A 144179-nucleotide genomic window follows, 5' to 3' on the forward strand; every position below is an offset into this window, starting at 1 on the left:
GAGGGAAGGTAGCAGTCTCAATCTCATCCAGAGTGGGATGGGGTCAGTGAGACTGCTGACCCACCCCACTCTGTGTAGAGGTGTCACTGATTGATACTCGTCCCTGGGCACTTCAGGGCTTAAAACTTAAGCGCCCAGGTCCAAGGCAATTGGTGACGCTCCACCTCATCATGAGGGGGAGGGCCTCGAGGAAGTTTTGTCAGACTGAAGAGGTCACTCCCACAGGACTGTAAAATCCTCAGACTGGCAAAGTTAGGCTGAGGCAGCTAGGACCATTAACATTTTGTGCATCTCTAGCTCCTAGCTGCCTGACTTGAACCAGAAGAGTGTCTGTCAGGCTGACATTTGTTCAGCCTAACTGCCTGTTAGGCTGAACAAATGTCAGCCTGACAGACACTCTTCTGTGACTCTTATTACGTGGAAAAAGGTGGGGGCATGGCCCCTCAGCCTGTATGGATGGGCTGCTGCTGCGTAATTTCCTATTAGGAGTGCAAAAGTAGGCACCCCCATGAAAGTGACAGAGGAGATGAAGAAGACATGAATGCAAGCTTGGAGTGGGATCACAAAACATTACTGACTGGTGCTATCATATCCTCTTGGTGGTAATTAGAGCAGTGCTTGATGCAAATACCTTTTACCACAATATTATAAAAACATATTATTGCATTGTGCCTAGCCTTGATTCCATCTCAAGCCTACTTCTTCTACTGCTCTACACTTTCTGTTTCCTTATCACAATCTTGTAGATTCTTTTTCATCCCTGCTTTCTCTCCTTGTCACTGTTTTCCTGTTCACTTTCTTCTTTCTCCTATTTTCACTGTTCTCTCTATCATGCGTCACAGTCCTGGTCGCCAAACACCGGCACAAATTAAGCACTGACACCAAGACTTTTTATGATTTCTTCCAACTTTGAACTTGTAGACTGAAGAGTGGATAGCTTAAACCACCAGTGATGCTATCACTAATAATGTTCAAGATTCCTTTATGTTTTTAATGTGGCTACCCCGAAGTTTTACATGTCCTAATAGGGAAGAAAATCTTACATTTGTTTTCCACAACTGCAAGGCCTATCTCTCCCTTACCTTATTACATCTTCTAAGTGTAACTTCCAATTGGGAGAAGCAGGGATCCCTAAGTTTGGTTTCTCCTGAATCCCAATTTAATATCCTAACTGATGGTGAAGTTAGAAATTAAATTGTAATATTGAAAATGCCACTTTTAGTAAGTAAAACACACAAATGATCTGGGTTAAATCCATTGTTCTTTTGCTCACCATGCCACCCTAGTGTAGACCCAGTCATATGCAAATCAGTCTTGACCCTGTGCCCCATGGAAACAGTCCAGCCCGTACTGCCAAGCCAGGCTCTCCCTGGACCAGAAACAAGCAACCCAGGACCGGTTTCGGGGCATCACCCCTCATAAACTAGGCTAGCTTGAATCCAGTGACACAGTGAGCCCACGACCCATGTCTGGGCATACCCTTCCCACTTAGGGTGAAAATGCGACACAAAAAGATGATAGACAAAATGTTCCTGACGCATCCCCAACTTTGCCTGGCTCTGCGTCAATGCATTGCTTAGTGATGTCTACATGGCCTACAGCCCAGAAGTTTGACGATGACTCATTGCTTTGGTCCTCGTTACATGTTGACCCTCAATGCACCTTTGACGTTGCGAAGCTTGGAACCGATGCATCGCCTTCATCAAAGGATCAACAATGACACATCACCTCCCATTCTCCTTGCGTCGTCTTTGATGTTGACGCATCCAAGGTACTGTTTCAGCAGGCCAAAGCAGGTCCCTGTATCTGACCAGCGCTCCATCACCGTCTGGCTGAACTTTTGGATTTGACCCGGTCAAGCGTAACCCGATAGCCCCAGTTGTCATGTCATGCTTTTAGGCACTACATTTCAGTTTCTTCTTTAAAAATTCATACCTCCAGTTATAGTTAATGGATTTATGTCATTGTGGCCTTGTTTTGTTCAATCAATTCATCTCTGTTATTCTAACCAGGTGTGATATCTTTTTGTGTGGTGTTTTCACTGTTTTACTGAAATACTTTACACATTGACGCTTAAGTTAAACCTGACTACTCTGTGGCAAGCTATCAGAGGGTGAGCACAGGTTATTTCTGGTGTGTATCTGCCTTACCCTGACTAGGACTGTGGTTCCTGCTTTGACAGGGTATATACCTCTGTCAACCAGAAACCCAATTTCTAACAAGTATAAATTGTGTCACTTGGAGTGAGAGAGAAAATAGGAGAGAGATATAGATAGATATATAGAGAGAGACAGTGGGAAGGAGGAAGGGCAGAGAGAGTGAGAAAGATAGAAGAAGAGGGAGAGAGCAAGTGCAAATATGTCAGTAATAGGATAGACGGTGAAAACATGTAAACACAGAAAGGCTTTTAACTTGCCCTTGAGCATAGAAAAGCCATGCATTACCCTTAACTCAGGGGACAGTGCATTGCAAACCAGTACTTCCTGGCCAGTATGTAATTCGGATACAAAGCATGGCAAGTACAGACTTGGAACCTGATCTGGGGCTCGGGCTGTATTACGATGAAGGATAGTAAGAACAGCAATTGTATACATAAAAAGGCAGCTCTGAAGTTGGTAAATCTTACTTGATGTAGTTATGAAACAATATATCTGATTCAGGCCATCTATTAAGGTTGCAGAAAAACATGAGATGTACCATGGTTTGAACCGATGAGTTATCGGATGGGCAAAACTTTAATGATTCAGCAAGCACTTATCCCATTAGGACTGATAAAGTGTGATGTACAATACCCAAAATGAATCTGGAGAGTAAATTATGTTCATATGGATTGGAAACCAGAATCAGATAGGGGGTGTGTAGATAAAATATCGGAGAGAAAATATCATGTGTCAAGATAATCAAGGCCAAAAATATTTTGAGGGTAAGTTTCTACAGGTAAGCAAAGTTTTACTATGTATAACTACACATCTGTGTACCTTGACAATATCTCCAAGGTCTGTAGATTTAGAGTGAAGAATAAAACATTTATAATTACCTATTAGCACTTACCTTCTTGATATTTTGACCCTCGATATTTATGGCACAATAATCTGTCCACACAATATTTGTGCTTCTGATATTTCATCAGTGATCCACATAGGGCTCTAACTCAATGGAAGATTTGATCACAACAGAGCTTACCAATCACAGAAGCTTCTTGGTGCATAGCGTGTCTGTTGTACTCTGTGGTAGAAAGTAGACACTGGTCACCGTGTGAAGTTCTTATGTACCTTTATTCCAGTTGTACAGCAAGATGGTAGTTTGGTACATCAGACAGGTAGTCCAGGTAACAGGTGAAGGTAAAGTAGGTTAGCCCAGTAGTCAGCCCTTGGTCCTATGCCACAGCAACCCCACCAGGAGCAGCCTGCCTGCTGCTCAGCCCATCTGTTACTGTCATACCTCACTTAGTCAGACACCCAACATTACACGCATCACAGCTTTACCAACATTCTACTCCAAACACACACAGTGGCTGAGCAGCAGGTGGACTGGTAAACTGCAAGATATGAAAGTACTATGCAGGGCATAACACATCCCCCTCCTTTTAAAATGAAAAGTGAAAGTGACATTGGTACCAGGGAAAAGCAACAATGCAAAAAGAGGAAACTATACACAAGAAAAAGTACATTTGCAAGAAATGATTCAAAACTCAGGGATGCATAAAAGTGTTAAACATCACAAAAGAATCAGAAGCAATAAAAAGAAAAGAATAGATTGAGACAATAAGTAGAGTATAGCAAAGGGAAACAAACACCGCGACACTAGACCCAAACTATAAAACATTCTGTTGTATAATGCACAGATGACTAATTTTGCAAAAATAGCAAAATTACAAATGTAAGGAATGGTTCAAAACAGGGATGTGCAATTACGAGAACATCACGAGATAGCATAGATGGGACCCAACCAATGCACACCAACCCTATGTAGAAGTTATGCGCAACATAATGGGAAAAGACCCATGACCTAAAGTAATGTAAATTGGCAGAAACCCAATAAACAAACCCCGCAAATTCAATCCCTACAGCAAGGGAACAAATGACATCACATAAAGAATCTTACAAACGTTGTGAAGATGGAGCTAAAAAACAATCTTTCACCCCTCATATGAGGTACAAACACTTGGGAATTAAGACCCTAAAGTCCACCCTCATGTAAGGATCTAAGACTTTAACGATGAATATGGGACCATAAACCTAGAGAATACACCCTGTGTAGGGGAACCGTACCCATAAATCCAAACCAACCCAGAGGGAGGGTTACATGCTATGTTAAATGGAGAAAACCCCATAAACATTCCCCGTGTAAGGGTTACCAATGAAAGAACAATTAGTGGGAATCGTACTCATGAACCAAATCCAACACAGTGAAAGGGTTACATGCTATGTTAAATGGAGGAAACTCCCCAAACATACCCCGAGTAAGGGTTACCAATCAAAGCACTATTAATGGGAATCGTACCTTTGAACAAAACCAACACAGAGAAAGGATTACTATATTGAACACTGTAAGTGGGAAACACACTCACAAACCCGCCTCAATGAGGAGGCCGCGTGTAACGTTTTATGAGAACCATAACCACAAACCCACCCCTGTGTAGGGGTTGCGTTAACGCTTTATGGGAAGGAACTAGACCCAAACCCATACCCATCCCTAATATAAGGGATAATGTAGTACAGCTACTCACTATAATAAACTAGACAAAGACGTCCATAGAGAAACAAAGCCTAAACTGTGGAAGCTGGCACATATACATTTTAAGTGTAAATCCTTCAAGCATGGATAATAAACATTGCATATATAGAACTGGCAAGGCAAAGACACTACTGTAGAAATCTCTCATCCGGAACATGCTTGATGTAGGAAAGAGAACGTGGATCAAAAAAAATCATTTCAAATACATAGGCGTCATATTTCATCTTGGCAGTAGATGGCAGCACAACACTGGGCACAAAATGGAGAAAAATCCTGACGACAGCTAAGAACATTTTCATGCCAAAGAATAACAAAATTACAAGTCACAATTCGTGTTGTAAAATGACTGCTACTCCTTGAAGTCTCTTGTGCGCGTTCTGCCACTTCCGAACAAGAGTACAACATCATGTAAATCCTTCTTACTGCCCATGTGTGAGAAGGCAAGGAAACAAACTGATTCAGCCACCGGATGGTAGATAATTGCAAAACACACTCCCACTTACCGTCAGTATCCAAAACAGCATCCTCATTCCTATGTTGGATACTCATGCCGATCACCGGGATCACGTGAAAACCCCTAGGTGCACCATACAACTTTATTGAAGATGCCACGCACGTAAGGAAAAAAAAACGTGGTTGGCAAAATGAGAGGTTGGCAAGTTGAGAGGCTGATAATCATTGATTGACTATGGCGATTGCCTTCCACAAGACGGCGCCACGCTATCCCACGCTGTGCCGGGTGGCTCACGGCACGCCAGTGCCTCTAAACGTTGATGGGCAAACACGGTGATTCTTAGAACGTCACAATTGCATAAAGGCACAGCGCGAGAGACCCACACGAAGGTAAGCCTCCTCGCGCTACCGAAGACTCGTGCCTTATTTTTAAATTAAAAAATGACAGTTGAAAGTCCCCAAAGACATCAGGTCTCAGAATAGACCAACAATAAATGACAAAAATGTGTCTCACCCGACTCTGCTCCCTGTGACACTGCATCTGTGATGCGCCAAGAATGCACCACATCTTGTCACCACGCAATTAGCCACTGCCAGGGAGAAACTTGGAATAACCAAAGCTTTCCAAAGTGGCTCCATGTCACATCTTCAGCTGTCCTTCATGTGAATTCTCCACGCTGAGAATGACCACCACAGTGCACGTTTACAAATCCAAATCGATATGTGAACCCAACTGCAGAGATCTCTACACACATAGTGGATACTTGAAGCACTTAAGGTCCTTTTCCTGGCTCCTCCAAAGTAACTGTCACATCCAGTAGCAGACAGACTTTGCGCAGGACAGCTGTCCATGTGAATCTTGACGTGTGCTGCGCCCATGTGACTTGTAGTCATGTAGAAAGTCATTTCCAAGCACTAGACTTTCCTCGCAGATGCAGGACTTGTGGGTGTACGCACAACCACATGGTACAGCACTCTGTTGTTGGGGCTGTCCGATGTACAGGACACTGGTGGGGATGCGGAGAGTGCTGTGCCAATTTCTTTTGTTGCTTGTGACATCTTGTGTTGCGTTGGAACCTCTTGAGTCTCTTCATAAGTCGCCTTTAGTGTGCTTAAAGTTGCGTCATTTCTATGCTGTCTTGGCAAGTTAGACCTGGGGCTTCTTCTCATCATGTGGACTTGTGCAGATGTAATCTTGTGGTTACTAGACCAACTGTAGAGACACGTAGGCATGTAGGAACGTCTCCAACTGTCGCTCGTCTCCAAAATATGTTGTACTCTGTGGTAGAAAGTAGACACTGGTAACCATGTGAAGTTCTTATGTACCTTTATTCCAGTTGTACAGCAAGATGGTAGGTTGGTACATCAGACAGGTAGTCCAGGTAACAGGTGAAGGTAAAGTAGGTTAGCCCAGTAGTCAGCCCTTGGTCCTATGCCACAGCAAACCCACCAGGAGCAGCCTGCCTGCTGCTCAGCCCATCTGTAACTGTCATACCTCACTCAGTCAGACACCCAACATTCCACGCATCACAGCTTTACTAACGTTCTACTCCAAACACACACAGTGGCTGAGTGGCAGGTCGACTGGTAAACTGCAAGATATGAAAGTACTATGCAGGGCATAACAGTGTCTTTTCAAGAAAGCCTTTTTTGCCCAGAAGTTGTCCCGTTTGCTGATATTCCAGTGGATAACATACAGTTGCAGACAGTCTAAATCAAGACAAACATTCCTGATATAACCTAATCATTTGAACGTATCAGAGGAGTTTAAAAATAGTCAATCACAAATGATCTCCCAGTTCTGGGTCAAAGTAGATACAGAAAAGTAGAGCTGGTTCAATAATGTCTTTCAGATGCTTTAGTCCCAGTCCCTCATGGCATATGTTGTGAGCTGAAATGTCTAATAAAGGGTTTCCCCATATTGTTTTTTTGGGAGTGGGACAGGTAAATAATCTACTGATCTATACCCCATCAGTGTGTGCCCTGAAGAAGGTGGGTGGTCAGCTGATCACCAGCACTGAAACATGCATTGGCACAAGCACTAGAGTCATTGGGACACCAGAAAATGATTTATGATCTGTACACAATGTACGTTATATGTGTGTAACATAAGGAACAGACAATACATACTCTATATGTTAGGATGCTAGAATAGATGGTCTTATGAGAAATATTTTAAATTGCCTATTTTGGAAAAATAAGTCCTCCTGACTATTTGTAAACATACTGAATAAGGATGCTCCTTTCTATTGCTCTACACATTAGATTTTTTTATAATATGCACAAAAGAATCAAGGGGCATATTATCAAGACAGGCGATAAAATTATCGCCGCTTTAGCGGCAGAAAACTGCCGCTAAAACGGCGATAATGGGCTTGATAATATGCTCTATGGAATTCCAATTGAAGCCTATGTTAGATGTGAAGGACATCTAACCTGAGCTTCAATTGGATCAAGGATTTACTCCATGGCGACTACCCCGCAAGGATCTAATCTTTATAGGGGGGATGTAAAAGAAGGTAGCCGATTGCTCAAAAAAAGCTCCATGGAGGACACTACAGGTAGTCATGGAGAGTGGATCGCTACTTGCTGATTCTAATGTCACTAAATGCTCAGCTAGAACTTCATTAATCTTTTTCATTTAAGCCGATGCTTATCATTTGTGGCACTCAACACCCTCGTACATAGTGGGGCAATGAAATCCTGCCGAATACTCCCCCATAGATGACTAATGGATAGGTGTAGGGAGTTATGATCACTATCACAGGCCTGGTGTATGAACATGTCCTGAACTTGGGGCCACAAGGTCAGATCCACTAATATATAGTCAATCCGACTTGACCCATTTGTTCCTATGAAGGTAATTCCACCGCTTTTGTCGGAGTTGGTTCGACCATTAGTGGCCCTTAGCCTGCATTGTAGGGAAATTGCATTCAGTTGGCGGGCAGCGTGTGACCATTTTTTAATTGGAGGTAATTCCAACGGGGGTACCCTCCAAACTGTATCCTCTTCGGATACGTCAAAGGACTCAACCCAGTCAAGGGGTTCGAATGTAACATTAAAATCGCCACCGATTATCAGCGGATAGCTGACATTCCTGTCCCCCAATAGGTTATCCAAGGCAAGAAGGGTCGGCGAACTACCACCGCTGGTGCTCCTAGCATATACGTTATACATATCAACAGTTTGCCCATTCCCGTTTGCTAACCTAATCCCCAAAATGTCCGGATTATTAGTAACCAGCTCTTTTGTTTCACAGTTCAGTGTAAGATTTACCAGGATGAGTAGCCCACCTGACGCCCACCCCGCTTTGGTAGATGCTGCTGGTTTAAAAAGGACTTAAACCCAGGGATGTGTATAGGAATTTGGGACCAGGTTTCCTGAAATAAACATATTTCCTGGCGGGGAACCAGGTCCAACCAATAGAGGCAGTTACACTTTCGACTAATAGCTGCCAGGTTCCATGAGAGGATGTTCATAATATCCCCAATAACTAGTTCCACCCGGTCCTGGGGGGAGGGCAACACTTGCAATATGGGCCCAACTCGGCTGTCAGTCCTGCTAGCCTGAGGGCGAGTATTGGCTGCCAATGGTGAATGGGAATGGTCAGGCTCTACTGAGGAACAACTCCTCCGCTCTTGCTCAGCCGGACAACCCTCAGAGTGTAGATGGAAAGTGGCTATAGGGATCGTCTGTACCATACTAAGGCTATTCATTGCTGGACTGGGAGGTGAGGGAATGAGTAAATCAATCTGTGAGAGTGTTGAAGTCGGGGAAGCCAGGGGTGCTTTACTCGTGCTTGCTTTTGGACCGGGGGGGACAGTCAATCTCAGCCTAATTTTTGTTGATGTGTTGGAATGAGATCTTGCTTCCAAGGCAATCAGATCATGCACTAGTTGATTTGAGGGTAGTGGTAGTTCAATTGTATCCACTGGGCAATGGGCCACGATGCACCTCTTGGCAAGGATGATGTTCTCCCTTATTATGGATCTGCACCCCCGGACGTGTCTCAGCCAATGCATGGCTTTGTTTTTTAAGACGTCCCCACACTCATACCTAAGGCAGTTGGAGTTGACTTTAGGAACATTAGTCAAGAAAATTGGGATTGGAGGGGGAATAACTTGCTTGAGTTGCCTGTGATACTTCAGGGACCTTATAGTATGCAGGTGCCCTACTAGTGGCCTGGGAAGCTAGTCTTGGTGGTGTTCTAGATACTACCTTGTCCCGTGTTGCAACTACATTTCCCTTGCCTTGCACTTCAAAAGATCTGTATTGCCCAAAAGGGCACTAGTGGTTACCTTAGTAGTCTGAGAGCGGTGTAGATCTAAATCCGTAGGCATCGTCTTACGGCCATTTTGGTTCTCATATAAAACATACTGCCTCTCAACAGGACCAACCTGGGTGGAAAAAGCATTTGCTAGAACTGCTGGCATTGGATATAGTTCATTGGTGCCGTCTATTCTTTGATAAAGTTTGAGGACTAGTGAGGTTGAGGCCTCTATGCTGTTTTTTAGTGATGCTATTTCAGTCAGGAGGTCAGGAATCAAAGGTGTCCTACCACTACTATCCTCTTCTACTTCCTGCACAATATCTGAGCTTGGAGTAGTGGACGATATAGGTGCGTGAATGGAGATGGCACATTGTATATCTATGTGTGGATCCTCGGCAAGAGCAGCAAAGCTATTGTGTAGTGGGGACTCTTCCAATCCTCTATTTTCTGTTGGGCAGGGCGGACCATCCATATCCAGCGCAGTAGATGGAACTATGTTATGCTCAGCTACAACTTCAGGCAATTAACTTTTCCTAGAAGCAAGTTTGAATAGATTTGGGATGTTTCCATATACAGCAGTGGCAGGGAGGGATTTAATGAGGGGAGCTCCAGCTGGTGGGGGAATAGGGGCTGGAGCATGTGATGACAGCAATACCTCACAATCATTAACAATATTCTCTATACGTTCTAGAATTTCCTCGCCGATCCCCCCTTCACTCTCATCACCTTTTGCAGTTGCCAAAGGCCGTTTTTTTAATCGCTTTCTCCTAGCACCTCCCTGCCCAGCTTCAATCTCTTTTCGCTTCCCCATTACTGCAACTAATAATCAGCTGTATATATTACCTACAAGGCAACTAAGTCTGCAACGTAGCACAGCACTATATAGTAACACCAGAGACTATAGGCACAAGGTCCACAACAAAATGTCAATGGCAGTGTAACTATACATTGTCAAGGTTCCTCTTTTGGTTATTACCAAAAACTGTGCTGTTAGATAGTGTCAGTAATGGTGATGTAAGGAGTACCTTCTGTGGATTGCATTAGGGGAAACACTCGACAGCTCCAGAGTCACAAAATCAGGGGGGTGGCCCAGCCCAGACTCCTACGGATGATGACGGGCAAGGACGGGCCCACCCTTGGCACGCACGCATCCCGCGCCGCAGGGGGAGAGGCTGCGCTTTGTAGCACGATGGGAGCACGTCCCCCTCACCTGCGGTAGCAGAAGTGGGAGTGCTGTGGCCCTTGGTGCACCCTGGGACTCGTAGTACCACCAGGGTGGATGGCAGTCCAAAAGGTGTCTCTGTGGAGCGTTTCGGCGTTTGGCAGTGGTGATGACTCTGGGTTTAAGCTCCCGCCAGAGTTTGTAGCTAAAAACCAGAGCAAACAACCAAGATGCCCCCTACGATTGAAGCGCCACACATCAGAGGCAGCAGCGTGGAGGAGAGTGATAAGCCACTGAAAAAGGGGCAATCAGGCCAGGAAGAACACATTGAAGGTGGTGGGAGCAAAGCACCTTTAACTAAGCAGTGGGACAGAGAGGAGATGAGGTCTGCCCTCTGTCATCAATGCTGCAATGTGTAAGGCACATGCATGGCACTAACAAAGGAGACACGGAGATGTATTTAGCTGTTGTTCATTATCCAGAAACTACCTGCGGATGGATTGACAGAACCTTTTGTGAAAAAAATATGTGTAGTGGATTGCGCTGTACATAATCCAGTATCCACAGGGACGTGGACAGGGCAACACACGAGTGTCTCTACTGCCCTTTATCAGTAACTAGAAGACTTTAGCAACGATATTAGGGGCATATTATCAAGACAGGTGATAACATTATCGCCGCTTCTGTGGCAGAAAACTGCCGCTAAAACAGTGATAATGGGCTTGATAATATGCTCTATGGAATTCCAATTGAAGCCCAGGTTAGATGTCCTTCACATCTAACATGGGCTTCAATTGGAATTGGAATCTTTCTATGTGTGCTGAAGAATGCAGCACCATAGAAAGAGCACAAAACAAGGAGAAATTAATAATTTCTCTTCGTATCACTATGCTAAGACCAGGCATTCCCTGGCGTTTGTTTTTGGCGCTGCCTCAGCCTTGTAAATCTGGGGCAGCATCAAAAAGCAATGGTTGTTATGGTAGAACACCCACTGCAACACCCATCACACACCCCTTTGCAGCAGAGGACTGCAGCAGAAAGGAACATATTTACAAGGTGGCATTAAGCCATAAGTGGCTTAGTGCCACCTTGTAAATATGGAAATGGCGCTACACCTCTGGAACGACAAAAAAAGTGACGCTCCTGTGGCAAATGGGGCTTGTAATTATGCTGCAAAGACCACATAAAAGTCATTAGAAAGAAAAAACAAAAACACGAGCAATGAGAGGAACTAGTTTGGGTGCCTGTGTGCTTCTTGTTGCATAGCAAAATTCAGTCATTCAAAGTGAAGTTACCAATGGTGTAAGTACACTGACCCATTGCCCCATGTTATTTGCTGTAGCGGGCAGAATCAAAATATGAATGACACAAGAACAGGCAATTGGATGAAGTGAGGTGGCTAAAATCCCCTATATGTAAGTATATTATACATATTTCAGTAAAATCAAAACGTTTTGGCTAACACCAGACTTAAAAAGTGAAGGCAGACTTTCACTAAAACGGGCTAATCCGGTGCCCTATGCAGTATGCTGCAACTGGTCGAAATCAAAATGTAAATGGCATGGCAATAGAGCAATGAATGTAGACCACTCATCAAAATGCCCCTCTCTGTACATTATGTATGAATTCTTTATAAAAACAATTGTCTGGCAAGACAGTTAAAGCTGTCTCGAAGGCGAGACCTAAAAAGAGATGTGGATTATACTTGAGTGGTATAAAAAAAAAATGTATGTTAAAGAGGGTTCTATTAAGGAATTTATCAAGCACAAAATGTATTTGCCCATCCCCATGATTGCAAAGGTCATGCCTCTTAGGAACGATCCGTAGTTGTACCTCTTAGGTAACCTGCTTCCAACTCTTTTTGCTGAACGTAAGGCACTGAAGTTTGCCTAAATATGTTTAATAGAAATCACACCGTGTAATTTATTTCAGATAAAAATACTCTATATAAATGCAAGTAGGTAATTTATTCACGGTTACATCTATATATGTTTTCTAAAGCAAACATTAAACAACATCAAGTTCTTTCCAATTTCAGTATTTATGGCTGTATTTCAATACCTTGTTACCTGATCAACATAATATACTTTTTTCATCAGCAGAAACAGACAAAATGCAATAATATTTGTTCAACATGCACACAGCAAATTAAAGGAATAACCAGGAGTGCACATCTCTGCTGAAGTCCGATTGTAAACCTCATATTGTAAGACTTCTTCGGCTTTGTGCAGTAGTTAATCTGTATTGGCTCATGGATGCAGTCACTGTAGTCTGTGTTGCACTTGTTGCACTTGCAGGTGAGGGCCTCACGGTAGGAAAAGTATGGATTGACATGCAGAGGGCATCCAGGAATCAACACTGTCTTCTGAACGTAGGCCTTGTATGTGCACGCAGTCTGGGACAGAATACTTTTAGGGAGCCCCTCCTTAAGATTAGGATCCTCTGGAGAAAGCAGAAATGGCTCTATAAATTCTTTTAGATTTCATTGTTTTGATTTCTTAATGGTATCCTCATGAACATTCCTTTGCATCAATATACATCTTTAAAAAAAATATTTTAATAGACGCGCAAAATATTATTGCACTGTTTAGTGCAAATGTGGTTTCAAAATGAATGAAACAAATAGGGATGCAATAAATCTGAACCACCCCTACTTTATGTTAAATTTAGTTTAGATCAAACTTTTGTCCTGCTAGGTCAATAAGCCAAATTAGAGAAGAGCACGTGTTCCAATAATCCTAAACAAAAAGGACTTGAGAGGTGTATCAAACAACACATTTGGATACATTGTGATGGACTCACCCATAATAGTATGGCAACAAGGAGCAATCTTAAGGCTTTCAAAACAGCAACTACTTATTTATGGAAGACGTCTTTGGAATTTGAAAAAAAGGTATCCATTATACCGTAATATCTAAGCATAAAGTTGTATACTGGTCCATTAGAAGGCATTACGCTGTGTCTTATTTTGACTGTGCTTTCACACATGGTGCCATATCAATTTGCAGTGTGGTGGCATGACACATCTTGATTTTTTCAAAAATACATTTGAGAAATTCATTAAAATGTGATTGATTAATGGACTTTATGATAATTAGTGGAGGAAGAGGACCCGAAGAATGTGAAGGAATCACAACTATAGACACCTGCTGTCATAATCCCCATCATATCTGCAATTATTGTGCCTCATTGCGCAAATCTAAGCGGGGAAATTTATTTCTCCTTACTTTGTGGGTCAATCAGGGGATTCAACGGGGCTGCCCCTGTCGCCCATCCCCTTTGCCCTCACCATGGAGCTATTGTCAATTCTTCTCTGTGCTGGGGGAGCGTCATGGGGAATCCCACTTCCCGACGGTTTTCATGCAGTCTTCCTATATGCAGATGAGCTTTAACTGTATCTTAAAGAAATGTCAGAGCTTCACAGCTGGAATGGCACATCGTCTTAGAGACTTTTCAGCTGGCTTCAAGCTCTTTGTTAATTGGCCAAAATCTTGTGTCTTACCACTGACTCCTAATGTACCAAGGACCCGGCTACTCCTCAGAGGAGGCTCTTTGTGCTGGAAGAGCACAACATTCCACTATCTTGGCATTAGGGTCTACCATTCAGATAAAGATCTCCAAGATGCAACCTGGCTAAAGCAGTGCTGTCTCCTCTCAAACATTAATTGGAAATCCCTCCCCTAGCCCCGTTTGGGCATAAAACCCTTTAAAGATAGTGCCTTTCCCAGTCTGCTTTACTATTTTTTCAATTTGCCTATAGCTCTGCCCTCAACATCCTTTTGGGACTTAGATGCGCTATTAGGTGAATTTATCTGGCATACAGGTAGAAATAGGGGGTCCCTTGCCAAATGTCTCCTCCCTTCTGATGTGGGAGGGTTGTTGGCTCCTGTTTTTTAATTATACTATCTTGCTGCCCAAATACAGTGGTTAAGCAGATATCTTTTGGGTTTCTCCCTTGAGGAGACTGCCACACAGACACTATCTTTACGAGTGGAGGACCTGAATACACTTCTGCTCATGAACACTGCAGTATCACCATTAACCCTGGCAATTCCTCTATTGGGTCTAACAACTCCTTTTGGGGCCAATAATTGAGGTGTCTTCAACACTGTCAGGAATCAAACCTTACAACCGTGGACAATGTTTTTGAAGTAGTATGCTTGCTCTCTTTCGAGGAACTTATGGACAAGTTCAGCCTCGCAAAGGTTCTGCTACACGACACCATTCAGTATGTCCTGTGCAGGCTCTGGCCTATACTCAACCATGTAGGTACAACCGTTTATCCAAGTCTTTTATATTATGGAACTCCGGCGTAGACATATTTTATGATTTTTCAAACCCCTATTTCCCATAGCCTCCACTATGCTTCTTAGCTGAGAGACTGATGGGTGGCAGAAGCAAGCTTCTCTTACTGAATCGCTCTCACCTCAGCCACAGAGAACATTACCGGCTCTCCATGGACCCCACCCCATTTTCCCTTCCCTCCCCCTTTAGTACAACATTTAAACTGTTAACTTTCAGCACAGTATAACTATTCCCTTCCGGCTCCAGCTCCTGCAGGCCCTTGTGATGAAGCATGGAAACACTCTTTACACATTGCCAACAAAGTGGTTGCAATTTATTTGACTTTGCTAACACTCCCTAGCACGCAACTGCTCTGCATCAATAAATAATGCCCATGCCTGTAACTCTAAGCATGCTCAGAACGAATTGTAATGTTTCAAAATTATAAAATGCAAATCAATTTGTGTTTACACATTTTTTATCTACACTAATAATCAATAAGATACCCTTGTCAAATAGCTATGAATAGCTTTATAATCGCAAGCAAAATAAATGCATCCTTAAGTATGAGTTGTGGAAACGTCTAGAAATCCAGGCAGCTATAAGAGTGTTGTTTTATGGTGTCGAATTTTCATTTTCACTAGAGCTTCTTGGACATCGGTCCCTTGAGAAAGTAAGTTCATCTAGCTTGCAATGTAACTGCCTAAATGTATTAATGAGTTTACAGTCTACTTTGACTCGATTTTAAAAAAAGAGTAATGTTGGGGTTTTAGTGTTTGATTAAAGGGAGAGGCCTCTTTCATTCCTCTCTTGAGACAGGTTGTCTCGATCCACAAGTTGAGTCTTGACCCATGTTCAGCCATAACGTTCCAATAGGAACAATTTTACACTGCATTGCAGTGCTTCAACACCTAGGGGGTGATTAGTATAGTGGGCGGATCGCCACCGCCCGTATGGCGGTGGCGATTCGCCTGCCAAAAGTCACTGCCCGCATCACTTTTACCCCCGCCACATTACGATGGAGGGGGGGACCCCGGTGGACGGGAAGACCGTCCGCCGGTTTTCCGCGGGTAGGCAATCCTCCCGATTGCCTACCGGGTGAAAAAGCACAGCAATATGGTGGCAGTGCCTGGCAGGCACCACCATCCATATTACAATAATGGCGGAGATGTGCCTTTCCATGGCGGATACTCCGCCATGGAAAGGCATGCGGTTTATTCTTTGGGGGCCCACAGGGTGTTGGGTGGCGTGGGGGGTGCCTATGGTACACACCTGCATTTGCATGCACAAGGTGGCAGGCAGCGCACGATGCCTGCCACGGTGTGCATGCAAATGCGCAACATGCATATATTGCATTGTGGCGGGTGCTGCTTCCAGCACGCCCACCACAATGCAATGTATGTGGGATGCCACCGCCACCGTGGCAGTGGCATCCTAATTGAAGGTGTGGGACTGCCGCACCACTGGCGGCCAGTCCCAGCACCGCTCCGCCCACCATCCTAATCGGCCCCATAGTTTGTAGTGTGTCAATTACGATTTTATTGAATTCCTAGAGCATTCTATATGCAAATGTTTACCAAATGTTTTGACTGAATTGACAATCCCTCTTGTACACAAATCTCTCTACAGGAATTGCCTGGGAGCACTGGCATATGGTAGTATCCAGTCGGTTCGTGCATTTGCGTGTCCCCTACACCAGCAAAATGCTGGTTGTTAGGTACGGTGACTAAATAGCTTAGTTAGCAATCTGGCAGTCGTGATGAAGGCCATTGTCTCAAAGAGATTAAATAATTGGCAGAAACATGTTGATTAATTAGGAGCTGGGGGTAATTGGACCCCTTAGTCATCCATTTGTCTTTTCATCTTGTCATAAATACATTTATAATATAAATACATTGGTACTATTTTATTCTGTTTAACCTTTAGTGCCCTGCAAATAGAAGTATGTGACTGGCAAAAATGTGCTCAGCATGTTCCTTCATCATACTGGCAATGAAATGGGCTCAAGAAATACAGAGTATATAGTCAAAGGAGTCTAATATAAAAGTTGCTGCCTTGCTGTTTTGAGGAATGCTGAACCAGGAACTTATTCTTGCAAAGTAAGTTATTGTAATTCTTTGGAAAGCTTTGTTTTTATATTAAAATGGGAACTAAATGTTGCATCAGAAGAGAAGAATGGAAGCCAGGAAACTCTGAGTGTGATAATTTAAGATGGTGCTGAGTGAAAGTGCACTGAGGAGGATCTGAGAGTGTGTTGTAGTAGTAGCTGGAGAGGGGCACTGGGACCCCATAAGAGACACTGGCGAGAAGCATAACAATAGTACCTTGAGCAAAGTTTCTAAAAGGGACACAAGAGTGCAAAATTTGAGAAGCTGAGTGAACATGAGATATCAGGCTGATGGACAGTACACTATGAAGAACCAGAACCTTTTGGGCCTGGCGGCGCAGGGTACGCCTTAATCTCCGGGGTTCTCCTGCTCAGCAACACAGAGACACGGGACACTCTGTTAGGCGTTAGAAGATAGGATTTATTAGCTGCAGCTAGTACAGTTATCCCAGAAGTACACAAGGAAGGTTCTCAGGAGACTGCCACTTCACTCCGTGGCTCACAATCTTATATACCACATTTGTGAAATATACATTAACCAAATACAACCCAGAACATATAAGAAAGAGCCAATAAGAAAAGTTGGAAAACAGGACAGAACCAATAGAAAAGGTTTGAAAACAAAGTATCAGATGACTCGAAGAAACCTCTCCTCCAACTGTGTTTGTCACCCCTCCCTCGAACTAATTCATTAACAGATCCGCAACTAACTTGCAGGTGGCGAGATACGTTTGTGTGTGTTGGAGGACAGTTGTGAAACGAGAGAATGCTAGCAGAGGACATCGAAGGCCAGACGGTAAGATAAAGTCAGAAGAGAATAGTGTGAACCAACAGATAGTTGAGACGGGGATTAGAAAAACCAGACAGGGATTAGTGTACTCGGCCAATCCTAACACCAGCTTTGCAAATAGAGGCAAAAGGCTTATTTTGACACGAAGCTGCAGAAAAAGCAGAATAGACTTGGTTCGCCGTGCTGCCTGAGTGAGGGCAACACAAAATGGCGGCGGAGCACAAAATGGCGGGTCGATTTGATCACGATCGAAAATCGAATTTTCTCAGACCCTCCTTTTGCCAGAACTCAGGCAAGATGGACTCATGTTAATCTGAGTCAATGTCGATGGCCATGAGGTTATCAAGCTGTTGCTGTAACATCATTCTTATGTTCTCTGCTCTTTGTGATTTGGGTGTAGGGATGCACATAGTAGCACAAAGGTCGCAGATGGCGGGACCACAGTGCATACAAAGGCAACAAGAGAAAATAAGGGTCAAAACTATTCCAAGGAATGTCAACGCTTTCCAACCCCATTTGGACAGTAGTCCCCAAAACCACTCTGAAAATGACCAATCTCCTTCGTCCTGATGAATCGACTCAGAGATTATATGCAACTTAGAGATAGCTTGGTATACTGTTGGAGCGTCAATAGGTATGAAAATACAGCAACTTGACCCGATCAATTTGAACACTCCACCACGATCCGCAAGAACAAAATCTAAGGCAACTCGGTTTTGTAAGGTCATAAGACGATCCGCCTGTAGTTCTGCCGTGATATTACTTAAGGCTCCTACAGTGATGTCTATTGTGGTTTCTACGACACGAACCAGTTGCCTTATATTTCTGCTGTTGGCCATTGGACCCCAAAAAGGAAGAAATCCTTTGAGGAAATCTCCTCCCTCTTGTCCTGCTGTGTCTTTTGAATCAATAATCCCTCTGCCATATCTGTTTCGATGATAGTTTGCGGAAGCGGTGTATGTAGGGGGAAGAAGGAAAGCTATATAGCAGGTACCAGAAAAACTCGTTGGCAACCACGTGTAAGCCCTATTGTGGCAGATAAAATACGTGCCTTGAGATGGCACTAGAGGAGGCGAGTTCTGAGAGGAGTAGACGTATGTGTGGGAACAGTTGTTTCTTTGTATGGTGTCAGAAGACCGACCATTTATTTGTAGACAGAAATTTCCCTGATGAGGAATAGTCCAAATTGGTGGAGATTTTCTTTGTTTGACCTTATCACTAAGGCTAGTGACATAATGGGTGACGTTCCAGTTTGTATATGCTTTCCTTTCGTCAACGGAAATCTTACTATTTTCCATGATTTTAGCCATAGCTACCATTCCCTTTATCAATGAGCTATGACTAAAATCTGGACCACCAATATATGAACTAACGGATCGTTTGAATTTGCTTTGTTAGGCATTGGAGAAGATGACAAAGTAAGACCAAGCAGAACCATCATAAGAAAACGGGAGAACTAAATATGGCATTCCTTTTTCTGTGGTATGTGGCATAAGTCCACACACCCAACAGTCAGTTGTATTGACCACTAACTGGTGTTGATGTAATAACTGGACAAAGGAATTGTTATAATATTCAGTTCTTCTAATGAGTTCATGTTGAGGAAGGGTATGAAATAGATGTGGAGAGACAGTAGAAGAAGATGAAGAGGAAGAACGAGAGACAACTTTTTGCTGCAGAACATAAATAATCCAACTTATAAACGCCAAAAGGATACACAATAATATAATAATACATAAGGTTATACTAAAACGACTGTACATTAATCTACAGGATTCTTTCTTCATTTCATCCTTTCTCTCTCTTTTGCCTAGTGTAGTTTCCATCTTTCTAAATGGATGCTCACGGCAATCTCCCTTGATCACTTAATTATGATTATCTGCCGTCCTATGACACTGCAAGTCCTGCAGGCCTATTGCCACTACTCAGGTCACAATCAAGACTCCTACCGTGACCCTGCAACCAGGATAGAATACTACACAGGAGAGAGAAAAATCTTAAGTGTTCTTTGGTCTCGGTCTCAGATTATAATGTTCTTTATCAGGTACGGTTTGGTCTCGGAACAATGTTCGTGGATTTGTCGTATCCAAGCGACGATGTGGTGTTATCGCTTCCTGCAGAATGTCGTCGTCCTCTTTCTCAGACAGTGTTCCATTTAGGCGTGCATCGCTAAAAGGTACGAATCGTGGAACCTTCTCACTCTCAGAGTCACCAATGCCCCTACGCACCCATTGATCGAAGGGTAGAGGCAAAGGCACGTACTTACAATGCACGCCGTGAATCCAATTCTTCTTTCCTTCGACTGTGACTGCTGTTCTCGTTGTTAAAAGTACTAAACGAGGCTCTCTCCACCTGGGCTCCAAATTTCTCGTCCTTTGGAAATTCTTTGTACAGACCCAGTCACCTGGTCGGATGGAATCACCTGGATCTGTGGAAGCCTCCGGTAAAGCACTCTGAACCTGTTGATGGAGAACACGCAATTTAGTTGTAAGTTCATGCAAGTAGTCAATCAACATTGGATATGGCAAGTCTGAGTATTTCTTAGGGCGCGGGACTCCCCAAACATTAGCTGGGTGCCCAAAGTCCACTTCGTAAGGGCTAAGTCCCAAACGAGAGTGCACAGCAGTTCTGGTGGACAGGAGAGCCAGTGGTAAAGCATCGGGCCAATTAAGTCCTGTACTAGCTTGGACTTTTGCTAGTTTAAGCTTCAAAGTTCCGTTATAACATTCCACTAAACCTGCTGACTGTGGATGGTTTGCCGCATGGAACTTTTGCTTGATACCAAGACCCGCACAAACTTTTTGCATGACTTGGCCAACAAATTCGCTCCCATTGTCACTCCAGACAATGCGCGGCAAACCAAACCTAGGGAAAAATTCTTTCAGTAAAATTTTGGCTGTGGATAAGGCTGTATTGTCTTTTAGAGGGTATGCTTCTATCCATCTAGAGAAGGCGCATACTACCACCAGAACATATTTGAGATTGTTGCATCGTTCCATGTGTATGTAATCGATCTGCAATACCTCAAATGGATATGTCGGAGGAGCAAAGTGACCCGCTGGAGTTGGGGTTCCCTTTCCCGGATTGTACATTAAAGAAACAATACAATGTTTCACTACATTGTCTGCGCATTTTGGGATTCCTTCATTTTGCCACACTGGAGCCAGAAGCTTGCATATACCTTTCGCACTTAAGTGGGCTGGACCATGTGCCATAGTAACCACTGGGAGTACATAGGCATCTGGTAACAGCCAACGTTGGTGTTCAGATAATTCCACCCAACAACCCATCTCATCTAACATTCCCATACTTTCTTTCCACTTACTCAATTCCTTCTCTGTAGCCTCTTTCTGACTCGACTTTACACTTTCTACTGTATTCTCATACATTCCTCTTTCTCTGACCCAATTCGCAGGACCCGCCACATACATTCGACTTTTTCGCTACTTCATCTGCAAATGCATTTCCTCGGCCAACATCATCTGTAATCTTTTTGTGCGCACTACACTTCATGATTGCTATTTGGGTGGGCAAGGCAAGTGACTCAAGGAGACCAGTTACCAACTGACCATGTTGTATTTTAGTGCCATGTGAAGTAAGGAATCCCCTCTCTTTCCAAAGACGCCCAAAATTGAACGCTACACCAAAGGCGTATTGACTGTCGGTGTATACGTTCACTCTTTTCCCTTCTGACAATACACATGCTCTCGTTAATGCTATCAGTTCCGCTGCTTGAGCTGAGTTGTGTCTGATGCGGGCTGTTTCCACAACTGTATGTAAAGTAGTAACAGTATAGGCTGAAACTGTATCTCCATTAGGCATTTTAAAACAAGAACCATCTACCCATAGAGTTCCATCCGGATTCTCTAGCGGCGTATCTTTCAAGTCAATTCTTCCTTTTGTCTCTTCCTCAGTACGGAAAAAACAATCATGTTGCTCCTCAACACCTTTCTCCTCTGGAAGGGGCAACAGTGTAGCTGGATTTAGGGTATTACATCGTTTGATGTGTACGTGACTAGACAAAAGCATCAGCTCGTATCCAGTTAGACGAGCACTCGTAAGATGCTGCGTTTTCGTTCTGTTTAGTAAAGTATCCACTGCATGTGGCACCATGACAATGAGAGTATTATCTAGCACCACTCCAGCAGACTGCCGAATAGAAATTGCTGCTGCTGCTGTCGCTTTGAGACAACTAGGCAATGCTTTAGCTACGGGATCTAATGTAGCCGAAAAATAAGCGCATGGTCGCTGTTTGTCTCCAAATTGCTGTGTTAAAACTGACAACGCACAACCCTCTCTCTCATGAACATAGAGCGTACAATGCTTACTGTAATCAGGAGTACCTAGTACAGGAGCGGAACACAAAGCAGTAGTAAGTCAGTAAAACTCCTTTGGCTTTCGTCAGTCCAAGGAAGGGGCTGAGGTGTATCTTTCAAAGTGAGTGCCAACAAAGGCTTGGCCAACAGAGAGAAGTTAGGGATCCATTGACTACAGTAAGAAGTAATACCCAGAAAGGCACGTACCTCCCTTTGTGTGGAGGGCACAGGCATTTGCGTAATCGCCTGAATTCGTTCTGGTGTTACTCGTCATCCCTCCTTTGATAGGAGATGACCCAAATAGGTAACCTCTCGACGGACATATTGTAGTTTGGAAGGTGAAACCTTATGATTCAGATTAAACAAATGGCGTAACAATGCAACAGTGACATTTTTGCAAATATCTTCTGAATCAGCAGCGATTAACAAGTCATCCATGTATTGTATAAGAGCAGCACCAGACGGCAAATGAAAAGTATCAAGATGACATTTTAAAGCTTGGCTGTAAATGGAGGGACTTTCACAATAGCCCTGAGGTGCGCGCTTAAACCGGAAGCTTCGGCCTCCAAGAGAGAAGCAAAAAATGTCCCTACTCTCTTCTGCAATGGGAATACTAAAGAAGGCATTCTTGAGATCGATAACAGAAAACCAAGTCGTTTTAGAAGGTATAATTGTCAACAGAGCAGTGATATCTGGAACGACAGGAAATTGTGGTACAACAATTTTGTTTACCTCCCGAAGATCAATTACGAAATGATATACAGGTGGCTGAGAAGGATCAGTGCGTTTAAGAACAGGAAGAATAGGACTATTGCATATGTTACCTCTCGTTTCCTCAACCACACCCTTCTGAATCAAATCATGAATGATTTCCAAAAGCGCTTTTTCACCTTCAGTGGAAATTCTATACTGCGGAATACGCGGCAATTCAACATTAAGCTTGAGAGTGACAACATAAGGTGGAATTTCAAGACAGCCCACATCGTTCGGACCCAAAGCGCTGCCGGAAGAGAAAGTAATTCAAGTGGAAACTGATCTTTGGACAAATACATTGGAGAAATCAGTTTCTGTCCTAAAGTAAGATGTACACCAGAAGGAGAACAATATATCGTAGCATGCATTCTTTTCAACAAGTCCAAACCCAACAGATTCTCACCACAACCATTCGTCAAAAGAAGTGGAGCTTCCAAATCATAAGGGCCCATTGAAATAGGCAAAGGGCAAGAAACCGGATTACGAACAGGGGCGCCAGAAAATCCTACAGATACATTTGTTGAGCCAGACAAAGGTGCCCCAGGGAGTTTAGAATGAATGATAGAACTTCTCATCGCCCCAGTATCTAGAAGAAATAGCTCTAAAACACCCATTGTAGTGACATTAACATAAGGTCCATTCTGATCTACTGGAACCGACACAACTCCCTTACTTTGTCCATGGCTGTCCTAGTTAGCATGAAGACTTTCATTTCCGTTTTCAATGTAATGGTCTTCATTGTAGTACTGTGTAGACCTAACATTTTGCTGATCAAAGTAATTCATGGAATTGGGAGGAGGAAGGGCACGCTGTTCTTGATCTTGAATCAACACACCTCGACCTCGACCTCGTGGAGCAGATAGTGTTCCACTACGCTGTAATAAAAACGGACAACTATTCTTAAAATGACCTTCTTCTCTACAATAGGCACATTGATTAGGTCCTAACAAAGGTCGCGGAATGTATGGCTCAGGTTTTTGATACAACCTCTGAAACTGTGGAGGCTGTTGAAGCTGAGGCTGAGCATAGTGAGGAGGATAAGCTTGTTGCAAGAGAACCTTCATTTTTAATTCTTTCGTCTTTTCTCTTGCTTTTCTTTTTCTTCTTTATCTCTGTTTTCATAATATTGTGCAGTAGCCAATATCTGGGCAGAAGAAGAAACATCCCATGAACTTTCAGAATCTTTCAATTTGTGTGACAGCTCGGGAAGCAAATTAAATACGAATTTGTCCACAAATAATCGCTGTCCACCCTCTGTAGCCATATCTTGACCACTGTGATCAATAAATGTCTCCTCGAAACGAGTGAAGAAGTCAGAGACATCAGAGACACTTTCATCTTTCTTTTGTTTGCATGCCGCTAATTTATCCCAATTAACTCTCAATGCAGGCATCATCCTACCAGGGAGTTCTGAAATCAAAGCGTCAGGCTTTGCACCAACCACTTGGTCTCTATCTGTGGCAGTTATAACATCCCAATTAGCATCTAATTCCTGTGCGTGATTCTCCTTACGAATCCTAGCTCATATTGTCTGTGGGACTACTTTTCCCATCAACATATCGATATCAGCTAGGTTCATGATGCAAGCGTCAACTGTTTGTTGTGATCATTCTTTATAATAACCCGCAGGGTTTTTACGAGGATCTGGTAGAGTCTGTTTAAGAGCCAAAACTTCAGATCTCTTCCAGGGGACATGTACCCATATATGCTGAAAATGAGCGGGAATTGCTGGATTAGCACCTATTGCTGCAACCTCTTCCTTCCATACTGGAGGAACCTCTCTCATGGGATAATTTTTCAGTGTCAGTTTAACCGACGAATCGGAATCAAGGAAAGTCTGAGAGGATAATAAGTTTCTAAAGGAAATAAGTGTCCTTACAGCATTTTCAACTTTGGAACCCACAATAAGTCCTTTATCAAAGTCAGCCTGAACATCTAGCAGGCCCTGTGGAATCGAATTTGAATTCACATCCTCCCATTCTTTGATGAGAGTATCACATATTACATCGAAAACATATCTTTGCGTGGGTGCATTCCATTGTGAGAAGGTAGGCATAATATCGAGTACACTGTATTGGGGACCCTTTTTGATCCATTTATGTGCGAGAGAGTCCAATCTCTCTCGTTCTTCAGAATCTGGGAACTGACTACGAGATTGTCTTCGGGCAAAAGCCGGAGACACATTTAAAGCTTCAAAGAAAGGAGATAGAATTCCAGTGACAGTATCCGTGAGTCGCTTACGCATAGATGGAGAATTGGACATGAGAATAGGAGACAAAGTATTAGGCGAACTAACAGAAGGAGAACCAATAAATGCAGGAGGTGCAGAAGGCGAAGGAGATCGAAGATCAGGAGATGAGGGCAAAGACGTCGAAGTTAATGGTGAAACTGGCAGAGGCGGTAATACTGGAGGAGGCAAATGTGGAAGAGCCGGAACAGGCGGAGGTACCGCTGGCGGCTGAACAGGCTGTAACAACTGGGGTGTATTGGCACCTTGTGCATAGGGCGGAGGCAATCTCAATAAGTGAGACATTAGGGGATCTTCTTCTAAATCTCTCTTGTTTTCAGAAGGGGAAACAGGCAACACCGGATAGCATTTATCTATCGCCATACGATGCTGTCTCTCTGAGATTTCTGTCGCATTATCAATTTGATCGTCTTTAAATCGTTGGGCAGCCTGTATAATTGTCATACCCTGTGCTTTTCTATCTCGTTTTGTTTGCTTAATTTCTTTCTGTTTGGCTTCCTTACGCCAAAGGCGGAAAGAATCAAACATTGCCGGCCGGGCTTTTCTTTTGAATAAAACTGCTTCTAAATTATCTAGCACATCAGGCTCAAAGCTACCATTTTCTGGCCATTTTAGAACACCATCTTTCTTCGTGTATCGGGTCCATGCCTCGTTAAAGGCAATGGGGCCAATACCATGTTTTGAATAGAGCTCATATGTGGGAGTTCCAACCGAAGGAATCGGACAAGAGTCCTCAAGCTGGGAATCCCTAGTACAATCAAAGCAACAAAGTTTTCCAAACTTAGTCAGACCAGGCATCTCGTGATTTCACCAGACTGTTCACAAACTTCAAGGGGGTAAAACTCAGTTTACGCAGCACAAATGCACTTACCCCTCGGCTTCAGCTATTGCAATAGTCGAATCTAAGAACCAAAGGATCAAAGCAACTAAGAAACAAAATTGTGGGAGCGACCCACCAAATACTTAACTAAGGACGTCTTCTCACGCCATCAGAGGCCCGTCTATCGTCTCGCCTTACCATACATCACCAAAGGAAGGGCCAAGGCAGGGCGGCAGTCAGGGCAGCAGTCGTCAGTAGCCGTCAGGAAGGAGTAACCACGCTTCAAAAGACCTTTGGACCACTTTCGACATACAGGGGTCGCTTGACGTGGCTCGTGAATCCTCCGGAATTTTCTTGCGGGGTTTCTCGCGACCTTCAGGCAGAACCGGTACCACTGAAGCCGCCCCACGTTGGTCGCCAGTTGAAGAACCAGAACCTTTTGGGCCAGGCGGCGCAGGGTATGCCTTAATCTCCGGGGTTCTCCTGCTCAGCTACACAGAGACACGGGACACTCTGTTAGGCGTTAGAAGATTGGATTTATTAGCTGCAGCTAGTACAGTTATCCCAGAAGTACACAAGGTAGGTTCTCAGGAGACTGCCACTTCACTCCGTGGCGCACAATCTTATATACCACATATGTGAAATATACATTAACCAAATACACACCCAGAACATAGAAGAAAGAGCCAATAATAAAAGTTGGAAAACAGGACAGAACCAATAGAAAAGGTTTGAAAACAAAGTATCAGATGACTCGAAGAAACCTCTCCTCCAACTGTGTTTGTCACCCCTCCCTCGAACTAATTCATTAACAGATCCGCAACTAACTTGCAGATGGCGAGATACGTTTGTGTGTGTTGGAGGACAGTTGTGAAACGAGAGAATGCTAGCAGAGGACAGTGAAGGCCAGACGATAAGATAAAGTCAGAAGAGAATAGTGTGAACCAACAGATAGTTGAGACGGGGATTAGAAAAACCAGACAGGGATTAGTGTACTCGGCCAATCCTAACACCAGCTTTGCAAATAGAGGCAGAAGGCTTATTTTGACAAGAAGCTGCAGAAAAAGCAGAATAGACTTGGTTCGCCGTGCTGCCTGAGTGAGGGCAACACAAAATGGCGGCGGAGCACAAAATGGCGGGTCGATTCGATCACGATCGAAAATCGAATTTTCTTAACTAGACAAACTGTGCGGGGTTGTATCTGACCCAGAAGATAAGGTATTGGATTGAAAGACATAGTAGAGGAGAGGGGGCTACCTTACTGTCGTATTTAGCTTGTGCCTTCCACACACTTTGTGTGTAGGACATGTGCCCTGTACACCTCAAGCACAATAAAGGCTTTGGAATAGGGGGGGGGGATTCAGTTGAGGCAGCTGGCACTAACCGGAGTTACCTCTAGCCGGCCAAGAGAGGGGACCGCTCCTACCTGTGCCTATCAATAAATCCTCGTTTCTTCTCCAATCTACGTTGCTGGGTCTTTATTTCATAACAATTTTGGTGACTAGGATAGGATATAAACCCACACGTGCAAAGCATAGTTGAACGTTGGAGTAGATGCAGAGTAGTTTTGTACCAAATGGGAGGGGAGTGTGTTGTAGAGGAGGAGAAGAGGTGTGGTGGATACATGTTAATCGATGATGTGGAGTTTGGCTCAAGTGATCCGAGCTCCACGGCATACAAAGGTGGCCAAGTTCCTGCAGTGCCAAGGGAAATGGCCCTGCCCATGGAGAATGCAGTGAAGAGTGCCACACTCAGGGAACTCAATAGTGGTGTAACCACCAGAGATGTTAGAGTTTGCAGACCACCTGTGTATTTAAAAGACTTTGTTTCTTAAAACGATGCATCAACCTCCTGTTGGTTTGTTCATCATTATTGACCTGTTCTTTGCTTTTGTTGATCTATGAAATTCTGTTTATAGCCTTTCTTTTCAATAGTTTTTATCTGTAGTGTATATCCAGCCACATTGTTTTTCTTTCCTTCACTATTATTTTTACTGGAGCTCTATTCTTACTCCCACAGTTCTGGCATTTTTCTTTGTATAGTTTCAAATCCTGTTTTTCTGAACGAAAGGGGATGTATTATATATATATTTTTTAAACATATTTTATTGATTTTGTATGGTGCCATCTGAGCTGCAGCCCTGCATGTGCTCCAGCGCTGAATACCAAAATCCCCTTTCTACGTCACAGACCACAGATCTCTTCAACCACATTCATTCACTCATTCACTGGTGGGGCCCATAACACCAATCATTCATTCTACTTTAGATCAATGGTCCTCGAGAGAGAGGAATCCTTTCTCTATTCCATGCGCTGGAAATAGGAGGAAAATGCACAAATCCCCTGATGAGTAACAAGTTCACATATTCCTCCCTACCTCACCAGGGTCTCAATACTTTTTAACCTAGCAATTCCTCCCATGGATAGGCCATGGATCAGCTGAGTTGCTGGGAAAAGCGACACTTAATTCTTCTAAACAATATACATCAATACACTTCAAATAATAACCCGACACAGTTCTTAAATGAATTGAAATGTTTATCTAATTAAAGCAAAAGAAAATCCTAAAGCATTCAATATTTTGATTTGCATATTTACCTAATATGGCTAAATGGCGTCCTCTATGTCAAATTCAAATCTTTCGTCTTTATGCCCATAAATCGATCAATCAGTTCGTAAATTATTTGGGCATCTGATCAGTCCATCAGAGTCTCTGGCAAGCAGCTGTCCAGCAGTGTCACCATTTTCTCCGTCAGCATAACGTCAGGAAAACAAGCTAAAGCGACGATAGGATTATTGACCCTCTCTAGTCTACTTCTTTTATAGTAAAATCAACAACAAAATGTTACAATACATGTTTTAAAACAAATTTGATTGGTTGAACCAGGATCATTCTTCCTGATTCTCATGCGCTCGATGTTTCATTAGATGTAATTCTCAATTTACTAATAATTTGCAATAGTTACTAGTCCATTCAGGGCATTTTGGTTCCCATACGGGTTTGTGTCCATGGTGTCATCAATTATAACAGTTCTTAGTTCAAGGAAGTCCATTGTCTGAGGATTGGCACTCCTCTCGGTGCGACCTTCACGAGTACAGTCAGCCTGGGGTCAGGACGAGGTTATTGTTGCTCATCTTTTAGCGCAGGCGCACTTCACTCAGTGACTTCTGTATCTCGTCTGTCCATCAAAATAGGGATGGCAGCCATTTTGTGGCCACTACAGAAAGGTCAACTTAAGCAAAGAAACACAAAACGTAATTAATACATCGAAGTAACTATTAAAATGTTATTCCCTCACTAAACCCTCTATGTGTGTGTATTTATCTAGCAAAAGCAACACGCATTGCGGTTTATACTCACATTTTAAAGCACGATTCACAAATCACATCACAAAAGCAACATATAACATGCAAATTCTAAATATCTCATATTAGTATGCGTACGAAAATTAGTTTACGTATCAATCAGGCCATGCAAATGCGATTCCCACGTTTATTTTCTAATTAGTAATGTTGATTATTCAAACACAGCAAACCATTAATATTATTAATATTAATCAGTTATTTGTTTTAATTCAAAATGATAAAATGGAGGAGGTATACGAATCTTAGGGAAAACCTCACTCCAGCACATGTCCATATTGAAACAATGGGTAATTCAAGAGTACCAGATGTATACATCATTAGTAACAGTAACATGTATAACAAAGCAAACTTTGCACAGACAATCCCATTACCAGTACAATTTAGTGAGTATGTTTGAGTACTCATTGCCACCGGTGATATGGTATTGAGCTAGGCGTGTAGTGGTCTGGGATGTACGGGGAAACTCATACATCAGGGGTTTGGGAGGAAAGGGGGGAGATCTATATCCTGCTATGTTGCCCATTGGGACCATATTTTTCTGTGCTTCAGGGGACAACCTCTCGCATGGAAGACCGCAATCTCTGCTCCCATGCATCTATCTAGCTCTGTTCCCCATTTCCCTAACGTCGGGTGGGAAGTTCCCTTCCATAACTAAGCGATATCACGCTTGGCAATAGTGAGGACCAGGAATAGCAGGTGTTGTTTATACTGATTTCCCCGTATCCCATCAGTGCTGTGTAATAGTTCGGGGTTGTATGGGAGATCCCAAGATAGAACCCTACCCAGACAGGCCAAGACCTTGCGCCACAAGGGCTGCATGGCAGTACAATCCCGGACCGTGTACATACACGTTCCCTCATCCCTACCGCAGCGTTGACATTGGGGGGATTGAATAACCCCCCATCTTCCAGAGGCAGAGTCGGGTATAGTACACTCAGTGTATGTATTTAAATTGGATGAGGCGGTATCGAGAGGACACGGCAGCGCCTCGAGGACTAGCCACGGCCTCGGCCCAGTCATCATCAGTTAAGTCCGGAATATCTGCCTCTCACGCCCCTCTGGTCTTATGTAGGGTCGTTCTGACATGTGTCATCATGGTCTGGTATATCTGTCTGATTTTATGAGATTCTAGATCCCTATGAGAAGGTTGCCCTCCAGGGGGTGAAACTCTGGAAGGGTGTCCAGGGTGAGACTTTTGGGAGTGAGAGTGTGGCAAAATTGAAGATAATTATAGAATTGTGTTTTATCTAATTGGAATTCCGCCTGTAACTGCTGGAAGGACTTCAGTGTGGTGCCCTTCATTGCAGCAACAAGGGTGGAAATACCTATCAGGTTCCATTTGTGAAATCCCGTTAAAGCTGCTACCTGGTGCAGATGGGTGACGTGCCATAGGAGGGTCGCCTGAGTCAAGCGCCCTTGCCACTCCATCTGCCCAACAGTATACCTCCAGAGCCGAATCACTGTTCTACTGGCATGTACAAGGAAGTCATGATTCTGATTACTGTACAATAACTGAAGAAGGGGGACCCCCTCCATCGCGGCTCGTTCCAGAGCAAACGCCTGATTCAATGGTGTACTGTACCACCATTCGTTCATGATTATAAGGTGAGAGGCTGCGTAATAGGTGTAAACGTCCACTGCTGCAATGCTGCCACAATACGTAGATTGTGCACAAGTTTGTAGCACCACCCGAACTGCCCCTCCGTTCAATTGGAACTTATTATAGATAGCATTGATTTGCGCAAACCATGAACGCGATATATGGTATGGAACATTTTGTAACCAATATAATATTCTAGGAAGGGAGACCATCTTAAAGATCGCTGAGCGCCAATATAGCGAGAGGGGAAAGGATGGCCATATAGTTGTCTGATCACGGAGGCCAGCCAAAAGTGAGTTTATGTTATGCGTCCATGAGGTCTTTGAGCATGGAGACATGAAAATCTCCAGGTATTCAAAGCCCTCTGTCATGTGCGTCAACTGGACCACCTATGTACTTCTCCCCTGGTTACCGCAAACCGGGAACAATACGGATTTGGAGGGGTTCGTGTGGAGCCCCAAGGTTTGGCTGAATACCCAGAGGATCTGTAGGATCCGTGGCCCCGAAATGCATGGGTCCGTCATAAAGAATATGACGTCATCCGCATATAGTGCGATCTAATAAGGTTGCGACTGAGGCCACTCAAATCCCCGGAGCACAGAATCTCTATGTACCCAAACCGCCAAGGGTTCTATCTCTAGGGTGAATAAAAGAGGAGACAGAGGGCAGCCCTGTCTCATGCCATGACAGACGGGAAAGGGGGCAGAACGATGCCCTGCAATGCGCACTGAAATGACTGGTTCTGTATATAGTAAGCGGGTATATGCTAGAAAACGCAGGATGAGATTGACTGCCTCAAGAATTTGAAAAAGGTACTCTCAACTAAGGGAGTCAAATGCCTTGTCTATATCGGCAGGTAGTAAGGCTGCAGGGCGTCCCAGCTCTGGGGCAAAAGCCATAGCATTGTGGACCCGGCGAATGTTGTGGCGGGTAGCCCGGTATGGCATAAAGCCAGATTGATCTAAATGAACCAGGTCTTGTATACGATCTGCAAAATCTTGCCCAGAAGCTTGGGTTCAAAATTAATCAGAGAGATGGGGTGATATGAGGAGGGGTCGTCTGGTGGGTAGCCCAGCTTTCCGAAAAGGAAAATCTCTGCTTGCCGCTAATCCTGAAGCAGTATGTGCCCTTCCCGGGTGCATTGTTACCAGTGCTGCATTTAATTCATTCAATGTGATGGGGGCATCGAGTTGGTCTCTCATCTGATTGGTTAGTCTGGGGGGGATATCCCAAAGGAACTCTGCAATGAGAGTCTCCAAGAGCTGATCTTGATGCGCATATAAGGTGGAGAAGTAGTGCCCAAATTCTGCAGCTACAGCCCCAGGAAAGGAGTGAATAGCAGCCAGATACTGCACAGCCTGACAGAGCCTATGTAGCATTTTGCTTGATTTGTCCCCCATTGATAAATCAAGTGTTGTGACGCAAACCAGATTAATGGTCTTGTAGTGAAGGCCCATGGGATGCCACATCCAATGGAAAGAGTGCACCGCTGTGCCCGGCCAGGTTTGTACTATTCTGCCCTCAGTTCATGGATCCAGCATGGCCGTATCCCCCAGGCGAGGGGAATCCCTCATAGAGATGGAAGAGGGGGGAGGTCCTGCGGGGCCAGCGTATAGCGCCACCCGCTCTTCGGATGGCGCAGCAGGAGTCCGACACTATCCGGAACACCCATCCCCGAGCGGGGACCGCAACCAGGAACCAAGAGGCCGCCCCTGGCCGGGAGTCGACCCACACTCGCGGTCACCACCGGGCCCAGTGTCAGCCACCATGCCATGTGTTCGCAGGGGCTCGGTGGGGAAACACCTCTGGCAGTCCGTGTCCAGCAACCCTGATGCCGGATATCGCTCCTCACCTTTGGGGCCCGATCCGACCCCACGGCCCTCAGCTTTGCTCCATCCAGGGCCCGGGAGCAAGGTGGAAGCGGCAGGCTCGTCCCACCTCAGGCGTCGGGAGGCCCCGGTGCATGATGCATGGTCCGCTGTAGTCGCTCTGCTCCGTGACTCACTGGAGTTGTTGCGCTGGGTAGGATATTTAGACAGGATTAGGCAGGATTTTGAGCGCGGATGAGCAGAGCTCAGTTAATCAGCGTCTGCCATTTTGGCTGTCCAAGCCATGCCCCGGATGTGTTATATTTAGCTCATGCCTTACACACCCTTTGTGTGTAGGACACGCACCCTGTATGCCTCGAGCACAACAGAGGCTTCAGAATGCAGGGGATTCGATTGAGAGAGGAGGTTGGCACTAATTGGAGTTACCTTTAGCCGGCCAAGAGAGGGGACAGCTCTTACCTGTGTCTATCAATGAATGCTCAATTCTCCTCCAATCTACGTTGCTAGGTATTCATTTCATAACACTTAGTACTGTAAAAGGAACTTTCTAAGACCCCACTATCTTGTTTTGTTTAAAGGGGTTAATCTTTAGCTCTTTCTTCAATTCGAAGAGTGTTGGAGAATTTCTAATGATTACTGGGATGGTACTCCTGATACTAGAATTTTAGTTAAAGTAGGCCTTACGCTCTAGTCCGTTGACATCATTGTTGTTGTGTCAGATAGGCTGTACATTGTTATTTTGTAAGCCAGGTAAGGATGTATGCCATTCTTGATGTTCCTGTTGATGATGCAGCTGGTCCTGATGATTATGCCTGTGTGCAAAGCGATTCAAGGAAGATCTATCAGAATAAGGGAAAGTTGATTAATTCTTTCTGGCCTTTGCTGAGACATTATTAGACCTGGCATCCTTAGGCTGGTCTTCCCCTAGATGTTTTGTTGATTTATTGCATGATGGCATTGGTGTATGCCTGATTGGTATGTTTGTTGTTCTAGTAAGTCCCTTGTAAAATGGTATACCATACATGTATGTGAAATGCTTCTAGTGGGCTGCAACACTGATTGTGACACCTACAGAAGTCGACTTTTAAACTTGTTTCAGGCCTGCCACTGCAGTGCCTGTGTGGGCAGTTGCTGCAGTTTACTGCCACTTCGACTTGGCATCTCAAACTACTAGCCAAACCTTAAACTTCCCTTTTGTTACATATAAATTGCTCCAAGGTATGGTCTAACTAACCCTAAGGGCAAGGTGCAATGTAAGTAAAAGGTAGGAGATGCTCTTTTATCTTTTCCATGTCCCCGTAGTGACAAACAGCCTATTTCGTTTTTCACTACTGTGAGTCCTACTCCTCTCATAGACTAGCATTGAAAATTCCTTAATACCTCTTTAAGCTGTAATTCCTGATCAGAGAGGAGTAGTCTTTTCATGTTTATATGTTCGAAATGGTAATGATAAATCCTCTTTACTGGTGGAGTTGGAGTTGATATTATTGTTTTGAAATGCCACTCAGTGGACATTTTTCTGCATTTACTGCTCTGTGTGCCTCGCAGCCTGTCTTCAATACATGTCTGGGGTGGGTGAAAGCTACACTTTGTACATGCCCTCTAATCAGCCACAAAACAGGAAGAATAGGTGTGTCTATGTACCTATCTACATATATCTGCATTCTGATGTCTTTGCCTGAGCAGGATGGAAGGGAGGGGCCAACACTTCACTTGAATAGGCTGTGTCCTATCCCCACAAAAACGACTAATTACTTCACAGATAGCCTGGCAGACAGGACTGGCTTGAAGGAGATTCTTTTGCACTCCAGAGAGTTGTTTTGAAGCCTCCCCTCACCTCTATGACATGTTTGGTTATAAGAACTGGGTCTCTGACCCCCTAAATTAGAAACTACTGGACTTGTAACTGAAGCTCTGCTACAAGAACTGCTGTACTGCTTAAAGAACTCAACTGGCCTGCTGATGTGAAAGGCCTTATTTTCTGTTTCTTGCCCTGCTACCTGTTGTTCTCTGACTCTGCTGAAGGAGTGCTGGACCCTGCCTCCCCTTCAAGTGATCTCCAAGGGCTTGCTAGCTTGCCTCTTGTTTTCTGAGGCCTCAGGGACACAAAAGACTTCTTGCAGTTTCGCTGGACTTCCTTGACTGAGGTTCCCTCTCCAGTTCTGGACCTCAGAAGTGGGTTCTACAGCTGTTTTGCTACAAAATCAACACATCATCACCACTGCGCCTATCGGAACTAATGCAGTGCCCTTCGATGATGACACAGGGACGATCCGGCGACAGCCCTGCATGGCTTGACAACAACGCGGGACATAAGTATGAGGTTCGACAATGACACAGCGCCAATTGGAGGTCCTGACCATGATGCTCGACTTCGACGCATCGACCAGACTACGTCAATTGGACCAAACGCATTGCCTTCACTGTTTGGAGAAGATCAACGCATTTTGTTGTTTGCGACTAGGAATGGTATTTTGCTCACCGAGCCTGTGTGGGCCATTTAGCCAGCATGCACTCCCATAAAGTCGGACTGAACTTTGACTTTGTTTCAGTCTAGCTGGACCTAACGTAACCTTTTTAGTGCTATTTGCTTTTGAGTGCTTTACTACATGTATTCCTTTAAAATGCAATATCTCCACTTCTATACATTGGTGTTTTGTAGTTTTGGTCTTGTTGTGTTCAGAATGTAATAACCTAGCTTTCTAAACCTGTGCTGGGCCTTTTCTGTTGTATCCATTGTGTTACTGTGTGCGTGTTGCACAAATACTTTACACATTGCCTCTTTATATAAGCCTGACTGCTCTGTGCCAAGCTGCCAGAAGGTGAGCACAGGTTATCTTTTAGTTTGTATCTAGCTTACCATCAACGACAGTGGTGGGTCTTGCCTTTTCTGGGTGTATCGCTTAGACAACCAGGAATCCCAGTTCTAACAGACATGTTATGTCATGTAGGGTTAGTTTTAATGGGGCCAGTATGGTGTTAGAACGGCTGTCTGGTAAGGCATTACCTCCATCAAGATGCAAGATTACAAGGGGTTGGATACCTGTTCTGAAATGACTTAATGGGAAGAAAGGTTGACTTTTTTCAATTGGGAACCCTGGTTTCATCCTGTGTTCATCTTTTTGATGATGTGCTCCTTAAGGGAGAAGTTTGTTTCAAGGGTGAGTCCGAGCGACATGGTGTTGGTGAATGATAGAATTTGAAGGTATCCAAGTTCACACCATTGAACCTGGATTGGCCTAATTGCTGTTTGCTGATTTTGGTGGTATTGCATTTCATGGAGACTCTTGACATCAAAGTCTGAATGGAGGGAGGGAGGGAGTCATTGCTGGAATCACTGAATGTTAAGAGCATAGCAGACTTTCATGTAGAGTTGAGTGTTGCTGGCACACAGGTGAAATTTGATGTAACAGGTTAAGACCACGGTGCTCCTTAGTGTGCTCAACTTCCCTGATGGAGTGAAGGCTGATGACCCAATTACATTTTTATCACAGTGCACTTTGGAGGCACTGCTGGTTGCTGAAAAGTCTTTCAGGATCAGGGGGGATGGAGATGAGCTGACAAAGATTCACTGGATGTGATATATCTTTATTTTTAGCATGCTTGAAATAATTGGTAGGTAATTGAAATGAGAGGTTGAGAGGTGAAAAGAAGGCCAAAATAAAAAGGACACTGTTATTTTTTCTGACTTTACCTTGGACACTTTAAAGAAACATTGAGTCCAGAACACTATTAACACCATTCAAAGGTGACTCGGTCAGACATCGCTCAAACAGCAAAGATGTGATTGACCCTGGAAACAAAATATTAATTGCTCTAGGAACATGAAAAATTGGAGTCTGTTTTACAATGTTGTGTATTTCCACAAATCAGTAGGAACTGTGCGTTTGCGGATGACATAAACTTATGATAGTGCCAGACTGATTCCATGCACACCTGCAGGATGCCTTGTCCCTTGGACCAGTTAGCTCACAGTGCCACCGTTAGCCCACCTAAACTTAGACAGGGAGCAAACAGTTCAGGCAACTACTTAACATGAAAACCCCATTCCTTCAGGAAGTATGGTGACAGACCTAGAACTTTTCGCTCAGTCACTAGTGCTTTCTTTTGCTCAGAGAAATATACAAAGACTACACAAAAGGACGTTTTTCAATATTTATTGAAGTATAGTGATTCTTGTATAGAAAATATGTGCTGCAATGATTAATAGACAGAAGCAGACAAAGTTATAATGAGAGTCAAAACAGTAAATACAACTTCCACCATCTTATAGAGGCAACTTTTATATGCATAAATATACAGAATTATAAGAATTTAGCATACTCCTACGATGCAAACCCTAACCTATCTGTCTAGGGTGTGAATGTATGGCCTGCCAAGAAACCCCCTTCTGGATGATCTAACCCCTTTACCTAGTGGGTAAAAATGTCAGACCCCTTCTTGTTCATGAACTAGACACCCCTCATGGAGATGTCTGTCAGCTGCTAGGGAAAAGCTTAAGCATGCAGGGACCCCTCGAAGTCGGCATACGTGTCTGCTCTGATTGTATTTGGAAACAAAAGGATATTATATAGAAATGGGAATTCTTACCTTGGGCTGAGATTGTAATCAGGCTGCCATTGTTTATATTCCACAGATAGCTGTGTCACCATATGGACGTAACAACAAACCACATTTGTATCAAGCAAGTGAGGGCCTTGCACATAATTCCAAGTCAGTGTGATAGTGTTCTCACAAAGGTATTTGTGTCAGCAAGGTCGGTGTTTCTTAGAAACTAACCAAAGTGTCACAAATGCAAATATGTGTCAAAAGTTGATGTGACAAAGTGAAGGCAACTTTAGGAAAGATTCATGTACATGTAAATTGACACTACTTCCTACCAGGCTTAACTCTGGAACATAACAATTGGTTCAACACGAATTGGTGATTGTATAGACAAGTGAGTTTTCAAAATGGTCAAACTGGAGTCCTTTTTATTTTTTTTAAATCTGCCAGCAGCAAGGAAAGTGACACCATGCTCCAAGCAGCCATGTTTCCTAACAATGACCTTGTTTAGAGTTTGGCAGACAGCATACTCTATTACAAATGTGAAAGAGTACCCTGTCCACCTACTGATGGTCTGCCAATTTTTTCAAACATAAAGAGCAAATGATTGTGATGATGGTGAACACGCTGTAGGAGACCCTACATTGACCGCTTTATGTAGTTTGGGCCATCAGTGTATGTGCCTTAGACCATCTGCCTTATTTAGAGAATATATTCTGATGTTCTTTTTTTTCAATTCCAAACTGAAAAGATTTTTAAAAAAGTTGAAAAGTAGCAGATCAGGGTCATTAGTTTTTTTCCAATAACAAACTCCTGGGTTGGGAGTTGGTTTTTCATAAACAAATATTTGCTGAGCAGCCATACAGCAAACCTTCAGTACACTTCAAAGGAGCTCCCATAGTGGCAGCTCCTGTGAAGACACAGAGATCTCCATATTGCAGGTGGAGATCTCTACATATGGTGGCTGGAAGTCCAACTAGGATGTCAGAGTTAATTACAGGGGTGGGACGAACTCATGAAATTTCACTCTGTGGAATTCACAAGTTACCTAAAATCTCCATGAGATTCCATGGAGTTCCGTGAGTGGCAGAATTCAGTCCGTGGCGCTGCTCGTACTGATTTTTAGCGCCGTGAGCTTGTCCCACACTGTAAAAGCGGGAATGACACCATGCGGCACGCTGCTTTTTTCTGCATCTTGAGTAGATTTTCTATTCAAGCAGCAACTTTCTCAACATGACTGGTAGTGACCTGCCATGACCTGCCATGACCGTCAGAGTTCAGAAGTCTAGCACTCAATTTTCTCGCTCACAAACGTAACATTGGCGAGCCGCGCGCCCCAAAAACTCCAACACGCAGGGGTTGGCAGATTTTTACCAGAACTCTGCGCTCCAAGTGGGCAAAACTCTGCGTACTCCGTCAGAGGAGCATGTTTATTTCCCACCCCCAGTAATTACCCCTTTTACCCATAAGGACTACAAGACCACCATAGTTTAGAAATGTTCCTATGTCTTCATAGACGGGAACCCCAGGTTCCCATCTGCTACGGCAGAGATGTGAAATCAATGTATGTAATCAAGGATGTACCTGCTGGTCATTTCAAAATGATGATGGACAACTTTTAGGGCATCATTAGGATGGTAAAAAGGGACCGCCCGCCATAAGTACGGCAGTCCTGTGGGGGTGATTAGGATGCGCCCGCAACACTGGCGGGCGCATCCTGCATTTTTAACATTGCGGCGGGCGGTGCTTTCAGCATGCACAACGTGGCAGGTGCCGCACAATGCCGGTGGCGATCCGCCCGACATACTAATACCCCTAAATACTCAGAATGAAAGTTGTTAAATGCTATTTGCTCAGCGCAAGCAATATAACATTTCAAAATTGTAGAAAAATGGTTATAATATTGCATTAAGGGGCTGATTCTGATTTGCTGGACGGAACGGAGTCGGTCCAACATCGGTCAGGAACCGTAACCGACCAACCTACTGTTGTTGGTAACAAACCTGCAAGTACGATGCTCGTATACTTCACAATGGGAGCATGCATTCTGACCGGAATGCATGCTCGCATTCTGAAATGCAGAAGTGCAGTTCATCCCTGCACCCTGTGGCAGGCACCCCAAGGTGCCTACCACTGGGTGCTGGGATCAACAGGGGGGCACCATAGGTGCCCTCCGGGCCGCCATGCGGCAACCTTGCACTCATGGGGGCCCTACTGGGGGCCCCCAAAGACAGTGTCCGACTGCCTTTTCACGCCGGAAAGACCAGCACGAAAAGGCAGTGGGAAACTGCCATTGTACTCCCTCGGTCGGAAAGAGGCGGCCGGGGGAGTACTGAAGGGTTTCCGGATGGCAAATGGGCTCTCTGAGCCCGTCGTAAGCCATCCGGAAATCTGAGTCAGATTCCTTTCCGACCGAGCCCATCAGAATGGCTCGGTCGGAAAGGAATCCAAAAGGCACATTCTGATGTCGGACGGAAGGGCTCCGACCGACGGTCGGAGCCCTTCTGTCCGACATAGGAATCAGCCCCTAAGTGTTTTAATATTAATCAATATTGTCTAAGTAACACCTTTTTTTCCATAGCATTTCATACCTATCAGACAGTTAAACATCACTTAGAGAAGAAATTGCAGGAAATTACCAACATAAAATTTAGACCATTGACTTGACTAACTTTCCAAAAATATTATTTTTTGGTATACATCTGTAGACGTAAAGTTATCAGACATCGTGGCCCAGTACATCAGAAAATCCCATATTGCAAAGTTGTGTAAACAATTGAATAATATAGATTTCTGTGTTCCTATCCTCAGAGTAATGGAATTAAATTCTAAATATCCCCAAATGTGACTGGTTTTATCATATTAATTACAGATATAACAATATATTTTTTAGTTCATTTACCAACTCTACTAGCTTAAAGTAAAAAAACAGGTGGCATGATCCTGAGCACATTACTGACAGGATAAAGGGGGAAGAGAATGAAGACGTTTAATGTGCTATGCACGAACTTCCACAGGGACCGAATAATGTTATTCAGAAACAGGAGACTCAGCTAAGCCACCTTTAGATATGTCTTGCCCATCATTTTGATAGAATCACATAAAATCCTCAGAAAGCCACAAAAATCCCAATCCTTCTCTTTAAAGTGATAGTACATTTGGTTTCCCTGTTAAGTGTTTTGACACATAGGGGCCCATTAGGATGGCGGGAGGATTTCCGACCGCCCGCCACCCTAGCGGTGCTGGGACCGACCGCCAGTGGTGCGGCAGTCCCGCACCGGCGATTAGGATGCTACCGCCACTGTGGCAGTGGCATCCTCCATTCCCAGCATTGTGGAGAAGCGGTGCTCACACAATGCTGGGAATGCACTGCGTGCATTGTCATGCACAAGGTGACAGGCACCTTGAGGTGCCTGCCACCATGTCCATGACAATGCAGGGGGGTACCATAGGTACCCTCTCTGTGCACCCCTACCCCCTAACACCCTGGGGGCCAGCAACAGGCCCCCAAAGCCAAAACTGCCTCCGCCATGAAAAGGCAATTCCCCACCATCATCCAAATATGGCTGGCGGTGCCTGCAAGGCACCGCCACCATATTCCTTGGCTTTTCCGCCTGGTAGGCAATCGGGCGGATTGCCTGCCGGCACAAAACTGGTGGACGGTCTTTCCGTCCGCCGGGGTCCCCCCGCCATACTAATATGGCAGGGGGAAATGGGTGGCAGGCGGGGAAGGATGTAGGGCGGATCGCCACCACCATGCGGGCAGTGGCGATCCACCCTACATCCTAATGGACCCCATAGACTTCAACTGAATGTATAATAATCTGGCTAATTGAGGGCTTTGTGTCCAATATGTTGACACCGAGAATGACCCAATGGGGCTGATACACCAGCCAAAAGTGTTTTAGTGAGGATGCTAAAAATACTTCCCAAGATATTTATGTAGCTCTTGTTATTGTTGATAGTGATGCAAATAGAAGAATTTAATGAGCCATCTATTATTGAGAACAGAGCTGAGAGTTAGCTTGTGGTGCATCTGGATACTTGAGTTCTCCTAGGCCCCGTGAGATCTCCCAGAAGAGCCTGAGATGAATAAGGATTTGGACTAGTAAGGGCATGAAAGGTGGAGTGAGTGTTTTGGTCATGGTTTCTCTCATAGTGTTGAAGAGAGTCCACAAAGAAAAAATAGAACAGCAAGCTGAAGGTGTGCATTACATCACACTGCATGTGACTGCCCCTCAATTTACTGCAGCCTATACAGTCAAATATATATATAATATGTGTTGGAAACCCTTTGCTTGAAACTCGTTCCTCATGATACACCTGAACTATGATGGTCATAACATTGGCATTGACCATATTTTGGTTATAGAAGATTGAACTGAAACACTACAATTGTTCACTTTATTCCTAAGGAGAGGGTCAAAAACACATCAAAATAACACTTTTTTATAACAAAAAATGTCCGCCATGTATATTTAGGCTATCCATGTTCATTTCTACTGCAAAGAGATAGGCTCTAAGGGGCCGATTCCGATTTCGGTCGGAAAGGCTCCGAACGATGGTCGGAGCCCTTTTGACAGAGTCGGAACGTGTCGGCCGGATTCCTTTCCGACTGAGCCATTCCGATGGGCTTGGTCGGAAAGGAATCCGACTCGGATTTCCGGATGGCTGACGACAGGCTCGGAGAGCCCGTCCACCGTCCGGAAGTCCCTCAGTACTCCTCCAGCTGCCTCTTTACGACCGAGGGAGTACGATGGCAGTTTTTCACTGCCTTTTCGTGTCGGTCTTTCTGGCACGAAAAGGCAGTCGGAAACTGTCTTTGGGGGCCCCCAGTAGGGCCCCCATGGGTGCGAGGCTGCCAAATGGCGGCCTGGGGGCACCTATGGTGCCCCTCTGTGGATCCCTGCACCCGGTGGCAGGCACCTTGGGGTGCCGGCCACAGGGTGCAGGGATGAACTGCACCCCTGCTTTTCACAATGCAAGCATGCATTCCGCTCGGAATGCATGCTTGCATTGTGAAGTATACGAGTGCGACCGAACCCTGTTCGGTCGCATCATACTTGCAGGGCCGTAACCGATGACAGCAGGTTGGTCGGTTACGGCTCCTGACCGATGTCGGACGGACCTGAGTCCGTCCGACATCGGAATCGGCCCCTTAGAGTGCATTACAGCATGTTAACTACCACATTGACATTTAAGGCTTTTCCAATACTTACGCAGGTCTCTGTTCACAAAGGTACATTAGTTTACAATTGTAAGTTTACAATCAAATTTATCTTTGAGTTTGGAGAAATCTGCAATAACAAATCCCACTCAATTTGTGGGAGGGGAGGTTTCCAAGACATGGTTTGTCTTGGGAAGTTTTGAAACAGCCACAAATGTACATTTGGGGGAATTCACTAATTTCTCTATGACTAAAATCCTTCGGTCAAGGAAATGACTCACCCCATGTCTTTGGTGTAAGCGAAGGGCTTACTCCAAAGGAAAAAATGTTCTTCCCCTGGAGGAAAAAAAGTGCATTTGCAAAAGAGGATCCTATTTCTCCTGCACAGAGTCTAAGTAACTCAGAACAACATGCGATTTAACAGTTTCCTTCTGCAAAGTAGGACCCACTTGTGTCTACTGCTTATAAAACAAATATTATTTGTTCAAGGTGTCAGAGTATTCTGCAATTCGTCCATCAGTGATACTACAATTCCTCAAGCCTAAATTTAAGAAGGATTGTTCAAAACCTGTTGATGTAAGTAGCCACCTATAACACCTAGAAAATGTTCTTAACTAAATGGCTCTTTCATGTTTCTCGCTCAATGCCAGCTAGTTGTCCCTGGCCAGGGAAAGGGAAAGGGTGGATATTAATGTTTCATGTCTTTTTATCCAGACCAGAGTGGATATTTTCCAGTTTTATTTTTGCCTTAATCATGGGATAAAGGTATTCTTCTAAATGAATTGGGTGATCTGGCAGAACAGAATACCTGGGATCATAAACTTGTCTCTGTACTGGTGAATCATCTGCATTATATTACATGTGAAGGTAATAGGTGCTCCTGGGAATAGTTAGTTCAATGACAAGTAGCTAGTGTTCATCTCTCTCGTATATTTTTTCTTCATTTCAGAGACATCAGGGGCCCTATTACGTATAGGGCACACTTTCCTTGTGTTCACCCAGTGCACCTTCAAACAGGTACGCTGGGTGCAACCAGGGATAGTGTAGCCTATTACATAGAATGTGCTGCCCCCAGGGCAGCCATGAACTTGTGCTGTCCCAAAGGGAAGCTCATTCAGGTGAAAAACGGAGCGGCTTTGAAGCAGCCGCTCCGAGTTTTACTGAGCAGACAGCAAAGGGGATTATAGATCCCCTTGTAGGTGGATGCAGTGAGTGACTGCACCTGCCTGCAAGGAAATGTCTGGGGGTCCACAGGACCCCCTTCCTCCTTCCAGTGCTCCCCCTGACAGCTTTTTTGCATCATCGCCCGTGTCTATAATACGGCATGGGCACAGAGGTAAAGAGATTCCCTCATTTACATGGGGACAAGCACCATGCAAATGAGTGAACGCCCTCTAGAGAAAGCGAGTGCGTTGTATGTGCGCTAGCGCTTTCAGTATTACAGAAGGGGCCGCAGAAGCTTCTTAAACCCCTTTTCTACTACCAAAGTTCCCCAGGGAGCGCAAAGAGGGCCGGTTGGGCCATTGGGGCACTTTGTGTTATACGGCCCCATGTTGTTTAATACAGATCACTGACAAAATATCCAAGTTGAAAATATAGAAGTAAAAAATATCGATGTAAAAATCTAGAATGCAAAAATATCGACTCCCTATACTTAAACAGGTAAGTACAAAAATATCGCGTAAAAAAATTGATGTAAAAAATATAGTTGAACAAACTATCGAAAGTTATGTATGTATATAAAATAAAATAATAAATATGTTAAATAATAAAATGAATATAAAAAATAAAAGTAGATTTAATATACATTTAAAAAAAATATATTAAACTCCATTTAAAAAAAGTTAAACACACATACACAATAATTCATATATATTTACTTTAAAACAATTAATAAACTATTAAATTGTATTTATTTCCTAATTTTAACATTATATAAAAATATACATATATGTATATATCAATAAATCCACTGCGTCTCACTTTCCAAATATAAGGCCGAAAGAACGAACACTGGAGCCGTGGCCTCAATCCAAGAGTGTGTTTATTTAAACACTAGGACCTAGTGTTTAAATAAACACACTCTTGGATTGAGGCCATGGCTCCAGTGTTCGTTCTTTCGTCCTTATATTTGGAAAGTGAGACGCAGTGGATTTATTGGTATTATTGGGGGTGGCTACCTCTGCCCTGTGCCCGCCATATCAAGAAGCTCGGGAACAGCCAATCGATTTGTGGAATATATGTATATATGTGTGTGTGTGTGTGTGTATCAATAACATAAAATCTAATTAAAGAAGCATTCTATTATAAATTAAAACATTAAACTATTTAAAAATCTTAAAACTTAAATTTCCGACTCCGGTGAGTGCAACAGTATGGAAAGTGTTGGATAGCAGAGGGGTAAAAATTACTATTCCAACTCCAGTGAGTGCAACAGTAGGGAAAGTGTCGGATAGCGGAGGGCTAAAAATTGCTATTCCCACTCCAGTGAGCGCAATGGTAGGGAAAGTGTTGGATTTCAGATGAGTAACAATTAATATTCTCACTCCAGTCAGTTAAAAATTAAAAACAAACTAAATTTTAACATTAAAATATTTAAAACATAAAATAAATAAAAAATATATAAATATGTTACAAACTAAAATACAAAAAGCACTCTTGTTACTCTTAATACGCAATCCAAAGCTCACTCGACCAGCAATCTATACGCATGGGCGCCCCCTCACCTTAGTGAAAAACTTCTCGCAGTCGGTTTCCTGACACGCGACCCGAGACAGCCGGGAGCAGAGAGCAGAGCATGAAGCGTGAGCAGGGAAAGCTGCGGCGGAGCAGCACAAGCAGCAGCAGTCCGGCCATTTGGAGTGGCCGGCGGTGATCACAGTCAGCGGCGGTTGTGGCGGTTGTGGCGCTACGAGGCGTGTGGAGGAAAGTGAAGGAAGGGTGCAGAAGGGTGTGGAATAGAGCAGAGTAGAGGCGCGGCGGGAACGTCGCGGGAGGCGCCTGTGGTTTCTTGCGGACTCCTCCCGGAGGGGGACAGCAGTCGGTGAAGCTGAAGCCTGTTGAGGTGAGTCTTGACTCCTCGGATCCTCCAGTAACTTCCAGCAACTTCCCTTCCGCAGGCATAGTCTCGTCGTTCTCCAGTTTGTCCATGGTGTTTTCTACCCCATGTCCCTAGCACAACACCACCCACCACCTTCCTCCTCTCACCTCATCCGGTGGTGCTATAGAGATATAGCGCATGTTGTGCCTGTTGTGCTTGCTTCCTCCTGACCGTGTCGCTCACACTGAATGGTCCGAAGTTAGTCTTGGCTGCACTAGTCTACACTAACCTGTATTGAATTGCAGATTGCAGCTGCTGTGCTTGCTGGCTCCAGCTCTAGGTACCCTATTTCTGCTCTAATCTAGCTTTGACCTGCCTTGCCCTGTCTGGTCCGGTTTGGCTTCCCCCAGCGCCACCACCCCTCCGTTATCCCTGCCCCCACTTCTTCACAAATCATTCTGACCTCTTGTTGAGGCCCTTGCATATACCTCATGCAGCACACCTCACTCTGCCCCAGCTGGACTTTAGACCTGGTTGAGGTGGCAGGGTCACAAGGGTAAAGGCTGGTTGTAGTGGGCAGGGAGGGAGAGGGGAAAGAACGGGGGTGTCCAAGTCGCAGTGCCTGCAGTGCTTCTAGACACCAATGTGAACCCAGTGTGAATCCAGGACTTAGCAGATGCAGAATCAGAAGCAGTTCCTTACCAGCAGCGCAGCCTAACAAAGTAGAGTGATGAGGTCTGGGCGAACAAGGAAGCTGTTTCCTTCACCGACGCAAAAGAAACTAAAATGGCTGGCAGCAGTGGTAGAAGGAGCCTCTGCGAACATTACCAAATAACTGGTGCTTATGTCTCCGCCGTACTCACTGAGTGCTCCTCTCCATGGACCTGACCCTGACAGCAACAGGGATTGCCCTCCTTTGTCGAGCCTTAAGACTTCGCAATCCCTCTCTATCTTGGACTACTTCAAAAAAGTACCCTGAGGGGTTAAGCCTTCCCCTCTTTCTCAAGTTTTGGAGGTGCCCAAGGCCCGCAATTTCCAACAAATAACAGAGACAACTGTCCAAATGTCGCCAACTAATCAAACTATATCACCGCTGGTCATCCCCAGCGTAAGATCAACTGTGGACGATCAGAAAACGCCTCCAGTATTCCCTTTGGGGGCCCTCTTGGCTACTCAGCACTCTCCATTCTGTTATCCATCTCCCCCCCAGGAAACTCACATACTACACACCTTAAAAAATCATTCTTCGACCGAAACCATCGAGCCAAAACGTAATACTTTGCCACAACAAACAGACATCCTTATGACCACGTCACTACGACATTCATCCGCAAGCCATTTACTTACACAAAAAAAATCAAACACCAAGCTTTGACGTATTTATCCCTCTTGCAGCTCAATGGGATAGACCACTGAAGGGGAACATTAAACCGATTTTGCCTCAAATGCATTCAAACTCAGTCACAGCAACAGCTACAGTGCTTACAAAGCACCAACAAGGAACTGACCTAAATGACCAATCACTACTGGATCTATCTTTCTTTCTCAAAGACTCAGAAAAGCTACCTAATCTGAAATCGGATCCCGACTCACGGGCCGACACCCCCCACATTTATGTCGAGCAGTTGGCCACAACTGCTGCAAACCTTTCAAACTACAGTCACGGCATTAAATTACCATTCGGACAAATTGGATATGCAAGTTGACCTTTTGAACACCTTCGCCCTGTTTACAGCAGGTATCGACAACAAGTTAGAGAATCTAAACAACTTAATAATAAGGGCTCAATCTTCTTCAAACTTGGTCCAGTCAGTTTGCTGTTGTTCACCCATCATTGACAGTCTCTCAGCACTTCCAGCTTTTTTAAATTGTGTCTTAGATGAAGTCAATCAACTGTCAGGAGGTAGCGTCAGCAAGCACCAGGACCAGGACCACTTAAAGTGCACAGATTCAAAGTCCCGTCAAAATAAATGACAACACTCCGACATCAGTGGTCAACGGGACTCCAGAGAGTATAGAGTCAAAACCTTCTGTAGCATCAAATCTGCATCATAAGGATCATGGGTTGACACCGCCAGCCAAGCCCATACCACCCCTGCCGTTGAACCTCCAAATTGTGAGCGGCTCAACAACTTTAGTCGATCGTGCTTATGCAGAGTTAGACCAGAAGCCACCCACACCGGCCCCATCTCACTCAAAGACAAACCCTCAACCACTCCATCCTCTCAGTAAGAGAGAGAGAAAACACCAACGTAAACAAAGGAACAAGCTAACAACAAAATCAATAGCTGAACCCCTTAAATTGTTACCATTGTTTAAAACTTTGGACAATAAACAAGTTTCAAGTTTTACACCACTAAACCAGGATTAACAGACCATTACTGCTCTCCCAATTTCAAATGCGCCGCAGCCTACCCCTGTACACCACCAGGTTCAATATGCTCCTCCCTCTTGCTTAAGAAGTCCCCTATTACATCTTCACGAAGTTGCGGTTGCTGAAAAAGCAAAAGAGTCTTTAATCGACACGGACAAAGCAAATGGTCAATTACAAGCAGTGAAAATAAACTCACCAACAGAAACGTGTACTCAAACTCAACCCTCTCTTCATCCTTGCCTTCAGACTGTTCCATCAAGCGCCGGAGATAACCATTCAAAAGTAACCTTCAAGTACACACCAAAGTCACCAGAGGTCTGTTTGATAAGTCTGCAAGAGCCCCGAGATAATCCTAAATTAGGAATAGTTCCTGGTATTTTAACCGAAAAAATGTCTTACCCGACTCAGATCCTCGTCAACAAAGTGCCGCCAGTGATCTCCAGTACTCCAAAATTCTTCTTGCTCCTGAATACAAATCAAAAGGCCATCATGACGTCCTTAACAGAGCAAATATCATCAAACTACTGAAAGGAGTACCGGGACTTGATACACTGGTGTCTGAAGACATCGAATACATAGAACTTCTTCCTCCAAGAGGGTTGCAACCCTCTGAAGTAACTATGGTGACATTCAAATCCACAACTTGTGCTCGAGCCTTCCTAGCTTGTAAAGACACTTTTCGGTCATGGGGAATCAAAATCGACCCATACCTTAATCCAGGCTATCCTACAGCACTAGCCAAGCAATCGGCTACCCAGACAAGTGTTCGTCGGACCCTGAACGGTGATAGAAACAAGCCATATTCAAAATTAAAGAATGTAGTAGGAGACGCATCTTTAACAGAAAGCTCATTGACTATACCCTTGAATCTCCATAAAGTTCAAGACTGGGGGTGGCTGCCAGCTGCTTTGTCCCGTAAAAACTCAGCCTGACCACTTGGCCAACACTCACCAAAATTGAATCCACTGGAAGCTGTCAAGTCTAGCGTTCCTCAGCTCCAACCTACTGTCCCTACAAATCTCCAGCTGCAGTCTCCCGTTCTCTGTGTTCATGGAACATTAGTGGTCTTCATCATAAAATGACCTCATTGTAGACCCGAAATTTCCTTTTTAGCCACGACTTAATCGCCCTCCAGGAAACATGGGCTACTTACAACTGCCCCATTGTAGGATTTATTGAATACTGGAAACCAGCCGTTAAAGATTGTAATTATGGACACCCCAAGGGGGATTGTCCACTTACATCTCATGCAGTCTAAAGGGTCCAACAGAGTTACTATATTTCGAAGAGGATTGCCTGCTTGGAGTTAAAATCAGCTCATGGAGACAACAGCGATCCTTTCTGCTTCTTAATGTTTATATTAATCCAAGTGCACGAACAAAAAGGGCTCACTTAAATTGTCTGCTTAAAACTCTGTGTGATTTGGCTGTGGTCTTTCCTCATGCTGACTTCCTGCTCACCGGGGACTTCAACACCAATCTTTTTCAGGGAAATCCGTCGGATTTTGGAGGTCTTCTACCACTGCCATCGCCGGCATTGAAGGCTCAGTTTAAACCCCAAATCAACCACATTGTGCCTTGGGGGAGCTCTGTGTGTTGCAACTCTACAGCGCCGGTTTCATCGTAATGAACGGTAGGTTCACACAAGATATTACCCCAAATTGGTCATGGACAAATGGTCGAAAGTACTCTTACTTAGACTATACCTTCTGCAACTCAGCCCTGTTCCTATACTTGGAAAACTATAATATCATAGCTCGATCAGAAAGTGACCACCGCCCACAAGTTGTTACTGTCAACGTAAACCCAGCTTACCACAATTCTGCTCCATCAACCCATAAGGGAGTTCACTCTGAAAACTAAAACGTTTAAGATGGAATGACGATATCAGCATTAACATCATGAAGGAATGTTTGTCCCTTACACTAGGTGTCATCGTTGATTGGTCAAATTTCTGTTCTCATTTGATAAGTCTTTCCCCATCTCATCCGCCCTCTCACAAGGTTTCTCACAACACCCAGTTTCCCATTTCAAGTCTACCTATGGTACTAAAAAAGATCATAAATACCGCCCTGTGGGCAACTAGGAAGCACCCAGATTCTAATGATCGTCTGAATGACTATAAAATTGCACAAAAAAACTTCAGACAGGCCCACCAAAATGATAAACAATCTTACCTTGACCAATTCTGGTGTAAACTTCTCTGGGAAAGTAAAAACCGCAACCCAAGGAAAGTTGGGGCGTTAATTTAATGAATAGACAAATGAACGGAACAACTAGTCTGGGGAGTGCAAACATCGCAGAGGCAGAATGAGTCAGATTCCTGACTGATCACTTTAGGGTCAATGGAGGAGCAGATTCTACAGCAACGAACAACCCCACACTGACCAAAGATGGCCCTACGGAGTGTCAGGACTGTTCTCACGAGTTGATGCAACCCCAATGCGAGGAAATCTCTATTACTCAAGCAAGGTTGGCTAAAATATTATCAAAAGCGAGACCAGATGGAGCACCAGGTCCAAACGGCCTGCCACAGGTCTTGTTTAAAACAAATATCCCTTTCTGGTCACAACAACTAGCAACCCTCTTCAACTTCACACTGAGCAGTTCAACTATACCTGATTCCTGGCGAGGTGCAATAATCCACCCAATTTATAAGTCTGGCTCCCACTCGTCCCCAAATAACTACAGGTTGATAGCTCTGCTGGACAATGAGGCAAAGTACTTTGCGAGTATCTTACCCGAAGAACTGAGCTCCTGAGCTGAACAGAAAGGTCTGATCCCAAAAAATCAAACCGGCTTCACCGCAAACTCGGGCAGTATGTCCAAATTAATTGCATTATCAATACTTATCGACAAAGGACTTATCTCATCCAAGGTGGTTTTTTGTTGCTTTGTTGATTTTAAAGCTGCTTTTGACCGGGTCTCTAGGGCAGCACTCTTGGCGAAGCTAATGAAATGGGGAATCCAGGTCAAACTTTTGGAGGCCATTGTCCAACTCCATACTAACACCTGGATCCAAGTTAAGCTTGGCACTGGCTCACATCTGTCCTGAAAAATCACGATGACAAGAGGAGTCAAACAGGGATGTGTGCTAGCCCCATTGCTCTTTAACTTTTTCATCGCCGACCTTTCAGCGGAACTAGATGCCATAAATAGCCATCCCCCTAAGATTGGTGGTGTCCAGTTAAGCAATCTTCTGTACGCCGATGACCTTGTCCTCTTCAGTCTCACTCGAGTAGGCCTGCAACGACTATTAAATAAACTACACAGCTATACCATTACGAACAACCTAGAGGTTAACCTAAAGAAAACTCAAGTAGTCATAATTGGCAGAAAACACTACGGAGGTGGTGGCTGGACGTATAACAACTCTGGACTTGTAGTAGGAAAATCCTACAAATACCTGGGGGTTAATTTCGACTGCAAGGGTAACCTTGCCAAACATCGCAGCGACATCTCAATGAAATCCATGGCTCTCCAAGTGAATTTTTCAAAATTTTCAAAAAAATTGACTGGGCCCGAGCCTAATTCCAATGTTGGAAGTCATGAAAGTCAAAATTGGCCCCACTTTGTCATATGGCATTGAAATTTATCTGGGCAAATTAAGTGCAGCATTAAATCAACATGTGACTAAGATCTATAAAAGAGTCCTTCATATGCCAAAATCCACTTCAGCTGCACAGATACGATTAGAATTGGGCCTTTTAAACTACGAAATCTCAAGCGCAGGTGCTTACTTAAATCTGTGCCATAAGTTAAGGCAGGCCGGAGCCGGGTCTCTTGAGTCACTGTTGTGGTCAGACATCAGCCTTAATAACCCAGGTCGGTCCTATAGTCAGTTATTCCATGAATGTGTACAGCAACTATCAGCAAGCGATCTCTGGAATCTTAAACCTAGCAACATAGTCTTCAAAACAAGCATCAAGAAGCTCATCCGTATGTGGTCTTATAATACCGACAAAACTCTTTTCGCCAAACGTAAGCATGCATGGGCAGTAATCAACTCTTACCAGCTGGCTTCTATTCCACCATTCCTGCCCTGCACATACCCTCTGTATTTAAAATTGCGGTTTATGGCACTTAGATTGGGGGAATGGTACTTTCTGAAACATTTACCTCTTTGGCGTCGTACATCAGATGAGTTACAGTGTAGGGGCTGCGGGGACCCGGTGGAGTCCTTGGAGCATGTTTTATGCCTCTGCCCTGCATTGCTGGTTAAGCGCAGACTAAAACTGAGGCTAGAGTGGAACAGATTGGGAGTCCGGTCCTGCAGGCAGGCAATTATCGTGGCACTGAACCCAGAGAACACAGTTTTAAACATAAGCCTCACAATCTTTATTCACCGTGCATATCGCAAATTCAACAAGCAAATTGCAGGCCCGGCAACAATCTTGAGGATGCGCACAGGTGACTAAAACAATAGAAAATCTATGAAGCTTTATTTCAGTACAACCGGTGTTCTGTGGCCCTGCTATACTATGGAATGCGATCCCGACGACTCGATACTGACTATCGACAACTGACAGCTGCTTCAGTGAACTGTTCTTATCTCATGGGTGTCTCTGCAATTCATTGTCTAATTTGTAGATTTTAGCAGCAACGTTTATTCTGTTTTTTATATTATTAATTGTTTTTAACGATATTATGCTGCTATCTGGTTTTAAAACACGTAGTCCTATTACACTTTGGTTATTTTAATCACTTAGTTTTGTATACGTATGGTATGTATGTTTTGCTTTTATGATTATATTTGTAATCAAATAAAGTACCATTTCTATACGCAAATATTTTATATTGTCTATATATATATATATATATATATATATATATATATTATACTGTTAAATACATATAACAAATACCTAAAATATTATATGAAAAAAAAAATTCCAAACATACATACATTTACATTTTTTATTTCCTACTCTAGAATACCACACAATTCACAACACACATCTAAATTTAAAAAATGTACTTCCTCAACTAACATAATTAATTATCAATTAAAGAAATATTATGAATAAAAAAACTCATAAATAATGTTTAACTTCCCACACTTTACCCCTTTAATCCCCACAAAATTAAACTATAAAAAATTCATTACACAATTAAAACTTATTTTCAGTTAAAAAACTAATAGCATTTAACAACTAATTATAAAGTAAGTAACATTTATTTACTCCCCATACTGTACCCCTATAACAATAAAATCCTTACACTAAAAATATAAACAATACCCTAATTAAATAAAAATTAATTAATTAATATTAACGCTCAGCTAATTTTTAATAAATTAAACAAAATTTACTTCCCACCCTTTACCCCTCTAAACCCCACAACCCACACCTAAAATTAATTACACACTTTATGTGATTATTTTTTCATATTTAATGTTCAATTAATTAATTAATTAACAACTAATTATTAATTAGTTAAACATAACTTACTCCCACCCTTTACCCCATAAACCCCACAACCCACACCTAAAAAATGTACACAATTACCATAATTAGTTGTCACTTAATAAGTTAATATAAATTAATAACTAATTATTAATTAATTAGACATAAATTACTGCCCACCCTTTACCCCTATAAACCCCAAACAACGCACCTAAAATTAATTACACAATTTATGTGATTAATTTTCTATCAATAAATTAATATTAATGAACAGCTAATTATTAATTAATTAAACATACATTACATCCACCCTTTACCCCTATAAACCCCACAACCTGCACGTAAAATTAATAACACAATTTCCATGATTAATTGTCAATCAATTAATTAATATAAATTAACAACTAATTATTAATTACTCAAAAGTAAACTACTTCTCACCGTTTAAACCCCACAACCCGCACCCCAAAGAAATTACCCAATTACCATAATTAATGATCAATTAATTAATTAATATTAATTAACAACCAATTAATATTTAATTACAAATAAATTACTTCCCACAATTAATGCTATAGAATCTAAATTAAATAAATAGAAAATAATCATTAATTTATTATAATTAAATTACATCCCACCCTATTCCCCTATAAACCCACAACCGGCTATGGAACTAAAAAAAGCAAAATTGAATCAATTTCATAACTACTAAAAATGTAACACATATATTAAAAAACAACAACAATACTTATACAAAAAAACATACATGACATACATTTTAAAATATAAACTTAAATTCACAACACTAATTAAAAAATCGATATTTTAAACATCTATATTTGTGCAAACAATATTTTTGACTTCTATATTTTTAAAAATGATACATCTTAACTTAAATTTGATATTCTTGACCACAATATTGTTGCTGTTGATATTTCTGAATCACGATATTTCCAACTCTATATTTGTGTAAATCGACATTTACAACTAGATATTCTGGCTCATCACCGTTTAATACAGGCACATGGGTTGCTTGCATTTGTCCTTTCTAACAATTTTGTTTAGTTGTAATGTACTTTAAAGTTTGATTGCATTCACTTGGTGATCCTTTGTGTAATCCTTTCAAAATCTATAAATCTCTGTTCCTGTCAAATTATGTTAATTCCTGTCAATTTAAATAATCCCAACTGTTGGACCCGGCCTCGTGGCGTGGTCCTTAACCCCCTGGATTGTGCCCGTTCCCCGCCCCGGCCGTCACGGGCCACCCGTCTGAACTGCACCAAGGCCCTTCACCCGGAGCTGCACGTGGACGCATACTCCTCGTGGCTCCGCCATCTTGTTGGCATCCACGTCACACCGTGCACCAGCCGGCGCGACCCCGCTCAACCCGGCCTCGACCCCAGCGAACACCGACATCGAGGCACCACGAACTAGCCAGGGGGTGCCACAGGAACCATTCATCGCCCCCGGCGGAGGACAGTATCGATGGGACCCCCAACTGTCCTCCCCTCTCGAGGTGTGATCGCCCTGCAACTCCCATGGGCCTGGCGCCTCTCCTGCTGGGCGTCTGGCCACCTCCACCCGGCCACTCCGCCCCCTCGGGCGCATAGGTCCGGACATCAAAGGGCTCCAGACCTATATCTGGGGCGACCCCACCACAGCTCGGCAGTTGTATCCCGGAGTCGAGAGCCCTGCTGATTGAATCGCGGCTGACCCTACGGAGAAGAACTCTTGTCGGAACCATCACGAGCCCTGCTGACTGCGTCGCGGCTCCCTCCTGTGAACCCTTTTCTGAACCACCTGGAACATCGGAGCCCTGCAGACGCCGTCGCGGCCCAACCTCGCTGGAACCTTCCTCGGAGCCCTGCTGACGACGTCGCGGCTCGAGCTGAACAGAGACCATCTTGAGAGCCCTGCTGATTGAATCGCGGCTCTCCACGAACTGTACGCCAGAGCCCTGCTGACGCCGTCGCGGCTCGACCCCTCCGAGATCGGAGGTCCTCCAGCGTGAGGATAAGAACTGGGCCCCAGGTACCCTCGTACCACATTCCTGCCAAAGACTGTCCCGCTACCCCTACCCTTCCAAAGAGACATTGAGACTTTTGGTGGATCCCTCGATCCCTTCGTGTAAATATTGAGCTCGTAACCTTTTATTGATGATAAAGAATTGCTTGTCTTGAGACAACCTCCTTGAGTCCGGTGTGGTGGTGTTACTGTGCTAGTACGGGATAGGAGAAGGATCTCTCAGGAGACTTCTCGGCAGCGCTCGGCTACTTCGTGCAGTGAGAGGGCCCCCCCCTTGGTGGTCTCACCGACTCCTCGGGGTCCGCCTTCCAACATTTGGTGGCCAGCGACGGGATCCGAGCCGAACGCAGTACGTACCAGCCAGTACCCACTAGCTACCCATCCAAACGAATAGCATCATGAGCAGCCAGGAAAACAACGCGACAATGGAGTTCCAGCCCGAACGGCTGGAAGAATATACGCACAAAGAATTAAAACAGTTCTGCAGAGACAAAGGCATTGCAACCACCAGCCTCGGTACCAAGGAAGAGATGCAGAAAGCTCTGAGGGCATGGTTGGAGGCTGGGGCAGGCCCCTCCCAGGAAGAAGGGCCCTTGCCCCTGACGGAGACCACAGCAACCGCACTGACCCCGGCAACCGGAGGAAGAAAGAGCCTAGAAACCGGCCTCTCCGAGGAAGAAATACGAGAGCGGGAAAAGGTCCGGAGCCACGAACTAGAGCTCGCCCGACTGCGGCTGGACGGCGAACTCCAGCTGGCAGAAAAGAAACTGGCCCTCGAGCAGCTACGCCTTCAAGAAGAAATAGAAGAGAAGAGACGACACCGGGAGTTGGAGGAAAAGAAACTAACTCTTGAGCACGAGCGCAGTCTCAAGGAGCTCGAGATCAAGGCCAAGAACGGAGGGACCAACACCCCCAGTACTAGAGACACTCTACCGCCCCCCGAGGCCAAGGTGCATATCCCGAAGGAGGTCGTCAAGGAGTATTACAAGAATGACGATATCCAACAATGGTTCAAGGCATACGAGGTGGCCATGACCTCCCATCGGGTGCCCCGAAAAGACTGGGGCGCAGGCCTGTGGGGGCGATTCCTGAGTGAAGGGCGGGACACGCTGCTCCAGCTACCGGAGGAGGTGATGACCTCCTACGATCACATGAAGGAGGCCCTGCTCACCCGATACGGGCTAACAGCGGAGATGTACCGCCAGCGGTTCCGAGACTGCAAGAAAATCCCGGGTACCACATGGGTGGAATATGTGGACTTTTTCAGTCGGGCCCTAGAAGGGTGGATCAAAGGCAGCAAAGTAACCACCTACGGACAACTGGTCGACCTCATCGTCTGGGAACACCTTTCCAATAATTGCTTCGTGGAACTGAGACAGCACCTCCTCGACAGCAAAATGACCGACCCGCGAAAACTTGCCGTCGAGGCCGATCGATGGGTCAACTCCCGGGTCCCCCGGAGCTCAATGGGGGAGTACCAGAGGAACCCCAACGGACCCCCACGCCAGCGCGGTGGGGGGGGAGGGCCGAACAGGAACCGAGACCCTCCCGCTGGGGCCCCCAGGAGCCCCCCTCGAGGGCCACCGCAGCCACATCTCTCCCCGAGCCTAGCGCGAAGGGTGGGCCCGGCCCGACCCGGACCACGGCCACCCGTGACCTGCTATGGCTGCCAACAAACCGGACACTTTGCCAGCGACCCGGCCTGCCCCCTGAACCGAAGAAACGGGGCCGGCGGGCCCCCGCCCCGGCAGCTGACAGCCGCCGCCTTGGGGGGAGAGGAGGAAGAAGAGGCCCTCGACCGAGAAAACACTGAGTGGGAGCCGGCAGCCATGTCCCTGGTCTGCCTGGGTAGCCGAGAGATGGTACCCTGCACCCCCATCCCAACCAACACCCAGAAGTACCGGCAGCAGGTCACGGTCAACGGACAACGGGCCGAAGCCCTTCGCGACACCGGCGCCAGTATCACCGCTGTCCGCTGCCACCTGGTGACCCCTGAACAGATTCTACCGAATGTGCTGTGCCCGGTGCGGACGGCCGACAACAGTGAAAGCCTATGCCAGATGGCCCTGGTCCCCTTCGAGTGGGGAGGGGTGACGGGCCTGCTGAAGGTGACGGTGCGCGACGACGCCCCGGTCGACTGCCTCCTGGGGAACGACTTGGAGAGTTCCCCCTGGGCTCAAGTAGAACGACGAGAGCACCTCCGAATGTTGGGACTGGCTGATTGGGCCTGCGCCATCACCCGGTCCATGACCGCCCAGGCCCCCCGCTCCTCCTCGACCTCCGGGACGGCCCGACCCGAGGGGCTCACACCCCCTCCCGCCAGCAGCGAGGAGGAGGCGGACACCGACCCCGGGCCCAGCGAATCCTCCCCCGAAGACATGGCTTCTCCGAGCGCCCTACCAGAACTGACGCAATGGCAACATGAAGGGGGCCCCACCCGAGAGCAGTTCCAGCAAGAGCAACAGTCCTGTCCCTCTCTCGAAGGGGTCCGACAGCAGGCGACCGCGCAAGCCAACGGTGACCAGACCGGCACCCACTGGATCTACTGGGCCGAGGGCCTGTTGTACAGTGAACAGAAAGTGGCAGAACTCGGGGCCGGCCGCGTGTTGGTGGTCCCCCTCCGCTTCCGGGAGTTCCTTCTCAACCTGGCCCATGATGTGCCCCTCGCCGGACACTTGGGGCAAGACAAAACGTACAGTCGTCTGGTGACCCACTTCTACTGGCCTCGGATGCGGAGAGATGTGGACAACCACTGCCGGTCCTGCCAGACCTGCCAAGCCAGCGGGAAGACGGGGGGTCGGGTCAAGGCCCCCCTCCAGCCCTTTCCCGCCGTCAGCACCCCGTTTGAACGAGTCGGAATCGACATTGTGGGACCCCTGGACCCCCAAACCGCCCTGGGCCACCGCTTCATCCTGGTCCTCGTGGACCACGCCACCAGGTACCCGGAGGCGGTCCCGCTCAGAACTATAACGGCCCCTGTGGTAGGCCGGGCCTTGATGGGGATCTTCTCCCGAGTGGGATTCCCCAGCGAAGTGGTGAGCGACCGTGGCACGAACTTTATCTCCAGGTACATGCGGTCCCTGTGGCAACAATGCGGGGTCACATACAAGTTCACGACCCCATATCACCCTCAGGGGAACGGGCTGGTTGAGCGGTTCAACCGAACATTGAAAGGGATGATCCAGGGCCTGGAAGAACCCCTCAGGCGGAAATGGGATGTCCTGCTGCCCTGCCTCCTGTTTGCCTATCGGGAGGTCCCGCAGAAGTCCCTGGGGTTCAGCCCGTTTGAACTATTGTATGGGCACCCGGTCCGCGGACCACTCAGCCTGGTCAAGGAGGGCTGGGAGATGAAGCCCCGAGGCGCCCCTCCTGACGTCTACCGATACCTCCTGACCCTCCGAAACCAGACCCGCAAGTTCCGAGCCATAGCCGAAGCCAACCTCGAGGCCAGCCAGGAGGACATGAAGCGGTGGTACGATCGCAACACTTCTACGGTAGAATTCGAGCCAGGTCAGAAAGTATGGGTCATGGCCCCGGTCGAACCCGGCGCCCTCCAGGACAAGTGGACCGGGCCCTTCAAGGTGGTGGAGAAGAAAAGTCCCGTCACCTACCTGGTCGATCTGGAGTCCCCCCGGAACCTCCTCCGGGTCCTACATGCGAACAGGCTAAAACCCCACTTCGCCCGGACCGAACTGAGCCTGCTGCTGGCGACCGACGAGGGGAGCGAGGACGACTCCGAGCCCTTGCCCGACCTCTTGCAATCCGACAGTCACGATGGATCGATCGAAGGGGTCCAACTCGCCTCGTCCCTGACCCCGGAGCAGCGCAACGACTGCCAGCGATTACTGCGGGACTACGCAGCCCTCTTCTCTCTCACCCCGGGGGTGACCCACTGGTGCGTCCACGACGTCGACACCGGGGAGAACCCCCCCATACGACACAGAGCCTACCGGGTGCCTGACCGAGTGCGGGCCTGCATCCAGGCCGAAGTAGCGAAGATGCTGGCCCTGGGGGTCATCGAGCCTTCCGACAGCCCGTGGGCCAGCCCTGTCGTCCTGGTGCCCAAGGCCGCAGCTCCCGGTCACCCCCCGGAGTTGCGATTCTGCGTGGACTACCGAGCCCTGAATGTAGTAACCAAGACAGACGCACACCCGATACCCCGGGCCGACGAACTGATCGACCGCCTAGGGGCCGCTCGCTACTTGAGCACGCTGGACCTCACCGCCGGGTACTGGCAAATCCAGCTCACCCCCGGCGCCCAAGAAAGATCCGCCTTTTCGACCCCGGATGGGCATTACCACTTTCGGGTGATGCCCTTCGGAATGAAGAACGCCCCGGCCACCTTCCAAAGACTGGTGAACAAGGTTTTGGCCGGGCTTGAGGCCTTCAGCGCGGCCTACTTAGATGACATTGCCGTGTACAGCAACCACTGGGCCGAGCACCTTCTCCACCTGAAGGCCGTCCTGGCCGCCCTTCAGCGGGCCGGGCTCACAATCAAGGCCAGCAAATGCCAAATCGGCCACGGATCCGTGACCTACCTGGGCCATCAAGTGGGGAGCGGGCAGGTGGCCCCCCTCCAAGCAAAGATAGATGCCATCCAGACCTGGGAACCCCCCACTACCCAGACCGCTGTCCGGGCCTTCCTGGGCCTCACCGGATACTACCGGCGGTTTATCCGAGACTATGGGAGCATTGTTGGCCCCCTCACAGAGTTAACGTCCAAAAAGCAGCCCAAGAAGGTACACTGGACACCCCGCTGCCAAACAGCCTTCGACACCCTAAAGACAGCCATGTGTACTGCTCCGGTGCTGCAGGCCCCGGACTACCAGAAGGAGTTCGTGGTACAGACGGACGCCTCCGAGTATGGGATCGGGGCCGTCCTATCCCAAGCCGACGAAAAGGGGCTCGACCGACCAGTGGCCTTCATCAGCCGACGACTACTGCCCCGAGAGCAACGCTGGAGCACTATTGAGCGTGAGGCCTTCGCTGTGGTGTGGGCCCTCAAGAAGCTCCGGCCCTACCTCTTTGGCACCCACTTCCGGGTCCAGACCGACCACCGGCCCTTGCAATGGCTAATGCAAATGCGGGGCGAGAACCCCAAGCTGCTGCGGTGGTCCATCTCGCTACAAGGGATGGACTTTGACGTCGAACACCGGCCCGGCAATGACCACGCCAACGCCGACGGCCTGTCCCGCTTCTTCCGCCTTGACGAGGAGAATCCCCAAGGAGATGGGTGACTCTCCATGCCTTCGGCTGGGGGGGACGCCTGTTGGACCCGGCCTCGTGGCGTGGTCCTTAACCCCCTGGATTGTGCCCGTTCCCCGCCCCGGCCGTCACGGGCCACCCGTCTGAACTGCACCAAGGCCCTTCACCCGGAGCTGCACGTGGACGCATACTCCTCGTGGCTCCGCCATCTTGTTGGCATCCACGTCACACCGTGCACCAGCCGGCGCGACCCCGCTCAACCCGGCCTCGACCCCAGCGAAGCCCCGACATCGAGGCACCACGAACTAGCCAGGGGGTGCCACAGGAACCATTCATCGCCCCCGGCGGAGGACAGTATCGATGGGACCCCCAACTGTCCTCCCCTCTCGAGGTGTGATCGCCCTGCAACTCCCATGGGCCTGGCGCCTCTCCTGCTGGGCGTCTGGCCACCTCCACCCGGCCACTCCGCCCCCTCGGGCGCATAGGTCCGGACATCAAAGGGCTCCAGACCTATATCTGGGGCGACCCCACCACAGCTCGGCAGTTGTATCCCGGAGTCGAGAGCCCTGCTGATTGAATCGCGGCTGACCCTACGGAGAAGAACTCTTGTCGGAACCATCACGAGCCCTGCTGACTGCGTCGCGGCTCCCTCCTGTGAACCCTTTTCTGAACCACCTGGAACATCGGAGCCCTGCAGACGCCGTCGCGGCCCAACCTCGCTGGAACCTTCCTCGGAGCCCTGCTGACGACGTCGCGGCTCGAGCTGAACAGAGACCATCTTGAGAGCCCTGCTGATTGAATCGCGGCTCTCCACGAACTGTACGCCAGAGCCCTGCTGACGCCGTCGCGGCTCGACCCCTCCGAGATCGGAGGTCCTCCAGCGTGAGGATAAGAACTGGGCCCCAGGTACCCTCGTACCACATTCCTGCCAAAGACTGTCCCGCTACCCCTACCCTTCCAAAGAGACATTGAGACTTTTGGTGGATCCCTCGATCCCTTCGTGTAAATATTGAGCTCGTAACCTTTTATTGATGATAAAGAATTGCTTGTCTTGAGACAACCTCCTTGAGTCCGGTGTGGTGGTGTTACTGTGCTAGTACGGGATAGGAGAAGGATCTCTCAGGAGACTTCTCGGCAGCGCTCGGCTACTTCGTGCAGTGAGAGGGCCCCCCCCTTGGTGGTCTCACCGACTCCTCGGGGTCCGCCTTCCAACACCAACAAATTCATACAGAGGTTATTCTCAATAGTAAATAATAATTTTTACAGTCTCAAGAGTTATGTTCTTCCATTACCCTGGACTATGCATGTTGTATTTACAAAATAGACAGCCTCATGGAAAGTGAATACTTTTTGCTAGGAGTTGTAACATACCAATGGCTTCTGTCTTCTTATTTACTTATCAACAGTGGTTCTTGGTGGTATCTGGGGCTATGCAACGCCTACTGAGGGGGTCTGTGACTGCTTAAACCACTAAGGGGCCGATTCCGATTCCGGCTGCAAAACGAACCGACCGACACGGACCCGGACCGAATACCAACCGACACAGACCAGCGCTGTACGACCCGTGCAGTACGATGCAAAGCTAGTGAATTACAACCGACACGTACGGAATACAATCCGTACGACCGAGACAGAGGGAAAATAGTGATCCGGCCGGAAAACCGACGACACGAACCCGGAATCAATCCGACCGACCCGTACCCGCGATGTACGATTAGCGCAGCACGATGCAATGCGAGTAAAACCAGACCGACTCGCACGGAGACCAGGCCGCACGACCGACACGCATAGACAACTCGGCACACAAGCAATAGAGACCGCCTCGAACGACGCCTACCAAACACATAAGACAGGCAGCGTGAACGAGGCGGAGAAGCCCGCACGAGACAACAGCAGCGTCCGTTTCCGTCACATGAACGTCTCCTACATGCCTACAAAACACAAAGGAAAAAACACAAAAAAGAACCAAACAAGCAATGACTAAGCCAATAAATACCCAACACAAATTAATTGGACAAAGACACACCCACAACTACAACTATATAAAGGACTACAATCATTAATATCATCCCTTGCAAACAGGAGACACAGCCAGCAGCAAACACCAGTACACAGCAACCACAGACACACTCACAACTCACCCATCACACAACTCACAGACCATCAGCACCTCATACAAAAGCACACACACATACACTGCAAAACCAACACCAAACCAAAATCACTTGCACCTTCACACACACATCCCTCACCACCACCACCCATCACCATGCCCCCAAAGAAGAATCCAAAGTTCACAGATAGTGAGTTAGAAGTGCTGGTAGACGGGATCATCAGAGTAGAGCCACATTTGTTTGGTACATTGGTTCAAAGGACCCCCATCTCACAGAAAACAAATATGTGGGCGAGGATTGTGGACAAGGTGAACGCACAAGCACCAACGTTGCGCACAAAGGACGATATCCAGAACAGGTGGTATGACGTGGGCAGGAGGGTCAAGAAACTCATCGAGAAAGATCACGCCTGGAGTCAGCGCACCGGCGGTGGCCCTCCTACCAAACCAGTCTACTTCAGGACCTGGGAGGAGAAGGTGCGGGACATCCTACCACCAGAGAGCGCAGAGACTGGTGAGTACACAAACAACAAACCCAAGATTGTTTGGCAAGGGGACAGTGAAACCATGCACCCCAAGCAAACCTACACTAACCAATAGATAATCAACCCAAGATGTGTATGCCAGTCACACAAACACAATACCTGCCATCTCATAGTGACTGGGGACTGTGTCATGACATGCACCAACCTACAAACAAATAGAGCAAGCCACTGGCACTAAGCCAAATACATCCAGCAAGACAGTTTGCCACCACAAACACACCACCTCACAGTGCAGCTGACTGTCAGGAAGGAATAGTGGGGATGCAGGTGAAGTGAGTGTAGCCAAAAGCATGATGGGGCCTGTATTCACAGATAATGCTCCCCCTCCTGATTGGCCCATCACGACCTCACTGAAACATGCTCACATCACAGGGAGTGGAAAATGACTGACAAGATGGCTGACACTGAGTCCTGCTGTGGGGAGCACAAGGCCCTGCTAGGGCATGTGCGCAAATCAGAAGCAGGACACCACTGACTGACATCCTGAAAGACAACTTGCACGCCCTACAATGGAAGCACGTGTCATGATAGGAAGGAGGACTGACAGCCCTGACCATACTAATCAGCATGGGGAGATACCCTCCCAACACAAACTCCACACAACTCACCGGGTACAATGCTTTGACACACACCTCATTGAAATATCAGCAATAGATCCCCCGTACTGGCTGCTGCTGTGTGAAGCACAGGGGCTCACTTGGGACTTGTAGCCAAACAAACACCAGGATTTCACAGTCAGCCATCTTGCCATTGCTGTCACACCCCCTCACAGGGAAGCAAAGTCAAGAGGGAGGAAGCATGGGCATGCTGGGAAGGGGGGTGTAGCCAAGAGTATGATGGGACTCGCAGTCACAGACAACCTACACCCACCCACATGGCCCAGCAATATCAACCTGAACCATACTCGCCTCACAGGGAGTGGGAAGGGACCGACAAGATGTCTGACACTGGGCTCTGTTGTGGGGAGCACAAGGCCATGCTTGGACTGCTAGCCAAACAAACACCAGGATTCCACAGTCAGCCATCTTGCCATTGCTGTCACACCCCCTCACAGGGAAGCAGAGTCAAGAGGGAGGAAGCATGGGCATGCTGGGAAGGGGGGTGTAGCCAAGAGTATGATGGGACTCGCAGTCACAGACAACCTACACCCACCCACATGGCCCAGCAAGATCAACCTGAACCATACTCGCCTCACAGGGAGTGGGAAGGGACCGACAAGATGTCTGACACTGGGCTCTGTTGTGGGGAGCACAAGGCCATGCTGGCAAATGGCCAACAAGATCAAACTCTGTCCGTGACAAGCTGGGAAAAAGCAGTGTACAGGCAGGCGTCTGTTATAAAAGTAGAAAATGTCATGTTTGTGAACCAACGATGCATGTAGAACCATAAATCACATTGTGTGTCTCTTCCAAACACAGGTCATGCTGGGCACTCACTGACAAATGACGAGGATACCCAGTCCCAGACTCTGTTGGACACTGAGCTCTCATGTCTGACTCTCTCACTGTCCTCTTCGGATGACGACGACCAACCTGGCCCCTCCGGTGTGAGCCATCATGCAGCACCAGCAGCAGCAACATCTGCCCCCCCTGTACCCACGCCTCCACCATCTGGACACCGACAGGGCACCCCCGCCAACACGGACAGACCAAGGACAATCAACACCCACAGCACAGGAACACAGGACCCCCCGGAAGCTACAGCCAACACCACCAGCAACACTACCCAAGGGGTCCCAGGGTCACCTGTGCGTACCGCCGCTGGTCCTGCCCATGTGGAGAGGGGCGCTGGGAGGGGTGGGAGGCACAGGGCATGCCTTGCAGAGGGGTCTGGACTGCATGATGACCCCCAACTGGCACGCATCATGGATGCATACCAGGATAGCACCGGAGGATTTGGCCAGGTAGGGGGGATCCTCAAGGACATGCAACAGGAGCAGGTCGCCCACCATGCCCGCATGGAGGCAAAGTGGGATCCCCTTACTGCGGTGCATAGGGACATACTACAATGCCTCCACCAGATCAACACCAACCTGTCCCCACACCCCTGTGGGCTCACAACATCTGTCGCAACACCATCTGCCAGCGCCACAGGGAGGGAGGAGAACTCTGGCGGAGAGTCCCCTGCACCGCAGAGGCCTGCACATGAGGATCCCTTCCCCCCGGAAGAAGAGGGGTCGTCCGAAGAAGGACATGTGAGAGGCAGATGTCCCAGCACATCCCCCAGGGCCTCTAAACCTGTTCTGGACAATGTTCTTTGTGCGCAACCCGTTCACCTTGTCCAATCGCACACAACTCACCCACATGACATGGAGGGTTCATGTTGGGCCAATGTATCAGATGACTGTAGACTTTACTCTGGACATTTCATCTACCAGCACGTCCAACTCAAATGTGAACTTTGGATTCCCAAACCACTGTACAGCACCCAACATCCTGTGCACCTCACTCACACATGTTTGTAAATAAACTCACCACTACACCATACTTGCCTCTTGTGATTCAAACTTGTCATGTTCAGGGCGAAGTTGATCTGCTACACAACACAGTGCATGCCAAATACTACAATAATGTGACCAACGTAAGGTCAGTCATGGGGATGTGACACATGTGAGGGAGACACACCACTATGGCAACACAAAACATACTCACCATGGCCATGTGACTCGTCACACACAATGATGTTGACCTGAAACACATTGGCATGCACAGACACAACACCAAGCACAATCAGTGGTAACAAGTCCACAGGTGAGGTAAGCAGATATCACTCAGATGTGGGAAGACAGACAACACACATAACAAAGCGTAGCACAGGTTCATTACACACCAGCAACATGTTTATTCCACAATAGTTGCACGGTAATTCTACGTAACAGTGAACACACGCTCACAATGTTTTGGAGAAAGAAAGTCCAGCGATGTGTGGTACATCAGTTGAGGGGAAATCTCAACTTCCACACTGGTGTTGGCTTCTGGGTGTTGGGGGTCAGTGTTGACCACACAACAGGCAAAGGACCCTGGGAAGGACAGACAAGATACAGTCAAAAGCACAGACGAACAGGAGAGAAATGCAATACACATGCACAAAACATTTTGCAAAACACCTACACAAACACTAGTTAGCAGTACTACCCTATTGTGGAGTACACACCACCTGAATGGACACATCACAGCATGCATCCAGTCAAGTGGCACACAGACACACTCATACAGCAACAGAGCTGGCTCAACACATTCCTGAAAACTCACTTTCAGGTGAAGAAGTTGTTGATGAGCTGGGAGCGGACGTCACCATCATCTTCATCATCACTGGCATCCTGGCCCAGGCCGGGTTCCTCCACAGGTGCCGGACGTTGGTCGTCGTCATGCTCATCCAGGATGAGAGGCACCTCCTTCCGCACCGCCATGTTGTGTAGCATGCAGCAGACCAGTATTATTTTGCACACCTTTGCAGGCTCATATGGGAGGGCCCCTCCGGTCTTGTCCAGGCAGCAAAAGCGGCTTTTCAGGAGGCCGAATGTCCGCTCAATCACCCTCCTGCTCCGACCACGTGCCTCATTGTAGCGCAGCTCAGCTGGTGTCACAGGGTTCCTGAGGGGTGTCAGCAACCACAGCATGTTGGGGTGTCCGGAGTCACCTACACACACACAAATGAACAAGTAGATGAGTTTGGTAGGAGTGTGGAATACAACAATGACAAACACACACAATGAGAAACAGTCAGTACACACCGACAAGCCAGGCACGTTGAGCTGGCATCTGTGACATCAGCGTTGCAATGTGACTACTCCTCATTATGAACCAGGGAACTGTGCACACACATGTGTGATCAACATGTCAGCAAGACAGACCACCAGAGCATTGATCGAATGGTAGTGCTTCCTGTTACGGTATGCCTGCTCATGTGCCTGTGGTGGTATCAGGGCAACATGTGTCCCGTCAATGGATCCAATGACGTTTGGCATCCTCCCCAGTGTATAAAAGGCATCCTTAATTTCAGGGAGTTCATCTTGGCTCGGGAACTTGATATACAGGTCGAGGAATTGCAACATCCCCTCCAAGACATCGCGTAGCACCCGACTAAACATCGTTTGCGACATACCACCAGCAGTAGCCACAGTGTACTGGAAGGTACCAGTAGCAAAGAAGTGCAGGGCTGCCATCACCTTCACCTCTGGGGTCAGTGCTGTAGGGTATGTCCGGCCAGGTAGCAGATGTGGCGCCAACTGCTCCGCCAACTCCTCAATCAGTGGCTTGGTGAAACGGTACCGTCTGATGCTGTTGCGTTCCTGCATGGTTGCAAGGTCTGGGAACGGACGATGCACAGCTGGTGCCCTGCAGTACAGAGATGGACAAAGGAAGATTGTCAGTACATCCCCCCATGTGGCCATGACCACGATCACTCTCACATGCTAGTTCATGACATTACACAATGTACTGAGGTGTGTGCTGTTGGTCATGGACACATATGTTACCTACAAGACCACCACCTCACATCTCAATTCCACATGTCCACATGAGTCCCATGTAGTGCAATGGGCTAATCATCTGGCTGTGTCACCCAACCTATGTGCTGCTGCAACGTTCAAAAAACCCACCCCAGTGACTAATGAGGAATCATGTCTCCCAGGCATCACAGATCTTTGCCATGCAGAATCCCAGGCTCCCTGTATTGCCACATCAACACAGCAATGGACATGGCGTAGCACGTACACACCACAAGGCAAGCATAAGTCCCACAGGTAGTGCCCACTGTTGTCCATGCCGGCCCTACATGTACGTCTCTTAGACACACACCCCATCAAGGTTGATGCATATACCACATGGATGTGGAGACTGTCACCCATTGGTAACATGTGATCAGACACATCTGAGACACAACATGCACACAGACTGTGGGTGCACATCAGTATTGGGGCTACAGGTCGCACTGTGACGTACAGCCATCACCCCCAGGACTCAGGGTGTATGTGACATGCCCCAAACATATCCAACCTGTCACTGTGGCCTTCACTCATGCCAATTACTGTCCAATTGCACATCACAGTGCTAATGTGCATAACACACAAAGGACTCTCACCCCATGTACAAGATAACAGCCTGAGAGAGGCTGCACAAAGTGCCAGACAAAAAACTGCTGTGGCCCCCTCAAACACCCAGGAAATGCAGCCTCACATGCCATGGGACACTGTGCGGGCCAATGCTATAGTGTGGCAGGTGTGTGCAGGTGTCCATGGCCAGTATATGTGTGTTGCATCCGTCTAATAGTCACACTAATGCGGTCCGACGCGGGTGACAATGCGTACCTATTGCACGGGTCATGTCCGAGCCGTGCGTACGCCTTGTCATTGAATGCAATGAGGTCCGACGCAGGTGACAATGCGTACGCATTGCACGGGTCATGTCCGAGCCGTGCGTACGCCTTGTCATTGAATGCAATGAGGTCCGACGCGGGTGACAATGCGTACGCATTGCTCAGGTCATGTCCGAGCCGTGCGTACGCATTGTCATTGAATGCAATGAGGTCCGACGTGGGTGATAATGTGTACGCATTGCACGGGTCATGTCCGAGCTGTGCATACGCCTTGGCCATTGAATCGTATGGAGATGGGTGCATGTGTACATTCAAAATACGCGTTGTACAATCAGTTGAACGAGCCGGGCGCACCCATTGGTCTATGGACTGTCATGGAGACGGATGCGGATTCAAAACTTGTACGAGTTGTGCACCGGAAATTCAGTTGGAAGCCTACAACAATGTTGCAATTTCAAGTGTTCCATGAAGGTGAATATTTGAACGATGCGGAAGGCGTGTACGAGTCGTACTTTTAAATGGATTGGCCAGATTCATAGAATGCAACCGTGTTGGACCTATCACTTTGGACACATGGCACAGAGTCTGCCTCTGCAGCACAGATATATGGCTGGCTGGACCCCAGGGAGCTCACTTGCCTGCACTACATGCTACTGGACCACATCCCTGCTACCACTGCTGCAGTCTCTGCAACCAGTCCGTGGCCTCCTCCCTGACGGCAGCAGTGTCCCTCCTCCAACAGTCCCACACTCCTCCTACCCCTGCAGCACCAACAATTCCTAGCACACTACCTGTCCAAAGCACAGAAACCCCCAAACCAAGGGCTAGACGTGCACACAAGCAAGTGCAAGGGACTGATTCCACACTCACAGGGGCTGGTTTGCTGACACACACACAGTCATCCACAACCACTCCACAGTCCTCCGAGACCTCTCCCTCCCAGCCCCCTTCCCTTGCCTCACCTGCAACCCCATCCCCCCAGAAGCTCTTCCTCTGTGACCTTGGCCTCTTCCTCACCGACCCAGCAGATCCTGATTACAAGGGGAAGAGGAAGTCCCCACACACAGAAGGGAGTGCCCCTCACACCCGGACACCCTCCCCCAGGCGCACTCAGACCGAGACGCCCACCCGCAAGTCCCCCCCGGCGCAAGAAGAGCAAGACCCCCCCGCCAGCACGCAGCTCCAAGGCAAAGTCTCCGTCCTCCATCCCCCAGGCTACTACTCCAGGGGTTCCCCCGCCACTCCCTGCCCCGGGTTACCCCACGCACAGATACTGCCACTGATGTGGGGACCGTGTCATCATCCCCTGCCCTGCAGACCTCACCTGTCACCCATTGCGCTCCCATGGATGTAGTCACTGCTTTGGAGTCCACGCCCACCCCGTCTGACTTGGGCACTGCAGTGGTGAGCCAATCCACTCCATCTGACCTGCCCACTGGAGTTGTGCAGGCACCCACCCCATCTGACTTGTGCCACACAGTTGTGACAGCACCCACCACTTCAGTCATCTCCACTGCAGTTGCAATGTCTCTCGCCTGCATCCCCCACCTCTTCACTGCCTCCTTCTGCTGCGCCCTGATCCTGTCCCTGCGGTGCCTGGCCTGCCCCCATGTATGCCCCTCCGAGGGGATGACCCCGGTCCGTAGCAGTGCAGGCAAGCAAGGTGTGACTGTTGTCACTCTAGTTTACTCCTTGGCAATTTGACATGGACTGGCCATTGGCCTTTTGGGTGCACAGACGTTTCGAATGTCATATACTGAATTTGTGACTCTAGTTCACTCCTTGCCCTTTGGACATGGACTGGCCATTGGCCTTTTGTTGAAACAGACGTTTCACTTTTCATATGCTGAATAAAGCTTTTTACTTTGTCCCTGTGAACTTGATTTAGCTGTACATCATGTTGAGGTTGTTTTAGATGCCCTTGCACCTGTAATGCTTGGTTTACAATGTTGCATACTGATGTGTTGATGTGAGGTACTCCCTGTGGTCCATGAGATATGTATCCTATTCTGGTGGGTATCTATGTCATCCTTTGCAGCTACCTGGGTGTGTCTGGATCAACCATTTGTGTACATCTCTCTGTGAGCATTTAATTGCCATGGTCACATCTGTGTCTTGCACCCCTGCACATATGATGTGCTTCCCATTGTCCAAATTGTCACTTCCACATACTTCGTGCTCATCACTACTGGCCCTACAGGTGTGGGCATCATTGGTATAAGAGCAACTGGGTCCTCTGTGCAACTTGCTGTACATATGTATTGAGTATGTGCAGATGACTTAAGGGAGACTCACGTACCCAGGCTGTTGTGACCAGAGCCTTCATTGTGCGGTAACTGATGGCTGTCTGACCAAGTGTTCTGCAGACATGAGTGGGACTTGCGGTGAATATGTTTGGCACAGCTGGGCTCCCACAGGAGTTGTGTCCCCTCAAGTTAGTGTGTTGTCCAGTGACATGGCCTGGGCCCATGGTGTGTATTGTATGTGCATGTGTGTGTTTCCACATCCCTGTTCATACACAGACAGTTTTCCCTTGATATGTTTGTGTTGTTGATGCTTGCTGAGTGGTACTGGGTTAATCCCACTACTTTTCCAATGGGCTACCAGATGTGTGGGTGCATGACTCACTCCTGTTAATTGGTGTATCATCATTGTGATTTGTCAGTTCTGAGTGTTGATGATGTTTTCAGACACAGATGGGACACAGTGAGGGTTCCTCAAGGCACTTGTTTGTTCGCAATATCATGTAGTTGTCCCTAGGTGGTAGTTTTCAGTGATTGAGACATTTGTATGTGTGTGTGACTGCTCCCACTTGTCGGGTTCACGGCAGCGATGCTGGCAGGTGTCAGCATGGGTGCCTTGTGTTCCTCCTTGGCATCTGCATAGTCCCGGGACAGTGGCAGGGATTGTGAAGGTCACATGAGCTTTGAGGTCATGGCCACGTACCGCATACTGTACAGTGTGTCTGTCATTCCCAAGGGTTGTAAACAGTCCTTGTGTGATGTGTGTGCACCTTAGTTCCTGCCAACATTCCTGTGTTTGTCATGTGAGCCTGTGCAATGTCACCTGTCCATGTGGGCTTCACAGATACACATTGTTGCAGTTCAGGTGTGTGGTGTTGATGGTGGACTGATGTGAATGTTTGCATGGATGGTCCCTTAGCTCCCGTTTGTCCATGGATGAGGGGCCATGCTGAGTGATTTGTGTGTGTCTATGTGTGATGTACGTTTGTGGCACAGGACACATGTCTGGGTTTCCCAGTTTGTACGACATCTGCCTTTGTCATCACAGTGGAGGTGTCATGCATGCTTGTGTCACACCAATGTCTTGTCCCTGGGGATTGCGCTGTTGTGTGTCAGTCTCTTGCTGTGTTAGTTGGTGTTCATTCCAGCTAGTGTCACATGTGTCTGCTGTGCTCCCTCTCATCTCCCAACGCCTGATTGCCCACTGAGGGTGTCCCAATGATGGTTTACTTTTGTATGGCACTGTGTCCACATCTGTGTCACTGTGGTTCAGCCCCTCTCATGTGTTGTGTAGTTGCCTGTGGATACTGTGACACACACACACACGTGTTGTGTCCGATGTGCAGTGTGAGTTTGCCTGTTTGTGTTTGTGCATCTGCACCAGTGCATTGGTATTGCTGTTGTGGGCCTTTGTCTGGATGCTGTTTCGGTGATTTTGCATGCTGTCCCTGTGAGTCATTTCACATCATTGTGCACATTCATCCTGGTTGTTGGGTCCCATTGCTGGCATGGAATGTTAGTTAGTGAGCTGACACCTACAGTCTACACATGTTGTTTTGGTTGGTGTGTCTATTTTCGAGATGTGTGCATGCTTGGTGATGGTCACTTCTGCTGTTGTGTCATTGTACGCTGTGTGCATTGTCAGCCCCCATGTGTGGTGCTTCTCTGCACATAGCCGAGAGTGTTATGTTTTCACAGCACTGTTTGCCTCAACACATCTCTGTGTGTATGGGACACAACCACTATTTTCCCCCAGAAGTGTTTGATGTGTTGGGAGCAGGGATCATACATGCTCTTTGTTATTTGCAGCTTTGACCATGATGACACTTACCTTTTGGTCACTGTGTTGAGGGGGGTTTGGTCCCCATCACCACAATGCTCCACATCTGCTGCATTTTGTGAGCCCCCACTTGACTCCTGTTCTACACAGTGAGGGGGTGTTCTTTTTACATTGCCACAGTGCTATGGTGATGCTTGCCTTGTGTATGTCACACTCATGTGTTGGTCACACATGTGCTGTTACTTACATTGTATGCTCGTAGCCATATTCACTGTTGTGGGCATTTGTCACAGACTACACACTGTTGTCATGATGTCGTGGGGGATGTATTTTGCGGACATACCTGATGTTTGCGTATGCTGGATGTGTTGCGCATCACCGATCCTATGGCTGGGGGTGGCAGGGGTAATGGCCAACAGGTCCCCTGTGAGTGGGGGTGGCAGGGGTGATGGGCAATAGGTCCCCTATGGGTGTGGGTGGCAGGGGTGATGGGCAACATAAGCCCTTTGAGAGGGGGTGGCAGGGGTGATGGGTAACATAAGCCCTGTGAGTGGTGGGTGGCAGGGGTGATGGGCAACATAAGCCCTGTGAGTGGGGGTGGCAGGGGTGATGGGCAACAGGTCCCCTATGGCTGGGGGTGGCAGGGGTGATGGGCAACAGGTCCCCTATGAGTGGGGGTGGCAGGGGTGATGGGGAACATAAGCCCTGTGAGTGGGGGTGGCAGGGGTAATGGGCAACATAAGCCCTGTGAGTGGGGGTGGCAGGGGTGATGGGAAACAGGTCCCCTGTGAGTGGGGGTGGCAGGGGTGATGGGAAACATAAGCTCTGTGAGTGGGGTTGGCAGGGGTGATGGGCAACAGGTCCCCTGTGAGTGGGGGTGGCAGGGGTGATGGCCAACATAAGCCCTGTGAGTGGGGGTGGCAGGGGTGATGGGCAACAGGTCCCCTGTGAGTGGGGGTGGCAGGGGTGATGGGCAACATAAGCTCTGTGAGTGGGGGTGGCAGGGGTGATGGGCAACAGGTCCCCTATGGCTGGGGTTGGCAGGGGTGATGGGCAACAGGTCACCTATGAGTGGGGGTGGCAAGGGTGATGGGCATCATAAGCCCTGTGAGTGAGGGTGGCAGGGGCGATGGGCAACATAAGCCCTGTGAGTGGGGGTGGCAGGGGTGATGGGCAACAGGTCCCCTGTGAGTGGGGGTGGCAGGGGTGATGGGCAACAGGCCCCCTATGGGTGGGTGTGTTAGTGGTGCTGGCCATGCAACCCTAATGGTGGGATGTTATTAGTGGCCAGGATATGTATCCCCTGTGTGTGTGTGCCATTTTGCGTGTACGTGTCGTTTGTGTATGTGGTAGGTGTCTGACTTACCGTCTGCGGCGTCGGTCCCTGATCCGGTCATAAATGTAGAGTACTGGTATGACCTGCGCAATGGAATTCATGATGTGTTCGTGTCGTACACGCTGCTTGTTGCTCCGTCTCGTACCCACTGCAAGCTGTTCCGTCTCGTAGCCGTGTATTGATTTGTGGTGCGAATCGTAGCTGATAAGCTTGTTTTCTGGATGCTGTGATGTGCCGTACGTGATGACCAATCCGGCGCGTAGGAAGTACGCATCGTACTTGTCATGCCGGAAACTGCTATGGATACTGCTTCCGGGCTCCTCTTTGGGAGTTACGGCTCGCACGGAGAATGGGTCTTGATTCACAGCCTGCGTGTCGGTCATGTTTTTGACAGTTATGCGCATCGTACTTCCTATACAGGACGGACCGGCTCCGGGCACGTGTTGGTCGCAGGGTAAGGCTACGGACAGCTGTCCGACCGGCCATCGGAATCGGCCCCTAAATAATATTACTGGATAAAGTCTATATAGATAAAAAAGCAAGATGGAAAACTTAACATTTTAAAATGTGAAGGAATTTGAAATTGGAGCCTAAAAAACTTGAGTTAGTATCCTTAGAGTAATTCATGGGATCATTGCAAGTGCATCAAATTGAATATAATATGGACAATGGGTGTCCTCAACTGAATTTAGAGAATCTCCAAACTTCACATTAAAATTAAATGATTATTTTTTTAACTTTTTGTTTTTTGAAGTAAGCAAAATATTTATTCATGAATGACTGTGTCTGTATTTTCGTGTATTGTTTTGTGGTTCAAGTCATTGAAATTGCTTAGGCTGTGCGAAGGGAAGCCTATTGAGAAAAATGCAGCCACCAGTCCTTCAAAGACTTCCACATGGATTCTCTCTAAGAAAACCTCATTTAGTTCACCACTACCATACAACAAGTGACGTCAGCATTTGCCTCAATGCATTTAACCTGCACTGCAAAAAACATGCACCACAGAAAACGCGATTTTGCAACCCCACATAGTCTGCATAGGTCGCCAAGAAAAAGCACTTCATCTGTAGCTCAGAAATTAAATGAAGGCAGACAAAATCCCAGACAATATCACCCAGCTCAAAACATTCCACTCTGCAGGTAAAATCCTCATCATCAACGCCAAAGACACTTTCATTAGTAACACAACCAACGAAGCCTCTTAGAAAACTAAGCACTCTTGAGGTCAATCAAATACCCTGTCATTCTCATGCCAGATGAGCCACTCATGCAAACATTGGAAATGAGCAACGCCATCAATCGGTTCTTCACCAAGAAGCTGAACAAAATCACCAATCAGTGAAACCACACTAACTACAGTCTTACCTCAAATCTGCTCAAACCACTTCCACCCAGGCAACCTTTAATTTGTCTCACTTAACAGCATCTTTTTTCTGATTCTTAGGCATTGTTTGCCATGCCATACATTGGTTTTACATTGCATGCAGAACAATGCAAATATGGTAGTGTGTTGATTATTCTCCTCCTCAATGTGCTGTGGCACTTCTCAAGAAACATTTTTGGAGCTTCTGTGTGCTGGAGACTGTGGTTTGTGTTGGTGTTTGGCACTGGTGATGTAGGAATTTTTCAAATTATTTATCGTTCTTAACCATCACTTACTTTCTTGTTGTTAAAGTACTTTTCGAGGCTTAACTTCTGCACTGCCTGTGAATTTTCATGTACCAATACTATGTGCTGGATTTGAATCATAAAAGTGATGAAAACCCAGCACAAAATGTTGTGGTGGGATTTACTTTTCAAAGCAAATTTTGGAAAGTTGCCTAAAGTAATGCAAAGTAGTACCATACGCTACTTTACACTACTTTGCAACAAGAGGGCGTATCATAGGTGGTACATGGACATTTCATGAAACAAACCCTATCTACTAACATTAGTACACAGGGATTTGCACCCACAAATATGCCTTCTCAAAGCAGGTAGATTAGTGGAACATGTTTTACTAGTCTCTAATATTTCCTACTTTTCCTACTTTGCAAGTGTGCTGCACTTTACAGCACACATACGAGTGGGAAAAGAGATTCTGGTCAACTTCAGCTCAATGAGCATATGCCATGCACAAATGAAGACTCATTTTGTGTGCCTTTAGACTACTAATGTTTTGTAGCTGCCTTTTCTGTAGTAGTATTTGGCCCCTTATCATTGTTCCCAATCTACTGCCAGTTCAGAGGCCAGACCCCAGAAAATTGTGATTATGCATTGTGGGCCAGATGCATCAAAGGGTTTTGCCCATTCTGTGTCTATGGGAAAATGTGTTCATGCTTATGGCCCTGTGTCTTTCTGGGGTTGACCTTTCCCAGAATTGAACATTCAGTTATACAATATTTATATGACAAATACTTATTTATGTCGTATATGTCACTAAACTGGTGCCCCGCAGTCATGGGGAGTCTCCGCACTTGAGGCGAAATCTCTACAAGGAGACTTTTTATTGCAGAGATTCTGCCATGGGTGTGGAGACTCCCCCATGACGGCAGGGCCTCCGCCACGAGTGCAGAGGCCATTTGTGAATCAGGCCCCTAGCGTGTAAGTAGGTAATCTTGACACCACCACTGAACATGCTCCAATTCACACATTTCGTTTTCATTTGAGCAACTTACCAGCATTTTAAGTACATTTTCTAAAATATTTTTCTTTGCAGCCACTACAACTTCACTCTACATTCTTCAAAAATTACCTATATGAGGTATAGTTCTGTAAGTAAAGGGGTGATGGGTCCCGATCCCTTACCATCCGTTGAATATTGAGCAAATATTTATTGTTGTGTTACTTGTCCTGGACAGGGGGATACCCCTAACCCCCTAAACTTTAGAGAGTTCCAAGGTGGTTGTCAGGTCAAGTAAAGGTAATCGTAGTATTTCAGGAATAATTCCAATAAGCTGGATTCATTTTGAAAATGGTTTTTATAGGTGTTGTCACTCATTAAAGGAAAACTGAGTGGGTGTGCAAGAAAGTAACAGACAGCTAACATGTGTTTCGCCCCATTACATGGCCAGCCGGCCTAGGGCTTCATCAGGGCTTCTCCAAATTCTTCTGAACAGCAGGCATTACGCCGAGATTTTCAAGACTGAACAAGGACCTACTTTGTCCACGACGATAATATTCTTTTAGATACCATACCACGCCCTGGGGTCGTGGTATGGTCTTCAGCCATTTAAAGTAAGTATTCACCTCACATAATATTACTAGATGTCTACTTCACACTTGTAACTCTTTCTATACTTTGAGTTATCTATTTGGGAGCTTTTCAGATTTGATTCACCTTTCTAGATTTATTGTGGCCAGAGTGATTGTAATCAATTAGCAATTGAAGTATTGCTTAGCAAATCAACATATCTTTAAGTAATAACATTTTTTTACATTTAATTGAGGCCTTGAGAAAGTCAGCTGGATCGGGATGAAACACATGTGGGCTGTAGTGATGTATGGTCTTAGTGATGTACGGTCTTTGCAACTAATCATTAGGGAATACATTGACCACAATTAAATGTTTGACAGACTAACGCGTGTGTACTTTAGCAACAAACTGTTATTGAGTGCGCTGATGCATAATTTTTCATTTGTGAAGAGCCAAGGCTATTTGACTCTAAAGGGACCCCTAGGTAGCAGAGGTTTGGCTATTGTGGTAGCACTACCCTACATAGTAAACCCAGCACTACAGATTTTGGAAGTACAGCAAATTAATGATAACTGCTACCCACTATAAAACGAATGGGTCAATAGCTTGCCGTTCATTTAATCTGCAGTGCATTGCATCCCACATGGTCAATTCTTCTAAACAAGGAGGCCATTATGGAAAGATATTTTCCGTAGTCTATCATTTTTTTCCCGATCCAAGATGGCCACATTTTTGTTTCTAAATATGGCAGCAACGCTTGTACTTTAAAACAATGATAGACTATTTAGAATACCTTTGCAAGACGGACACCTGCTGCTCTTTTTACTTTTGTATTGCAAGCATTTACCCTCCATGTTTAGATGGAAGCATGCATTCATTTTTTCTACTTGTATTCTTTTAATTTGTCTTACATTTTTTGCTGAATGTATGTGTGTTTTAATTTTTGTTGTATCAGAAGGTGAATGCAAGAATGAGTCAGTGGATTGGTGAATGGATGCATCAGTGCAAAGATGGCTGACAGAGTGCATGTATGATGACTTTATTTCATCGGAAAACTTTAATTGGCCAAAGGCCATAAAAGAAAAATAATACACAAACAGAAATTAAAACAATTGTGAATCACATCAAAGAAATACAAATCCATAATGTGTAATACAATAGAACCATTAATCAATACAAATAGGAAAAAACAATATTCCAGAGTGGCACCAACTATAAGAGGTATCATAAAGTGACAAGTGCATAGTGGAGAAAAGGTTGTCAACAAGTTATATTCAGTAGTAGTCGGATTGAAATCCCAATTACACAATAAATATGTTTTTATTTAAAAGAACTCACGGTAAGAACAAATTTAAAACATGAAAAGGTATAAAAATGATACTTAATATCACTGTAAAACGTGTTCATTAATTTGCAGACTAAATTTCCTAATTACATGCTGTATGTAGCTCACTAAAGTCAAATAAACACTCAAAGATGGAAAGGAATGTACGTAATACATAGCTGTTTTATGGTGTATAATATTAATATCCTTCAAAAGTGAAAATAAAATAGTGTCCCTGAAACTGCAGTAACATTTACAGATTAGCATTAGGTGCAGAGTGGACTGTGTAGAAAAATTATCACATAGGCACAAGTTATTGGGTCATTGGGTTCCTAACAGGTTCAGGGATGGCCACCATAAAATGCAAAGTACTTAATATTAGCTTGGCTAGCAGGCCCTGTTACTAGTTATTACATATCCATATAACACATGGGTCCAGAACAAGTCCAGAAATTAAGGGGCTATACTGGCACACTGAACTTTTGACCATCTCAGTGCAAACTCTGTTGTTCCCAGTCCAGCTCCAAAAATGGTCTTTGAAAATCTCTCTAACGGGCAAAAGAAAATGCCATAGGGCTGTTATAAAATCAGAGGAACCCAGAGTGTTGCTCATGTTCTTAATATACATTAACAAAGGGATGCTAGTGGCATTATCTAATTTCATGCAGTCCCTAATCACATTCTGGCTGAAGTTGGTCACAGGCTTTGTCCAGATTGCTAGCCACAATAGAAGTGGCTGAATTCTAATAAGATAAATGACATACTCAAGGACAAGCTCTGCATGGCTTAGTGAAGTAGCTGTGTCATGTGGAACCCCCAGCAACCTTTTCAGGCTCTCTGATGGCCTTAAAATCTGTTATGCGCCCAACCCTGGAACTGTAAGTTATAGTTTACATGGTCTAAGGTGGACTTAAAGTCCATAAAGGCAAGGTAGAGACCCTGACTTAGTCAAAGAATATTTGTTGATAATTAGCTGTGGGTTTAGGCCTTGTTCTACAGTACCTAGTCCTGCCCTAAAACCATATTGTAAATCAAACACTATTTTATTATCCTGAGCCCAGGCCTCTAACTGATCCAAATGACTCTGTGCATAATCAATCAAGGAGATGGGCTGGTAGCACTTTGGGCTACCTCTATGCTCTTTTTAAAATATTGGCACTATAACCGAGTGAGACCAGGATTTCAGTGGGCCAACCTTGTAGGAAAGTGGCTTTCTGTTGCAGTAAGACCCCACTTTTTGCCAGATTTCTCATGCACTTTGATTGAGTGCATGCTGAGAGCCAGCCAACCAGACCCCAGCACCTGTGTCCTTTCACTAAACTGTACCATTGTTTCCACAACTGGCACACCTCTGAGTCACATTTAAGTCCCTTGTGAAAGTTTAGCCATGGTACCGTGGGCCCTGTGACCACAAATGGCCTCTGAGGCTGTAGCATGTATTATGCCCTCCTCAGAGACCTCTCACCTTCACCCCCCAAAAATGCCACTGCAGGCTGTGTGTTTTGGGGCAAATCAAACTGAAGAGTTGACATGGCACACATCACTGTGTACCATGCCCCTCAACACTGCCTATGACATGGGTAAGTCTCCCTTTAGCAGGCCTCACAGCCCTAAGGCAGGGTGCACCATCCCACAGGTGAGGGCATAGCTGCAAAAGCAATATGCCCCTACAGTGTCTGTGACATTCACAGACATTGTAAGTGGAGTGAAGACATAGTAAGTATATGGGCTGGGAGTTTGTCATTACAAACTCCAGAGCCCTATGATGGCTTTTCTGAAAACTGGGAGCATAATAAACTCACACTGATTCCTGTGTTGGATTTATTATAAAATTGCGCTCAGAGGGCATCTTAGAGATGCCCTGTTAAAAACGACCAACTTCTAGTGTATTGGTTGACTGGTCCCCGCCAGCTAGCCATTCGCAGATAGGTTTCTGACCTCATTGGGTGAGAGCCTTTGTGCCCTTGGAGGTCAGACTAAAGCTCTCACCTCCCCCTGGCAGGAACAGCAACACTTGGCAGTGAGCCTCAAAGGTTCTCACCTTGTGATGTGTTAATTTTGGAAGCTCCAACTAGTGAAGATTTCAGCCTCCCCCCATCCAGGCCCCACTTTTGGCAGCAGAACAGGTGGGAAAATTAGTAAGAAGAGTAGGAGTGTCCTCCTTTGCCTGGCACACCTCTAGGGTTGCCAGGAGCTGAGGTGAACCGCTCTCTTACAAATTCTCAAACTTGAATTGGAGAATTAGGCCCAATAGGGAAAGAGATGTGCCCCTCTACAAGGGGTAGGGGGCGCCCAAGGGGTGTAGTCGCCCCTGGGGACAGTAGCCATTGGATACTGCCCCCCCCCAACGTCAGTAACACCCTTAAATTTAGTATTTAAGGGCTCCCCTGAGCGTTGTTCTCAGATTCAACTGACCAAATAAGAAGAGAGAAGAAGACCGCTGCTGGACCAGGAACTGAACAGCTGCAGACAGAACGCAGTAAAATGCCCGCCCTGTAACAGGTTTGAAAATGAACCTGCTGTCCTTCCAAAAACCCTGCCAGGCCTCTAAGAAACCCTGGAGACCTTCCAGCCTTCACCCAATCTCCAAGAACTTCCCTTTGGGCTAGATGATCTAGTCCCCAGCGTCCGCCGGTACAAGAACCCCAGTAAATTTAGGACCGACACTTCTGTTGACATGACTCACTACTACAAAAAGAACCTCAAGACCAAAGCGGTAGAGGACAGACACTTGTGTCGACCTGACTCTGCCCTGCCAGAAGAAAGCACTCCACCTGGAAGGCCTCCACAGCCTAGAGCAATCCTCTCAGACCAAGGACCCATGCTGTTGACAGCTCTGTTCCCGAAAGCCAGTACCCTCCTTCAAGTGGCACTGTGGGCCTCTCCTGCCCCACCTGCTTGACCTTGGCCTCTCCGAGAAAAGCCAACCTCAGCAGAATCCTCCATCCACTGCGCATGTCCACAACCATGACTGCTGGGCTGGTGGTGCCTCCCTTCGACCTACAGTTACTCGCTGATGATGACCACGATTTGGACCTATTTACACGGGTTGCAGGGTTCAAGGTGAATATGGAGAAATCGATCGCTTTGGACCTCTCCCTGTCTCGATCTACGTGTGCCTACCTACAAGAGCTGTGTCCACTTCAATGGGCGATAGACTCGGTCCCGTACGTGGGAATTCAGCTGGCCGCCTCCCTTTCGGGAACAGTTGCCATTAATTATTCACGTTTGCAACAGAAAATTCGACGGGAGTTGGGATGTTGGAAGCACTATACCTTAACGTGGCTAGGTAAAATAGCGGCGGTCAAAATGACCATTCTCCCCCAAATTCTCTATTTATTTCGCACCATCCCCCTACGACCGCCTCCGGGTTGGATAAGACAGATGCAATCAGATCTTGCTCAATTTATCTGGAACGGTCGAAAGCCATGAATGGCGCATAGGTTGACGACGCTCCCTCCGGAGAGTGGCGGGCTCGGGCTCCCTGATCTGCAGCTCTACTTCCAGGCGGCCCAGCTGCGCTATCTGGTTGAATGGAGCCGCTGGGAGTCTGAGAAAAACTGGTTGTTCCAGGACCAGGCGGTAGTTGCCAGACCACTGCAGGAAATACCCTTCCACCGCAAGTGCCACAGACCCCCTAATTTATACGCGTCCTACATAATGCGGGTACCCCTGGAGATATGGGACCAAACAAATATTAAACACGACTTCATATCCTTCCCGTCGCCGCTCACCCCATTGATAGATAATCCCGACTTTACCCCGGGTATGGATGGGGTAGCCTTTGCTAGGTGGCGCCCATCTGGGTGCCGAGTCCTCCACCAAATGTACACCGAGGAGGGAGTAATTCCGTTTCACCAATTCAAGCAGGATTACGGGTTGCCTGAGGTGGAGAGACTTAGATATATGCCGGTCCGCCACTGGGCGCTCCATGACCAAGTCCGCTCCGCAGCTGACAGACATCTTCCTTACGAGAGGCGGCTTATTACCCGCAAGTCTTATAAAAAGCTTATATTAGACCTATCCCGGATGCTACAGGCCCAACACACACACACCTACAGCTCAGGGCGAGCGCGTTGGGAAAAATATTTAGGTCAAATGCTCAGTCATAAAGAATGGGAGGGGATCTATTATAGGGCCCGCCACTCAGCGTACCACATGGGGCTCACTGAAACCCTCACAAAAGTTGTGACTTACTGGTATTACACCACAGAACGCCTTCACTTCATGGATCACACTAGGGAGGCTACGTGCTGGTGAGGCTGCGATCAAGTGGGAACTCTGGTACATTTATTATGGGAATGTGACCGTATACAGCCTTATTGGAAACAAGTGTTAGATGAAGTGGACGAACACTTTGAGACAGAAATTCCACGTTTTCCAGCAGAAGTTCTCTTGGGCCTCCCGAACCCTCTGACTTACCCACTGCGCTCCCGGAGGGACCGACTCATAGCTATTGTATTGGGCTCAGCGATACAAAATCTGCTCACTCATTGGCGTACTCCACACATTGCGACATTCACGGGGTGGTTATATTGCCTCTGGCATGTGCTGGGCATGGAGAGACTGACATTAACGATTGCAGGGGAGGGATCCAAATACAGTGCGTTGTGGCAGCCCTTTCTATCACTACTAGCCTCTGAGTTTCGGGAAGTTACCTCTGTTTAATACGCCTTTCTGACACACAACCGGGGCAGTGTTGACCGAGCCTAGTTGCGTCTCAATAACTCCTATGGTGGACAGGGAACAAGGGTGGGGGGTGGGATGGATTGAAGGGGGTTTGTTCTGTTTTGTATTGTTATCATTTTCCTTTTAACTTTGATAGGTTTCCCTACCCTGTCAAGCAGCCGCCGGCGGATTTCACCTGACACTTCCAGGACATATACTTAACCATATCAATGGCATAGTGTCTCAACCCAAGGTTCCCTGTTTCCCTTCCTTTCATTTTGTATGATGCTATGTTTGAAATTTCAATAAAGAGATTTAAACAATAAAGTGCTCAACCCAGCTATTAGGTCCAACAACCAGGGCAGTCTCTACTTCAGAGGCGTCTTTTAAAAATAATTATTTATCACTCCCCAAAATTGCCTGGTCCTTCAAGTTACTAGGAGCTATCAAGGTTTCATTGGCCTCTAGTCTAATGTCGTTCTATGTTGATTCTAGTGCAAACTTATAGGACCTGATACACGACCTTACAAGATCAGCATCTTGTGCAACCGTTTTTATTGCTTTAATCGGGCTGTATGATCTTTAGAACAATTAGAATCGAACAACCTAACTGGTTTTTGTGGGGGGTTCATGACCTGAGTAATAAGCATCTCCTTAACCGAGGCGCAGAGAAACTCAAAGCATGTTGCAATGTGAAAAGGTGCCTCACTAATATTAAGACATGAGAACAATGCTTCCCTATTATTCTTCACAAAATTATTAAACAGCTGAACCATGTCAGTTGTGCCCCATTTCTGTAAAGCACCCTTGTTCTTGGTAACAGCTAGAGGGACAGGTGCCTTGTGATTGTTCATAGGGCATGTATAGCCTAAAAGGTGCGCAGGAAGTAAATTATAATCACTGAACACGTTATCCTCAACATCGCACAATGTAAGGAGTTCTAAGAAATCACCACTGAACAACATAAAATCAATAATACTGTAGCAGTCTCTTCCTGTATAGGTTGGCTTCAAAACAGGACACTCACCTGTTGAGTCAAAGGTAAAGTGCAATTGATATTTAACTGCAAGTTTGTTAAGAACCTCCCCGTAGGGGTTATGAGTGAAGTGTATTAATGGTTTGTCATGTATATCACTTAAACCACAAGCCCAGTGCTAACTGGATTACAACGTTGGAAAGACAGGCCCCAGAATTTGTAGAAATACCCACCAACTCTCTACTCAGGGTATTAATGATTGCACAGTTATTTAAATTGATGGAATTATTGTAATGATTAATAATCAGGAGCTTCTTGGAAAAATATTCCAGCCATATAAATTGAAAATTATTGTAACTCAGATCCGCTCTGGTGATTCGTCCTGGAAAGACAGTTGATATAAGTATTAACAGACCACTCTTGGCCCTATCAAAGTACCCATGGATTGCTGGTGTACAATAGGAAACACATCCTTGTAAATGGCAGGGATTAACTGACCATGGCTATTGTAGGTCAATATTATTATAACTTAGGATAGTATCTAGCCAATGCAGATTGGTCCTTTTGGAGCCCAAACCAGTCACATTCCATGTCCCAATCTTCCATCTGGACTTTGGTTCAGTATCCACAGTACTGTCTGCAGCAGGAGGAGAATCTACAGTGGAATTATGATTGAAGCCATTACTGTTGTTGTCAGAATTACCACAAATAATGTCACAGGGCCCATATTGACTTATTGGTTGCCTAAACCCGCCAATGACACAAAAGGCACTTTCATCTGTAAAACAGATCAATTGGCATTACCAATCCTTGTTTTAAATATGCTTTCAATCTGATGCTAAGGCTTCTTGTTGGCACCTTGGGTAGAGGAGAATATGGGGCATATTAGCAAGAAGAGGCGATAATTATCGCTAACCTAGGTTAGCGGCATTTTTTTTATCGCCGTCTATCGCTGGATTTCATCGCCGAGATAGAGCTGTATTATCAACGCTTATCTCCAAGGCGATAAAAAATCCAGCGATAGCGGCAAAATACAGGAATATCGCTGAAAATCCAGCGATATTCCTGCAGTGATAGGGAAAACCTTGATGATAGGGAGATGTGGATTCAGCCATAGAATCCCCCTCTCATTATATGTATGGCTAAGTCTGGATTTTTGCAGACGTTAGCTTACGGCGATAATCGGGGTTAGCGTGACTTTTTTTATCGCAACGCGGGCATTGATAATAGGGAGAACTTGTCTTTACGACTGTTTCCATCTACTTTGAGTGAGGAACGCCTACTTTCCATGTCATTAGCGATAAATATCGCTGACATGCAAAGGGGCAAAAAAACGGGCGCTATTGCCAGTAAACTGTCGCTAACAGCTGTTAGCGACAGCTTGCTAATAGGGCGATAAAAATATCGCTGCTTTAGCGGCAAAAAGTGCTGCTAAAGCAGCGATATTGCCCTTGATGATATGCCCCTGAGTGCTGTAAACCAGACAGGCCAGGAGATAAGATAGATAACAAAAGGTTACATAAAAAACAAAATAAAGAAGGAAAGGAAGATGTAGATTGAAAGGAAGCGATTTAGAAAGGAAAAGAAAGTATATTGGGAAAGAACTGGGAAGAACCAAACATTGTATTACCGTATCTGCGCTACAGGCCTCTCGTGATAGAATCCATAATGTAATACAATTCTTGCATGAAATATTGCAATTTGAAGAATATACAAAAAGAGTAACAATCGACAATGTTGTGTAATTTACATCGGATGACATGAGGAAAGTCCTTAAGAAACAGGGAACTGAGCATATAGGAACGTTAGTATGGTATGTAACAGCGTCATTAAGAAAAGTATACAATTGGTTTTAATTTAACAAGTAATTACATTTGGGAAGACAGGAAACATGATTTGGGCACAACACACATTCAGTGGTGGTGTTTCATCGTAAGCCATTATGAGAACAAGGAATCCCATAACCAAGGTGAATTTTGTACAGTTGGAAAACATTGGTCAGTACAAAAACAATTAGACTTTGCTGAAAAGAATTTTCAGAGGAAGTAAAACATGTATGATGAGTATGACAACATAATACCAATCCATAACAGTAGATACCACTTTATTACTGAAATAATATCCACATTTGTAAAGCGCGAACAGTCACCCGTAAGGGTCTCTGGGCGCTGGAAGCCATCGGGAAGCTTAAGCAAGCTGTTGCCCAGAGTCACATGGTGCTGGGCTAATCTGCCGCCAGCGCCAGGGATCGAACCGTGATCCCCAGATTCTGGAGTCAGTCGCCCTGGCCATGGCACCACACCTCAAAGCATATTGTAATTCTAGATTTGTGCTGGGTTCCTTGATGATTTACTTGGGTTGCTCTCACAAAGTTTCCCACATTTGTGCATGTATGTGATGGTAAGAAAAAAACTCATGCTCGGATAGCATTAACTGGAATGTATGACGTTATGGCTTCTGTTCTCAGGACATCAGGAGAAAAGCTCAGCACTGCTACAGCAATCTTATTCCAACTTTAGAACCAACGTTTTTGTTGAACACCTCCCTACTTTGGGTCAACTGGGAGTTTATGTCCTCAAATTCTCTATGACAAGAACGTTCTGGGTAGTGGAGGATGCCGAAATGAAATCGATGTATCTGTTTGGACTTGGGGAAGGGAGATATGGCCAGATAAAGATGAACAAAAAAGACATAGGATGATTCCTCACATAAAGTCCCATAACATAGATAAAAACTAATATAATTTGTGGACATGAATTGCCAGGAGTATCAAATGAGACAAAATGTAATACCTTTTCCTTGAAAATAAGGGTTAAAATACATTACCCGGGTGTGACAGAATCCAGCACAAACTGTGATGTTGACGGCCAAGCAGTAGGTACACTCTTTGTTTTCCACATACATGGTATATTCAGTAGGAACACAGAACGAGATACCTTGTTTGAAAGTCAGGCAAAAGATTATTGATGCAATGAGGATGGTCATCATTCTACATATGGGGAAGAAACAAGAACATGTAAAGTATGTATGTGTGGTCAAATAATTACATTATCATACTAGCAGTGTGGAGCTCTGATTTTAATTGTTTTTCCTGGAGCCATTTGTTAATTTGTTGCAAACATGCAGAGTAGCCCTGTTTGAGCTCCTCCAAGATTTCAATACAAATTATTAGTATGTCTAAAGAGCATGGAAAACCGACCAATAAGGCAACACAAACATATCAAGCAAAAGTCCATTACCCATTGAAACGCAGATGTATGACAGTGACGAATTAATATTTTTCTTCTTAGTTAAAAATGTTCTCCTCTCTGTAGCCCTGTTCCATTTCCAGAACCTCTTACTACCCACCTAGGTAAGCACCCTTCCTGGAAATTAGGCCGAACAATAAAGTGGCTTCTGTGATGGAACATGGTCTTCGCATGAGGCAGCACAGGACATTTTAGGCTTGGGCTTTGGATAGCCTTTAAAACTGGGAACTCGGTTTCAGCAAGCCCTTTCAAAGCCATCTCACAGTGTGGTCGTTCTCTTGCTCAGACTCCATTGCCTGCGCTTCCGTGAGAATTTTCAGCGCCACCCCACAACACATCGTGCAGTCTTAAAGAGCTTTAAAGAATCATGCTACAACAGATACACCGTGTGCATGTTTGCCTGTGGTTAGGGACTCACAAGCTGTGTCGTAGGTGAGGTCTGAGTGCAATATATTGGCATAGACTTTGAAATATGTCTCTCAAGAAAACAATGGAATCTAGGGGCACAGTAAAGGATGAGAAAATAAATTGATGGCAGCTTACATGAGACTGCAGGACTATTTAGATGACCATAAGATATAATCACAGTGCACTTCTGAGGATTTACCACAAGCAACGTCTGTGCATCTGGTAGTTGCATGGATCTTGATGGCCATATGTATCTGATGGAAACAAACATATGCCAGTTACACATGCCAGTTACACACGAAGGCTCATAATTCCCCCATGTACTTTTTTGTTTTTTTTGTGTGTATGAGATGAATAGCGTACTGCATGTTGGCGATCACCATGTGCACACTATTTGCTCTCCCAGTCTCTTGTTTCTACTCATCCATCTTGTGCTTTGATGCCCTTTCTAATCTGTTACAGCAAACAAATGATGGACGGAATGCTGACAATGCAAACATTCTCCCCCAGTCAAAAGATCTGGGTTAAATCCATCGTTCTTTTGCCCACTACGCCACCCCAGTTTGGACCAAGCCATATGCAAATCAGTCTTGACCCTGTGTCCCATGGGAACAGTCCAGACCGAACTGCCAGGCCAGGTCCTCCCTGAACCGGAAACAAGCATCCTGGGACCGGTTTCAGGGTATGTCACCCTTCGTCAGCCAGGCTAGCTTGAATCCAGTGGCACAGTGAGCAAGGGACCCACGTCTGGGCATACCCATCCCACTTATGGTGAAAAGTGTTACAGCAAACAAATGATGGCGCAATGCTGACAATGCAAACATTCTCCCCCAGTCAAAAAATCTGGGTTAAATCCATCGTTCTTTCGCCCACCACGCCACCCCAGTTTGGACCCAGCCATATGCAAATCAGACTTGACCCTGTGTGTGCCCCATGGGAACAGTCCAATGTGTCATGTGCGTTGCTCCCCTCTTAACCACTGTCTGTTTTGCTTCTCAATCTCGATCATTTTATGCATTGTGTTGCCATCTGCCATTCTCCTTACTTTCTACTCTTATGTGCCTAGTGCCCAGCTTTTTTCTCTCGCATATTTATATCTTGATCCTCCCTATTATATATTGTGATTAGTGCCATCTCTGACCAACTTTGTGTTCACTCCTGTAAGACCTGTCAACCTTAAGGTTGTCTTCCCCCAAAACATTTTGCCTTGCCCCTCCATTTTTGCTGATCTTGTTTTTGTTGGGCTTAGGACTCTTTGCACTTTACCACTGCTAAACATTGTCTGTGCTCTCTCCTTTAAACCTGGTAACATTGGCTTACACCCAATTGGCACATTTAATTTACTTGTAAGTCAAAATAAGCTTTATTCGGAAAGTTAATTTCAATCCATAAAAGCATACACAATATTACAATTCATCTTATACAATAAAAACAGAAAAATGTATATACAGAATATATAGCAAAATAGTCTCTTATAAATGGTATCAGTTAATAAATGTGCAAAAATAGCAACCTATGAGCATGGAGGAAAAACGTTTCATTTTTGGTTAACGAGTTCATGGATTTGTCTTTCAATTTGAGTCAATATCATATTAAAAGCAAGTTAAAAATAATATAGGGCGGTAACAGTAATATAATTTTGCTCTATTCACAATGATATATGGATGCTATAAAAACGAATCTAGGTCAATACTGTTACGGCATTTGATCAGATTTTTAAAGAAAGCAATGACATTATAATTTATGCAATCGTTATCAAGGCATTGGAGAGCCAGAAACGCTGGCCGACATTGTCGAATGCCCCAGATTTTAAGAATTGGTATTATCCATTTCCTTCTCATTTCTTTGTAAAATTTACAGAATAAAATGACATGAATAGTTGTTTGATCGGAAACAGAATCACAGGGCAATTTGGTAATTTTTTTGACCAATTGTTGACAGTTGGAAATGTCACCACCCTATGGAAAATATTCAGCCGAAAGCGAGTGAGAACGAATCTGTCATATCTTTTATCAGTTTTTTGTAGATACAATTGCATGCCAAATGAAGTTGATATCATAAGGTTGTGGTTCACGAACAGTTTTACAGCTTCACTCGTAAATCTCAGTCTCTCCATGTGATTCATACAACATTTCTTAAAATCTTTTCTTGCGATGGCTGACATAGAAGGAGGATTATTAAAATATTCAGGATTACCAATGTCTGTCATAAAGTCCCTCACATATCTGATCCATTTTATATCAAGACAATGGTCCAGTTTAAGAGCATCCTGAAGCACTAGCTGGTTAAAACAATTTGTCTCTGACTTCCAGATACGATGCCACAGGATTACAGGTTGCATTTTTATGATGTCTGTTATATAGGGGACTCCCAGCTCAGCATGGCAGACATAGGTAGATGTAGAAGCAGGAACCGCCAATAAATATCTAAAAAATGCGTTTTCCACTTTTTGCAGTTCGGAAACATTACAATATCCCCAAATTCCTGCCCCATATGTTGCTACACTCAAACATGTTGCATTATATATTTTAATCAATTCCCAAGGAGGTCTTTTTCATAATTTTTGAGAAAAATTAACAAGGGCAGAGGTAGCTCTCATAAAAAGGAGTTTTCTTAATGAGATTACTTGTAAGTCCCTCGTAAAGTGGTACTATATGTAGTCAGGGCCTCCTAGTGGGCATGCATCACAGATTGTGCCACCTCATTAATTAGCACGCTTAAACATGTCTCAGGCCGCCATTACAGCCTGTGTTTGCAGTTTTAAACTGCCATTTCAACCTGGCAAAAAAAACCTCTTTGCCAGGCCTAAACCTTTGTTTTTAATACATATAAGTCTCGCCTAGAGTAGTCCCAAAACAGCCCATAGGGCACAGTGCAGTGTATTTAAAGCATTGGACATGTACTTTTAGCTTTTACATGTCCTGGTAGTGAAAAACTCTTACATTCGTTTTTCACTCCTGCACTACTGCACTCCCATAGGATAACATTGGGTTAACTAAATTCATTTAATAAGTGACAGTTTTCAATTTGGAGCGGGTAGGAATGTCAAGGTTGGTGTCTAAAGATTTGGAATTTACAACTCTCTTTATTGGGAAAGTCAGATTTTAAGTCACAATTCTGAAAATGCAACTTTTAGACTTTTAGAAAGCTGGCATTTTCTTGTCCTAACCATTTGCTGCCTGCAGCCTGTTTCCTGAGTCACATGACTAGGTGTAGCTGGCAGTTGGTCTTTGTGTATTTCTCCCAGACAGTGAGACAAAGGAACATAGGTGTTGGCAGGCCCTCTTTGATGAGGGCAAAGAGCTGTCACCTATCACACTTGAACATCACAAAGGCTCTGTCTGAGCACCCTCACAAAGAGTTTGATACCAAGCTATTTTGAACCCAGACAAGCTGGAGCTAGTGCACGGAGGCAGGAAATTACAAAGACCTCTGGGGTGCGAACCTCCAGAACCTTCTCCTACTTCAAAGCTATAAATATTGGACGCTCAGAACCAAATCTTCAGTGCATCTCCGGACTGCTGTGCTGCTCTACAAGAAGGAATGCTACTCTGTTGCCCTGCTGCTTGCTGCCTCATTAAAAGGATTGGACCTGCTTCTTGATCCCCAGGCCATCAAAGTGACTTCAAGGGCTAGTTGGCTGGCCTCCTGATTGGAGCCTCAGAGACAGTAAAGGCTCCAGCGATCTTGAACCCAGCACCTGGACTCTATTTGCTCTGAGTCTAGCCCCGAACCCCCCCCCCCCCCACCCAAGTGGTGCAACCCCAGTCCTGGACCTTTGGTGCTCTGCCAGCCCATCTATGGTCCTGCATGCAGAACTGTTGCAGCGCAATGCATCTACTTGCAGCTGCATCAGAACCTCTGCAGTGCCACACATCTCTGACACTTGATTTCACATCGCAACCTCACAGCTCTTCGGAGCCACTGGAGCATGACACATCTTCAAAGCAGGACTTTGCAACGCTAGCCCCTAGTCGACAACATCCTTAACAACAATGCATGACACTACATTGCAGCCCTTCAGTTCCTCAGAACTGCTGATGCGTGATCCAAACTCGATGCTGGATCTCACAACGCTCAGCAGACCAAGATTTAAGGTACTTAGTTCAGCTGGCCAAACTTGGTCCCTGTATCTAGCCCACACTCCATCGTGGTTGGCCTGAACTTGTGACTTTGCCCAGCTCCAGGGCAACCAGATAACCACAGTTGGAGCTTTGTGCTAAACTTTTAAATTGCATATTTCTGGTTCTTCTGACTGGATTGTCGTCTCAAATAATTTATTGAATATTACTCTTGGTGAAGGATATGTCTTCTGTTGTACTTATATTTTATTATTTTTTTAAGTGCTGCATAAATACTTTACAAATTGCTGGTAAGTTAAGTTTGACTGCTTTTGTGCCAAGCTACCAGAGTTAAGCATGGTTAATTTGGGGGTTGTGTGTGTTTCACCCTGACAAAAGTAGAGGTTGCTGCTTGATTAGGGTTTTCCCCTCTGAACCAGTAAACCAATTTCCAACAACTCCCCTCCCTCTCTCTAATCTTTGGCGAGCACTGTTCCCCTAACTCGTCCTCCTTTTGCCTCTGCCACCTCACTTAGCCTCGTCAAATAAATCTCTCATCTTACATGCACCAGATTCCATTGTCATCCACCTGCCGCTGCTTTCTTCTCTTTTGATCCGTGTTGAACCCATTTCCCCTCTTTGACCCATCACATGCACACTACCTCATCGTTCTTTTGCCTATCCTATATCTGCACAGTAGGATGACAGTGGGTACACCTCATCCGTGCCACAGGTGGCATTTGCCCCGTGCAAGCTCTTGCTGTATGTCCTGGACAGCTTTCACTTTGCGAATAGCTATTGATTGCTCTCGGTAGTCTTCAACCGTTCAATGACTGAGACTGTTGTAGTTGGTCATCACTGATACATTACCTTGTCCGTCACAAGAAGGAGGAGGATGCCCTTTTGATGACACCCATTCTTTTGATTTGTAAGGAATCAGAATGTCGACATTGTGAGTCACATGGCTATTTGTTACCCATAATGTTTCTTTAGGGCATTGAGAATGGGGTTTTTGAATTCGCAAAGGTTGACAAGGTGCACGGCACAGGCTTTGTGTTTTGAATACAACTGCTTGTTCATCTGTGAGATGCTGGATAGTGCAAGGATCAAGGATTTCAAAAGTGGAACAATTACCAGAACAATGAATGTGAAGCCCAGCTCAGGTTTACAAAAAGTACCATATTAATGCATTTATTTCCATTAAAAAACAATGAATGCTTTTATTTGTTTTCCTTTTTTTTTTGTTTTCCCGTTTATTTTCCCTGTTTGTTCATGGGTGAACTTCTGTATTCTTTTCATTTAACAGACAGACACCTTCCTTGTTTACAGTTCCTCCCCATCATTCCTCATGATTTTCCCTGCAGCAATTTATGATTTCTCCTTCAAAAGGCTCTGGGGCATATTTACAAGGTGATTGCACCAACGAACGCCACTTTTACAGACGTTCTGGTGGCACAATGCCTTGCACCATATTTATAAAGTGGCTTTAATCTACATTTTCTGGCTTAACGCCTCTTTGCAACACCCATTTCTTTTTTACGCTGTCCCAGATTTACAAGGATCTGTAAATCTGAGGCAGCGCCAAAAACCTAACACCGTGCACTAGCAGGCGTTAGAATGGTGCAACGAGGGAAATACTTTTATTTCTCCTCCTTGTTGCTTTTTCTATGTGTGCTGCATTCTACAGCACACCTAGAAAGAGCAAAATGTAATTAATGATTGTTTAAGTGTAGGAAGGTGCCCTTTCCTGCACATAGACACTCATTAAATAATGACGATTTGCTACTTCTATGTGAACTGCAGAATGCAGCTCAGAAAGGGCCAGATGTAGGTGGCCAAATAGCGATCGGTAACGCTGAAATTAGCAGAATTCCAGCGTTACCAATCGCTATTTGGCTGCAAGCAATGTAGGTGAGTTTAAACCTACATGCAAAATAAGGAATCGCAAAATAGCGATTCCTTATTTTGTTCCTGCATTTAAGGATTCGGTAATTGCGATTCCTTAAATGCAATGTAAGTAGCACAAAAGTAAGTGCTTTAGCCTTAAGGAATCGCTAATTACCACCAACTTGGTGGTAATTAACGATTTCCTTTAAAAAAGCACATTTTTGCTTTTTTTAAAGTGCCATGTGGCACACATTCATGCCCTTATGGCATGTATGTGTGCCACATGTGCACACACGCACATTTCAGGGGTGCAACAGGGTGTCCTTTTGACACCCTGGCACCCTTGAAATAGCGCCCACTATTTGCCATTCTTTAATACCGAATCGCTAATAGTGAATATCTTCCCATTCATTCCTATGGGCCTCCTAGCCATTATTGATTTTATATGTACAGAAAGGGACACCTTCCTGCCCATAAAAAAAATCATTCCCTGCAACGCAGGCACCCTTGCACTATAGCGTAAGGGTGTCGGTGCTGGCACTAGGCAGCTATTTTTAGCGCCAGTATTATGGAAAACACAAAGGTGTGCTGTATTGTTGTAAATACGGCACATCTCTGCGTTTTGAAAATGGCAGAGCGTGATGCTACGAAATTTGCCACAGCGCCGCGATCTGCCAATTCCTTGTAAATATGCACCTCTGTCTTTCTCTCACCTCCATTTCATATAATGAATTTATTTCTTTATTGATTATATTTATATAGCGCTACTTTGGGTGGTGTTAATTTGCTTTACAACTGAAGCAAACCTTGGCAATGCCAATAGGCCTCTCCTTTGGACCTATTGGCTTTGCCAATGAGTTTTAGTGATGCTGTACAGCACTGCTAAATAGTAAGCAAAAAAAGGTACAATAATACGGCCACGCGTAATTTTTTAGACATGTGCATCACGCAAGTGTGGGCATACAAAATCATTCAAGTGCATTTTTATTATTATTTATAGTGTAGAGTTGGATCTATAATAAAAAAAAAACAAGTAGCGCAAACATGTTTTTTATTTCTTTTTAGGCACAGGTGGGGGAAGAACACAGAGGTTGCAGGTGGAGCTAAACAACACAGAGGGTGAAAGGGAGAAGGAAGCAATTCAGGGGCAAAGCAATATAGTGGACAGAGAGGGAAGCCACACAGGAGTGAGAAATATAGGGGGAAGAGAAGCAGAAGGACTGGAGAAAGGAGTGTGGAGCTTCTAGATTAAAGCACATGGGTGAGAAGGTAACACCGGGGGAGAAGTACATGAGGGGGAGCACCACATGGGGAAGAAGCATATGTGCGAGAGAAAGCAGCATGGACCGCAGAGGTGGGGGGAAGAGCAGTACATGATGGAGACAGCTGGAAAACTCATTCACATTCATGGAATGCTTAACCAAAAAGAAACAATTTATGGGCAGTGTGGGAAGTGGATTTAACACTTCCAGGCTCTAGGTGAAAGTTAAACACAAACAGTGGAAGTAAAGTCCACACTAGCTGATGAATAAAAAGCAAGAAAATGAGAGTGACAGTAAAGCCAAACAACGATAAGTTCTGGGTGGGCTCTAATCAATCAATCAATCAATCTATCAGGGAATTGTAAGCGCGCTACTCACCCGGGGTCTCAAGGCGCTGAGGGGGGGTGGGGGTCCGCTGATCTGTTTAGCCGAAGAGCCAGGTCTCGAGGGTCATTTCTGAAGGTGTTCAGGGAGGGGACGCGTCTGATGTCTGCTGGTAGCTCGTTCCAGGTCTTGCCTGCAATGTGAGAGAAGGATCTTTCGCCTGCTCTGGCTCTGTGGATGCGTGGGGTTTCAGTAAGTGCAAGGTTGGGAGATCGGAGGTTTCTTTTGGGTACTTCGAAGTTGATTCTGTCGTTGAGGTGTGAGAAGTTGGCCTGGCATATGCTATCCACTAGTTATAGGGGACACCTTGCACCAGTCCAATTCAACTCTTATGGTGATAGGTTAAAGACAACCTTTAAAGAAAGCTATCCTAGTGGTAGCTGTGGAGAGCAGCCTTCAGGCTAAGTCTTGAAGGAGTGTTAAGCTTATTGTTTTACCATAGATAACCTCGTGAATAACCAAATGAAAGAGTAGTCCACACAGGTATATGTATAAAATATATGTATTTATTCTAAGAATAATCCCAGTAGTCTCATTATGAGGCTGGAGGTAAAGATACAATTCAAACAAGCATTCATAGTTACAATAAATAGCACTGTAATCATAGGGCCCCAGGGGGGGACCAAACCATATATCAAAAAAGTAGTATAAGAACCACGACAATTCTACAGACAATGCCTAGGGCATTTAGGGTCGCTGGCCCCTTGTGAAACCACCCAAGGTAGTGAGGAAGGGGACCCACGGGAGACGCGTGCAGTGGCAGAAGATACTGTCGGGATCTCTATTAAAGCCTATGGAGAATGTCGCGGTTGAATTTTACAAGATTAAAAACACTTCTAGCAGGAGTTCAAGTTCAAGACTTTAGAGTTAAGCTTTTGAAGGGCCCACACCCACAAGAGTACCGAGGTACCACTGTTACCTGCCCCAGGGAAGCGGGGTGCATAGGTCGTTTTCGATGTCGGGTCGTGGGCTGATTTTCAATGGCAAAACGTGAAGAACTGCTGTTAGCAAGAAGCGTCGTCGATGTCGTGAAGATTGAAGATGTAGATCTTGAAGAGAAGGACCTGAAAGCAGAGGGGACAGAGTTTGGGTCACGGCACAGTGACCAGGGGGCTCAGGAGAAAGAGCCCTTCAATGTCGGGTGCTTCCAGATGGAAGAGGTGCAGCTTGGATCATCAGCCACGGGGTCCAGGAGGCGTCAAGGAAAACCAGCTTCTGAAAGGCAACTGTACCACAAAAGATGAGGGTTGCTGCAGTGTTAGTGTCCGGATTGGATCCACTAAGCCTTGGCAACCACAACCCACGCAAGAATCACAAAACAGCTACTGGTGCAGACCCACAAAGTCTGAGCGAGGTCTCCAGCAAGGAGACAGAAGAGCAGGCCTGGAGCAACCAGGGGAACTCTTGGAAGTGAAGATTGATCTCCCCCAGGGCCCACCAGTTGAGAGACAAGGGACCACGGGAGGCAGCAATTTGGCGTGCGTAAAGATGCGCCCACGGGTCGTCGGAGCAAGCTAGGGTGTCGATCTTTGGCACAGATGATGCTGTGAGTTTGGCTCACTAATGGGCCAAAGCTCAACTTCCCCACTTGTCGGGGTCGGGTGCTGTGCAAGAGGTGGCTGGTGTCCTGGGGTATTGGGGATCTCGGCACCCACGGGGTCCACGGTGCTGAGCTTTGCTGTGCACACTCACTGGCCTTTGGGATGCTTGGAAACCCACCTTAAGGTAGGAAAGAGTCATCGCTGTCCGTAGGAGCAGTGAGGTTCCAACTGGGTCACTTGCAGTGTTTCAGGTGCCTGCCAAGCAGGGGGTAACTCCTTTACCCCATGGGAGAATTCTTCATTCAGCTGTGCGGCAGCAAGTCGAAGTTCAAGTCTGTAATGTCCAAGAATAATCTGAGGCTCTGGGGACCCTGTATTCACCTTTATCCAAAGATTAAGGGAGTGTCCAGATCAGAGCCCACCAATGAGAGTTCAGGCGGGAAAGGGTGGCTACACCCTCTCCCTTTGTGTGGTTTCCCACCTGGGCAGGGGACAGGATGCCCCTGAACCGGTTTGAGGTGGTGTATGCAGAAGTAGGCACCGGAGAAGCCTACGTGCAGGTCTGAAAGACATCCTATGGTGCACCCACCCAGTTCCAATCCACATAGTCTGTCTGGGGAGGTGGGAGCACCTCCCTGCAACAAGATCCCTATTTTCCAGCTGCCATGGCTGGAGTTCTTCCCAGCAACAGGCAGCCAGAGTCGTGTGGGTGGCGGGTAGCATCCATTTTGTACTACGTGTGCACTTTTAAATTGGTGTCTAAAATCTGCCGCTTTTACTATATCGCCCCTCTAGCAAGGGGGAATCATGCCCTCACTCCCATGACTGGATTGGGGGTATGATTCCTACATGTTTGATACCAAACACGACATGGTTCTGTGCAGCCACTCTCAAGTTATCACGCTATCGCAATTACTTATAATGCGGTGAAGAGTATATGGTATGGCTGCACTACAAACAACCCAGCAATAGTTTTACGAAGGTTGCAGAGGGGCCCTACTCAGGTAGGGGTCCCCCCTCACACATATCTCAGCACCCTAACTTGTAGGATTAGCAAGGCCTGCTTTAGGGGTGACCTATGAGGATATATGTGTTGTATTAAGTGGGATACAGGATACCTATATCCCTGTAAGGGGTGCAAGCACCACCTTACCCAGACTACAGTAGTGGTCTGGTGGTGTCAGTTTGTATGGCTGTCCCAGGGGTGGCACAATAAGTGCTGCAGCCCCTGGTAGGCCTCTGAGGGACCCATGCCCTGGGTACCTAGGGTACCATCTACATGGGGCTGACAGGGTGTCCTCAGTATCAAATTGGTATGTACCTAGGGTACTCAAATCAGTTTAGAGAGGAAGCAGATAGGCTGGGGTCCTGGATAGCAGGATCCCAGCCAGACTAGTCAAAAACCATTCAAATACCAGGCAAAAAGTTGGGGGCAACCATATAGTCAGATTCCACCTTCCTACATGAGGTATTTGGGTCCGTTGTGTAGGCATTTGTAGGCGTGAGTGAGGATTTTGAAAGTGACTCTTTTCTCCACAGGGAGCCAATGGAGACTTTGTAGGTGTTGAATTATGTGTTCGTGTCGGGGGATGCCGAGGACGAGTCTGGCGGCGGTGTTCTGTATTGTCTGGAGTTTGCGGAGTAGGGACTTGTTGATGCCAGCGTAGAGTGCATTTCCATAGTCCCGTCTGCTGGTGATGAGTGAGTGGGTGACTGTCTTCCTTGACTCAGGGGGGATCCACTTGAAGGTCTTGCAGAGGATGCGGAGGGTGTTGAAGCCGCTGGAGGTGACGGCGTTGACCTGTCGGTTCATGGTGAGTGATGAGTAGAGTACGATGCTGAGGTTCTTGGCGTGGTCTGAAGGGGTAGGTGGGCTTCCGAGGACGGTCGGCCACCATGTGCTGTCCCATGCAGAAGGGGTGGTACCGAGGACTTCTGTCTTCTCGACGTTGAGCTTCAGGCAGCTGTTGGTCATCCAGACTGCAACGTCTTACATTCCTTTCTGGAAGTTGAGTTTGGCAGCGGTGCGATCTTTCGTGTGGGTGAGGATGAGCTGGGTGTCGTCGGCGTAGGATATGATGTTGAGACCGTGTTGTCGGACGATGGCTGTGAAGGGGGCCATGTAGATGTTGAAGAGGGTGGACCTCAGGGATGAACCCTGTGGGACTCCGCAGGTGATTTCGTGGGGTCGGAGAGGAAGGGTGGGAGTCTGATCCTTTGGCTTCTTCCGGTAAGGAATGATCGGATCGAGTCCAGGGCTGTTCCTTGTATGCCTGCGTCGTGTAGTCTGGTGACTAGTGTGCGGTGGGAGACGGTGTCGAAGGCCACTGATAGGTTGAGTAGGAGGAGGGCTGTGAAGTGGCCTTGGTCCAGGAGGGTGCGGATGTCATCTGTGGCGGCGAGTAGGGCGGTCTCTGTGCTGTGGTTGCTTCGGAATCCGGATTGGGACAGGTCGAGGTTCTCTTAAATGAATCCTGTCAGTTTTCTGTTGACTGTTTTCTCTGCAACTTTGGCTGCGAAGGGCAGGAGCGAGATGGGCCGATAGTTCTTGAGGTCGGTGGGGTCAGCTGTGGGCTTCTTGGGCAGAGGTCTGACTTCTGCGCACTTCCAGTCGTCTGGGAAGGTGCCTGTTTTGAAGGTGGTGTTGATGGTGCATTGTAGTTCGGTTGCGAAGGCAGCTGCGGCTCTGTGGTAGATGTGAATGGGGCAGGGGTCGGTGGGGGCCCCCGAGTGGATGCTTTTCATGGTTGAGGTTCGACCGTGATCGGTGTCCAGTTGGAGATGGTGTTCTGGCTGGTGTTTCTGGGGGCAGGGGGCCGTCTGTGGCACCTGGTGGATGGTCGATTAAGTTGTTCCAAGCTTGTCACAGAGGTCTTGGGATGGGGTGTTGTCTGTGGCTTCGCTGCATGGGTTGGTGAATTCTTGAATGACACTGAAAAGTTCCTTGGAGTTGGTGGAGTTGGCCAGGATTTTGTTCTGGATGAAGTTCCTCTTAGTGGCTCTGATCTGGTTGTGGTAGTCCATCATGGTGTCCTTGTAGGTGGTGTGGTTTTCGGTTGTCTTGGTGTTTCTCCAGTTCTTCTCCAGGCATCTGCAGGTGTGTCTGGCTTCTTGGAGAGCGGTGGTGAACCAGACGGCTTTCCTGGGATGTTGTCTGTCGGGGTTGCGTAGTGGGGCGAGCTCATCTGCCCAGTCGGAGATCCAGGTGTGGAGTTCTCTGGCTGCGTCGTTTGCATCGGGTGCCCAGGTGTGGTTGTCTCAGGTGAGAGTGGAGTTAAGTTGCTCGTCGGTAACCTTGCTCCAGTTCCTTTGTGGTGGGCATAGGGCTGGTTTGGGTGCCTTGGGTTTGTTGATGGCAAGGTTTATGCAGTGGTGGTCGGTCCATGGCGGCTGCGTTGTGTGGCTGAATTGGATGCTGTTTCCTGCCGCGAAGATGGGGTCGAGGGTGTGTCCTGCTCTGTGGGTCAGTGCGTTGACGAGTTGTTTAAGTCGATCCTGGCGAGGTTGTCACAAAGGATAGTGAAGTTGGGGTCACTGGAGTTGGGGAGGTGGAAGTTCAGGTCTCCAATGAGTATGTAGTTTGTTGAGCCGATGGCGTGGGGTGCGATGAAGTCGTTGATGGTGGTGGCGAAGGGTGTTCAGGGGCCGGGGGGGGGGGTCTGTAGAAGAGTGTTCCTCGGAGTGTGGCTTTGGGGGTGGTCTGGATCTGGAAGTGCAGGTGTTCGGCAGAGGGGAAGGTTTCGCTGGAGGTGGTGAGGTGGAGGGTGCTTTTGTGGGCGATGGCGAGGCCCCCTCCTGGGTGGTTGGGGCGGTCTTTCCTCTGGATCTTGTATCTGTCTGGGATGGCAGTGCTGATGTCGGGGGCAGAGGATGTGTTGGTCCAGGTCTCTGTGAAGAAGGTGATGTCGGGCGAGAGAGAGTCGAGTAGGTTCCAGATTTCCGTGTTTGCGTACATTGAGGAGGATGCATTTTAGGGTGGCGCCACTGTTGGCGTCGCCGGTGTTGGAGGCCGTGGTGGCGGTGAGGGTCTGGTGGCAGTGGAGGCAGGGGAACTGGCCGTGGGTCGTGTTTGGCGAGGCCTGTTGGCATTCTCTAAGTCTTCCAGGGTTGAGTGTGAGGAGGGTGGTGGTGTCGTAGCGATGGGTAGTGGGAGGTCCAGGGTTCCTGGCGCTGGACGCGGTCGGGTCACTGACGGGCGCAGACGGGCTTGCCTTTGGTGAGCCTTAAGCACGCCAGCAGTGTGTCCGCTGCACGACCGTTAAGTAGGGGAGGTGGGAGGGAGGAGAGGCTGGGAGGCGGGAGCGGGGGAATTCCGGGGGGGGGGAATTCTGTGGGGAATTCCCGGGGGGAATTCCGGGGGAAGGGGCAGCAGCAGCGAAAGGCGAAAGGAATAGGAAGGCATGAGAAAATGAAAACAGTATTGGAATTAGAGCAAGACACAGATGGGCACAATAACAGTGGCACAACTGGGAAAAATTAAGAAAAATAAAACCTGAGAAAGGTTACGGTGGTTGGAGCGGGCAGCAGGCACAGGAGCAGACAGCAGCCTCGAACTTACCAAGGAGGAGGTCGCGGTCTGGAGGCAAGAAACGGCACAGCAGAGCTGCGGGGAGAGAGTGGACCTAGACCGAGGGTCGAAGGTCTTACTCTCTAAGGGCCTGATTTAGTTTTCGCCCCATAGGTTACTCCATCACAACAGTAACGGATATCCTGTCTGCCCAAATATAAATCCCTTTATATTCTATGGGATTTATGTTTCGGCGGACCGGATATCCATCACCGTTGTGACGGAGTTACCCATAGGACGAGATCTAAATCAGGCCCTAAGTCTACTGTAAACTGATAGGCCTTTTTACAAACAGACAGCTAGTGCTGTCTAATAGGTGGGAGCTAAAAACTGCAAGACATAAGTCTATGAAACAATACAAGAGCAATTCATAATTCCTGGTTATTTCTTTCATGAAATTATCAGTCCATCCACCTCATTTACTTTGTGATGGGGCCCTTCCTTACTAATGTTAATGTCACATTCAGTGGTGGATAATCTAATCATCCCTTGACTGTGTTATGTCTTTCCATCCAATTCGGCCCTCACTTTATTGGTCCTTACACTTTTGGGATAGCATTTTGCTGACTCTAGCTTTCACTCTGCATTGTCGTTCTGGTGGACAAGTTGCCAAATTTAGACAGGCTTTACAGGTATGCATTTTTCTGCAGTTTTCTTTATTCTTACATGTTTTTATTGCCATTTTGTAAGAGTACCAAGAACATGGCAAAAGCATCCAGAAGAGTAAGGGTGGATGGGAGAAAATCAGGGTACAAACAAGACACAGCAGTGGATACATTTTTGTGTATAGAGGATCACTCAAAAGACACCAATGTCAAAATCAATATGCCACATTACCCACATCCGCCCTAGAACTCGTGCATCTTGCCGGCAAAGGCACAGGGACTAAATGTTCAGGAGTGCAGGTTGCTTTGGCAGAGAAGGGTTTGCTCCTGTATCTGGCAGGTCTCCCTCTGCGCCCTATATAGGGGTAAGCTCTCTTTGTCTCATATACGTCATCAGTGTTTCCTAAATGTTCTTAGGATGAGATCGCGGTGGCATGAGCTCCCAGTAGATGGCAATAAACTGCATCTTGCAACCAGGTAGTAGCTTTGGGTGCAGGCTATCTGCCGCAATGTATGACTACATGTCTTGTGGCTAGGAGCAATAGCACTGGCATTGCAGTGAGGCGCCGAACTCCAGGGGGGACATCTTTGACGTATTCCAGGATGCCGACCTGCAAGACTGCAGTGGCGAATTGCAAAGTTATCTGGAGCAGGTCTCTGTATACTGCAGTCCATTAGCTAGATGCAAGATGGATGAATGTGGCCTATGGGGAGGCAGCGTGCCTCTCCAGCTAATCCTGTTTGAAGCAATTGCATCAGATTGCTGCACAGCCTGTGCAAGAATTTAAAATGAATATGCCGAAGTCTATAGTTAAGTGAGAGGGCCTCAGTCTGCCTGCAGTAGCATGTCTATATTGCTTTTCTCCATCACAGATTGCCTGTCGCGTGTGCCAAGGCGACACTTTTCGCAGATGTAGTGCAGTCCCTCGAGCCTAGTTGGAGCACAAGGATGCATGGGTCTCAGTGCATCAGCCAGCCCGAAGGTGGGAGGCAGTTGCTTGAGTTAAGTGTAGCTCCTGATGGAAGCAGATATCCATGCGGTGTCTGTTGAAATCATCATGAACCAGTCATGGCCATCCGTTGGTCGTTCACCCACGAACGTTCCAGGTCAGGCATCGTGTGGTGGTCATTGTGCTGCATGTCACATTGGGAGTGGGCCTAGTGCCTTGCGCCCATCCCAAGGGCCGAACCCTGATGCTGTATCTTGCCAGGGGTGGGTGGTGCAGGGAAAAGTACATGGAAACACAAATAGTCAAACATAGCCACCCCTCACCCACCTCAACCCCCACAAATCATTTGAGAGATCCTGTCCCTCCTCCCTCCCCAAATCATACCCAAACAACAGGAATATGCAGTGGGATTCATCCTGTGAGGTGCGAGAGCCTGGGGAACTGCCCAGTCAGAAACCAACTGGATGACCGACGGGGTGTGGGTTCATCCCAATTGGGTTCGGTGTGGGCACATCATCAATAAGATCAGAATCTCAAGCAGAGCATAGTAAATCAGAGATGCTCATCCAAATCAAGGGCAAGGTCCATAGTTGAGGAGTCTGGTGATTATGGGTCTTGCTGGAGCGCATGCTGGAGGGCACTGCCCCAATGAGCGGAGGGCCCTCTCCATGATGAAAACCATTGACATGGAATCTTGAAAAAGCGCGCAGAGCATTTGCTAAATGTAGACTTCCATTTTGTCGATGGCAGTGGATTCCAATATTCCAATAATGAGAAGGTTACTGTACAAGGAATGCGCTTCCAAGTCCTCATTCTTCAGATTGATGATTTCCTGGGATTTGTCCATTCGAAGCAGATGTTCCCCTGATGGTGTTTGTGTATCTTCTACATCTGAGGCACGGATCTCAAGGTGTTCCAGACGGTCCTAATGCTTATCCACTCTTTTTTAGGTCTCGCCTGACCCAGCGCATGCGCTGGTCTGGCGAGACTTATTGAGAGGGCTCTAAAAAGTGCTACCAGGCCAGCCTGGAGCTACAGTGCATGTGCGCGGGCGCGCGCGCTGCGCTTTACCGCGATTGCTTTCACTTTAGCGGCCGCAAGGCCGCTCTGATGTTTGATCGCGATCACTTTTACGGCCGCTTTGCATAGCCAATAGGTCTCGCTTTTGGGACCTTATAAGTGTTTAGTTATGCAACTGTTGCATGGCTAAACACTTATAAGGTCCCAAAGGCGAGACCTATTGGCTATGCCAATGCTTGTTTAATCGGTCAATAGGAGACCAATTTTGGTGTCAATGGTGCAAAGGTTGTTCTTTCCATCCACCAGTTTCTCTTTGACGTCTAGATCCTGTGCTTGGCCATTTTGGGACTGCTCCGGTGAAGTCTCCGCTCCTCTGTCATGATCTGTGTGCCGTTTCTGTCCCTTTCCCTCGAATGCCAGTTTAGACTGACACGCCTCCAGCTTTCCCATACTGTGCAAGCTCGAGGGGGAGATGCATGCTTGGTCCAGCCATGCCCAAGCTCCGCTTCGCCAGGGGGCATGAGCAGCCACAGTCTCAGCTGCTGGGAGTCCTCCAGGGGGATCTGCAATGCAGGTCAGAAGGGTGGATGGTGGGTCAAGTGCAATACTCCCAGGCTGCTGCTGTACTTCAGTCTGTAGTTGTGTGAGGGGGCAGCATATAATTGATGACTCCACGTGGGCCCCACCTCACCCCAGCACTAGCAGAAGCATGACTAGAGACACAAGCAGGACTGATGTTTCAGGGGGCGGGGCCCAGTATGTGCCCATTACTGCGAGGCTAACAGGGGCTGCTGGCTGGGGCAGCAGCCTCCACACGAGACATGGCTAGGCCCCGGGACAGGAGGGCCTCTACTGCTCCAAAGAACTCTTCTCCAGCAACAGCCACAGCTCCGGATTCCAAGGCTCCAGCCACACTCAGCCCCAGGTCAGGGCCAAGTGCCTCATGTGACTCTTGGGCTCCTACTTCAAGTACCCCCGGTGTCAAGCCTCCCTGGGACCATCATGCTTGCGTCACTTAAGGGCCTCCAAGATAGGGATTCCAACTGTTTCAGGGAGCCCCCGCTTTGCACGCGCCCCCGAACCTCCCTGCTGTAATGGCCCTTCAACCATAAACTATTTGGTGGGGATGTCAATCAAAGTTGGAAGGCAGATACCTTCCACTGAGAGGTACCTGCTTTTAAAAAATATATATTTTCCTGTTTACAGACAGATGTGATAATTTTCTATTACCTGTGACAGTATAGAATGTAAAATATGTGAAAATGGTTTTCAATCCTTTATTTACAAACAAACATGACGTTTTGTAACTGTCACCTTTTAAAAGGTGGGAATGGTAAATTATATTTTATGAAAGACTTTGGATTTATTTCAGCTTTAATGGGTCACCCCATCCCGACATGAGGCCTTTGGTCATAACTTCCACTGCCCTGGTGAATGGCCATGCGCCATAGTCAGAGAGCCTTATCTGTCTGGTTGGCTTCTCTCTGCTGTAAAGTGAGGCGCTGTCACAGCAGAGAAGTTGGCTGAGCGGGAGCCAAACATGTTTTGTGAACAAAAAGTAATTTAATTCGACTTTCAGGGAGAGTTTTCCTTGTGCATGGAGCAATTTAATATTTTCCAGGTGCATGTTCACCAAGCAGACTTGGGCAGGGAAACTGAGTGACGATAGTCCCACTCTCAATAGGATGGGATAACTGTCACTGTGACCCTGCAGTCCTCTGGGACTCCATTAGTTAAGGGTTACTTCTGATGGAGCCAGTGGAGGCTCAGCCAATGGTAATCCAGTAGTTTCCTTGGCTTGACTGAGAATGGGGAGGCAGGGGAACCACTGGGTTACAGTCAGGCCTCGAAAAATAATATAAATGTTACTAGACCTTCTGGTCTAGTAACTTGAATGATCTACTGGATCTAACTTCAACATTCTTGACCCGTAAACTGGTGTCAAAATGTGTGATCCTAGGCAAATATTTTATTTGATGGAGACACCTTTTTCTTCATGAGCAGGTATAAGAGCACCTTCAAATATGCAAGTTCAGCATTTATGCTGCACTAAAAAAACTCTTTTTTTCATTTAATAAACTAAACGTTTGATCCATGTATAATAAGATTTGAGCCCACATATAGGGTACATATGACCTCTGACTTGCCTCTTAGTTCACTAATAGCATTGTTAGCAGGGCGGGGCAGAAATATTTCTCAGTTTCTGTTTAAAAATTCACATTTAATACATTTATTACTAAAACATGATGTGGTAGTGCATGTTCATTTACAAACTTTTTCTAAAGACAGTGGTCCCCAGACAAAGAATAGGTGAAAGACAATAAATATAGACCCAATCAGTACTATATTGTAGAAATCTGTCCAGCCGGACAAATATTTAATATGCAATCAATACAATATTTACAAAAAGTAAACAAGAAACAGTTTTAAGTGGGACACAAACCTGCATCCAACTTTAGCAAGAAAGGCGTACAACATAAAGTGAAGGGTTCAGGCAAGGGAAAATGTTTGTTTTCAGCACATTTCTCATAGAACAAACAGAATATACAGTAAACACCATTAAACAAAAATTAGGACATTCTAAACAAGCTTATATGGTGTACAAGGTGTCGACTTCGTTTCTATCCCTTAAGAAAATACTGAGATCATCTTCAGGACATTTTATTAAGCATGCCTGTTTACATATGACTTAATTGCTAGAACCATGGGAGAAATTTAAAGGAAGAAAAAAGAAAGAACATTTGGAATTCATTTTAAAACAAGGGAGATTCGGCGTATGTCAAGGTGCTCGTGAGATTGTTTAAAGTGAGATTTCTGGTTCGATGCGTGAGGCTCCTCTACTTAGAAACAAGCACGGGAAAATAAAAGTGCAGTGAAAAAGTCTAGAAAAGGTGATGCGAGGAGATTCACACAAACAGGTGAGGACTCGGGCCAATGCCCTGCATGAGGGCTAGAGAGAGGAGGAAACAGTGGTCCTGGCCATGTAGGGGGGGCAGACTATATATCCTCACAGTAAATGGTACTCGCTGAATAGGAAACATAACCCTATGTGATGCAGTTGCTGGGTGGCCGAGCCCTTCCATAATCCATACACGATCTGCAACCAGGGGCCCACATTTTGACTTCTTCAGGATACAGGCCAGCTTAGCAATGTGCTTCCTGAACGGTGGGCTAAGGGAAATGTTACCATCATGCACTGGATAATTTCCATGTTCATACCACAATGAGCCTGACCACGGTATACACCCCAGTCATAGAACCCTGCATTGTGTCTCGGCCCTCGTTGGAGTAAGCTGCCAAGTGGAAACTGTTGGTGGATCAGCTGGAGATGTACTTCCCTGTGCTGGCAATTTACAAAGATTGGAGGTGCACCCTGCTTCTCCACCTGGCAGGTGAGGGAATTTTTAAACTATCCAAAACGGTCACGGAAAAAAGCAGTCATGACCATCCACTTCAAACGGTCGACCAATCCTGACCATAGGAGGTTCCTTCTACGCCAAGCCCGACAAGAGCCCTAAGAATCAGTACAAACCTCCTGTTCATGCCTCTCTGAACTGGCTGTACGTGCACCGTCCCAGAACAAAAAAGATGAGAACAGGGCACAATTTATCCAGGGCTGTGCATCACCAAGCTACAGGAACAAATTCTACAAGACCTGACTATGCCCGGCATTCTAGCTTCAAGGCGCTAAAAATAATTTCCAAAGCTCGGATATCCCACATGGAGGAAACGCTGCAGTGACCGCTCAAGATGGACCCAGTTAACCAAGTAACCCGAAATGCCCCCGAAGTAAAAAAGACAAGGGCTTTCTGCAACCGCCCTTCAAGACATGTAGGTGTTGTGGTGGATCATACCCGCACACAGGGACGTGTCAGGAAATAGGCAAGAACTGTGTTATGATTGTAATGGGCCTAAACCAATTTCTCCTTCCAGTCCAGATAACACTCTACCAGTTCCTGGCTTGGAGGATTCTGGTCAGGTTCCTTCTTGTAGGTTCCCTCAGAGATCGCATCGTGTTCCTGCAAGATTCCATGATTTTTATTTGAACAACTTTTAAATGGATTTATATTTAATTCTTTTCATTTATTGTAATTTATTATGTATAGGAGATGTGTTATGATTGTAATGTATTGCTCTCGTGTAACCTGTGTGATGTAGCTTCTGCTCGCTCTAGCATTCTGATCTCCATGGTGATGCGGGTTGAACTCGGCAGTTGGAGACAGGAGTCTGAGTAGCAGCATGTTTCCTGTTGGTGGTGCGTTACTATTAAACCTATACTTCTATCCTTCAAGTGTGTCACTAATTTAACACTTGCGACGACGGGACGTCTGCACCACCAACTCGAACCCATAAGAGTGGACTGTGTCAAGATTTGGATCGCCTCGACTCAGGGAAACCGGCCTGATGCTGCTCGGCGTTAAATACATTCAGGGAGGAATTGGCTCCACATGTCGTCCCCAGACCGGCTGAATCGCACTTTCCTTACATGTGAGTGCTGCCGCTTTCATTCTGGACTTGTTTTGAATGTGTGAAGAAATTGGATGCCTGAATGCGAGGCATTAATTTGACCGTCATAGCGGCGTACAAGTTGACACTTGCAACAATACTGGCCAACGCTGTACTCTGAGGTGTTTTCATTGCGGATTGGATCTGTGCAATCTCAGTTATTCAAGATTTGATTTGATTTGGTTCAAACTTTAAAAGCTTACCGGAATCTCTCGTGCGCTGAGTGGAGTTCTGGCGCCCGACTTCTCACGCGCATTACTCACAGTGCAAGCATAACTCGCGAACGTGTTGCATCATCATGCTCACGTCACGTCGACGTGCGGCCATCTTTGTTATTCGGTCACCTTGGAGACAGATGCACACGGAGAATCAACACATCGGTGCACATTTGAATGGTTGCTTGTAAAAAGAGTCATTTTATTTCTCTTTCCCTCAAAAGTTATTGTTACAGTATTCATCATATATAAATGCTGTGTAAAGCATACTTTGGCTAGTTAATTAAAAAAAAAAAATGTCATCCTCCTCCATGAGCCAGCCTCCTGCATTTTTATGCGAAAAAGGTGAGCCATTACTTCCATGGAAGCGTTGGAAGAACTTGTTTGACTTCTACCTGGTAGCAATTGGTGGAGAAAGATTTTCAGCTGTAAGAAAGCAAGCAATACTGTTACACAATTTGGGTGTTGAGGGTCGCGATATTTATGACAGCATCGAGGAATTACCAATTGGTGATGGATCTGGTGAACCTTCTGATGTTTATGAAATGTCAATGAAAATGCTGGAAAATTACTTTGGTCCACGCATAAATGTTGTACTTGAGCGTCACAAATTTTTTATGAGGGTTCAAGAACCTAATGAAAAAGTTAGGAACTACGTTGCCTCATTAAAAACTTTAGCTAGAACTTGCGAATTTGGAGAATTGACTGAATCGTTAATTCGTGACCAACTAGTTAGATGTACAAATAGTCAAAGAGTTCAAGAGAAACTCCTATCCAAAAATCCTTCGCTGAGAGAAGCTATTTCCATTGTAGAGCACATGGAAAACACATCTGGATGGGTAAAAGAAATGAAAGAACACAAAACTTCTGTTGACTGTGCTCCTACTCCCAGTAGTATCCATGAAGTTTCCACGGACACCCAGCCAGTCACTGGAAGTGACAACATTTCTAAAGTTGTTCAGCCTTCAAAAGTCAAACCCCACATTGACAGAAGCAAAATCAAGTGTTATAGATGTGGAAGCTTGAATCACTCTTCAAACTTCCCAAATTGTTTTGCTAAACAGCTACGTGTTTGAAGTGTGGTGTAAAGGGTCATTACGCCAGAGTTTGTAGGTCCTCTGGCAAAATATGCAATATTGAAAATGTGGAGGCTATCTCGACCAACCCTAAAATGATTGTTTCCAATGTAAGGGGTGATGGTGTGGTTGATGCTGACCCTATATCTATGCCTGAATGTAACATTGAAATAGATGGTAAGGTTTTTGTAGTGTTGGCTGACTCAGGTTCACCTTTCACAATGATAGGGAATGAAATATGGAACAAAACTTTTCCCAAGGTTCAATTACTTGCCCCGGTTATTAATCCAGTTAGTTATGGGGGTTCCAGTATTGATGTGTCTGGTTACTCTGTTATGAGAATATATTTCAAAGGACGAAAAACTATTGGGAAGGTTTATGTAGCACATAGAGGTGATAACCTCTTAGGGTGGAGACACCAAAGGGATTTAGGTATAATGTTAAATCCCAATGCTCTCAAGCCTACTGATCAAGTTATGCTCATTGGCCAGTATTTCACTTCCAACAAATTTTTTGATGAATTTCCCCAAGTTTTCACAGATAAATTAGGGCTGCTTAAAGACTTTGAACACCGTATTATTTTGAAACATAATGCGATACCCTGTGTGCACAGAGTTCGGAAAGTACCGAATATGATGTTAGTTCCACTTGAGGAAGAATTGGATAGGTTGATTGGTTTGAAGGTAATTGAGGAGATAGAATCTTCAGAATGGTTGGCCCGGTAGTTTTAGCCCCTAAGGGTGGTGGGAAAAGAATTTGTATGTGTGTGGACCTCAGAGATTTGAATAAGTGGATTTGGGCAGATCGCCAGCCTCTTCCTAACATCACAGAGTCAATCACGATGCTCACTGGAGCTAAAATATTTTCTGTGCTTGATTTATCCTCAGCATATCATCAAGTGCCTCTTCATGAGGATTCAAAGCACTTGATATCTTTTGTGACGCCGCTGGGAGCATTTCGTTTTGTTAGGATACCTTTTGGTTTGGCGTCAGCTGCAGCATGTTTTCAACGCATCATGAGGATGGTTATTGGTGATATGCCTAATGTCATATTTTTTCAAGATGACATTCTTATCCATGGTAAAGATGGTATTGAGCATGATGCTAGCTTGAGAATGGTGTTGGAGAAGTTAGCCAGCAAAGGTCTCACGGTCAACAAACAGAAATGCAAAATTGCAGTATCTTCTGTTACTTATCTTGGTCATGTGATTTTCAGTGAAGGTATTCAACCTAAGCTTGAGTTAGCGAAGAGTATTATTGATGCACCCACACCCAGCGATAAGGACCAGGTTAGGTCTTTCCTTGGGTTAGCTGAATTTTATGCCAAGTTTATAAAAGGGTTTGCATCTGTGGTTGAGCCTATCAGGAATTTATTAAAGAAGGGGACTCATTTTGAATGGATGAGTTATGTATGAGAGCTTTTGAATCAGTTAAGCAAACAATCAGTCACTTATCCACTTTAGGTCATTTTGATACAAAAAAAAAACGTTACTAACTACTGATGCTAGTCTTTCAGGTCTTGGTGCTGTTCTTTCACAGATTGATGGTGGTGTGGAGAAAGTGGTTGCCTTTGCCTCACGTGCATTGAAGAAAGCTGAGCAGCAGTATTCTTGCATAGAAAGAGAGGCACTTGCGATTGTGTGGGCTGTAAAACACTTCAAATTTTACCTTTGGGGAATTCCTTTCATAGTGAGATCTGATCATCGTCCCCTAGTACAGGTTTTCTCATGTATTGAAACTGACAGGTTAACTTCTAGGCTCAAACGATGGAGTGAAGGATTGGAAGAGTTTAATTTCCAAGTGCAATATCTTCCTGGATCTTCCAATAAGACTGCTGACTGTCTGTCTAGGTTACCTTTGCAGGTGCATGATGATATTAATGAAGTTGAAGTTATTAATGTCTTGTGGGTTAAGGAGTCTTCTATCTCTGAAAAGGAATGGATGGATGCTAGATCTCAGGACCCCTCTTTTTCAGTCATCAGAGACTTTATTATTAAGGGTTGGCCTGCACGTTGTAAAGATGTTGATTCTGATTTAGTACCTTTTTGGTCTGTTAAAGATGAATTGACTCTTCTAGATGATGGTCTTATGCGAGCAGATAGAATTATTCCTCCACTAAATCTGAGACCCAAATTAATTTGTTTGGCACATGAAGGACATCTTGGGAGGAGTCTTACCAAGGCAAGGTTGCGTGAGAGATACTGGTGGCCTATCATGGATCATCAGGTGGAAATAGTAGTGAAGGATTGTTACCAGTGCTCTTCTAATGATAAGTCTAAAGTTGTTAGCTCAGCTCCATTATCTCCAGTTGAAGTTCCTAGGCAACCATGGACCAAATTGGGTTTAGATTTGATGGGGCCTTTCGATTTACTTGGGCCTTCGGAGCGATTTGTCATTCTTTTGGTAGATTACACTTCCAAATAGGTTTCTACCAAGTGTGTGAGTACTGTAAACTCTAAAGTCATTGTTGATTTTTTGAAAGATGAATTTGCCTCTGAAGGTATTCCTAAGTGTCTTATCACGGATAACGGGGTACAATTTGTTTCACTTGACATGAAGAATTTTCTGGATGATTTTGGTATTTTACACCTCAAGACTGCCCTCTATTCGCCACAGGCCAATGGTCTTGCCGAACGCATGAACTGAGTGGTAAAAAACTGTGTACAAATAGCTATAGATACAAAATCTCCTCTCAAAGATGTTCTACGTGATACTTGGTGGGCTCACCGCACCACTGTCAATCATGTCTTACGCTGTTCTCCTTTTAGGCTTTTACGTGGTAGGCATGCCAAGTCTAAATTTAATCCTGGATGGCTTCCTTCTCAAATAAGTGTGCCATTGGATGAAGGGGAGGTGGGTTCCAGAATCCAATCTTATCAAAAGAAGTACAAAGAACGTTATGATTTCAAGAATGCTACGAGGTTTAGGATTTGGAACATTGGTGAATGGGTGTTAGTCAAGAAACCTAGGTTTCATCGAAAAGGTACTTCAGAATTCATGGGTCCTTTCAGAATCACTTTTATTCACAAGAATGTGGTTACAATGCATAATGGTTGCAAGTGGAATATGTCTAGACTTGTAAAGTTTCTTGGGCCTAAACCAATTTCTCCTTCCAGTCCAGATAACACTCTACCAGTTCCTGTCTTGGAGGATTCTGGTCAGGTTCCTTCTTGTAGGTTCCCTCAGAGATTGCATCGTGTTCCTGCAAGATTCCATGATTTTTATTTGAACAAATTTTAAATGGATTTATATTTAATTCTTTTCATTTATTGTAATTTATTATGTATAGGGGATGTGTTATGATTGTAATGTATTGCTCTCGTGTAACTTGTGTGATGTAGCTTCTGCTCGCTCTAGCATTCTGATCTCCATGGTGATGCGGGTTGAACTCGGCAGTTGGAGACAGGAGTCTGAGGAGCAGCATGTTTCCTGTTGGTGGTGCTTTACTATTAAACCTATACTTCTATCCTTCAAGTGTGTCGCTAATTTAACAAACTGCTGCAGCTATTTTAGGGCATTAGCTCTATTCAGGGGAAGATGGTGCATCTGCACATAGACATGTCTATTCAGCCCGTGGCCCTCCACCACCAGCGGGTGGTGTTTCACCTTTTGCCGAAAGTGGAGAAAAAGCTGAGCAAGCTTGAAGCTGCAGACGTGATTGAGAGACTGCAGGGCCCCACGCTGTGGGTTTTTCCAATTGTAGTAACCCAAAAGCCACAACAACCGGGCGAAGTAGGCCTGTGTGTGGATATAAACCTATCGAACCTACCCATTGAGAGAGAATAATACTTGAACTCAACAGTAAATGACATTGCGAGTGAAGTGTTGGTTGGGGTCTTGCTGGTTCTCCAAGATGGACTTCAGTTCCAGTTATCCTAAAATTCTATTGGTACCAGACTGCACCACGTTACCATCGTCTTGACGCCCCTAGGCCTAAGGCACTATAAATGCTTGAAATTTGGCATATCTAGCCCCGTTGAAGTTTTCGAGGACATCATAAAAAGAGTGCTGGTGGGTCTTTCAACAATCCTCAATGTCAGTGACAATATCCTGGTGCACGGCCTGTCCCTAAAGAAGCATCTACCATGTCTGGGGGTGGTTTTCAGAGTCTCGCAAAGAGGTGGCTCATGCTACACGTGGAAAAGCTTGAGTTTCTGAAAGATAAGATCAGTTTCTTCTGATAGAGGTTTTCAGCAACCAGGGTATGCCATGATCTGGCCAAAGTGCAGGACTTTCGATCAGCCCCTATACCTGTGATTGGTGTCTGCAGTTTTCTGGGGATGGTCCATTATTTCGGGCAATTCATAAATACCCTGATGGGAGCCCTCTAAGACTTTACTAAGGAACCCTCTTCCTGGGTGTGTGGTGAAGGAGAAAGCATTCCATGACAGAAAGGGTGTCTTATTGGAAAGTACAATCCTATCCTACTTTAACCCTAGCAAGGACTCAGAACTGTCCATGGACAATATCCCCACAGGGCTACATGCAGTCTTGTCACAGAAACAAGGGTTTGTGGAGTGGGCTCTTGTGGCGTATGTGAGCCATGCCCTCACCCACATTGAACAGGCCCTTATGCTGTTGTTTCGAGGGTCAGCTTCAAACCCATCACACCCGCTATGTGTTCACTCCTGCCGATTACCTTTCGTGCATGCTTGACCTGCCACCCACAAAGAAGAAGCTGCAGCTCTCGAGACAGAAACGTATGGTGGAGCATTCCGGGATGCTCCCGATATCCCCTGCAGCCATTATTGAAGCCATGCAGGCAGATGATTGTCTTCAACTGGCCGCAAGGGCATGGCAATCAGGGGACTGGAAGGCTCTTTAAGCAAATGAAAATCAATGGACGGAGGAGGCCTGGAAAGTACTAGCATTGTTGTACAATGTGCTCCATCTGTTAGGAGTTACCTAGTAGGGGTGCCTCATGCAGGGTCCTCGTCTGGTAATACATCAGAGTCTCACCCAGCAAGCTGTGCACTTAGCACAATGATCCCACCAAGAGATATTCAAAAAGTAAAAGTCGGATCTGCCGCAAAGTTTGGTTTCCCTGGCTTGACATGTTGGTTGAGCAAACTGTCTGGAAGTGACAGCTCTAGAGGAGAGACTCACCAGTACTCTGACGAGTAAGAGCATTTTTTATAATTGATTTTATTATTTAAAAAAACATTGCACAAATTACAGTACAACAAGGGTTAGGACAAAGTCACACAACACTCAGAAGTCTCATAACATAGAACATCACATAGCATAGCAGATCAATCACCTTTTTCCAGTGCATATCTCCAAAATATGTAGTTCTCTTAGCTCATGGCGGCTCTCAGTGGGTGAAAGGATGGTGCAAGACACTTTAGTTAAGTCAGGGACACAGACCTCAGTGGGCATAGGCAGAGTCGTTAAGGATCACCGCCCAGAGAGCCATCAGTTTCTTGGTGCGATGCGGCATCCCACTGTGCCACCAGATCTGCAACCAGCGGGTCCCAAATGTGCTTTGGTTTTGCTTTGCTTACTCAGGCATCAGTCTCACAGCCAGTGATAAAGCCAAGGCACAAGGGCACACACCCCGGTGAACAGTGACCCTAAGCTTGGCCAACAGAAGCAAGATGTCAATCAGTTTACAGATATCCAAACAGGGCCGGACTGGTAACCGAAACCGGCCCTGGCAAAGAGCTCGGCCACCCCGGGGTGTAGGGTGAGGGGTTGGGGGGGACTTGAGGTGTAAAACTTTGTGCCGCTTTTGTTGCTGGGGGCAGATAAAACCAGCCCCCGGTAACAAATCCCCCCCCAGTAGTCTAAAACTGGCCCTCACCCTGGTGGCTCACCGGGGAAATGCCCAGTGCCTGCTGCGGCCAGTCCGGCCCTGTATGCGAAGGAATATCCTTCACATAACCTAGCAAAGCTACCAGTGGTGACTGCTGAGTAACATGATCTGTAATCAATGCAATAGTATTGGGTGCAAAAATAACACCACTGCTCTTCACTGATGAGAGATTCTATGTCTGTGGACCAACCTGATGGGGCAGAGGGATCACTAATCAGGGCCCTTTCTTGCATCGTGGCATTGGGTCGAGTGATGAGTTTATATGGTGAAGGATTAGCGAGCAGGAGTTCCAAAGTGTGGAATGTCAGAGGAGCAATAGAGAAAGAGATGTGCATAGCTCAGATGGCTGCGTGCAGCTGATGATATTTGAGCACATCTAGAGGAGTATAGGCCAGATCATAAAGTGTACGGTGTGGGCATAGGAAACAACCTTCTGTGTATACAGCTCCGAAGGTATGGGGATGTAGTCAACTCAAGAGTTTGCAAGCCCCTGTACCTGCAAGGGCAGGGATCAAGGGGTGTCCCAGAAGTGGTAAGGTTGAGATGTACATGCATTCTATCCCTGCGCACATTCTGTCTGTCCCACGTCCAGATTTTGCAAGTCACAGTGTCGATCTCAGCCAGAGGTCGCTTAGGGGGGAGGTACCCGGCAGCACTGACGGGACAGGGAGCTATTTGACCATGTTCAGGGGCCATGTTAGGTTGAAACAGGGTGGAATGCAGCTAGTAGTGGGCAAAATGCACCTGTGCACATTAAAAGTAATGGTCCATATCTGGGGCACATAGTCCACCCTGCTCAAAAGGGAGGGTCAATACTTCCCAGCCACCCAGGACTGTTTACCTGCCTACGTCCGAGTGAGCAGGTTGGGCCTGATGCATTTGTGAAAGTGTCCCAGTAGCTAAAGATTAATGAATAAATACAAATATTTTGGGAGCACCACCATTTCAGCAATGGCAACTCGCCCTCCAAAGGACAGCTGCAGCAGCACACTTTCCTCCAACCATGTGATCAGTCTAGCATAGTTTGCCCCTCATAGTTGGTCTAAGTCCCTGTGGAGCCAGAATCAAAGGTATCACATTGGTGCCCTTACCCACTGCAGTGGGTGCCCAGATTCAAAGGGCTGCATGGCCAGGGTGCGCAGGAATATGATGGATTAGGACCAGATGATTGTGATTCCGGAGTGTCCACCAAAGTGAATAATTTCCCAGATGATAGAAGCAGTATACGTTTTGGGGTCACGGACATACAGGGTGATATCGTTCGTGTACATGGAGACTAGGATTCTTCTTAGGGTGAATGCAAACCCTCGATAAGAATGGTGTTGCCTCAATATGGCAGTCAGGGGCTCCATTGCAATGGCAAATAGAATGGGCGACCCTTGATATTGCAAAATGAGGAGTGATCGCACCATTTACTTTCAAGGTTCAAAAACAAGTTTATTTAGACGATTGTCCATGAAACATTCTTAAAAGCACACTTAACAGCCCCCCTCCTCGCTGTCCCACCCCACCCCCATTACATTTCATTTTTAAAATTCTGTTTAACAGATCATAATAACCAAGCAATCCCAACTGCCACATCTAAATATCGCATCTCAGACAATAACTCCACCGCTTTGTTCCTATGAAGAGCGTCATATTTAGAAAACAAAGGTCTTAAAAACTTGATCCAATTTGCAAGATAAAAAACGCAATCCATAAGAATATGAGTACATTTGACTTTCAAAGGGCAGGGACAAAGACCACTATTATTCTGCACCCCAGTCCTATGTGGGTGGGATGAATAGATTGGATTACATCCCAGTCAGTCAAAATTACTTTATTCGGTTATTTTTAAAAACCATAAAAGTATTTTTAAAATACTCATCGACATTACAAGACTAAAAATAATTGTTAGAAATGGGATTTCTGGCTGGCTGAGGCTTGCGCCAAAGCCAGGCAGAAACCACCACTCTAGTCAGGGCAAGGAAGTTACACGCCAAAGATAACCCCTGCTCACCCCCTTGGTAGCTTGGCACGAGCAGTCAGGCTTATCTCTGAGGCGATGTGTAAAGCGTTTGCGCGCGCACCCAGCAACAACACCCAAGGCCCACCACAAAGGAAACTCCACACAAGGTATTCTATAAAAATAGCCTTTGTATTATACACAACACATTAGATAAAAACACACACTTTACAATGTGCCAACAGGCACGGGCAGAATTTACAAGGGATTATATATACAGGGGACAGGGCCACATGGACCACTGTCAGGAATTAGCACTTTGTAGAAATAGCACTTAGAACGTAGGAATAATATTTTAGAACATAGCACATACAATCACTGTAGCACTAAAAATAGAACATATAGCACACAACCAGTAACTACTGGTAACCAGGAAGTACCACCTACGCAACCCTAACCACCTTTAGGAATACCACGCAGGGAACTAGGACCTCACTAGTACCACCTGTACTAGGGGAAAAACAACCACCTAAGTATCACTCTACCTGTAGGGGTCTAAGCACATAAACACAGGATGCATAAAATACATTTAGGGGTGTAAGGAAATAAACACATGATGCATAAAAACATTTCAGGTGCAGGAAAGGAACAATAGCGCCAAAACTCACATTAGCCACTACTGTGGCAGTCCCTGGGCCAACTGGCCTAGAAGGGGCAAGGACGCCCTGCGTCCAAATGTTAGGGCAAGGCTGCGCAAGCTGCGCCAGCAAACACACCGAGGCCACAACCTAAACGTTGCAGCTGCCCACTAAGTGCTGGGCAGCTGTAGGACAAGGAGTGAGGGCACTACTGTGCCTTTGGAGCCCTCTCTGAGCTATGACAATGGGGCTGCCTTGTGGGCCTCAATCAAACAACCACGGCGTTGTTGGAGTCCTGCTCAGGGACTCAAGATCATCAAAGAAATGCCCCCGTCGTCGGAGCCTTTGTGCTCTACACAACTTCTGCCCCCGTGGAGCCTCGTGGGCTCGTGAACCAGGAAATGCCTCCTAGAGCCTGTCAGGGCTCTATTAAAATATTGCCCCCGACGTTGGAGCCTCACGGGCTCTAGAACAAAGTTGGGGGCGACGTTGGAGCGGCCTGCTGCCTTTCGGGGCCGCTCTTACTTGCAACAGAATGCCCCCGTAGTTGGAGTCCCTCTGGACTCTTGGATTAAGCAATCCCAAATTGGAGCGCCTCGCGCTCTAAAGACAATTGCTGCCCAAGTCGTGGGAGCCTCACGGGGCTCGTGAGCAAACAAATGCGGCCCTCGTTGGAGCGCACACGCGCCCTTAGGAACCTCCTCGGTCCCCCACACCGCTGCCCACTGTCAGGCGGGGCAGCGAAAAAGAGAAATGAGCACTGCCCCCGCAGTGCTCTGAACGCGGTACGGGGCGGGCACCGAAGCTGTGCCCCGACACTCCCCCCACCACCTCAACACAGAGCCCCACTCACCGGGACTCCGGCGGCGCTTCCTCCTCGTCTTGGTGACCTGCAGGGTTCCCTCCACACGCGGGAGCCCTGCGCGAGGAGCCGCTGCCGCCGTCCTGCTTTCCCGATCTTCTTCCTCTGTGCAGGAGCACGGGGTAGGCTCCCGTCCGCTTCCTGCTTTTAGGTCAGGCTCCGCCCACGTCCTAGTCAGCGCTGCCTGACTTCCTGTTTGAGCCCGGACCGGGCTGCAGCGGTGATTTTTCCCGTCACAAGAGGGGTAGGCTCCCTCGTTACAGTGGATGTACGGCGGGGTGGGCACCCGCCGTAAAATAAACAAATAAGCGGGGTGGGCACCCGCCAACGAGCACAGCAAGGTCCCTGGCAGGGTGGGCACCTGCCAGGGGATTTCAGGATCTGTATAGACGGGGCAAACGCCGGGTGGGTACCGGTTTGTAGAATTAAAGCGCTCCTAGCGCTAAGGATAAAAAGTAGAAGCGCTCTCAGCGCTAAAGGCCAATAAAAGCTCCCAGACGCTCTGGGGAGAATAAGTCCAAAGTCCAGCAATAAAGTCCTTCAAAAGGCAGGGGGGCAAGGCTGGACCCAGAGCCAGCTCACTGGGCCTCCAGGCAGGGAGGTAATCCAAGTGGCGGTCCTCTGGTCCAGCAGCAGCAGCAGCCCCCCTCAGGTAAGATCCTGGCAGAGAACAGTTTCTGTGGGGACACAGCCCCATTTTTATACAGCCAAACCCTTTGTTCTGGGTTCAGGGTGAGGGGGAAAACCAGTCGCAGCTGGTTGGGGAGCACCCTTGATGTGCTCAGCCCCTCACTCTATTCACTGGCAGGGCTAGGGTCGTCAGTCGCACCACAGGGGGCGGGGCCAGCATTGTGTTTGGAAAACCCTGTCCTATTCAGGACCCAGGTGGACTCCTCCCACCCATCTAGCTGCTGATCTCCCCATTCACCACTGGGTGACTCATCCTGACACTGGGGAATCCCTAGCCCGTCACATGACACGACCAGCCAATCACGCGACAGACACACTGCACACCGAAGTGCCCACTTCTAGAAGTGGCACTTCCACACTAGGTACATGCACGCCGCACACATCATCGCGCAGCATTCACTCCCACGAGTCCGCACATACCAAACTCGGGCCTGCACACCCCACGCATCAGGAACTACTAGGGACACATACATTCCCCATGCATTCCTATGGGAGGGCAGGCCTATCTCACCACATGCACTCAGAGCACGCACGCACTTTACCCTGGGACACAGGGAAAGTGCGCAGAAACCAAACAATCACCACACCAAGTCACCAGTAAAAATCAAAAAAGTTCAGGGGTGAACCTGCCAGAAGGGCCAAGTCCAACACAACCCCCTTCCAGCCAAAACGCAGGGCAGCCCAATCACCACCGTGATGGACTTCCCTGCTTGGGGCGATAGAACACGGACGCGGGCCCGCAACTGCAGGGACACCCTCCGGTTCTACGCCACGGCGAACCCATGGAATTTTTCCTAACACCACTGTCTGGACCAACTGGGCTACCCCACTGGTACTCCCAAGTTGTCCGCGGCCAAGACCAGGCCCTAGGCCACCCAGGTGCCACTGGTCTTTGCCTAACCACAGAGTGGGGGGTAGTAACCCCTGGCACATAGCGGCCATTCTCCACTCTTCCTCTCTGAAAGACAGGACTAGACTGCCACTGGTTCTCCAGCCTAGGGTCTACACCCTCAGGCGGACCAGGAGTCTCAGGGAAGGCTCTCCTCCCCCTACCTCTTCTCCTAGGGTTCCTCCTCCTCTGGCGAGGGGTACACCTAGAACGCCATTCCAACCCAGGGTTTAACCCCTCAGGTTGTACCGGGGGCAGAGGTGGGCTCTCCCACCCTCTGCACCCCCTTCCAGAACCCTGCTCCCTACCAACTGGGGCGGTACCTCTGGAAGAAAAACTGGTCGGGACGCTGATTACAGACGACCCACCCTTCAGGTCAGGCTGATCCCGAACCTGGCCTTCCAACCTCCGGCCTAGAACCTTTGGTGGAATAATTGCCTGGCACTCCAGGACTTCTGGGGATCTCCACTCCATCCCCCTGAGGCTATCAAATGACACATATGTCGAGCGACTGTCTGTCTGGCGCTGATCTCCCGTCCCCTGTCCACCTGACAGTGCGCGGAGATCCCCCAGAACAGAAGTGGTGTCACCCTGGTCACTACACGGGAACCTAGCCCAACTGGGAAGTCCCTGACCCACCGGCTCTTCCACTGGGGAACTCATCCCCCAATCACTCACGCTGGACTCCTGTACCCTCCCTACCGGAGCGGTACCGCCAGACTCCAGAACCACAGGAGCCCTGGTTACAGGTGCCCCAGGTCCTCCACTCACTAAGAGATCTTCCTCAAGTGGACTAACAGGACAGCCTAGGTCCCCAACTTGGTGTTCCCTCATGAAACCATCCAAGTCCTGAGGCAGGGTTTCGGGCGTCTGGGGACCCTCGGTCACCCCCTCACTCCTGCTCCACTGAGCCAGGCAGCGAGCCCCTACACGCTCCTCGCTATCCTGGGACCTAGCTGGGCTACACTGAGCCTCCTCCACCACGCTGGGCTGGAGGATCTCTGACCCACTATTGTTGGAATCACTCACTAATGACCCTAGAGAACCTCTGGCCCTTTCCCAGCGCTCTGCTTCCTCTGCAAGTTTAAATGGACAAAAAGAGTTATACCTCAACAGGTGTTGGCGCAACCCTGGAGAACAACTACTGAGCATCTGCTCCTTGATAATCATATTTAGTACTCCATCCAAATCCTGCTCCGGGTTAAACACCAACCAGTCCACCAGTGCATCATGACATTCCTCCACAGCCTCCTCCCAAGACTGGTGAGACAGCTTCTTACTGCCCCTGAACTTCAACCTACATTCCTCCTCTCGGGAACAAGGTACCACACTCGGGGGACTGGGACTCTCTGTACTGCACTTTATATCGCTGCCCCCCCTGGACTCCACCCTCACTGGGGAATCCAGAAAACTACCACTATACTCAGGGGACAAGGAAAGGGATGAGGCGCTATCTCCTACGCTGGACCCAGCAAGGGACTCCCTACCTACGGGGTCCTCACTCTCTACTGGAGTCCAGGTACTGTCATCTTCTTCTAAATCTTCAGGGCTCCCCACGGACCCACCACCCTCCAGGTGTGAGGCCCGGGCCCTTTCTTCCTCACTGCGCTCACGTTCCCATTCATCTGCTTGCCATCCAATCATGTAGTTCCTCAATTCGTACACCGTGTCTGACTCGCTCACCCCTATGTTTCTCTCTCTACAGAACCTTTCCAACTCCTGCATACTGTAATAAACTAGATCACTGAGATCAAAAGCAGGCTCCATTCTGGCAGACGTTCTAGAGAAAAGATCACACAGGGAACCTAGGGGTCTGAGCTTAACAGGAGTACACACTTCACAAAAAGATTCAGCAAGCTCTCTAACCCAGAGAACTCACACTCACTTGCCTAGTGCCACTCACCACTCATCCACACACAACCCTCCCCTCGGACTGGTAAGGCAGTTTCTACCACCCCTGATTCCTCAACCTGACCACCACGTGACACAGGTACCAACTCTGGGCGCAGGGCGGGGGACAAATGTACAGGACACTATTACGCTGCCACCACTGGATCCCACCCTCTGGTGAATCCAGAAAACACAATGCACTAAGGGGGATGATCTACCCTCCCGAGCTAGGGACACCTAACTCACAGTGCACAAAAACACATTTCCAAGGAAATGACAATTAAAAACAATTTTAAAACAATAATCCCTATACCATGTGATTTATCTAAATGCAGAGTTTTGTAGTGCGGCCAGTTGCCGCTGCGGTACAGCGCAAACGCAAGTCCAAATCCCACCGCTGATCACCAATGTTAGAAATGGGATTTCTGGCTGGCTGAGGCTTGCGCCAAAGCCAGGCAGAAACCACCACTCTAGTCAGGGCAAGGAAGTTACACGCCAAAGATAACCCCTGCTCACCCCCTTGGTAGCTTGGCACGAGCAGTCAGGCTTATCTCTGAGGCGATGTGTAAAGCGTTTGCGCGCGCACCCAGCAACAACACCCAAGGCCCACCACAAAGGAAACTCCACACAAGGTATTCTATAAAAATAGCCTTTGTATTATACACAACACATTAGATAAAAACACACACTTTACAATGTGCCAACAGGCACGGGCAGAATTTACAAGGGATTATATATACAGGGGACAGGGCCACATGGACCACTGTCAGGAATTAGCACTTTGGAGAAATAGCACTTAGAACGTAGGAATAATATTTTAGAACATAGCACATACAATCACTGTAGCACTAAAAATAGAACATATAGCACACAACCAGTAACTACTGGTAACCAGGAAGTACCACCTACGCAACCCTAACCACCTTTAGGAATACCACGCAGGGAACTAGGACCTCACTAGTACCACCTGTACTAGGGGAAAAACAACCACCTAAGTATCACTCTACCTGTAGGGGTCTAAGCACATAAACACAGGATGCATAAAATACATTTAGGGGTGTAAGGAAATAAACACATGATGCATAAAAACATTTCAGGTGCAGGAAAGGAACAATAGCGCCAAAACTCACATTAGCCACTACTGTGGCAGTCCCTGGGCCAACTGGCCTAGTAGGGGCAAGGACGCCCTGCGTCCAAATGTTAGGGCAAGGCTGCGCAAGCTGCGCCAGCCAACACACCGAGGCCACAACCTAAACGTTGCAGCTGCCCACTAAGTGCTGGGCAGCTGTAGGACAAGGAGTGAGGGCACTACTGTGCCTTTGGAGCCCTCTCTGAGCTATGACAATGGGGCTGCCTTGTGGGCCTCAATCAAACAACCACGGCGTTGTTGGAGTCCTGCTCAGGGACTCAAGATCATCAAAGAAATGCCCCCGTCGTCGGAGCCTTTGTGCTCTACACAACTTCTGCCCCCGTGGAGCCTCGTGGGCTCGTGAACCAGGAAATGCCTCCTAGAGCCTGTCAGGGCTCTATTAAAATATTGCCCCCGACGTTGGAGCCTCACGGGCTCTAGAACAAAGTTGGGGGCGACGTTGGAGCGGCCTGCTGCCTTTCGGGGCCGCTCTTACTTGCAACAGAATGCCCCCGTAGTTGGAGTCCCTCTGGACTCTTGGATTAAGCAATCCCAAATTGGAGCGCCTCGCGCTCTAAAGACAATTGCTGCCCAAGTCGTGGGAGCCTCACGGGGCTCGTGAGCAAACAAATGCGGCCCTCGTTGGAGCGCACACGCGCCCTTAGGAACCTCCTCGGTCCCCCACACCGCTGCCCACTGTCAGGCGGGGCAGCGAAAAAGAGAAATGAGCACTGCCCCCGCAGTGCTCTGAACGCGGTACGGGGCGGGCACCGAAGCTGTGCCCCGACACTCCCCCCACCACCTCAACACAGAGCCCCACTCACCGGGACTCCGGCGGCGCTTCCTCCTCGTCTTGGTGACCTGCAGGGTTCCCTCCACACGCGGGAGCCCTGCGCGAGGAGCCGCTGCCGCCGTCCTGCTTTCCCGATCTTCTTCCTCTGTGCAGGAGCACGGGGTAGGCTCCCGTCCGCTTCCTGCTTTTAGGTCAGGCTCCGCCCACGTCCTAGTCAGCGCTGCCTGACTTCCTGTTTGAGCCCGGACCGGGCTGCAGCGGTGATTTTTCCCGTCACAAGAGGGGTAGGCTCCCTCGTTACAGTGGATGTACGGCGGGGTGGGCACCCGCCGTAAAATAAACAAATAAGCGGGGTGGGCACCCGCCAACGAGCACAGCAAGGTCCCTGGCAGGGTGGGCACCTGCCAGGGGATTTCAGGATCTGTATAGACGGGGCAAACGCCGGGTGGGCACCGGTTTGTAGAATTAAAGCGCTCCTAGCGCTAAGGATAAAAAGTAGAAGCGCTCTCAGCGCTAAAGGCCAATAAAAGCTCCCAGACGCTCTGGGGAGAATAAGTCCAAAGTCCAGCAATAAAGTCCTTCAAAAGGCAGGGGGGCAAGGCTGGACCCAGAGCCAGCTCACTGGGCCTCCAGGCAGGGAGGTAATCCAAGTGGCGGTCCTCTGGTCCAGCAGCAGCAGCAGCCCCCCTCAGGTAAGATCCTGGCAGAGAACAGTTTCTGTGGGGACACAGCCCCATTTTTATACAGCCAAACCCTTTGTTCTGGGTTCAGGGTGAGGGGGAAAACCAGTCGCAGCTGGTTGGGGAGCACCCTTGATGTGCTCAGCCCCTCACTCTATTCACTGGCAGGGCTAGGGTCGTCAGTCGCACCACAGGGGGCGGGGCCAGCATTGTGTTTGGAAAACCCTGTCCTATTCAGGACCCAGGTGGACTCCTCCCACCCATCTAGCTGCTGATCTCCCCATTCACCACTGGGTGACTCATCCTGACACTGGGGAATCCCTAGCCCGTCACATGACACGACCAGCCAATCACGCGACAGACACACTGCACACCGAAGTGCCCACTTCTAGAAGTGGCACTTCCACACTAGGTACATGCACGCCGCACACATCATCGCGCAGCATTCACTCCCACGAGTCCGCACATACCAAACTCGGGCCTGCACACCCCACGCATCAGGAACTACTAGGGACACATACATTCCCCATGCATTCCTATGGGAGGGCAGGCCTATCTCACCACATGCACTCAGAGCACGCACGCACTTTACCCTGGGACACAGGGAAAGTGCGCAGAAACCAAACAATCACCACACCAAGTCACCAGTAAAAATCAAAAAAGTTCAGGGGTGAACCTGCCAGAAGGGCCAAGTCCAACAATAATTATTACATAAAATCATCCATAAATATAACATCGCCACAATTCCTAAAATACAGACAATATAAAAATATTTTATGTGCAATAGGGCAAAAAACACATAAAAGAATCCGGACACATAAACCTGTTTCAGTTGCTACTTCCTTTTTTTCCTTGCTCTAACTGCTGCTACTAAAAAGCTAGCAATACTGAAAGTTTCCCATGGATTTCTCAGCAATTGCAGGTATAAAAGAGCTGGTCTCGCATGCAAAAAAACTTTATTTTTTAAAACCGGAAGGCTATAACGCCTGCGAATAGGTAAATAAAAGTCGCAGAATAAGACAAAATGCATAGTATCCTGCTTCGAAAAACAATTGCATGAGCAAGGACCCAGGTCTTCTATCTTGGCCCAGCCTAAAGGATCAGCCAGAAAAAAATGTAAATATTTAAACCTAAATCTCGTCAAAAGAAAACGATGTCGGGACTTGGTAACAGTATCCAAAGAAAGCTCCATAAAATAGGACGTTTTTAGGAGCTGGTGAGCACGGACAGTGTGTTTCAAAAATTCCAAGGCCTCTCTTTCTAATGATGCTATGCGCTGAAATGAGGTCTTGGCCCACACAAGATCTTTTCTACATATATTTATTTTCTGGGCTGCCAAACAAGTTTAGTAGACCTAACCACTCCACCGTGCTTTTCAAATGTCTCAACCATGGTATACTACTTGCCCTATCTAGAGCCATGCAATCTCGTATGATCTCTTTATTTAACACCAAATCAGGATCCATTTGAGAATAGGAGACATTCTAATCAGATCAGAAACATAGCCGAGACCCACCTCTTGATGAATTATATGCGAGGATGTGGATTGGGGGACGGAGAGCAGGCTTCTTAGAAACTTATTTTCAACAATTTGTAGCTCTGTGCAGTTATTATATCCCCAAATTTCAGAGCCATACTTGACTATAGCAATGCTCTTGGCCTTATAAATATTCAACAAGGCCTGCATCCCACCCAAGCCCTTAAAATTTCTATTCTCAAACCTGGGTCTGGTAACTGTGATAGATAAGGGAAGACACTATCCTGGCCGAATGAAGCAAATGAGAAACTAATCGATGATTTCTTCTTTAAATATAATAAATCAATTTGTTCTGACGCCATAGCAGCATATTCTCTCAGTACTCGTTTGCCTGGAAAAGTGAGCCAGGATGTGGTTGTGCCACTCTTTAAATGGAGGTTCTTAATTGCAGTCATTCTGGTTCTAACGGCCTTTGCCCACATCCTTTCACTACTTTGGATCTCTTCCCAACACAGTTTGGAGACTTTGACCACCTCATCATCCTCCAACAGAGTGTTACACTATCTTGGAGCCCGAGTAGCGGTCGCCATGTTCCAGAAAACCAGAATGAACTCTCTCCTTATAGCCTGGACCATGGTACCTTGGGGGAGTGATAGAAGTCTTTTAAGCACTACCCCTTCCATTCATAGGTTCGATCAAGAGAAAAGACCTCTCCCTCATATAGGCCTAACGGTGGGATCTTCCCTTCATCGGCCTTTAGTAATGGTATATGGGATAGCCCCCCAAATCTACCATTAAATCCCGATAGACAGCTTGCCTGCAATAGGGCTTTCTGTTTAATGGCATCCCAATGCGCGCCCCAATTCAGATTTCTCTTAAAAGTTAAACCTAGGTATTTATATTGATCCACTTGTTCCACCACCTGTGAATCTAAATACCAGGAAAAACTCTGCACTTTTTGCCCGAAAATCATAATTTTAGTCTTTTCCAGATTAATGCAGAGCTGGTTCTGCTTACTATAAGATGCCAGGGCACTAAGTTTCCTCTGCTGACCAATAGGAGTATAGTCCAATAATACCAAATCATCTGCTTAGAGCAGACAAGCGATATGCTGGTCCCCAATTTTAGGTGAGAAAGACTTTGATTGGGAAATAACTGTTGGGAATTTGGCCAAAAATAGACTAAAAATTAAGGGTGCTAAAACGTACCCCTGGCGTAGGCCGTTATCGATAGAGATTCTTTGGGACAACCGTCCCGACTTGTCTAGCTCTACCTGAGCCCAATTGCCGGAGTGCAAGGATTGAAGAGCCCCAAGAGGTATGGTGGTAGATTCCAAGCAGCAAGTTTTCCCCACAAAATATCATTTACTTTCAGACAGGCCATGGGTTGCCTGTAAAGTAATTTAATTAGGTGCAGGAAATTGCTACTTAGTCAAGTGAGGTGAGGAGATGGAAATGATATGGCCATTCCAGAGAATTGAGTGACTTGGTGGCATCAAGTAGAAGTGCTTCAATGCTAAGTTGGGGGCCAACTGAGTGGAGAAGTGCAAATTAAGTTTGAAAATTATGTGCTGTCGAGGGGCCGGGATCAAAGCCAGGTTGATCTGGGAGGAGAATGTTTGCAAGTAAGGGGAGAAGGCAGGATTCAATCAATTTGGCCAAGAATGTATTATATACATTAATCATGGACAGTGGTCTATAAGATTTGCAGTGGTCCGGGGACTTGTCAGGTTTCAATGCAGTAGCAATTAGTGCCTCCTGGAGGGAGGGTGGCAACATACCATGCACCAGGGACTCCTTGTACATGGCCAGAAGGTGTGGAGCGAGGACTTGAGCATATTCTTTATAGAAGGCTACACTATGGGCATGCTTTGGATGACCTGCACAATATCCTCAATTTTAAAAGGCACATCTGGGAACTGGAGGAGTGCATCATCAAGCCAAAGTAATTGTACGCTATCAAAGTAGGCGGTCACGATTGAAGGATCATGTGGCAGTGAGGAGGTGTACAGGTCAGTGTAGAATATGGCCATAACGTGACCGACAGTGTTGGGGCATGTTTAGGCTATCTGCTGGTTATCTACAAGCTCCATGGCATAACATTTATGAAGAAGTCTAGTGGGTGTCTTACCCGCCCTGTCCCCATCCCTGTAGCACCAAGAAATTGCCTCCCTTCCAAGATAATGCATGTCCCTGAGCACTGCCTCATTATACTCTAATACTTTACTGTTATGGGATGCTAGTATAATCCTGTCTTTATTGACAAGAATTGAAGATCTAACACATGTATCTTCATCTCCAGGTGTGCAAGGTCCTTACCCAATTCTCAGAGCACACCGACCTGCTTTGCAATATGTGCCCCATGGATCACCACCTTGAATGCCTCCCATAGTGCGGAGGGAGAATGCACTGAGTGACCATTATGTACAAAGTAATCAAGTATGGCTTTTCTAATCTCCATTTTAAAGACTGGCCCCTGAGAATATTGGGGGGGAAGTCTCCAGCAAAAGACCCTTATGCCAAATTCTGGGAGGGAGATCTCCAACAATACACAACCATGATCTGATAGCATTTTGGGGAAGTGTGAGACATTGGCAGTTCAAGTGACTACGTCTTTGGTGAGTAACCAGTTGTCTATTCTAGACTAAGTGTTGTGGGTGAAAATGATACAGGTATCCTCTGTGCCGGTGTCATGCCCAAGCCGACAAATGTCTGTAAGATCATTATCTGACATGACTGTTTGTAATTGTATAGCTGCTTCCATGTGTGGGCAACAGGTGTGGCTGGACCTATCTGCATGCTCATCAAGGATCACAGTGGAGTCCCCTTCCCAAATTACTGCACCTGGGCCCATAGTGGCCATCGGACACGAGACCTCAGCAAAGAATTTAGGGTCGTCTAAATTTGGACCATAGATCGAGGTTAGGATAATAGGGCACCCCTGTAGTGTCCCTGCTAGAATGACAAGCTGTGCTTTCAGCCAATCATTTGGCCACCCGTATATTCGGGTCAAATACTTAATAGTTGTCATCAAGTGTCAGGGAGGGTGTATATTGCCTACATGTTTCACCCACGGAACAGATGTACCAATAGCAATTGATGACTGTGCGATTAAAAAGATGTAGAACAGCTTTTGTCAAACAAGCAATAAACAACCCACTCAACACCCACCCCCCTACTACTTCAACTCTCCCAATGAGTTGTATCCCCCTGTCCCTCCCCTACACAACTAAACATACCTGTGGAAATATGGATTTTTCTGGTCAGTTATGTCCCCTATCTTGGACCCCAACGGTTCTATGTGCATGTTACAAGTACATGTATGTTCCCTCCAGTTCCAGTTATGAAGACGCAAATACATGTGCGTCCACCGTTAACATGTCCTCTTTCAGATCCGCCATGAATGGGCCGGATATTCCAGTCCTAAGTACAAAAGGCCACCGCCTTTATATGGTTCACTTATGCCATTTTTTCAGTCCAGGCAAGTAGGCCCGGATTCTGTCATCAAGCTTTTCTTGCTTTCTGCCTCTGAAGCTCCAGTCTGAGCCTGCATCTGTGACCATGAACTTTGTCTCATTCTCTGCGCGGCTCACGAAGCCTGACATCAGCCTGCTGCCTGCCAAAAACTGTATTTCACCTTCAAACTTATCTGCTCCGATCCCTGCCCAATGCATTCCTGTCTAGTAGTTTAAGTAAACATTCTGCCAGCTACCGAGCAAAGGCCCGGCTTCTCTGTTTTCATGCAAGTAATTCATAGCCCTGTTACTATGGAAGATTTCCGCCCTCGCATCTAGTGTAGACACTTAGACGCTTGTACACGCACTAACAGTCAGTATAGTCAGTATAGAATAAGATTCTACTCTAAGAAGACCTCTCTTTTGGATAACATAGTTCTTTAAACATAGGATGTTAGATATGATTTGGGATTAGGTTGACTTGACCCTCCAGACTTCTGTCGCCACATGTAGAGCTAAATGTCAAGTCCCCTCCACCCCCTAGATGCACGTCAATCACACGTCATGCTGCTGCGCGCGCATCTCTGTCAAGTATTTCTGCTGACATTGCGAAATTCTTTCATGTAACCGCCCTCTTATGACATCACATCTGATGACGTTCTTTAAATCACTCCCAGTTACGCCTATTTTTGCTACGCACGAATATATTATCCATACTATCAATTGTTACGCCTCTTGCATTGGCCTCACTGTAATGCCTATTGTATAAAAGTGAATAATTATCAATAATGTATGTACTTCACTTCCTGAACCTTCGTGGTAATGGAACCTGGAGCAACCGATTATAATCGACCATTGGAATAAAGCCCATTCCGAACCTCTAATACCACGGATTCTGCCTCTTATTTACTGAGCTATTTTTTATTATGTTTCTGTATCAAATTAAGTCCCGGTAATTAAATTATTTACCACATAAATGGCGCCCGAACAGGGACACTTTCTCATCTCACGCGCCGGCGGTGCGTTGCAGGCCCGGTCTCCTGCCACAGCTGGACGGACAACAACGCGTACCAGCAGGATTTCCTGTATCTCCCTCCGGTCAAGCGGGGGCGACTGAGGCTGCGATCAACACCCAGACGAGGCGGTGAGAAGTGCGAAGTATCCCGACCAGAGCCTAGCTGAGAGAGCAAGATCCGAGGTATACAGAGGCCCACCAGGTTTCCGATGTCCTGACGTGTCCGAAGTTTTCGAGTCGAGTCGAGTCCAGTCCGGTTCAAGTTCAGTTCAGTTTCCGAGGCCTTCCGTTCCGAGCTACCCGGTGAGTACCATTACTGGGGAGGCGTTCTGGCGTGCACATAAGTTGTGCCGGTCCAGACGGGTTTGGGTACACAAATCCGGTCTGCACTGTTTCAGCAGTGTATCTGTACTGTTTAGCAGTATATCTAGTATATCAAGTATATAAATTCAGAATAATTCAGTTCAAGTCGAGTATTATGTTTAGTGATTAAGTTTCCTTAGATCGTATCATCATTGTTGCTCAGGAATGTTAAATGTTAAATGTTTTTAGTACGTTCTGCATATTGTGGTATGAATGACTGTTCATTATTGTGATTACTGTATTAAGTTTGTTCAAGATCAAGTATCAGATCAGTTCTCAATATGCCGCTCTTTTCGAAATTAAGACAGATCACAACTAGAAAAGGGGTACTCGAAGAAGCTGTTCCTATTCCTCCAAGGGACACTCCAGGGTACTTCTTGTATCATAAACACGGCTTAGACGCTATATTATTTCTTGATTTATGGGTAGACTACACTAAGGAATTACCAGAAAGTCAGAGGTGGCCCGCGGCTGGGACCTGGGATGCAGAGTGCATCGTGAAAGTAGAGGAAGAATTATGGAAAAAGAAAGCTAGACAATCACAGAAAGACGCCATTGAGTTATGGCGTAAAGAATCGTATAGACGTACAGAAAAAGCACGTAGACAGGAAGAGAAGAGTAAAGAGAATTCAAATGAAGTCCGAGAAAATCTATTAATTGAAGAAGGTACACGAGTGAAATCAGAACAAGTAGACAGACAAAGACATGCCCTTATGAAGGGTATGTATCCCCTTCTGGCCGAGGGATTACCTAAGGCTACTGCGGGGATACCAAAAGACTTGCCACCCCCATTATTTCCAATAAAGATACATCCCAAGGGGCATCCTAGAACCGCAGAAGATGTTTTTCTTTCCTCATATTTAGATGACGCAGCTCCCGAGTATGCTAACCCCGCCCCACATAGACCGTTGGCCGGGGAGGTTCAACGCCAAGATCCTGTATCTATATCTCTACAACAACAAATCCTGACACAAGTTCCGGCAAGCACATCTGTTTCCACATCTGTTCCTACAGCTACTTCCATAGCTGTGTCCACACCTATAGTTGCTGTATCACGTTCAACGAATCCTTTCACGCCCGATACCCCAGACGGGGCTACGGGAGGTGCTACCAATATTTTTTCTACGCCACCCAGAATAAATAAACTTACCTTTCAAGAATCTGCACATTCACGTACCCCCAAACTCATAAATGCCCGCACACTTAAGGAACTTCTTATAGATTGTAGATATGACCCTGTGCCCGGCAAAGAGGACGAAATGATCCTGGCATCATTACGTATCAGACGAGCCGCGGTGTATTTAGGGAAGTTACCAGGAATGACTATGCATCTAGATAATATATATCATTTTGTCCAAACAGGGCGAGATTCTGAATGTATTAACAGAGCTATGGAATACCAGAAAGTGGAAATACAGGGGGAACTGTTACGTTTCCTCATAAATTGTGTGATCAGAAATCAAGACCGACCGGGGGTAGACCCGGAAGCAATGCAAATTCTTACCAGATGGAGTCAGAATATATCAGAAGGGAGACATGATAAGCAAAACTGTATAATAGCCATGTGCCGAAAGATCCGTAAAGAAATAGAACGCCTACACGAAGAAAGATTAGCGGTAGACCAGTTTGAACAAAACGAGGAGGAGGAAGGATCAGGACTGTCCACAGGACAGTCAGAAACCATAGCCTATGTAAGTAGAGGAAGATCTTGTAATAGTACTAGATGTCTTACTGACCCGATACGTCCGATATGTCTAGAAAATAACAGGAATTCTCATACACCTATAATAAATATAAGGTCCTCCGAGCATTCGTTCCAAACCGCTGACAAATTACTCCGAGAACGAAGGGGTTATCATTTTCTCGATTCTATGGATGAACAAGAATTAGCCAGGTCAGCCGTTCGTTGGGTTGACAGTCCCGTAAAGTATGATGATGATACAGTAGCACACACATTTTTGAATCTCACCCCAGATGAACAGCGTTTAGCTGGGATTTATATGATTCAACAACTTCTTATACTATATAAAAGCCAACATTCAGATCCTGGTCCCTTACCTGATATATTGACTGAATTACTCACGAATAGATGGAGAGGTTCAGGTACTAAGTTAATTAAGGAAATACTAGAATCCAGAAAGCAGTACATTCTTTTTATATGCCCAGAACATGTCTCACTGCCCATTAAGGAAAGAACCACGTATTACATGGACAGACAGAATCCCTTACGAGAAGTACACCCAATAAAGGGCGAGGACAATCAGTTTAAACGTGTATATGTATATACGCCCATATCAAAAATAGAATTGTTGGAAATGAAGAAAGTGGTACCCAGTCATGACAAAGACCCAGCGGGTTTCCACCGAGAAATTAAAGACATGTTACTCATGGGAGAGTATACCTATCCCGACATTATGACCATATTAAAGGTATTGATGCCTGCTGGCATTTATGAAAAACTCAAGGAAAAAGAGTGGGAGGTGGGAGACCAAAAGATAGATTGGACAGCATTAGAAAATGAAGAAAAGGCCCGAGGTCCAGGTTCGGGGCTTGGGGACAAAACTAAAGCACTACCAGGTTTACTAGTACAGGTACTGCCACGCTTATTAACCACGAAAAAGGAAGACTGGGGTGCAATTTCAGCCTGTAAACAAAAGCAAGATGAAGACACTAGTGATTTCTATGCACGATTTGAAAAATGTTTTGGTATAAATAGTGGCATAAAAGCAAGTAGCGAATCATACCCACATCTGTTTGTGACAAAATTAGTTGAAAATTCCTTGCCCCAAGTGAAGAATAGAGTATTAAAATTCGAGAGTACCTGGCAAGGTAACACCCCATCACAAATGTTACAAATGTTACAGTATCATCACAATAGAATTAGAGAGGAACAAGATCATGAACAAAGACGCATGAAAGACACGAAAATGAAAATGCTAGTCTCCCAGACAGTTCCAGCTGAAGGACATAAAAAGGGTACGACACATTCCGGTGATTCAGCAGGACCTGTAAAAGGGACATGCAACTATTGTAAACAACCAGGTCATCATGTACACGATTGTCCAGTCCTGAAGCGTAATATCGCCACAGGTATTACAAAAGAAAGACCACGGCCACTTAGACAGGATCAGAATGAACAAGGAGCCCCGCAGCATGCACCGTCCATGCCAGTTCCACAACAGTCTATACAGTTTGTGCCGGCCGCACCAGCGCTGCCTGTTGCTGCCACGCAAACCACGACACGACAGCTGTACCAGACCGCACAGTATGACTACCCTGATTATCAGCGATACGCATGAACCAGCCTAGAGAAGGAAGTTGACTTACCCCTTATCGAGGTCCCTGTAGACCAAGAAGGACCTTATGTACATAGTGAATTATTAGGTCAAGACAGAAAATTTTTACTCGATACAGGGGCAAGTCGAACAACCATAAAACGTAGTGAAGTTCCAGGGGCACCCCTCTCAGGCTCACAGAATATTTCCCTTGGTTTTTCAGGAAAACCTATTGTTAATGAAGTATCACAGCCTCTTCCACTTACGATAGGACCTTTGACCCGAACTACAGATTTATTGCTTACTAAATCATGTCCAGAAAACTTGTTAGGAATAAAAACACTGAAAGCTCTAGGAGCTATAATATGTTGTTCTCCGGAAGGAGTACGATTGTTTTTACGTGATTTTAAAGGTCATTATGTGTCTAGAGACATGGATCCCCGATTGCAGACTTTACCTACACATCTATGGGCACAAGTCCCTACTGATGTTGGTTGCATGAATATTACACCATATCGAGTCACACTAAAGGCAGGAGTGGTACTACCACGAATGCGACAATACAAGTTACCACCAGATGCTGTAGTGGCTTTACTGCAAATCATTGACGAGCTTATTGCCCAAGGAGTGGTTGTAGAAACAGACTCCAATGTATGTAATTCACCGATAATTCCGATTCTTAAACGAACAGATCCGAAGGCCTCGCCAGTATATCGATTGGTTATTGATTTGCGCGAATTGAACAAATGCATTGTGCCACAATTCCCTGTGGTCCCAGATATCTCGTCATTACTGACAGCTATTGATTCCGAAGCAACATTCTTTACTGTAATTGATCTCAAAAATGCCTTTTTCAGCGTCCCAATAGATCCGGAAAGCCAATATTTGTTCGGATTTAGTTTAAATGGACGTAGCTTCAAATTCTCACGCGCACCTCAAGGATTTACAGAAAGCCCCAGCATCTATAGCCAAGCACTGAAACGAGAACTCGACAGTATCCACATGCCAGTTAACACTGCCTTGCTTCAATATGTCGATGATCTGCTGATCACCGCTAGAAGCGAACCCGAATGTGAGAAAGCATCACTGACAGTTTTACGATTTCTAGCCGAAAAGGGGCACAAGGTGTCCCCTTCTAAGCTGCAATTCTGTGTCCAGCGAGTTGTTTATCTTGGACACTCGCTGTCCAAGGAGGGAAGGCAGCCTACACCCGATCGCATTCAGTTAATAGCTAACATGCCAATACCCAAGACACAAAAGGAGGTGCGGGCTTTTATAGGCCTCACTTCATATTGTAGGCAGTGGATCCCTCAGTATGCATTTCTAGCAAAACCACTCATTCAGTTGACAACACAGGAGGCAGCCACATCGACTGTTCTCCCTTGGACTCAGGAACATACACAAGCTTTTGAAAGCTTAAAGACAGCCTTATGCCAAGCACCTGTTTTAGCAACACCATGTTACAGAAAACATTTTACACTCTTTGTTACAGAACGAGAAGGTACTGCCTTGTCAGTACTCACACAGGAACAAGCAGGATCACACAAACCGTGTGCTTATTTTTCTAGTACATTAGATCCCGTAGCTCAGGCTCTGCCTGCGTGCCTGAAATCAGTGGCAGCGACAGCTTTAGCAATCAGACAAAGCGATGCTATAGTGTTAGGACATCCATTGACAGTTCAAGTACCACATGCAGTAGAGGTTCTTGTAAATCGAACGCAAACACAACACTTGACTATAGCAAGGCTTACAGGGTACGAACTAACACTGTTTCAGCCACATATAGAAATCAGACGTTGTAACACATTGAATCCTGCCACACTTTTACCTGTAATCGGAACAGACCCACTAGCTCATGACTGTATTGATGTTATTACAATCACGACGAAACCCAGACAAGACTTGACAGATGTCCCATTGTCAGACCCAGACCTGACGTTGTATGTAGATGGCTCATGTATGAGAACAAGTACAGGAGAGTTAGTAGCCGCTTACGCAGTCACAACAGATACTGAAATCATTGAAACAAATTGCATAAATACCTTGTCCGCTCAAGCAGCAGAGCTCGTCGCTCTGACACAAGCCTGTATTCAAGCCACAAATAAAAAAGTCAACATATACACTGATTCACGTTTTGCATTCGGAGTTGTACATGACTTCGGCGTGCTGTGGCGAGAAAGAGGTTATTTAACTTCTCACGGTGCCCACATTCAGCACGGACCCCTCATTCATGCTTTATTAGATGCAATACATCTACCCACTGCAATATCAATTATGAAATGTAAAGCTCATACGAAAGTTACTGATATCATTTCTCAAGGCAATGATTTAGCTGACAGAACAGCTAAACAGACTGCTCAAACTCAAACATCCGACATGACAAAGACAATAGTCCCGACGCCAGCACATTGTATGACGGTTAAAGATCCTACTCTTGACGTAATTGATATACAGACACATGCTACACCAGAAGAAATAAAGAAATGGACTGAATTAGGAGGGATCCAAACGGATCAAGGATGGTTGATGAAGGAAAAGTCTGTGTGGTTCCTTCCTGATTCAATGGTCCAGGTTATAATTAACACTGTACATAGTCCAGCACATCTAGGAGAAAAAGCTATGCTAGACAGCATTCAACACATTTGGTTCAATAAACATTTACGAGCAGCAGCCAAACAAAAAGTTCGTACCTGTATGATCTGTTGCCAGTTCAACCCAGGAAAAAGCGTTCCCGTAGAACAGGGTGGATTTCAGCCTCCTGATTACCCTTTTGAAGTCCTCCAGATGGATTATATCCAGATGGAACGATGTCGAGGATTCAAATATGTTCTCGTAGTTGTTTGTGCTCTTTCCCGTTGGACGGAGGCATACCCGGTTTCAGATTACACTGCCCCGACTACTGCCAAACAGTTAGTTCGAGAATTCTTCCCACGATACGGTTTACCACGTGTTGTTCACTCAGATAACGGCCAGCCGTTCTCATCCGAACTCATGAAACACGTTTCACTTTTGTTAGGCTATCAGTGGAAATTCCACTGTGTCCGACACCCCGAGGCAGCAGGTCTTGTGGAAAGACATAATCAGACCCTGAAAATTAGATTGTCCAAAATATGCAGGGAGAAAGGTGTCGACTGGGTAGTAGCATTACCAGTTGCGCTCTTTTACATGAGAATGGTAGCACACTCTCGAACAGGGCTATCTCCGTATGAGGTGATCTTTGGCAGACCACCAAATATGTGGGGGACGCCTATACCACGTAAAATAACTGATATTGACTGTAATATGCTGACAGATTATTTGGCTTCCTTGATGTCTGCACTACAATCTTGTCGTTCACAGGTAGCTGCAGCTTTTCCTGACAACACTGAGGTGAAACCCCATGACGTAATTCCGGGGGATCTCGTTTTAGTGAGGAACTTTGATCGAAAGACTCAGCTGGATCCTAGGTGGAGGTCGCCTCAGCTCGTGTTATTAACGACGAGGACAGCCGTGAAGATCGAGGGCAGAAAAGGCTGGATTCACTCAAGTCATATCAAGAAATTTCATGGACTACAATCAGATGTGAATACCACACCTCGTGCGTCTTCACCCATTGACTCAAAACTTCCTTTTGTTGAAAGGAGTAATTCCGAACATTATAAACTAAAGCTCAGGTCCAATCAGTCAAGCAATTTGATTGTTTAAGTCCTCTCCGAGGTGAAGCGGTTGAATTGTCTCTGACATGTATCCCTTGGACCTGAATAGAGATAACACCCGAAAAATGTTGAAACGACAGGCGTACTGTAAATCACTGCGGAGTCATTGCATAGTGACGTTATTAATTTTGTTTTTCTTAAGTCTTTTTATAATTATTGCAAGTATATTGTTGCACATATATTATCCTATTTCTAGACATGTTTATAATATTACTGCTGAACATTCTTTTAGTGAATTACCTCCGCATGAATTGTCATACAGATTTGCGCTGCGCAATAACACGTTTATTAATATGTTACATCATTCCCATCAGGTTAGCAATGCTACAAATTGTTGGATATGTGGCCGACTCCCTCCCTATCAGAACTATAAAGGAATTCTACCTCTTTTTCCATACCCGTTCACACACAACGGCTCCTGTGGAGCATGGTTTAGCTTAATTAATTCCTTAGATTCAAATTCTGCAGTTTATCAAGACAACTGGGTATGGGGAAATCTGAACTTAGTTTTACTTAAAGTCTGCCACCCCAACAAGGAGGGACTTCCCAAAAGAACAGGAACTGATCTAGAAAATGAAGTGTATGGATTAGGTAATTTTACGCTTAATCTTATGATCCTAAATGTCGAATCCGAAGTTACTCCAATTTTGCCCGCTATGTCAATATTTTCAGTAAAAGGTGAATTATGTGTAAGAAAGAATGGTTCCATACATATGGGCCATAGTAGATGCACCACTGTAGTAGAATTTAGTGATCAAGGCAAGTCTACATTTAGAGCTTCCCGCCATTCCTATTTTATATGTGGTCAGACGGCATATGTACGTTTGCCTCTAGATTGGGATGGTACCTGCTACATTGGATTCCTTTTGCCACCTGTTTTCCTAGCTCCTCCTGATTATCACAGAAATACTCATTTAGTACACAATAGAGAAAGGAGAGATCTCCCAATAGTCGATTACACTGAAACAGCATGGGAAAAATACACAGATTTCAATAAAGGTCTCTTTCCCTATATAGGTACCGTTACTAATAGTAAGCTGATACGTAGATTAACTAGAACCCTTGAAGCAGTAGTGAACTAAACTATTTCCGCCTTAGGCAATTTAACAGAAGAGCAGTCTGCTATGAGGATTGTTGTGCTTCAAAATCGTCTTGTCCTTGACGTCATCCTGGCCGATAGGGGCGGAGCTTGTAGGGTCATCGGATCAAGCTGCTGTGTATTCATACCAGAAAATTCGCCATCTGTATATAAAGCCATAACCCGCCTTCATAAGATTGTAAGCCAGATACACCAGAATCCAGGCACCTGGACTTGGTCCGGTTGGTTTTGGAGCGTGTTATCAGCCTGGGGATGGAGAGTTCTATCCTTCCTAGGTATTGGCCTTCTCATACTATTCAGTTGCTGCTTATGCCTGCAATGTGGACCAGCGATTTGTGGTCTGTGTGCCACATCGTGCATTCCACATCAAGATTTTCGTTCAAGATCCCGGAAGAAGAAAGAAGAACAAATGATGCTATATGAACAGATCAATGGATTGATGAAGATTGATGTCTCTTGACGGGCAAGTAGGGGACAAGGAGGGAATGTGGAAATATGGATTTTTCTGGTCAGTTATGTCCCCTATCTTGGACCCCAACGGTTCTATGTGCATGTTACAAGTACATGTATGTTCCCTCCAGTTCCAGTTATGAAGACGCAAATACATGTGCGTCCACCGTTAACATGTCCTCTTTCAGATCCGCCATGAATGGGCCGGATATTCCAGTCCTAAGTACAAAAGGCCACCGCCTTTATATGGTTCACTTATGCCATTTTTTCAGTCCAGGCAAGTAGGCCCGGATTCTGTCATCAAGCTTTTCTTGCTTTCTGCCTCTGAAGCTCCAGTCTGAGCCTGCATCTGTGACCATGAACTTTGTCTCATTCTCTGCGCGGCTCACGAAGCCTGACATCAGCCTGCTGCCTGCCAAAAACTGTATTTCACCTTCAAACTTATCTGCTCCGATCCCTGCCCAATGCATTCCTGTCTAGTAGTTTAAGTAAACATTCTGCCAGCTACCGAGCAAAGGCCCGGCTTCTCTGTTTTCATGCAAGTAATTCATAGCCCTGTTACTATGGAAGATTTCCGCCCTCGCATCTAGTGTAGACACTTAGACGCTTGTACACGCACTAACAGTCAGTAAAGTCAGTATAGAATAAGATTCTACTCTAAGAAGACCTCTCTTTTGGATAACATAGTTCTTTAAACATAGGATGTTAAATATGATTTGGGATTAGGTTGACTTGACCCTCCAGACTTCTGTCGCCACATGTAGAGCTAAATGTCAAGTCCCCTCCACCCCCTAGATGCACGTCAATCACACGTCATGCTGCTGCGCGCGCATCTCTGTCAAGTATTTCTGCTGACATTGCGAAATTCTTTCATGTAACCGCCCTCTTATGACATCACATCTGATGACGTTCTTTAAATCACTCCCAGTTACGCCTATTTTTGCTACGCACGAATATATTATCCATACTATCAATTGTTACGCCTCTTGCATTGGCCTCACTGTAATGCCTATTGTATAAAAGTGAATAATTATCAATAATGTATGTACTTCACTTCCTGAACCTTCGTGGTAATGGAACCTGGAGCAACCGATTATAATCGACCATTGGAATAAAGCCCATTCCGAACCTCTAATACCACGGATTCTGCCTCTTATTTACTGAGCTATTTTTTATTATGTTTCTGTATCAAATTAAGTCCCGGTAATTAAATTATTTACCACATACCAACAAGCCTTAAATATAAAGGGAATGGTCCCAGGGGGACGCCAAGAGGTCCAGGCATATTCCCCAGCTACGAAATGGCTGGCTGGCTGGGGAGGGGTGAGAGGGGAGATCATAGTAGGACTTGGGTACAGCTCCAGCATCGCCGGGGATCACATAGAGTGCACTATGCCCCAAAAGGCACTCAGGCTTCAGCCGGCTGGTACCACCGCTTCTAGTTCAAATAGGGCCCAAGGCCAACCACCCCCGGGTCCGGCAGCCACTTCGCGAAAGTAGCATCATAGTTTCAGGTAATAGTGTAGTTCAGGACACATGCAGAGATGATGGGTATCTCAGCCAGTGCCTTTGCAGTCACTAGGGCTCAGGCCAAGAGACTAGGCACAGAGGGAGCCCTGGATCCTGAAAAAATAGACCTGGCAGCTCCCAACAGAAGGAGCAGGAAGGGTAAAGATGTATCCTCTTCCCAGGCTCCCAGTGGCCAGGTAATAGTTAGTCATTGAGTCAATGAGTAAAAAATTACCCATTGAATGGAACACTATTATATCACCCCCCGGGGCCAAGAGAACATTTTTTTCCAATTTGAGTACTTCAATAGAGTACGGCGTCACTAGTTTTGATTATTTAGTATTAGGTGACTTCAATTTTCACCTAGAAAATGACGAGGATAATGACACAATCCATTTGTCAGAACTCATGGAAACTCTAGGTCTCGACCACAGAATTAAAGGCCCCACCCACTCAGCGGGCCATACACTGGACGGGATTTTTACAAATAATACTAACCTAGAATTCACAGGCATTCTCCCTCTGCTATGGTCAGATCATAAGGATGTGTTTTTTTTTCAATTAGACCAACCCATTCACAAAAAGCAGCCAGAGCACCATCCCCAGGGACTCTGATTTTCAGATCCTGGAGCAAAATAAACACGCACAAGCTTGATAAAACCTTGTTGGATACACCTCCCTTGATAAGCACAACTGATGAGAATGTGGAGATAGCTGCATATAGATACTCCACCTGGGTAAAAGATGCCATGGACATTTTAGAACCCGAAAAAGTCCAGAAACATCGGTGCAGCACCCCATCTGAACCCTGGTTCTCCGACTACCTTAGGTCACAGAAAAACATGTAGGAAACTAGAACGAATTTGAAGATCCAAATATGACCATCCAGACAGAATGACTTACAAAAAAGCTATTGCCGAATATAAAATTCTGATTCATAGGGAAAAAAACTAAATACTTTACAGGAAATAATTCTTTTGGCAGAAAACTCAGCAAAAACTTTTTAGTACAATAACAAAATTATCAAAAATGGTAACTAAAAAGGATGGCAAAACAAATAAAACCTTCTGCGATATCCTTGCCAGCTATTTTCAAATTAAAGTCACTGCGGTCTTCGACTCCTTCATATCAAACCATAATGAAAAGTCCAAACCTCGCGAAAACAACTCCCCGTCAATTCTGGATAGGTTCTCTCCTCTTGACAGTGAATAGGTTCTGAAACTCATATTGTCATGCAAATCGGGGTCCCCACTAGACCCCTTCCCCCAAAAAATAATACACTTAGCCCCAAGGATTTTTGAAGCACAACTTACACAAATCCTTAATAAAGTGCTAAGTACAGTACAATTTCCCACTGAATGGAAGGTGGCATCCATCTTGCCCATATTGAAAATAGGCAATATCGACTCATAGGAACCAAGTAGTTATAGGCCCATCTCCAGACACCCTTTCCCAGCCAAATTACTTGAAAAAACAGAAAATAATGAATTAATGGCCTGCATTGACAGCAACAATTTGCTGGACCCCTCCCAATATGGTTTTAGAAATCAAATGGACTATGGATAAAGGTGGTCAAGCCTTCTTTACAATACTCGATCTTTTGGTGGCATTTGACACAGTTAACCTCTTTATCCTGATTAACTGACTTATGGAGCTGGGCATAAGAGGCGTTGCCCTAACCCTGCTGAAAGATTTCTTAACAAACAGAAGAAACCATGTTGCCTTGGGCAGCTTTACATCGCAACAATTCAGCCTACCATGCCACAGGGCTCTTCATGAAGCCCTACTCTTTTCAATTTGTATTTGCCCCCCTAGTCAAATTGATAAAGTCCTTAGGGTTCTCAGTAGTGTCTTACGTGGATGACACACAAATTGTGGTATCAATTTGCAAAGATCCGGAGGATGTGGGTCATCGTTTCAGCTCATGTATGGCTCAAATCAATTATTAGATGAGATCAAATTGCCTAAAGTTAAATTCCTGCAAAACCAAGGTGCTACTTTTCAGAAATAACAGATCCTTCTGGTCGCCAATCTGGTAGCCTCAGAATATGGGACCCCTAACGACGCCTGTCCAGAAAGGAAGGAACCTGGGAGTTATCTTTGATGATAAACTCCACTTTGATCATCAAGTAAAAGCACTCTCTTCTTCGGTATTTATACACTAAAACAAATGAAGAAAATGTGTCCTTTAATCCCAAACTAACTTCGGAAAACAGTTGTTACCTCCCTGATCCTGACCAAACTGAACTATGGAAATGCTCTCTTTATTGGTATCTGGAAAAAGTTGTAACAAAAATTACAAACACTACAAAATGCGGCTGCCCAACTTCTGGCCGGAATTCCCAACCATAAACCAGCACTCCAAACACTGGTCAATTTGCATTGGCCACCCATAGCAAAGCGTCTAGAGTTTAAGACACTATGTATAACTTTCAAAGCACTGTATAACTCTGGGCCAAGCTATTTTCATGAAAGGTTAGCCTGGTATTCCCCAGGCAGAAAGCTCAGATCCTCTGACACAATGTTACCACCAAGGTGGCTTCTACTTCAGTAAAACATACATCCCAAAATAGTAACTAGATTTATGGTGCATCTGTTCTTACACTCTCCACAACACCTTATGCTAAACAGTAACATCACCAGACCATGTTAAGAGCATGTTTCCAAAGTTCCGGCACTTCACCTGATAGCTCCCATGTAAGCCAAACTGCAACTATCATCCTTTTTAGCAATGGACTCAGAAAGAGAATGGGACAGTAACATGGGAAATTCAACTTAATACAATTGACTGTTCAGCACTTTGACCATAGCA

At 46.2% G+C, this 144179-nt stretch overlaps 1 protein-coding gene across 1 annotated transcript; it reads right to left on the minus strand.

Moving 5' to 3' along the window:
• Positions 1-12717: 12717 nt before the first annotated feature.
• TSHB (thyroid stimulating hormone subunit beta) lies at positions 12718-108646 on the minus strand. The gene is made up of 3 exons (XM_085649653.1): positions 108613-108646; positions 86797-86959; positions 12718-13062 (listed from the first exon to the last, which is right to left on the minus strand). Exons 2-3 carry the CDS (start codon positions 86956-86958, stop codon positions 12718-12720), a joined length of 507 nt encoding a protein of 168 aa, XP_085505779.1. The 5' UTR covers position 86959; positions 108613-108646.
• Between the last annotated feature and the right edge of the window lie 35533 nt (positions 108647-144179).

The sequence above is a fragment of the Triturus cristatus genome, chromosome 1_1 (assembly GCF_964204655.1).
Source record: "Triturus cristatus chromosome 1_1, aTriCri1.1, whole genome shotgun sequence".
NCBI classification, from domain to species: domain Eukaryota; kingdom Metazoa; phylum Chordata; class Amphibia; order Caudata; family Salamandridae; genus Triturus; species Triturus cristatus.

What these genes read in the sequence shown, in the direction of transcription:
- TSHB (XM_085649653.1), bottom strand. Translation starts at nt 86,958, where the DNA reads ATGATGACCATCCTCATTGCATCAATAATCTTTTGCCTGACTTTCAAA. An exon ending in CTGGATTCTGTCACACCCGG is followed by an intron (nt 13,063 to 86,796) that starts GTAATGTATTTT and finishes CTTTCTCCAGAG; the next exon opens with GATCCTAATCTTAAGGAGGG.